General features: G+C 45.6%; 2 protein-coding genes across 2 annotated transcripts; both read left to right on the forward strand.

Annotated features, from left to right (window-relative positions):
* The first annotated feature begins 14,550 nt into the window (after positions 1-14,550).
* Positions 14,551-117,040, forward strand: PCYOX1L (prenylcysteine oxidase 1 like). The gene is made up of 6 exons (XM_086931591.1): positions 14,551-14,881; positions 59,217-59,423; positions 68,859-69,033; positions 71,547-71,758; positions 87,544-87,684; positions 115,214-117,040. The coding sequence occupies exons 1-6, from the start codon at positions 14,773-14,775 to the stop codon at positions 115,870-115,872; spliced, it is 1,503 nt and encodes a 500-aa protein (XP_086787717.1). The 5' UTR covers positions 14,551-14,772; the 3' UTR covers positions 115,873-117,040.
* On the forward strand, positions 46,557-47,240 carry TIRAP (TIR domain containing adaptor protein). Its single transcript, XM_086931592.1, has one exon. The coding sequence runs from the start codon at positions 46,557-46,559 to the stop codon at positions 47,238-47,240; it is 684 nt and encodes a 227-aa protein (XP_086787718.1).
* Positions 117,041-138,944: the final 21,904 nt, after the last annotated feature.

A 138,944-nucleotide genomic window follows, 5' to 3' on the forward strand; every position in this document is an offset into this window, starting at 1 on the left:
TGTTGTAGACGTGGAATTATCCTACAAGGGTAGCCTGGTGCTGACTTATGATGTAGAGAACAGAACCAGTACAAAGAAATAGTACTAGGGGATACCATCACTTCACTCTGGCCGCAAAAGCGACAGGTCTGGCCGCAAACTGCTGGTCCCAAAAGTGACAGGTCTGGCCTCAAAAGTGACAGGTCTGGCCGCAAACGGCTGGTCCCTAAAGTGACAGGTCTGGCCTCAAAAGTGATCCGCCCATAGGCCCTCCTGAGTGTTCCGTGTGCTGGAGTTTTAACGTTCTACCCCCTGACCCCTCTGGATGTTAGCTCCTGCACCTATGTATTGCAGGTGTATGGTATTGATTTATGTGTTTCAAGCATTGGTCGTGAAACTAGGGTACCTTGTTTGAAGGGTTCTAGGGAAACTGGGCTGTCCTGTTTGAGGGGTTCTAGGGAAACAGGTGGATGCTGCTTGAGCCGTTGTAAGAAGCGTGAGGACTTTGTCAGCAACCTGTGGACCTTGCAGCTATATTTTGATTTTGGGGGCCTCTTATGAGCACCAGAGGCCACTGGCTCTTTAGGGGGCTGCGTTGCCATAGTCACGCCCGTATACCACATATGTCTGCCACAGCCGCCTGACACATCTGGATGATCACTTTTTTACACATATCAACACTTTGCACTACCTTCTGTTGTTCTGCCCGCTTGAATATGTTACTGGTAATCCCTAGCCCCAATTTTAAGTTTGCGGCTTTCGCCTGGCGTTTTAGTTTTCTGACCGCCATCTGCATCTCTTTTACATGAGTCTCCAATACCTCTTGTGTGTTTACAGAATCGCCTTGCGCCTGATAAGGGGAACCACCTTGCGTGGCCCTATAAAGGGCTGTAACTCCTCAGGACCCTCTCGCTCTCTAACAACCGTAACCCCATTCCGTAACGCCTGTTCCTGTAGTATCTTAGAAATAGGGACCCATTGCGAAATCTTTGGTGCGTCCAGGAGCGGATCCGTGCAAAATGCACGTGTAATAAGCGGATATGCCTAGGGGTCCATGGCTGTATTGTTATCCCCTTATATTACGGGGGGCAATGTGAGGCTTACGCTGGCCGCGGGGCTGGTAGGGTCGTATGCTCCCGGTGGGGTAATAGGGGACCTAGGGTATGGGTATCGTGAGGGGCTGTCGTAATAATCAGGGGTCCTAGCGGAAATGTCGGTGTTATGGCATGGTGACTGGCTTCCAGGGCTCTGTAACCCCCCTGTGTTCGAAGCCTCCCTGTGCACCGCTTATGTGGTTTTACCTACGCTGTCTACTATGCCCCCAAGCGCATTGAGAACGTCGCTGCTCCTGATATACGGACCTCCTAAGGGCTGAGTATTATCACATTTTGAGACCCTAGGCCTGTCCTGAGCGCTTATAGTCTGCTTTGGAGTCTGATCCGGGGCGTGAACCTCTACACGCACCGTTAGTTTATTTGGAACTGTCTGGGGTTTTGGGGTATAGGATGGATCCTGCTGTGTAATAGGGTTGTTCAGGGGCGCTGCTATCTGCAGCTTCGGGACCCCGGCTTCATCTTAAGATATTTTCTTGAGAGGCGCGTTGTTTTAGGGGGTTGTGGCGGTGCCATCTCTTCTACAACCTGCGGTACAACTACCGCCTCCTTTGAGATCAGGGGTGTATAGGCCTCATTCATGGGGTTAGCATCCCTTTTTACGGATAGGTCTAAGGGCTTAGATTGGGGCTCAGGGGTCCTCGGTTTCTTCTTCTCAGGGCTTAAGGGTCTTGCTTGGGCCTCTGGGAGCACCTGCTCCTTCTTCTTGAGGTTTAAGGGTTCGGTTTGGGGCTCTGTGAATACCTTGTTGGGCTTCTCACGTTTTAAAGGGTAGGGAAGGTTCTCTGAGTCCCTATGTTTATTCTTAAGGGCTGCCATGCTTGGGACACATTTCCCTTTTGATGCCAGGAGAGGGCTCAGGCCCGATGTACCGTTTTTACACAGACCCTGCACTATGTTTTCTGAGTTTGTAAACACTCCTCCAGTGCTGACCCCACCCCTGTGCAGAATAGATTGTTCTATAGGATTGTTCATCATGTTGGATGGGGTGTAGTACGTAGAGTTTTTCTCCTGGCGTACACGCCTACTCACGCATTTTGCGTTGGATCTGTTGTTCTGGGCGGTTGTTGTTATGTCCCTTAATGGCTGCGCAGACCTCTCTCCATCATAGTTCGGGCATTTATATCGCGCACTACTCACCCAGAGCGTCTCAAGGCGCTTGGGAAGGGGTACATTATTTGTCGAATAGCCAGGTTTTAAGTTCTTTTCTGAAGGAGATGTGGTTTTGAGTAAGGCGGAGGCGAGTGGGGAGTGAGTTCCAGGTCTTGGCTGCAAGGAAGGAGAAGGATCTTCCTCCCATGGTGGATTTTCGGATGCGCGGGACTGCGGCGAGGGCTTGATTGGACGATCTTAGTTGGCGGGTGGGTTTGTAGAAGGACAGTCGAGTGTTGAGGCATTCGGGTCCCAGATTGTAGAGGGCCTTGTGTGCGTGGGTGAGAAGACGGAATGTAATTCTTTTGTTGACGGGAAGCCAGTGGAGGTCTTTTAGGTGTCCGGTGATGTGGTCTTGGCGAGGGATGTCCAATATGAGTCGCGCTGATGCGTTTTGGATGCGTTGTAGTTTTTTCTGTAATTTTGCTGTGATTCCGGCGTATAGTGTGTTACCATAATCCAGTCGACTTGTGACCAGTGCATGGGTGACAGTCTTTCTTGTCTCGAGGGGGATCCAGCGGAAGATCTTTTTGAGAATGCGAAGTACGTTGAAGCAGGAGGATGAGACTGCGTTGACTTGTCTGGACATCGAGAGAGAGGAGTCTAGGATGAAGCCAAGGTTACGTGCATGGTCTGTGGGTGTGGGTGCTGTGCCCAGAGCGGAAGGCCACCAGGAGTCGTCCCAGGCAGAGGGGGAAGATCCTAGGATGAGTACCTCCGTTTTGTCTGAGTTGAGTTTTAAGCAGCTATGTTTCATCCATTCGGCTACTTCTTTCATGCCTTCGTGCAGGTTGGTTTTGGCGATGTTGGGGTCTTTGGTGAGGGAAAGGATTAATTGGGTGTCGTTGGCGTAGGAGATGATGTTGAAGTTGTGTTGGCGCGCAATGGATGCGAGTGGGCTCATGTAAACGTTGAAGAGGGTGGGACTGAGTGATGATCCTTGTGGGACTCCACAGATGACTTCAGTAGCCTCTGAGTTGAATGGGGGAAGTCGGACTCTCTGAGTTCTCCCATCTAGGAACGAGATGATCCAGTCCAAGGCCTTTCCTTGTATGCCGATGTTGCTGAGGCGTTGTATTAGGGTGCTGTGGCAGGCCGTGTCGAAAGCGGCGGAGAGGTCGAGTAGAATGAGGGCCACTGTTTCTCCGTTGTCCAGAAGTGTTCGGATGTCGTCTGTTGCTGCAATGAGGGCGGTTTCGGTGCTGTGTTTGGCTCGAAATCCGGACTGAGAGGGGTCGAGGGTGGTGGATTAAGTTCAGAGGGGTCTGCTGTGGGTTTCTTCAAAAGGGCGCTGAGTTTGGCATGTTTCCAGCTTTCTGGGAAGGTGGCAGAGTTGAACGAGCAGTTGATGACATCACGGAGATGGGGTGCGATGATGGAGTCGGCTTTGTTGAAGATGTGGTGGGGGCAGGGGTCGGTTGGCGAGCCAGAGTGGATTTAGTTCATTAGGCGGATGGTGTCTTCAGTGGTGACTGGGTTCCAGGCGCTAAGGATGATAGTTGGCGGAGTAGGATCTGAGGGGGGTGGGGAGGGTTGATCGCTGGGAGTATTCTCGAAGCTGTTGTGGATGTCGGCGATTTTGTTGTAGAAGAAGGAGGATAACGCATCGCAGAGGTCTTGGGAGGGAGTGATGTCGTTAGATGCTGCGGTGGGGTTGGTGAATTCTTTTACGATGTTGAACAGTTCCTTGCTGTTGTGGGTGTTGTTGTCGAGACGATCCTTGAATCAGTTGGTGGTGTTTGCGGGTGGCTGCCTTGAGGGTGGCCATGTTGTCGGTGTTTGGGTTTTTTCTCCATGTTTTCTCCAGGGTGCGGCATAGCTTCTTGGATTGTTTTAGGTCATCATTGAACCAGGGAGCCTTTTTGCTGGTTGATTTGATCTGGTGCTTTTTCAGGGGTGCTAGTTCGTCAGCACTGTGGGTGATCCATTGTTTGAGATTGGTGGCCGCTTGGTTTGGGTCCAGTGAAGGGGTGGGAGGGTTTTGGTTGAGTGAAGTGAGGAGTTGGTCTGAGGTGATTTTGTTCCAGTTTCTCCGAGGAATAGCTTGGGGGCGGTTGTGGGTCAGGGTGGTTTTGTAGTTGGAGTGAACACAGCTGTGGTCCGTCCAGTGGAGAGCTGTGGTGCGGTCGAAGGAGATGTGTTTGCTGGAGGTGAAGATAGGGTCGAGCGTGTGTCCGGCTATATGGGTGGGGGTATCAACAAGTTGTTTGAGTCCGAGGTTGGCCAGGTTATCCACAAGGGTGGAGGTGCTGCTGTCGTGTTTGTTTTCAAGGTGGTAGTTGAGGTCTCCTAGTAGGATGTAGTTCTCGGAGGCAAGGGTGTGTGGGCTGATGAAGTCGGTGATGTCTTCGCTGAATTGTGTACAGGTTCCTGGTGGCCTGTAGATGAGGGTGCCTCTAAGGGTGGTCCTAGGGTCGGTGTGGATCTGGAAGTGTTTCTGAGACGCTTCTAGAATATAAACAGAAAAAATATATATATTAGAGAAAACTTAAAACATCAAGTACATTCACAGCCATCCTATTTTCTATACAGCCACCTTTATATAGACGCTGCTACAAGCCGCTGGACCCTTCTGCTTGTGAGTCTGTAACCCCGCTAGTACTTCTCACACCCTTTTGTAAAACACCACAGCCCCACGGTCCAGAGCCCTCCAGGGGCCATTTTTATTTATAAATAAAGGGGTTGCAAGCCCCATACAGACCCTAACAACCATGGTCACACTACATCCTGGCCATACATACTGGAGGAACACCCTGCAGGATCTCCTACAAGGACAACATACCACTGCTTCTGACGCGCCCATAACAACGGCTTGGTGAGTACAGAACTGGATTATTTGTTTTTTGACATGTAAGCAATGTATATTATATAGGGTACTTGCTCACTCTTACACTACTCCCACCATCTGTGTCACAGACGTAACAACCCTTTACACTTTTTTTAAATACATCTACATTGCAAATTGTGCCTTTTAAAAACAACTTCAATGACACCATTATTCACATTAAACATATCACAACGCCTTAAAGATTCATTAGAACAGCGTACATATCAGCCTACATAGAACTATTTAGCATTTTTTTAAACTACAGCTTTGTTAACCCTGAATGTACACCCCTAATACTTTAAATAACCCATAAGCATGCAGCATTACTCCATCCCATATTTGCCTCCATTACAGTGTAGCAGATTGCGTCAATCTGGGATAAGTGGCTCTGGTCCATTCTTGCCTTAAGTTCATTCATTAAGCTTTATTGCGGCTATTTCAGCCATAAAAGCACAGATAAACTTGAGCAATATATTAAAACATAATCAATAGCAGCATTAACGATTGCAGTTTCATTTCATTATCGACTCAAACAGTTTACACAGAGGACGCAATAGAAATACAAGGGAATCAATTATAATGTTTAAAAATTAGCATAAAACATAATTTAAGGTTAAGAGCATAAAAACATTTCAAGAATTAACAATGTGTCACGAAGCCGAGCTCCCTGACTTGGATGAGCTCCCTGACTCGGACGGACGGGGTGTACCTGCTAACGTTTCTTCCTTTCCACCCCATCCGCAGGATCCTTTGGACGTTTCCTGGATTTCCCCGGCTCTACCTCCGGTACATCCGTCACTGTATCCACCTTCTGTGACGCTGGGGGCGTGTTCTCCGGCATCTCCAGCAGTCGACCAATCAGGTGACCGGACATCATTTGCCACTGTCCAATCGGACGAGCTGGGGGCGTTTAAGGAAGCCCCATCTTCGATTGTCGGCGCGGAACCTTTGGAACGCCAGCCGAAGCACGAGGAAGACGCCAAGCACGAGGAGGACGCCACGGACGAAGAAGGAGGAAGTACCGTGGAACCGCTTTTGGGACCCCTGGAGCAGAGACTCGACAAGCCAGGAGGCCAACGTTACCACAAGCCGCCCCGCCACACTTCCAGGGGAGAAGTGTGGCTCCACAAGGTATGAGGGCGTTTTCAGGGATTGTTTAAATCACGGGGTGGGACGGGGTAGCTTGAGGGTGGTCACTGTCACCGTACCTTGCCGTCCGTCTACACTTATAGACTGCTATAGATGGTGGTAGCACCCTGGTGATCCCTCACTACCCTACCCTCCTCTCACCTGTTGTACATATCGACCCCAGCCCCTAACGTGGCTGCTTTTCTTTTCCTTTTCCCGAGCTTATCTCCGGACCAGCGACCATCTCTGGTTGAGTCAAGACAGGAACCGAAGACCCCGGAAGTTCCCCAACGGAGAGATTCCAAGCTTGTGTTGTGTACCCCACTGGACATTGTGTTCTTGATTCCCCTTTTTGAGACTACCCCGATATTGTCAAACCGAATAAAAACGGTTAAAGATAGACTCCAGTTCGTGGCGACTCTCATTCTCCCGACCCCGTTCCCCACAAATGGTGCCGTGACTCGGATCAACCAGTGAACCACGCCATCCGATACAGAATGGAAAATATATTAACCCAAATGGAAGCAGACAGGACTGCATTTTCCCAAGCCATTCAGACCCAGTCCGATAACATACTAAAATTGGCGGAGGGACAAACACAACTAATGACTGTGTTAGGACAAGGAAGGGCTACAGCCCCACCTCCAGGCACTGTTGTACCGCTACAGAAATTTAGTCCAGGCGAGGACCTCCTTGCTTTCTTTTTGAACTTTGAAAGAGCTGCAAGAGCCAGTTCCTGGCCTGGGGATAGGTGGCCCTTCTATTTGGCGCCTTTGTTAGTTGGTGAGGCCCTGGCAGCGTATCAGACAGTGAACCGGGATGGAACCACTGCTTATGCGATTGTGAAACAGTATATCCTCGATAGGTTGGGGGTAGACGAGGAAACACATCGACTTCGGTTTCGTCAAGAAAAAGGGTCTCCCGGGGATTTACCCAAAACCTTGTTTTTCAAGTTAAAGGAGTCTGCGGACTTATGGCTAAAGCCCCATGAAGGAAACATTGATGCCATTATGAACAAAGTATATCTTGAACAGTTCATCGAGGCCCTTCCCTATAGCACGCAGAGGTGGCTTAAACAACATGCGGGTTTAACATTGGAACATGCTATAGAAATGGCGACTTGTTACGCCCGGGCTCAGGGTAAGCCTTACATGAGGGAACCTGAGAAAACCGCTAAAGTCTTGTCACCTGTCAAAACTGATAAAAAGTTCCAAAAACCAAAACCAGAGCCACCAAAGGTGCGGTTCCAACGACCTGAACTTCCAAACTCAGGACCTCAATGTTATGACTGCGGAGAGTGGGGTCATATTGCTCGGTTCTGTAGGAAAAAGAAAGAAAGAGAAGACGAACCCATGGACGTGAGCATCCTGTATGCTCAAGAAACTGGAACCACTTTCTATGTACGGGTCTCTTTGAACGGTACTAGTATAAGAGCATTGTTGGATTCCGGCTGCAAACATTCAGTTATAAGAGAAGAGCTGGTAGACCACAGCTCTCTCATTGCGGGGAGACGGGTCAGTATCCGTTGTGTCCATGGGGACGTTAAGGAGTATCCTGTAGCCAAAGTCACGTTGTACACACCTTCAGGGAAAAACATGGAAGTTGTCGTAGGGGTTATGGCTGGTTTACCCAAACCCATAATCATAGGGACAGATAACCCTTCCTTTAGCACTTTGTTGTTAGATACACTTCACCACTTGTCCCTTCCCCGTGACACCTTGTTAGCCGCAGAACCCTGGGCCAGGGACACCCATTTCAGGACTGCCCAATTAAACGATGCAAGTCTCACAAATGCATGGCAGGTTGCACGAAACGGACAAGATCCGTCCACCAGAAGTTATCCCACATTTATTGAAAAGAATGGCCTACTTTATAGACTCGCCAAAGCTGACGCTGAACCTCAACTGCTGGTCCCGAATGATTTTCGTGATCAGATATTGTTTTTTGGTCATGCTCATCTGTTAGCTGGCCACTCTGGGGTGGAAAAAACGGGTCAGTCCATATTGCGACATTTCTTTTGGCCAGGTATTTACGCCCAAGTCCAAAAATATTGTCAGGAGTGTAGAATATGCCAGAAACTGAACCCCTACACTGTTCCTCCTGTCCCTTTGGTACCCATGCCTATTATAGGGGTCCCATTTGATAGTATAGGAATGGACTTAATCGGCCCTTTGCTGAAATCTTCCCGAGGACACCAGTACGCCCTGGTCTTGGTTGATTACGCCACGAGATATCCCGAGGCTTTTCCTCTTAAAGCAGCCACTTCAGCAGCGATAGCCCGGAGGTTAGTTGAGGTATTCTCTCGTATGGGTTTTCCAAGGGAGATTGTTACCGATCAGGGCACCCCTTTTGTTTCCCGTTTGATGCAACAGGTATGCAAACAATTAAACATCAAACACATTAAGACATCTGTGTATCACCCCCAAACAGACGGCTTGGTTGAGCGATACAACGGCTCCCTTAAGCTAACATTAAAGAAATTGTTGTCTGGTGATGGGAATAACTGGGACCAGTTATTGCCTCTGGCCCTCTTTGTGCTCCGTAGTCAGAAACAGTCCAGTCTAGGGACCTCTCCATTTGAATTGTTGTTTGGGAGACCCCCTAGAACGCTTCTTGAAATCACTAAAGATAGTTGGAAGACTGAGGGAGCACAGGAAGCTGAGGCCCTGTTGGATTACACCAGGCAACTACAGAGCAGGTTACACAAACTTAGGACACTTGCTCACGAGCATTTAGCGGTGGCTCAAACCAAACAGAAAACCCTATATGATCGTGATACGAAGTGGAGGGTATTGGATGTAGGCGATTGGGTTTTGATTCTATTACCCACCTCTACACATAAAATGAGGAAGGAGTGGCAGGGACCCTTCAAAATTTTGAGGAAAATAGGACGCACTACCTACTTGGTACAGTTAGGAAGAGGCAAAACCCAAATGTATCATGTCAACATACTTAAAAAATGGTTAGGGAAACCCCCCCAGACAGTCAATGTGGCGTCTCCTGTACTCGATACAAACCATACAGTCAGTGCTGCTCCTATCAATCCTGATCTGTCTGCTACCCAGCAACAAGAAGTTAAAGACCTACTCTTGTCTCATACAGAAGTCTTCTCGGATCAACCGGGCCGTACCCACTTGGCGGAACACAGTATTCCTACTCTCCCCAATACAGTGGTAAAACAAAAGCCCTACCGAATCCCAGAGGCAAGACGCTTAGCATTCCAGGCCGAGGTAGACAGTATGCTGAAATCCGGGATCATAGTTTCTTCCCACAGTAACTGGTGCTCACCGGTGGTCTTGGTACCGAAGCCTGACGGTAGTATCCGCTTTTGTATCGACTTCAGGGCCGTTAACCGGGTGTCTAAACAAGACGCATACCCCTTACCTAGGGTCGATGAACTACTGGAACGCCTTGGAGAGGCTCGGTACATCACCACCATAGATCTCACCAAGGGATATTGGCAGATACCCCTTGCTCCTAAAGACATGGAAAAGACGGCCTTCTCAACCCCTTCTGGTCATTACCACTTCACGGTACTTCCCTTTGGGTTGCATGGGGCGCCAGCAATGTTTCAGAGGGTCATGGATACACTACTGGCACCTCACTTACACTATGCGTCGGCCTACCGGACGACATTGTAGTGTTTAGCAAGACATGGGATGACCATTTGAAACACCTTGGGAATATACTGACAAGTCTAAAGGATGCCAATCTACACATTAATGCAAAAAAATCCCGATTTGCTTTCCAACAGGTCAAGTATCTCGGGTACCTTTTAGGGGACGGTCAGATTAAACCCCAGACTGAGAAACTAGAAGCAATCAAAGCATTACCCTACCCCTCTACAAAAAAAGAACTCAGGGCCTTCTTGGGGTTGGTGGGTTACTACCGCCGATTCATTGCTCAGTTTGCTAGTCTCGCCGGTCCTCTCACTGACCTCCTCGGGAAGAACATTAAGTCTGCTGCACTTCCCACTCCTTCTGTTGTGCAGACTTTGGCCTTCCAGGCTTTGAAGGACGCTTTGACTTCTTCCTCTGTTCTCATTTCTCCTGACTTCCTCAAACCGTTTATCCTCCAGACGGATGCTTCTGGGGTTGGTATTGGAGCGGTTCTTTCCCAGGAGGACGAGAAAGGGGCTGAAAGACCTGTGCTCTTTATCAGTCGCAAGCTGTTTCCTAGGGAACAGGCGTATTCTACGATTGAAAAGGAATGCCTGGCTGTCCGTTGGGGAGTGGAAAAATTGAGATACTATCTCGAAGGGAGGCCGTTTGTGTTGTATACGGATCATGCTCCCTTGACCTGGCTCCAACGTAACAGAGGGAACAATGATCGCATCCTGCGTTGGTTCTTGGCCCTGCAGCCTTTCCAGATTGAGGTCCATCACCGAAAGGGTTCCTTGCAGGGGAATGTTGACTTTCTGTCCCGTTATCCGATTCCCCCCGATCGGGTCAATCCTGGGGGTGGGATGTGTCACAAAGCCGAGCTCCCTGACTTGGATGAGCTCCCTGACTCGGACGGACGGGGTGTACCTGCTAACGTTTCTTCCTTTCCACCCCGTCCGCAGGATCCTTTGGACGTTTCCTGGATTTCCCCGGCTCTACCTCCGGTACATTCGTCACTGTATCCACCTTCTGTGACGCTGGGGGCGTGTTCTCCGGCATCTCCAGCAGTCGACCAATCAGGTGACCGGACGTCATTTGCCACTGTCCAATCGGACGAGCTGGAGGCGTTTAAGGAAGCCCCATCTTCGATTGTCGGCGCGGAACCTTTGGAACGCCAGCTGAAGCACAAGGAAGACGCCAAGCACGAGGAGGACGCCACGGACGAAGAAGGAGGAAGTACCGTGGAACCGCTTTTGGGACCCCTGGAGCAGAGACTCGACAAGCCAGGAGGCCAACGTTACCACGAGCCGCCCCGCCACACTTCCAGGGGAGAAGTGTGGCTCCACAAGGTACGAGGGCGTTTTCAGGGATTGTTTAAATAACGGGGTGGGACGGGGTAGCCTGAGGGTGGTCACTGTCACCGTACCTTGCCGTCCGTCTACACTTATAGACTGCTATAGATGGTGGTAGCACCCTGGTGATCCCTCACTACCCTACCCTCCTCTCACCTGTTGTACATATCGACCCCAACCCCTAACGTGGCTGCTTTTCTTTTCCTTTTCCCGAGCTTATCTCCGGACCAGCGACCATCTCTGGTTGAGTCAAGACGGGAACCGAAGACCCCGGAAGTTCCCCAACGGAGAGATTCCAAGCTTGTGTTGTGTACCCCACCTGACATTGTGTTCTTGATTCCCCTTTTTGAGAATACCCCGATATTGTCAAACCGAATAAAAACGGTTAAAGATAGACTCCAGTTTGTGGCGACTCTCATTCTCCCGATCCCGTTCCCCACACAATGTTTTTTTGTTTTTTTTTGTTTGTTTTTTAAAAAGGAAAGAGGAACATCCGACTTTAGTAGAGTAAAAATTGTGTCCAAAGAAATAAATCACTAGCGGCTACATAGCTTCTTTTAACAAAAACGTACGTTTGAGCCACATATCGAAAAGAAATTTTGAACACACCACAGCATATACTAATGCAGTGTCAGATTTCAGGATCCTTAAAAAGTCTCGATAATTTCTAATGCCCATATTTCTGCACAGTTGAATGATCCATTTTGCCCTAATTAATTTATACGCAGGGCAAAACAACATTACGTGGGTCACTGTTTCCTCCTCAACCATGCATCCTGGGCATAAAGACTTTATACCCCCAGCCCACTTATCAGTTACTGCATAGAGCGGGAGTGTCCCGTATCTGAATTGCAGATACAGCTTCCTGGCTAGAGGCGGCTGGATCTGATCTGAAATCAGTTCGAATTGATACACTAACTTAAAATCAAGGAACACATGCGTTAAACTAGTCGTTGCTACTCCCTGAATTAAGCTAATGAGTTTGTAGGTTTTCACAGCCTTAGCTAATTGACTTTTGGAAATAGCTGGGCATGATTCCTCAGGGGTAATCCATAAATCCTCCCTGTCCATAGCACGAAAGGAATCCCTGACAAACAACAGCCAGGGTATGCGACCTACAGCCCCCAGTAGTGACAATACCGCTTTCAATTCGTCCCTGTAATGTCTCAGTTCCGGTGTGCTCCACACCTGCTGCCAATATAGCAGCGGCCTTGCCGATGTTAATTCCTCTATTGGGAGGATACCCAGATTCATTCTTAGTGGCAACAGGGGCGTACTTAATGGTAATGCTAGGATGTTTCTAATAAACTTGCTTTCTGTAAGTTGTAGGGAATTGGGGGAACAATGACCCCATAGCTCTGCCCCATATGTGGCAGCTGACCTAGCTTGGACCTTATAAATCTCAAGCAACAGGCTTATGATCTTTGTCGCACAAGACTTGTGCACTTTCTTTAGACCCTCTATAGCCTGGGTTAATTTCAGATTGGCCTTCCCAATTTGGGTGCCCCATCCCATCTTATCGCTTAATGACAGACCCAGATAGTCAAATAATTTGACTTGCTCTAATGGTCTATCATCCATCAAAGGATGTGGGCAGTTAGTGGTAGTGGCATTAAACACCATATTTTTTGTTTTGTTAATATTGACTACCAATTTCCGCTTCTTACAGAACTGGGCAAATTCGTTCAACACCCTCTGCATCCCCATTGATGACTTAAAGAGGAGCAGGGTGTTGTCCGCGAACATTAGGCCGGGGAATTTAGATGATAAAATTCTCGGAGCGTCCAGATCCTTGGCGACAAGTAGATCATCCATTAGACCATTTAAAAATAAAGAAAAGAGGGTCGGGGCTAATACACAGCCTTGCCTGACTCCCTTTCTGACTGGGAAGGGCGCTGTTAATGAGCCGTTCTTACCATATCTTACCCTAGCATATGTATTTTCATGAAGGCGTTTGAGTTGTTGGCAAAGATATGGCGGGACTACCATGTCCAGCAGGATGTTCCACATCTGGTCACGATCCACCATATCAAACGCCGACTTCAAATCTACAAATGTAAGATACAAACTCCCCCCTTCCAATACTACATGCTTCCAGTAAATTAACTGGAGCCTAAACAGTTGGTCTGTAGTCGAAATTTTAGTTCTGAATCCTGCTTGTAATGGGGTTAATATGTCTTGGTCTTCAATCCACTCCTGTAATCTGCCCAATAATATCCTTCCATAAATTTTCTGCGTGACATCAATAAGACTGATTGGCCTGTAGTTCGCAGGCTCAATCGGAGACCCTTTTTTAAAGAGGGGGACAATCTCTGCCCCTGCCCATGTCGGCGATACAGGAAGGCCATAGAGTATCTCATTAAAAAGCAATAAAAGATATGGTGCCCATACTGTCTGTTCGTTTTTAAACAAATCCCCTGGGATCCTATCCAAACCGGGCGCCTTATTAGGCTGCAGCTTTGCTAGAGCTAGTAGTACCTCACCAATTGTGAATGGGGGTGTTTCCTGTATCAATCCCAAATTAAAATAATATTGGGATGGATTACTATCATTCATGGGAGGGGACGAACCAGAATACAATTCTTTAAAACATAAATACCAAGATTGTTCGTCAATGTTAGGATCGATAGTGGTCCTTCCCTCGGTTTTTCCGGTGTGGACCAAATTCCAGAAAGATCTGCTATCCTTGGAATCTAAAGCAGTCTTAATGGCCTGCCATCTATCTTCCTCCCAATCCAATTTGGCGCGTTTAATTATTCTTCTAAAATCAGCCCTTGCAACCCTAATGCGATCCTTATGATTCCAATTGCATCTTGGAATTGGGTAATGATATCAAATAGTTCTGGTTTCGATTTTTCCTTTTTTAAATCTCGATTATCTTGTAATTATTTTATCACTACATAGTTCAATCTCCAAAAATGTACAGGCCACATCTCATAGAAGAACTGGTCAACAAAACATTCCACTAGGGCAACGTATGCTTGCATAAGAAACTGGAGGACGTGAAAGGGGGGGGGGGGCATGTGAATATTTAAAGTCCTAATTCCCTCTCTATTGAGTTAGAGAACATGTCATTTTCTCACGCTCGCCGTTTCTTCTTATTTTTGGAGAATCCATACTGTGCAGCTTCAGTCCCAGAGGTCCACGATGTCTATTTACCATTTTTACTCCTAAACAAAAATTCCATACGTTCCCTCAAACTGTCACCGATTTTATAGTAGGGGGTAAACAGAGTAAAAATTAATTGCTAGGGTCCCCGAGTTTCTAGTGCTGAAGGAGAAACCAACTTCATCATCCTGCGTTTCACTCATCTGACCTGCGGGAGGCAGCAAACGCCGTTGTAATTCTGTTTTTTTGTAAATATCCCATGCGGTACATGTCGCAAGAGGGCGGGGCATGATTCCGGAGGTGGGGCCTGTTACCTCTCATCGCAGCTCCGGTGGCAGTGTAAGAGGCGGAGCCTGTCATGCGGGTACTCGAGGTCGGGGATTTGCAGACGGCTGGGCCTCAGTTCCCCGTACATCTAGCGTGGTGCCCTCCCGGCGCTCTCACGTGCCTCATGCACCTCTAGGTGCCGGTCCACTCCCGCAGAACTCCCAGCATCCTCTGCCCGCTCCACGATGGCGTCCGCTGGACAGACCGGGACCCAGCTGTTCATTGTAACTGCACTGGCTGCTCTGCAGGTTCGATGCTGGGCACAGGACACACCTGTCCCGCCCCAGAGGATTGGTAATAATGAGGGTGCATTGTTCCGGCATGGTGGGAGGCGGAGGCGAGTAATCTGTCACGAAGGGTGGTCTGGGATGAGGTCAAGTGGAGTCCATGTCCAAGCATGGAGAGAGAAGCTAGGTTTGTGGCATGAAAAGTATGGAATGGACGGGGAACCTGGATAAGAAGCGAGCAGCTACATTTCACGTGGGGTTGGCGGGGGCGTTAATCAAGCACGTGGGGTGGGTGGGGACAGACGCGGAAGGGACAGTGGGAGCTAAACCCTCAAATAATTGTCATTCAAACCATGCAACAAACGTGTGAAAATATGATAGTCTTTTTAAAGTAAAAAAAATCTTTAACACTATTCTATTTTTGCACAGCGCTTACCCTGAACTCCCGTATTGCACAGAACCCTCATGTAAGGTAACGAAGTTCTAAAAAAGGAAAATATGTGTCTAGGATCACACATTTTGGTCAAGTGGGAACGCCAGGATCACTCGCAGGTTTTCTGGTTGTTCATTATGCAGTTCACCCACTAGATGGCTACCTCTTTCTCTCTTTTTTAACACTAAAAGTTTAAACTTTGTTTTTCATTCTTGGCGCTTGATAGACGGAAGCCATACTAAAAGCTCTGGTCGTTTTGGGCTCGAAGGTCCAATAGGACCTCGAGCTGACCACTTCTAGAATAATTGGGTGCATTCTGGGTGATGTAGTTTTGTGAAACCTAACCATTTGTGCACCTGCAATTTTTTTAGATCTTTGCCTCCAGAAATTGGCAACATGTAAGCCTGGTCGGAGTACGCGAAGTGGCAAAAAGACTCTGCCGCGCTCCGCAAGCAGCGAAGTTCCATAGAAAAATGCAGTTTGCTGTGATTGCACAGTGCGGATGCTTACCGGCACTGTGCAATCATCGCGAACGGCACCTAGCACTGCGCAAGCAGTCCCTCCTTTCCCTTTTCTGTCGCTCGAGTAGATTTTCACTTGGGCAGCAGCTTTGTCAACGCGAACAAGCAGTTTCTCATCGCTAGCGGTTGTGAGCATACGCGACCACTCGCTATGAGGAACCTGACCACCCTGCGTTGAGAAATATCGCCAGGATGTTTATTGTCCGCACTCGCCAAGTAAATGTTGATGATCGCGAAGGAGGAAAAATTTCGCCGGGAGGTTGATTTTCCTCGCTCACTTTTTGGCAGCAAGTCTGCTCTGATTTGTCCCAAACAGGCTGAATTTTGTTGTTAATGGACATGCTGTAGATATCTTTGTGCACCCCGCAAGTGCTAGGGTATAATAGTGGTAAGGTTATCTATGGTAGTTAATTTAGGTTGTTTAAATATATGATTTTGTAAAAATAATGATGTATTATCACTCGTGAAATAAGCTATTTCTATACTTGACTTCACATTGAATTTACAATGAATGAGTGAATCAAGCCCAATATAATTTATTTTTAAAAGAAACAATCTAATTCTCAAAGGAGCGGAGCACTAGGCAACACGAAGCAGTATAAGCTAAGAATGATGCAGTGAATTATGCATTGGGACAAGACTACCTAATAATATGCTCACTACTTTTCCAAATAGTCTATAATTGTTTAATTTATATTCCCAGTTCTAAATATGGGATATTTTCAGGACCATGTATGTTAAGTGACTACTGTCTTATTTATTAACCATTTTGTGTATTACTTATGGTGGTAAACACGCAGTGGCCTCTGAGAGCATTGGGCGTAATTTTGTTGAGCATCAATAACTTGTGTTATAATATATTGTATGATATGGTTCTATGACGTTTAAACTGCAGAGGCCAATGTTTCAACATTTTAGTGGACTGATGTTTACGTTTCATAAGGATCCTTATACTGTTCATACATGTTGACCACTGCGTAATCGCCAGATTATAGTGATTATTTGTATACAGTTTAATCCCCTTTGAGGATGCCTCAAAATGCTGAGGACGTGTATGTTTTCTGAATTGGACTACGCTAATAATCAAAATTGTTTTGTTTGCTTAAAATGTCATTATTTCCGAAGTATAAACAAATCACATGGATGTCCAATAAATACACCTGAGCTATAAATAAAAATCGAGAGTGGTCTCTTCCCATCTCTCCCCCTTCTATCTCCGCATTAGGTTGAACTACAAACAAAGCGTGCACTAGCAAACTCAAGCTTAAGGAATTAAATAGAACCGCACCCCAAGCTTGGGGAATAAAAAAACAGGGTACAGAAATAGGAGAAAAAGAACAGAACAAGTTACCCAGAGACATGTCATAAATAGTTTGTGCACATGTATTCATCCCTATCTTTGCAAAGGTTAGCATATTAAAGACAATCCTCTTGGGTTTGCTAATGCTTGTTTTCAATATGCTTCAGGCTCGGTGTGTTACCTTTTCATATCCAGTTTAACATGGGGAGGGCGTGTTAAGGACAATGTTTTAAAAGGAAGAACTGATATGAAGAATTTAATTTGAGAGCGTAAGAGATTTATATGTGACTTTACTTTGTGGGAATCAGGCCCAGTGCAGCTTCCTTATGATAGGGGACGGATTTGAGGTATTATATGTAGATGTTTGTCATTTTGCAGGTGGAGGCTGAAATCTCCAAGTAAACTCTGACCACAAGAGGTGGTGAGTTGATCACCGCTGTAATCAAGGAAACCCTAGTAAACAATTGTTGCTGCTAGTTGGGTGGTATAAGATGCTTGTCCTTAGTTGTGTAGGTCTTCTGTCAGTTACCTCCACAGCAATGCATTGGAACAAGAAGCAGTTTATTGAGTTAACCAGTTTGCATTTAAGGGACTCCAGGTGAATAATGGCAAGTCCAATAAGTTCATTCTGTTCTGTCATGGTGGAGGATGTTGACATGGAAGGTGAGAAGAATCAGGTTTCTGTGAACGCAATAGCGTATGTGTCTTGAAAAAAGGGCTATTTGGATGCATCATTTGAGGCCACGGACTTGCAGTTCAGGAGGGCAGCTCTGCTGTGATGTGTAGAAGATGTATCACTTGGTTGATGGAGCTGATCTTTCTGAGGTTGCTTGGGTAGGTTGATCTTTAATTATATTTAGACTGTCTACCTGTGGAGCTTGTGGTATGAGGGAGTATAGTAGAGTCTATAATCATGGAGTATTTGGGGGTGCTGGGTGCGTTAGAGGTAATTTATTTAGAGGAATGCTCTAAAGCACTAGGTGCTTTTGTTATGACTTGTGTTGCTCGCCCCATGTGATGTGCGGTTATACATAGGGGTAAAAAGTCTTTTAATATTTATTTTTTCAAATGGACAACTAGATGTTAAGCTATGGTAAACGGAGACAGAGCTGTTGTTGGGGGTGGGCTGGTTGTGGCTACAACACAAAATATTTCCATTTAAAGGTATCATTAAAGGCACATTTTTAATCTTTACCGATGCTGATAAGGTGAATATGAACAACTACTGTAAAGCAGTCTGCACAGGCGACTGCCTAAACCAGCAGGGGAAGCGACGCCAAAGCCTTTATGGAAACTGTTGCCTTTTCCATGGTTTCCAGAAGCCATAATTAGTATGTGTAAGAAATTTGAATTATTTAGGGTCAATGACTTCCGACCTCAAGGAATAATCTCAACCCTTTAAAAGTCACTAAATTAGCCTGACCTCAAAGCCTTGATAGCTCTGGCACAGAGCACACCGGCCTATTTTAGGACAATGTGCAAAGTATTTGTACAGTAACAAAACAGTAATAAATGCAAAACAATAAAACCCAAACCGAATTAGAAAAACAGAGTATCATAAGTAAATGACAAAAAATACAATAACGGGAACAGCAGATGTGAATTTTTAAAGATATAAGTAGAAATGGTGCCCAGAAGCACAGGTGCCAATGACAGGCAACAGTAGTTGTAGCACCCACTTCGGGGGTGATTAGTTTGTGCTATAAGAAATCTCTTTAACATAACAGGTCGAGCTCGACATTAGCAGAGCAACAGATTTAAACAGATATGTTGATATGCTTCTAAACTGAAAAAGTCTCATAATGAAGACAACCATATTGCACCCTAGGCAGTCTCACGCCCCTCCAGGATATTGTTGCTGTAAGAAAGGTGTTTTACTTTAGCATTTTTATTTTCTTTTTGTATAGTAGTATAAAGAAAACAACTAGTAATGCACATGTGCAGGGGCTATCTAATTTCATTTCGTTTAATCTTTATTTCGGATATTTTTAGCCATAAAAGATACATTTTAACACAACACATTGTACATAGTAATTACCAATCAATTTGAAGCAAAAAACTGCACATTTCAGACAACAAACTTGCATTGTACTTAGTAATTACACAATCAATTGGAAGCAGAAACTGAACATTCCAAACAAAAAAAATGTGCAGGGCTATCTAATTGATTTAAGCAACAGTAAAGGAAAAACGAGTTTCTTTACAGGACAAGAAGATTTTTTGCATTATTTTTTCATTTGGACAAGTAGAAAGCTTAAAATATTCCACACCCTTGTGCCACTTGTCCTCTTCATGAGTTGATGTCTTGAGTGAGCTGTAACAGGGGTTGGGTCCCTAGGAGGATAGAGCCTGTGGGAGGGAGATGGAGAGTTTACTTTGCACACTTTATATCATATTGTGCAAGCGATCCAGCTTCATTTTGCATTCAAACAGTTTGTTTTTAGTGAATAAGATGCGAGCTGTTATCAGTAGTAAGGTGCTGTAATAAAATGCGAGTGGAATCATGCCTATGAGATTTTGAGTCCATCTGTGGTGAGTCAGTGAATTTGTGTGGTTTATAAAAAAAAGTTGTTGATTTTTCTTTTCCTTTTCGGGTAACTGGACATGACCTGGAGGATGGTTGGCAAAAGGAAGCTGCACAAAGAAACAGTGGTGGCTAAAGGCAGGTCTGTGTGTAAGCTTCTTGGCATTATTTTGGTCAGTGTATCTTTATTTCAGGTTATGATTTCAGTCTACCGGGGTGTGTGCTGCTGGTTTCATTCCCTGAGGTGTGATTGAGTGATAATGTGGTGGAGTGGGATGCGCAAGGGTGAGCTTTTGTCAGTCGCAGTCAGTAGAAGTGGTAGTGTGGTATCAGTGTGAACTTCCCTAGCCAGGCTAAAAACTTTTAGGACCTTCAGAGTATCAAAGACAATTGTGACGATATGGATATTGATGTCCAAGAATTGAATTGTTACCATCCTATTTTCACTCCGAGTGATATTTCACTCGGATTCAGGCTAGGATAGCCTGGGAAATACGAGGGTCATTTTGGATAGGCCAGTGGAGAGCAGGGTCTCAAGAGGTTGTTACAGCGATCCTGGAGTCTGATCTGGTTAAAAGCTCTCTTTGATATATGTTTGATGGACATAATAAGTTCATACAAAAAGTGTGTTTGTTCTTGATCTTGCAAAGCAGACATGGTGTGGAACAACCGCAATATGGATCCTTGGAATATCACAGAGTACGCAGTGAAAATGCAGAAACTGTGTTTAGCATGACATCACATTTGACCTGACATTAAGGTGCAAAACCCCCTTTCGTATAACATCACCATGTGTGGGGGGGGGGGGGGGGGGAAGCAGCAGAAATCAGTTTATGTACAAAGTGACCCTTGGTGCAGTGTAAGCAGTATGTTGTATCGTAATCATAAACAATAATTGTATTAAGCTTGATGATATGAGCCCTTATGTCTGATCCTTCTGCCCCCTCGGGGATTCCTCGAACTCTCAGGTTATTTCTTCGAAGCCTATTTTCCATCCCCTCCAGCTTCCACTGTATATCTGTCACTTCCATCACATGCACAGACTAGATCTGTGCGCCTCACTGAGCGGGGGTTGGGGGTAGAGGTAGGGGGGTCGGTGAGTAGGGTGGGGGGGGGAGTGTGAGAGGGGGTGGGGGGGTGTCGAAGGTTGAAAATGAAAAATGGGAATATAAAATGCATTACTGTTTTGGTTGATTTATCCGGACAAAAAGAGCAGACATTAAAATGTAGCAGATTTAAGCGACAGGGCTCACAGGGACGTCAAAATAAAAGACAGGATGATAGACTGTAATATCTGTACTTTAAATGTGGGTGGCCTAAATGACTGGAGGTATAGACAAAGACTGGCCTATTTTGTTAAATTTAATAAGATAGATGTGCTCTGTCTCCAGGAGACGCATCTCCCATGGGCGAAGAGGAACCTCCTGTTCTTAAACTGTTTTGAGTTGGTTGCTTGCTCCTCGCAATCTTCTATGATTAGGGGGGTAGCAATCTTGGTTAGGAAATCCCTGGGTGGTGTCAAAAGGGTGAAGGCAGATGGGTTATCTCAGAGTTGGAAATTGGCCTAACTTTGTGTGTAATTTACGGTTCTAACGGGGATGACCCAGAGATTTTTGATTTCTTGGAGATTGAATTAGTCGGTTGGCCGGGACCACTAATAGTGTGTGGGGATCTAAACATCTCAGCTAACTGGGATGATAATGCAAAGTATGTTGGTCGCAAACCTAGGGTCTTCAGGGCAATCAAGGCACTTATGGGATCATTGGCTTTAACTGATGTCTGGGGTACAAAAGAACCACAAAACCCTGGCTTTACTTACTTCTCGAATCCAGCCCAGAAGCATTCTGAATTGGACTATTTGTTTATCTCCTTCAGAAATCAATAGAGTTACCATCACTAGGTTACCGAGGGTGCTGTCAGATCACAACCCGTTAATAATTTTATATAAAAGGGTAGGTGGTGAAAGACTGAAATCCTCCTGGACCTTCGAGAGGAGACTATTGGCAGATTCAAGATTTGTAGCCCATATTAAGAACTGGTTGGAAGCCTTTTTTGATGCTAATCGGTATAGCGCCTCCCGTAATATAGTTTGGGAATCTTTCAAAGCGGCTCTGAGAGGTGAGACGGTTAGTTTTTGAGTAAAACTGAAAAAGGAAGAACGGATGGAGGAAACCCAACTACAGGAGAGGTTAACGATTATTGAGGAAGAGCATGTTAAGATTATAGCATCGGGGGGGGTGGAAGAAATAGCTATAATAACCTTTCTGCTATTAAGGCAGAATTACAAAAATTGGCTACCCAAAAGGCGATAGGTGAATATCAGGCTACTAGAACCAACCGTTATGAAACAGGCGAACATGCCGGTAGAGCTCTTGCTCTCCGCTTAAGACAAGAGAAGCCTAAAAATGTAATCTCAAAGATAGTGGAAAGTGGTAAAGAATATACTGAAGCTAAAGAGATATTATATGTGTTTAGAGAATTCTATCAGAGACTATACGGCGAGGAGGCTAGGGACGGAGAACAGCAGGATGATATTGAAGATTTAGGACCGCGCCTTGATACCTTACTACAAGAAGAACTAGATCAGGATATTACCCAACTGGAGATTAAGACTACATGAGTTAGCCTCGGGTAAGGCTGCAGGCCCTGACGGCATTCCCCTGGAGGTGTATAAAAGCATAGAACCGGAAATCATTACTCTTCTTGTAGATCTTTTTAATGGGATTGTTTGTTCTGGGCAGACCCCGGATTCATGGAAAGAGACGAACATCATTATTTTCCATAAAAAAGGGAAACCCAGCGAGAATACAAGGTCATATAGACCTATCTCTCTTATTAACTCCGATACCAAGCTATATTCTAAGATTTGGGCTTTGAGGTTGGGCAGGATCATAGGCGGTCTTGTTTCCCCTTGGCAGCATGGGTTCGTCCCTGGACGTGGCACGACGGATCATACCAGCAGAGCAATAGCTCTATTTGATGCCCATGCTGCCACAGGAGGGGAGATGGCCATGATCCTGCTCGATGCAGAGAAGGCTTTTGACCGGGTGGTATGGAGCTTTCTTTGGGATATCTTAGCAGTAAGAGGGTTTGGGCAGAAAACTATTAGAGCATTAAAGGCGATGTACTAAGATCCGGTTGCTAGACTGACGATTATGGGTGAGAAATTGGACCTGTCCCAATAAAGAGAGGAACTCGTCAAGCGTGCCTGTGCTCCCCGATTCTTTTTTCCCTTTATATTGATCCGTTAATCCAGGCCATATTAGGGTGTCCCAGGTTAAGACCAGTGGTTTTTAATGGATTTGAAAATAACATTTTAGCATACGCGGATGATATCGCGGTATTCACATCCGACCCCCAGCAGGCAATGAAAGTCTTGTCAGATCTTACGAAAAAATTTGGTACCAGTTCAGGTTATTTATTAAATGAGGCGAAGACCCAGACTATCTGCACAAAAAACATTGTGAAGTCTGATCCTAGATTTGTAGACGCAGCAGTTTATCTAGGGGTGACAATTAATGCCTCTGTAGATAAAATTGTGGAAGAAAATTATACACCACATATTAATTCAATCAAATCCGATTTGAGAAGGTGGGACTGACTACATTTGTCATTGATTGGGAGGGTGAATGCTGTCAAAATGACAATGTTTCCTAAGATACTATATTTATTTCGGGCCATACCTTATTTCTCGAAGAGAAAATAATTACAAATCTAGAATCAATTTTTATTAAATTTATCTGGCAATTTGGGAAGGTAAGGCGGTCCACGAATTTGTTGTCCCTCCCGAAAGATTGGGGGGGCTTGGCTCTCCCTAACCTAAAATTGTATCATAGGACCTGTCTTCTGACCCAAATGACTGTGCTTTTCCAGCCAGAGACGGTTTTTGATGACTTCACAACAGAAATTGAGCGTCCCCCCTCTATATTCGAGCTATTGTTAGGAAGAAAAGCGCTGGGTTTAATGTTATGTGAAATCGATCGTAGATTCTACAAGAAGGCGAGGTATAAGATTATTGAAGGTGTTTGGCGAGTTTGGAAGGCTTGTAGAAAGTTTTGTAACATTCCCAAAATTAACCCATATTTACATATCTATAACCCAAGCCTCCTCTCAGCATTAGAAGCAGATAGGACTTTCAAATCATGGGGAGGATTGGGCATTAAATCGTTTTGGCAATTAATGGATGGAGAGGGGATAGTAAGTTTTTCTGCCCTACAAAATAGTTTTGAAATCCCAGATAACCACTGGTTTGTTTACACCCAACTAGTTCGATCATTGAAGGCCCAGAGACCAAAAGTGTTACCTCCCGCTATAAGGCCCATACTGGATGCATTGACTAGAGGGTGTAAAAAAATTAGGATCTTGTATAACATCCTCATTTTAGAGATCCAAGATGATGTGGATAAGACTGAGATAGCCTGGGCTAGGAAATTGAGAAATCCTGATATAGATGTTGACCAGGCCCTATTGTTGAATAAAAAGATTTTTAGAGCCACAAATTTAAAGGCTCAGCATTACAAAACGGTATTCAATCTGTATTATACCCCGGCGAAATTATTTGCTTGGGGGGTCAGGGCCGACGATACGTGTCCAAGGTGTGGGAATGGTCAAGCAGACCTATTACATATGTTTTTTAACTGCAGCCTTTTAACCCCAGTTAAGAACGAGATTGAAACATTTTGGGAGGGGCTGCTAGGTCATAAGATCGATCTATCCCCTACTCTACCCTAATGATTCTGGGCACTGACTCTAATTTAAAACTGGGGAAAGAGGAAGAAGCATTGATTTTTATATCTGTGGCTGTGCTCAGGCTTTTAATTTCGGCAGGTTGGAAGGATATTACGGCTCCATCCTTCCAAATGTGGCTCTCCAGGCTGCTGGGAATCCATAATATAGAATCTTGTCTGTATGAGCAAAAGGGCTTAAAAACACGGGATTTTGGAAGAAGGCTCTGGGCCCCAGTCACAGACTGGAGGCAGTCGAAGTTGTAATGGCCTAAATGAAATCTTTCTTTTTATGGGCTTTTATCTACATGTGTATCCTTTTAAGATCAGACTTTTATGAATTGTAAATACGATGAATTTGGTCCTGTTTCATTCTGTCATCTGAATATATATATATTGCTATAATTTATATTGATTGTAATTTTCTGTTTGACATCTAAGAACTACTGCTTTTATATCCGGATTAATTTAATAATGTTTTCAATTCATTGTAATTGCTCTTATATTCCCAATAAAAAATAAAATAAAAAAAGGAAGCACTCTTTAGCCAGGCAGACTAATATCCCGGATAGGCAACTGCTCATGCTGAGACTGAAATACTCTTCTGACCTCATGCAAAATGTGGATAGGATTTTTTTCAAGCAGTGGTTGAAGGGGGTCTGACACAAATAAAGGAGTGGCTTAAGGGGTCTGACCGAAAGTCCCTCTTTGAGCTTTTTTGAAAGTAGATGAACTGTGGCAGCAAGCTAAAATGTCAGTATCTGGGCCTAAAAAGAGGAACATGTCATTCAGTAAGATCCATCTGCTAGCTCAGCATTTCAACCAACACTTCCTTCTGTGACATAAAAGATGCATGTTGATGCAAGGCATGAAAAGAAAGAGAAAAGTAATTTACTATGAAAACAACCATTATTGGCTTGAAAACATAAGTTTGTGTTCTTTTTGCTACAGACACCTAAATAGTGTAGTGTAGTTAATTACTTACAGTACAGATGTGTTTTTTTTGTTTAAATAAAGCTGTTTTTATTCTGTCCTGAAATTTAAAAAAATCCCATAAAAAATGTTGAGGTATTGGAAGATATAGATCTAGCTATAGTGCTTTGTCTGCTGGTCTCATTAGTAAAATAACATGTGATCTTAAAGTTCATGATGTTTTCAAATCCCCTGTGTGCAAATGTACAATATGTACGCAGTTGTGCAGTTATTTATTCCCATTTTTTGCTTAGGGTCCGTCCATAAAAGGACATGATTAGATGGTTCAACAATTGTAATAAAATAGCTTATTACTCACTGTGCATTTGCATATATGGTTTGTGTTTTATCATTTTCAATATGTATTTTAATGAAACAAATGACTTAAACAAACCTATATTCAAAGGGTTAAAGTTGTGCAGCTATAAAAAATTGCATTAAAGAGGACTGAACAGAGTTGTTTTCCGTTGCAAAGTCATTGTACTATGAGATGAGGAAGACATCATCAATATTTGCTCATATCAGTTTTGTTTTACTGTGGCTCTAAAGAATGTGTCATTGGACCAGAATTATTTTTCGTGAAATGCGATACATTTATATATTTCATATCAGATGTGAGGATCTTGGTGTATTATGTGATATGGATGTAAGGCCTAATCGTTCAATAAACTCACAAAACCTGTCTTGGGTCCAGTCAGGCTTATTTGGAAACCTTCAGCTCAACCCTGGGTAGCAATAGCAGCAGCAATATTTAGCAAAGGAACAATGTGTAAAACATTTAACAGCATCAAACAAAATAAGAAAGTCATACAACAAAAAAGAGACATGACAACAATTTATAAAAATAGAGCACATTTTTATGAATTTTCAGAGTCCTTGATGACAAAAATACACTGAGTTCCGGAGGTATGAATTTTTAATGCATTTAAAAACTTTGACATCAACCGCAAACAAGCATTGGCAATTCAAACCTTTGTAAACTTTTAAAAAGTTTGTAACACTGAATTTGGTGACTCTGATCCTAATTGGACAACCAAATCCGTCAGGATAGAGGTCTAGGAGGTCTAAAAGAAATCTTTGGACAGTTACCTGGCCACCAGAGCGCTTTTAGAGGGAATTCCAAACTTTACTGGGCAACTACCAGTGACTTCTATGGAGTGGTCCTGAGGGATGCAGGCTTAAAGATGCTCAATGGATGCTGAAGATGCTGTGCGGTACACTGGGGTGAAATACGACTGAGTCCTCAGTCCACAGGGGATTGGGGCAAACCGGCCATAGATCTGTGAGTTCCATGAAGCCCTCTATACAGGGGTCAAAGGGCCGTCGATGAAGAACTTTTGTTCTTGCAACACAGCGATCATAGGGCACACCTTTGGTGGGAGCTAGTGTCCCTTTGGGTAAAGGAATCTGGTCACAACCAACACCCAGATGTCCAGTAGACTCAGGTGAAACTTGTGGCTACCTCCAGATTGTTAAGTCTTCTAGTGGCAAAAAAGATATGATGGCTACCAGAAATGCGGGTTGGGATTTTCCAGCTCTAATATCCCCTGTGCCGTTCTGAAGGGCCAGCCAACTGACCCTTGGAGTCTCTGCTTCAGATTGGGGCTGGGTATCAACTTTTCCTCAAGCCAGGCACGCAGAACAGGATCCAAACCACGCTAGCCCAAAGTGCAGCAGTCGCACCACCGTCTCATCCTCTTCTCTAGCCTCCAACAGCTGCAAAGGGGTCTTCTTCTCCTCTTTGTTCCAAATTCAGTAAGCACTCAAGTATCGGGTGCCAGGGGTGCCCATTATATCCCACCAAAATACCCCAAAGAGACAACGCTTCGCTAGCCAATTGTCTAGTAGGTCCCCTTCTATCTGGTGACACAGTTCTTCTGATGTTTGGCATCTGACTATCCCAGAGTGCAACTTGCATACCAAAAATAACACTGCTGAAGTCTTCCTTGAGTGTCAGGACCTTGGTAGCCCACTCCCGGAGGTGTGGCTACTATGGGCCGGGCGCCCACAAAAAAATGGTTCTGAAACTGGTTTTCCTTTACTTGGCCCTGGCTCAACCTTTTCTAGGGAAAACAATAGGCTTCCTGTGCAGGAGTGTTGTCGCAGTGGCCCTTCAAAGGTGGGATCACCTTTCATGCTTGCCTTTTGGGCTAACACCCTTTGCAGCCCATCCTATGAATAGGAGGTCACATGTACAGTGTGACAACAGTACTTTGTTCCTGGCCTACAAATTGCTCACACGTCTCCCTAGGTGAGCAGAACACTGTCTCAGTCCCGGTGTCCATGCAAAGCTTCTGGACTAGCTGGGTTAAGGAATGGCAAAATTTGCAAAGTTGGCCAGTACTAAATTTGACATAAATGTTGACTGCACTATGGAGTCACAGTTAAAGTCCTCTTTCATTTGATACCTTACATGACACAGTTAGGTAGCCTCTGTCAGGAGTTGGAAAATTGGAATGCCAACCGTTACCCCTGCAATTACCTTATAAGGCTACTTAACTGTCCTCAGCTAACATCCACTCTTTAGGGTTTTGCCATACAGACATATAAAAAATATGTCTATCTAACAATATATAGCTCCTTGCCTTGCGCTTCAAAGACCTGCCTTAGAGGACAATTTTATATATATAGTTAAGGGACTTGTGTACTTTGACACTAGTAGTAGTGACAAAGTTGTGTGTGCAGTGCATGCACAGTCTCTTCAATGAGCAATGGTAGCCGCAAGTCATGTTTTCGCTTTGTCGCACACAGAGTGGCACAACCAGTGCTGCAGATCTTGTGTGGACAGCCAGCTTTACATGCCCTGGGAACCATTTACTTGGGGCTTATAAGTAAGTCAGCACATGACAATATGGGTCATTCAATTAAACATACAATTTTAATGAAGTAAAGTCACTGTTGTCAGGATAATGGGCCTCGGGGCACTCTCAAAGTCGAAAACTATCTCACAGTAGACTATTGTTTATTTCCTTAATGATTAATTGGAGCACAGTAGTATTTTTAAAGAGCGGTGAACCCTTGGGATGTCATAGACAGTGCTGCCCAGTTTGAATATATCGTGCTTCCCACAGGCATGGGAGAAGGCCCATGCAGCACTGTCCCTTTCTTTCTGGAAGCAGCAGGCTGTGTTCTAGCTGGTGCCAGGATTGAAATGGGAACCAAAATCAACCCAGGCAAATGTGTTCCAAGTCAATATCTCAATGGACCATATGGTGCAGCGTTGCAAGGTAGCCTGATCCACCCCTGGTGGCATAGCGCAAATTCTTATCCAGGGAAATGGTTCGATTTTTCTTTTCTTCAAAATGGTGTACATCACAGCACTATGTATTGAATATTTGAAATATATGCTTTCAAGGTTGGGTAATGGCAGACTATCCAGCTATAAAAACCAACCCCTGGCTTACAGTCCACTGAACAGATGCCCGAATGCCTAGTCTGACACTGAACAGTGCATTGAACATAGAACCTGGGACAAACTGTGCAGTTCTGAAGTGCATAAAAAGTTAGCAATCTTCTTGAAAATGTTTAAGCAAATGAACAGTGTGGCTCAGATGTCTCTGCCTTTTGTCTTTCGGTTCACCGTTGAAGGTAAGTTGCTAGTTGTTGGTCATTTGATGCTCACTGGGGTCATTTGCTGATGTATAGCTAGGGTTGAACACAGAAAAAGAGGAAATGTATGTACATACATAGGGCCAGAAAGTGAGCACCCTTAGCGCTGCCAACTCTTGTGAGCGAGAGCATCTGGACAGCCACAGAGCTTGCCCTGGGTGGATGCATGCCAGGAGAAGCCTGCACAGGGCTTCTAGATAACCATTATAATTCTGATGAGGTATCCTGGCAGTACAAATCTTAGTGAGGCACTATAACTAGGGACGCGATAGGGTAGGTCATCCACAGGCTCCTGGGGTGCTCACTAGGGATGTGTGAAATTGCATTAATTTTGTTACCCGCAAAATGTTGTGAACTCTTTACGAAATGTGGTTGGTCAGTAGTTTGTGACATTTTTTATTTTGGTTTAAGGAACTACTGCGCATGAAAAGCCACACAGGATAACAGGAGACTCGTTCGAGCAGGACATTTCTCCCAGCAAGCCATTTTTAGGTCTCGTCTAGCATTGCTGCACACATGCGCAGCTCTCTCGGCGAGATTTATTGCTAATGAGGAGTTTTCGAAAAGGGCTTGAAGCCCCGCCCCTTATTTCCATTGGCTGGCGTCACCGATTTATGCTAAACGGTGGCCTACCATTGAAATAAGGTTTCTGGGGTGCCTCCTTTTGGCTTTTTTTGTCAGGCCCATCCGGACTGGATCGCCTGCTTCACGGCTGTCGTGAAGCAGTTTCTTATCGCAAGGAGGCGTGTTATGTAAACATGGGATGGCCCGGACAAAAAAAGGAGGCATGGCACCAAGTGTTTATTTTTGCATTGCCCTTTCACTTTAAAGTGAAAGGGCAATGTAAAAATAAACAGTGGCTGCTTGGCGAGCGCTTGCTTTACATCGCCTTTAGGCCCTTCAGATAGCTTTGTGGTCCCAGAGAATGGGGTACATATTTTTTTTGTGAATAATGGTTAGAAATGCTTTGACTAAATGTATAAATAGTGTTAATTCAGGCACCGTTATTTATTAAAACAGGCCTATTGCATTTCATAGTGTCTTTTATTAATTTATGCAATTTATTTAAAAAAAAAAAATTTGTAGGAGGCACACTCATAATTTCCCCTCACTTGAGTGTCCGACGGGGGTTGAGTGTATGGGGCATTTTGGAAGGGTGCGCCTCCATTGCTCATCCCTCCTGGCCCCTGAGTGCGTTGTTCTTAACTTGGACATAGCTGAGTGAATAGCTGAGGATTTGCTAGGCGAGAGTGGGTTTAGTCTGATCTGGTCTGGATCGGATTGTTTGTTTTCCTCAGGAAGCAGGCACGGTCGGGCTGGCAGGTCACCAGGCCATGTGCATATAGAGAGTACAGCGGCAAGGACCCTCGCCGTTACAGCGGAGCGCTGGCTTTGCAGAGCCATGCGCTGCTCCGTTATACAGCACTGACCTTACTGTGGTTCACCAACAACAGAGTGCATCTCTGGGAGTGCAGCCTCGACATGCAGGAACACATCTGCCATTAAAGTGCAGAACTGCACTACATGAACCGTGCTACCGCTGCTCTGCAAGGCCATTATGTGCAGTGCGCCTGGTCTCTCGTTTGTTGGCTGCCACCACAGCATGCCCCACCCCCACCGGATTCATGATAGCTGAAGCCAGGGCTCTTAAGTGGCTGGCTGAAGCCCACTACTGCAGGGCACCTATGATTTTTGCCCCAGCTTCACAACGCAGTAATTCAGTTCCTCGCGGCCGCGCCACTGCTGTGAAGCGCTGTGCGAATACACAGTGCAGTCCTGTTCACGGGAACTTGCACACATTCTGTGCACTCAAACATGAAAAGCGAGGGACTTTAGGAGGCACAAGGCAAATTGTACTTGTCGAAAAACACTGGCACTTTCAAAAAAGACGATGGGGCATTTGCCTCAAAAGTGCCAATTTTTCGTTAATTTGTTCCCCGACCTGACACCTAAGCAGTAGAAAGGAGATATCTGGGTGGTGGTGGGGGGGGGGTGGTTGGAGGGTGCATTGTCAGACGGGGTAGAGGGGAGTTCCAACTTCACATTGAGAACTTCTTGCCGTTGTCTATTTTCAAGATGGAGAAAGAAGAAAAAAATATTTTTAAAAAGAGAGGTGTAGGTCTTTAGAAATAAGCAAGAGTATCTATCATTCAGAAGGGTGGTTGCATATGAACTGTACATGATTTAGCCTATCGACGAGGTATGAACACTGTCAGTCATGATTTGTAAAGTGCTGCACATGTGTGCTGAAATTTATTTCCGGACAAAACAACCCGTTCCCTTCAAGTCAGAACAACTGATATTTTAACCCTCCCCCGCAGCCCTTGACCCCTGCGCCCTTTGCCGCACTGCAGTATGGAAAGTGGCACACATATATCTAACTCCAAAATCTCTTTTCTGCTGTTGCCTATGAAGAGCGCCTTTGAGATAAGCCTGGGTGTTAATGTTTGAATAGTACAGGGCTTGGGTGTTGGCAGAATAGTGGGCGATTTTCTTTGGCATGCGGAAAATCCACTGCATACCTTACCCTGAGAAGATAACAATGCAGGCTGCAGCATTGGGTCCCTTTTACATGTTATTCACTGTTGTTACTCTTGTTTGAGGTCCTGCCTGCAGACCGCTTCAGCTGGATCTTGTTGAAAGGCCTGTTTTGAACAATCCCAACACATACTTGGGTCAACCTACTGCTTCTCATGTTGCGAGTATATCAGTGTTCTGTATCAGTGACGTATGTCTTTGTTGGTGGCACTTTTAGTGTTGTGTATCTCTCTGTCTTCTCTGTCAGTGACTGTGTGTTGGTGGTTTTATGTGTGTATGTATGAGTGACACCACAGGTGTCAATGCAGTTCTATAACATGCCTAATAAATACGTCCGCTTTCACCCGATAATGTAAAGCATAACTAAACGAGCATTAAAAGTGCAATAGGTCTCGCCTTTCATTAAGTTAAAGCCATTTGCTTTGCTATACAATACCATTAGCCAAGCAAATGGCTTTAACTTAATCAAAGGCGAGACCTATTGCATTTTCAATGCTTGTTTTCTGGTCTCCCAGAGGGAAAAAATACGGAAAATGATTTGCTGAATGCAAAATTGTGTGCAAAGTGAAATTGTGTGCATTTGGAATTGTTTGCATTTCTACTGTCTGTCTGGATGTGTATCTTAAGAGAGGGCGCTAAGACCCCGAGTCAATGAAATGATCGGCTGCATGTGTGTGTCATCCTTTATTTCTAAGTGCGGAGAGTGCATTTAGATGGTACGGTCCCTCATCAAGACAAAAGGAGACGTTAAAGGCTGGTGACCTGAGAATGGAAGCTGAAGACAAAGAAGGGTCGGAAAAAGAAAGGGGTAAGGGCAGGGCTTTAAGTGGGTCAGGCCTCACCGGGTCCGAGCACTGGGAATTTTTTTGAGGGGGGCCTCGAAACTGGTCTCGATCAGGCTCTGTTTTGTGACCTGGCACAGGCAGTCAGTTTTTTTTCGGACTGCAGTGACAGCAGGCACATCAATGTGTGCTGCTGACTTCTCACTAGTGGAGAAGTTGAGGTATGACGTCATGCCAGGTGAGCGTTGTAGGGGTAGGGAAATCCTTTAAAGAGAGTCATTTTCTCTACTCTCTGGATTTTCCTTCACTTTTTGAAACTCAGGAGCAGCAACATTGTTGTGGTGTCAGCAGGGCTTTAAGGAGAACCTTTTTCAATATTTTATGCAACAAGCCATAGTTGCTGCTTATTTATCTTATGCAACTAACAACTGACAAAGCCAATAGTCCTGTCTTGTTGAAGCTATGTTACTTGTTGTATCATACATCTGGATGCAATGACAGAAACAGCAAAATACAAGTCGGGCGGCACACTATGCTAAGCACAGATTTTTAGCTTATGTGTTTTTACCCAGTTTTTTCATCCCACTTAAAGCCCTGAGTAAGGCAGACCCTCCAGGATTTCGCGATTTGCCGCGAAATCGGCACTTTTGTAGAAATTGCGGCATTTTTACAAAAGCCGCTATATCCTGGGGGCTCTGAAGTAACAAGAAGGCGGCGCGTGCGGGCTTGAGAGCAGAGAACCAACCAACCAGGAGCGCCCAATCGCCCATCCCAGGACTGGTTTCTCGAGAGGTAACATTAGCTACATTTCTGGCATCAAATAGAAGAAGGAGAGTTTATATTGGGAAAATCTATGGAGTGCATCTGCTATTCTGCCACTTGAGGGCAGGGCTTCACCACAGATGTTGCAACAAAATTAAAGGCAAGCACAGATTTACTATTTAGATCAATGAGATGATCGGCAGTCTCGCGTTTTACTGGCTCCGTCCATTCTTAACCTCTTGGCTGCTAAGGCATATATTCTGATTATCATATAATTTCCATTGAAATCAATGGAAAGTCCATGACGAGTTACCCTTGTCATTAGCAGCCAAGAGGTTAAGGGGTCTCACTACTACAGGCCACTACATAAGCAGTGGTGCTGACCACCTTGTCAGAGTGGGGGTGCTGGCCTGTAGTGTCAGTTCTGAGAAAGGGGGTGCTGGCCTGTGGTGTCAGTTCACTAAAATTACAGGAATTTAAAAAATCGTCAGCGTCAGTCTTTGGGGGGAGGGGGAGGGGAACCTTTAAGCACAAGTGTTTGTCTCTTTAGGACCTGGAAGTGGATAACGATGATGTGATATTCAAAGATAGTTGTGGCAAAAAAAATTCCAGCAATGCATTTAGAAGCACATGTGCCTAAATATGTACGTAAATTGGGGTAAAAGGCGTTTGGTGGTGTATGGACATTTAGAGAAATCACATTCTCAATTAAAAGTGTGTCTTGGTGATAATCAATCACCAGACACAGCAACAACCTCTGCCACTTCTTAGCCCAGCCAGGGTATAATGATTTTCACAACTGATGATGGTCTCTTTTCACATGTCTGGTTGGTGTGTCTAACAATGTGCAAATTGTCCTTTCTGTATTTTATCATTAAAAAGTTTTTATTCTTGATAATACATAATGCAATCATAGCTTTATATAAAGGCCCATAGATGGTGCAGTGACTGTTAAAATGATCGAGAATCACATAAATATCTGCTATTCATAATACCCAGACACAGTGAGATGGCTGTCGTTCAGAGCTCTGGTGCCAGTAATAACCAGAGTCACTCAATGCTCTGTTCTGAATAGTAGCAGTCTCACTCTGAGCTCTGTTGTAGATAAAATCTATATTTGCATAAAAGCACTGCTTTTTATTACATTCATATTTCAAATCTTGATCATTGTGATATTATAAAAAAATCTATTCTTAATATACAGTAGCGGTCGGCAGTAGGTGTTTCTGCAGTGCGGTGACGTGGGCAGGGGGAGGGGCAGGGTGGGGGGTAGTAATGTATGGATTACGGAATTTTACAGGTAAGTAAACATTTAAATAAATAAAATGAATTTTGTTGCGTGCACTACAACACCAAATGTGATGCAGTGCGCGCAACGAAATTTGTTTTATTTATTTAAATGTTTACTTACCTGTAAAATTCCGTAATCCATACATTACTAAACCCCCACCCTGCCCCTCCCCCTGCCCACATCACAGCCCTGCAGAAACACCTACTGCCAACCGCTACTGCTTAATAACCCATAAACCACCAGAGATGATTGATGATGTTGATATCACTGAATATAACACAGAGCCTTGCCCTGCATAACTGACTTACTCATAGCTCTGCTGTGTATAATATCAAAAGGCAGGGCTAATCTGGAAGGCCCGCCTCACCCCCCACCCCCGGTTTTGCACTCACCTCCTCAGGCATAGCAGCAGGCCACAGGCACCAGCAGGCCCCTCAAAGGCAGGCGCACCCTCATTCTCCTCCCAGTCACAAGTCCAACAGCTGGCCCGGTTACAGCCCACACACTTCCAAGCTCCTTCGCGGGGTCTGTGCATGGGGGTCCCTTCAACAAGGGTCTGTTTCTTAAGCATGACTTTATTTTTCCCGGATAACAGCACTTTGGTAAATCTACCAAAGGTAGTGACAAGAGCTTGTGTTTGAGGGAGGGGAGCGAAGAGAAAATGCATGGTGAGTGCTACAACAATCTGACTCGGAAAACCGCTGTCGTCATATTGGAATAGATTGTATAGAGGCATTGGGGGCTCACCAACTCATGTGTTGGTAGACCGGGAGCTGCCATGTTAAAATCACGTAGTGCACCAGACGTAGTGGCTGCAGTACTAGCTGGAAAAAACTCTTGTACAGTGAGGTGTTGTTGCAACAACAGGGGAAGGATGGGACGGGAAGCAAGATACAATAAAATATGGACAGGAAGGAAATATTCCTTCCTAGTTGTAGATTTGCTGTGAAACTGCAGCAGCCCATAATTGTGAAGCACACGCTCGAGGGAAACAAAGTGTCTACATTGTAAACAAACCAAATATACATAGCTTCATGTTGTTAAATAACTAAAAAACTGAGATATCTGCGTTTGTTGTAGGAAAAATGGCCACATAAAATGCCGCAAAATTGCCGCTAAATTTCCATATTTGTGCCGCTTAATTTCCATTTTTGTTTTGCTAAATTTATCTATGCCACTATATCCTGGGGGGTCTGGGCGCAGGTAGTCAGTGGCGGTTTTACCGTGGGGGCGTTTGGGCGCCGCCCCCCTGTTTTCTCGCCGTGCGAGAAGAAGGCAGAAATAAATGGTAGTTATTTATTTACAACTACCATTTGTTTCTGCCTGCCCTTCTCGCACGGCGAGAAATCAGTAGGCAAACTTCCTCGAGCTCGAGCCTCAGGACAGGGGGGAGTGGCTTGGGGGAGTGGCTTGCCCACTGTTGTGAATACGGACTGTTTGGACAGCCTGAGAGGCTGTCCAAACAGACAGTATTAGCAACAGTGGGCAAGCCGCTCCCCCAAGCCTCCTCCCACTCTCCGTTCTGCAGCATGCAGACTAAGAGGAATGACGTATTTAGGGCAGCCGGCCGAACCAATCAGCGCCGGCTGCCATGGAGGGGAGGGAGGCTGCCTTCAGTGACGACGAGGCATTCAAAAAAAAATCCAGGATGGCGCGCGGGAGTCTGCAGTCTCGGCCCTCGGGACAGGACTCGAGTGAACCCAAATAAAACCACGTTACTAGCCTCCCGGATCCCTATTTTAAAGTGCTACTGAAGCAGAATCAATGTAATAATCCACGTTAGTAAGCGCAATATCAGAATGAATTATTAAGAGCAACAAGCGCGCTGGATGTAAGAGAATGCAGCAGGCAGGAATTCTAATGGCGGATGGGGGCATCTTTTTGGGCGGTTTTGTCGAGCTTCCTCTCTGCACCTATGGATCTATAAATCAACATTTTTCAGCGCTGAAATCTCTGGAAGCCCAGCAGGAGGTACCGTGAACTTTTCTTTACTTCACAACCAGGCATCTGATGTGAGAAGGGTGCGGAAGAGGGAGGGTGTGGAATACATGAACGTGTCTGCCATGAGAGGGCTAAAGTGTATTACCGTTTCTGACGTGGTCCAGGTGTGACTCTTGGAGTAACTCAGGTGTTGGATGTGTGCATCTGAGAGACAAAGGTTGGACACATCGTCTGTTGCTGCCAAGCGCACTGCTGGACCTGCGCTCAACTCTTGTTCCCTGCTCAGCAGCTCGCCGCATCCGCTCCGCGGGTGCCGCTTCGTCGAGGGACCATGTGCTGGTGCTGACTCTGCCCGCTTTCGGTGGGGGTGATCCTGTTTGAACTCTGGAACTTCAGGGCTGCGAGCGTGCAGGGACTACCTGACCCAGGTGTCCCTGCGAGACTGTGGTCAGCTTCCGGTCCGCTCTCCCTGGAGCTCCGCCCCCCGCCCATCGGAAGGCTGCTATAACCACCTGGGCTTGTCATTGACCCTTGGGACACATCGTCTGTTTCTGCCAAGCGTCTGTTTCTGCCAAGCGCACTGCCGGACCTGCGCTCACCTCTTGTTTCCTGCTCAGCAGCTCGCCGCACCCGCTCCGCGGGTGCCGCTTCGTCGAGGGACCGTGTGCTGGTGCTGACTCTGCCCGCTTTCGGTGGGGGTGATCCTGTTTGAACTCTGGAACTTCAGGGCTGCAAGCGTGCAGGGACTACCTGACCCAGGTGTCCCTGCGAGACCGTGGTCAGCTTCCGGTCCGCTCTCCCTGGAGCTCCGCCCCCGCCCTTTTTAAACACTATAAACACTGTCTGTTCTCCCGCAGCCCGGGGCGAAGACCGGGCTAAGAGCGGGCCGTTTGAGGCCGTTTGAGGTCTGAGAGGTCTGGGCCCTTTCCCTTGGCTGTTTTTATTCTCTCCTTACCTGAGTTAATTCCTACTTGGGCCTCTGCTCCTTGTTGGTTTTCACCATGTGTACACGGGGAAGTCGTAGCAAAACTGCCAAGGGCCTTCACAAACCTAGTGGGACCCTGGATGACTTCCTCACAAGGACCAATTTGGCGATTGATGCGGAAATCAACAAAATGCAGCACAGGGTTTCGCTAGAACTAGACGCTGCGCGTAAATTGTCCCTAAACCTAGCTTCCTCCAAGAAATCTTCCTTAGGAAACCTGGCCTTAGCGCTAACCCCAGAGCGTACATCTGGACCTTGTTCCCTGCTTGCAGTGGCTGATATACACCACCCACCAACCACATTTTCTCCCGAGCAAGCTAAGGAAACATTATTAACTTCTCCGGAGGAGCTTGCACCTCCTACTTTTGTGGCTGGTATAAGCTCCCCAGTAAAAAATGGCACGGTCAAGATTGCTGTTAATGCTAAAAAGTCTGCCCTACAACAGAAGAAAAGTCTGGCTAGGTCCACTTTTGCTCGCAAAAAAGCAAAAATTGCGAGATCTCAGTTTTTTAATAGTCGACGACCGTTGGGCACTTCTGGATTCGGGGAAGTAAAAGATAAAAACAACACAGCTTCACTAGGCAGTGACATCAGCCTTGTCCTAAGTGGTGTTGTGCCTGATCCCCCGGTGGTAACGATCCCAGATAAGAACAAGGAAGGGTCTAAGGAGGGTAGATTGAGTGTGGTAGAGGGGGATAGGAGGGGGGACGTGGAATTCTTACAAACTGTATGGGACACACTTAAAAAGTTACTTACCCCCCTGGAACTTAGACTATCCAGAATGGAAAACCATTTGTTAGAAATGGACAGGACTATAGTTACATTGGCTAGCTTTAGTCTTAAGCAAATGGAAACTAGGTTTTCACAGGGTGAGGGTTCAACTTCCCAGCTATTAGAGTCAGGTCCCCCAGCCCCTCTACCTCCCAGACCTAAACCTGTACCAAAACCTCGCACAAAAGTTGGGGATAACGCTATTACTACTACTCCTAATCTTAGCGATTGTCTCCCGCCTCAGGACCCCTTACCACCCAAACCCAGACAACAAGCTTGCCCTGTAAAGAATACAGCACCATCTAACGCTAGGACTCAAACTGGTTCTCAATCGAATGTAGCACACTATAAACCCAGGCCTCTAGCTGTTGTACAACAGCCTAATCAATCGACCAACAAGAATCTGCCATCTTTAGAATCTAGCCGACCGAATTTTCGTGGTGGTTATATCGACCTACCACCGGAGGCTAGTCCATATGTCATCGTATTAGCTGGCGTACCGACTCTTGACCCCCAAACAAAAGAGAACCATTGGTCGCTTAAAAATAAGGTCATTCATTGGCTAAATACGAATAGACAGCTACCTAGTCACCAAAGAAGTCGGGTTCTAATGGTGCGAAGAGTACCATGGGTTGGACCCACTCATAAAACCATCACTGGTGACTGTATAGTGGTGTCATTTGCTGACCCCCATACAGCACAGCATCTCTGTTCATGGGCCCCTTGTGAAGATGACCATTCAGTCGTTGTTAGACCCCTCACCTTTTTCTATCCTCCCCGACGACAGCTTGGAATGGGAGGGTCCTGGACGACAATCCAAAAGCCCAAGCACAGAGGATTTGGGAATGGTGGGTTTAACCAGAATACCTGGTGGCAAGGGGTTCCTACAACAAACATGTTTGGCTGCTTGGATGAGGTTGACTGACTTGGGGGGGTGGATGCCTTTAAACACTCAGTAGATCTTATTCCGTCTACTCAGGTACTACCTAGTATGGCTTGTTCTATGTCACCACCAGGCCCACGAATAACACTGGATATTGTCCATAACTTAATTCCGGCTGAGCTAGGAACTCTGGGACAATTTGAGATTCCTAGTCCTAGTAATCCAGATAATGAAATTAAAGTGGCCTCCTGGAATATTGCAGGTCTAAGGGGTCGCCTGGATAACGATGATTGGGTTGATTACATTACTACACATGATATCATCGCTTTTCAGGAAACTTGGTCTGTTGATCCCCTATTTAGAGTAGGCTTCCTAAATGTTTATAAACCAGCACTGCAGGGCACCCGGGGTAGGGCTTCGGGTGGTTTAACCATATCGATAAAAAACTCACTTGGATTCAGTGCTAGGGAAATTCCGGTGAAGAACCCTGACCTCCTCTGTCTATCTCTAAGTAAGGAGAATTGTAAGGATATTGTCTTAATCAATATCTATGCCCGAGGTTGTCAGGGTGGTAAGAAGCAACCTATCCTTAATGACCTGGAAGATTTCCTTAATGAGTATAAAGGTGACCAGCTCATTTTGGTGGCTGGTGACCTGAACTGCTCATTCGAACCCATCTTGAATCTTGCCGAGGATGTAGGGATGGAGGAAGATATTGTCTGGAATATTCCTCCGCTATCAATAACTAAGGGTGTCAGGGGTACGCCCTCCACTGGTTTGGGCTTTGCCTGGAATGGGGGTTCCGGGCGGTGAATGGCTGTAGCCTATCCGACAAGGCGGGAAATCCAACCTTTGATAACTGGTCCAGTGCGAGTCGCATTGACTACATATTGGTCAACATTGACTCCTGGGATACTGTAGTTGATATGTCAATAGAAACCAGGCCAGAGAGCGATCACAACCCACTCTCACTTGTACTCAAGGTTCCTGGCCTAGGGCTCCCCCTGACAGAAACAGCTTGTATTACATCAGACCTAGTCTTGAGTAACAACAGAAGACGGGTCAAATGGTCTAGGGTCACAGCTGATCAGGAGCTGGTCTGTCAAATAGAAGAACTGGCCCTAGATACTAGAGATAAGATGAGTGCATTATTACCTAATGACAGTGCTGGGCCCACTATTGTTGATCTCCACGAGGCATGTTTTGCGGCCATTAGGGAACTTCTCACCAGGCCATGTAAAAAACAGAAAGTTAAGCAATTCAAAAGTTGGTACAATAGGAATTGCAGAGAAGCCCATAGCACTTTAATTGCTGCTGTTAAATCTAGAATTACTCCGGACATCAGGATAGCGAGACAGGCCTACAAACGTATCATTTGGGAAGCTAAAAGGGAATGGGACGATTCGTATTGGCTTGACCTTCTTAAAGCCTGTGAGTCGTCCAACCAAATTAAGTTTTGGGAGTTAGTCAGATGGGGCAGGGGCTCGGAATCATTAACCCCTGAGAATGATGTTTCTGCTGTAGATTGGGTGAATTTTTTTTCCGCTCAATTTAAGGATCCTAATATCGTTCAGTTGGTAGGTGAGCCCTTAGCAGGGTCTACACCAGTATCTCATGGGGATAGGATTACCTTTTGTACCTCAGATACTGAACATGCCTTAGGCTGTATTCAGTCTGGGAAAGCCCCAGGTATAGATGCTGTTCCAGCAGACCTTTTTAAATTGAATTTAGAACTGTGGGTCCCCTATATTACAACGTTAGCAAATTCTATTGCAGCAGGGGCAAGGGTACCACAATCCTGGAAGGGGGCTGAAATACTTCCAGTCTATAAGAAAGGGGATCGATCTTCACCAATAAACTATCGCCCCATAAGCCTGATCGACACCATTCAAAAAGTGGTATCAAGAATAGCCCTAGCTAGAATACAGGGGTGGATTGAGCAGAACAACATACTCTCCCCCATGCAGGCAGGGTTCAGATCAGGCACTAGCACCCTAGATCAGGTGTTCCGTCTGACCATGCTGTATTGGAAGGTGGTCTTCTTGGGCGGCGGTGTAATTTACGCCGCCTTTGTCGATCTTAGGTCGGCATTTGACCTGGTTCCCAGGGCTAAACTCTGGGATGCCCTTAGACTCATGGGCCTTCCACCCGAACTATTAGAGCTGGTCAGGCGCTTACATGAGGATAACTTTGCCCGTGTAAGATGGGGGAAACCGGGTCAGGTGACCGCTAGCTTCCCTGTCGAACGTGGGGTCCGGCAGGGTTGCGTGTTGGCCCCTACCCTGTTTCTCCTGTTTATAAATCGGGTGGTTGCATTCTTTAGCGAAACTCAAACAGACGCTCCAACCCTGGGTGGTTCAAAATATCCCATGTTAATATTCGCCGACGACACCCTGCTCCTTTCCAAGACTCGGCGCGGCTTACAAACATCCCTAAATAGATTTGCAGAATTTTGCACAGAAAATGACCTTCAGATTAATGCTGATAAAACTAAATTCATGGTTTTTAACAAAAATAAACAAATTAAAAGTTCATTTTTATTAGACGGTGTCCCAATCGAACAGGTCAAAGTCATGTCTTACTTGGGCGTGACTCTTGATCACCAACTTACTTGGAACCCTCAGTTGGAGGTTTTAATTCTTAAATTTGTTCGCCTCACAGGATGCTTGCTGAAGGAACAGAAAAAAACCTTGACCAAACGCATTACACCAGCGTTAAAAATCTATGAGGCCAAGATTAATGCAGCTACCCTGTATGGTGCGGACATATGGGGTTACAAAGGCCTGTCAGCACTAACCACAGCACAAAACAGGTTTTTTCGTAATTTAGTGGGGCTTCCTCAATCGTCACCCATAAAACCTTTGCTCTTAGATTTAGGCTGTAGACCGCTGGATGAGATGGCACAGTATCGCCTTGTTGCTCTTTGGCGACGTCTTTGGACGACCCAAGAGCTTAGTCTCTTCGCCCATGAACTGGGCGAGATTAGATCATTATGGGGTGCTCAGAAAATTCCATGGTTACGGGAGGTCAAACAAATTTTGCACTCTATGGGCCTCCCCGAATTATGGCTACATCCCGAATGTTCTAGGTTTCCATCTAAAGTGGAATTCAAAGAGCTATATTGGGCTGCAAAGAAATCTGCTCTGGTCTCTCTTTCATCAGAAAATAATCTAACGGGACTGTTTTTAACACACAAGATAACACCGTCCCTTGAGCCCTACTGGGATTTGATATGCAAAACCCTTGACCGTAAGCTGTTTCATCAGTTTCGGGTGGGTACATTGCCGATCAACTCCTTTACTGCAAAGTGGGCAAAGAATACAAGTAATAAATGCCCTTTTTGTCCTGATCAGGTTGAAAGTATTGGTCATCTATTCTTTGCGTGCCCAGCATATCGTTTGCCTCGACTAAAATGGTTGAAACCAATTTGTAAAACTTTAAATTGTGGGGGGAACCATGTAGCCCTGTTGAAATTACGTGAGATGCGCACTGAAAAACTGGTGATCTGTGTTCCCAAATTTTTGAGGTGGACGTGGCTGATTCGCGCAAAGAACTTGCATCCCCTTTTAAATTAAATTGACTTTTTAATGGTTGTATATTGCTGAAGATAAATTCCTTTATACCTGGGGTTCCATTGTAAATTGTAAAATGATGAAATGTTGATAATGTTTTTATATTTGCTGTCTTTTATGAATTTTATTCGAAATAAAGACTATATGAACTGAACTGACAAAGGTTGCGTGTAAAGTCTAGGGGAGCTGTGTGTGGCTTAATCTTGTATGTGTGGGAGAGGGCTGCTGGTGTGTTTGCTATGACACAAGGCAGGTATGTTTGTGATCGTGCTGGCTTAAGTGAGTGGGGACACTTCATCCATAGTGTGAGTGTGAAGGGCAGCATGTCCCTGTGCTTGTTTTCCGTGTGTAGCTGTTTTGAGGCCTGGCTTTGTTTAATATGTTCATAGGGAGGTTTTTTGTTTATCAGATCTGTGGTTAGTGTGCTTTTGTGAGTTTGTATGCGGTTGTGTTGCTTTTTAGGTCTCGCAACCTATCGATGCGCGCAAGCGCATCGAGCGTAGCGAGAATTCATGTGGCGAAAACATCTTCAAACCAAAGGGCTTTCAGCCCCGCGGTTTTCATGCAGTGCCCGTGTACATGCACGCGCATCGCATCCAAGCCCAGCCCAGTCCTCCCCTAGCAGCACTCCTCCCACGCCAGCAACTCCCCCCTCCCACACCAGCACCTCCCCTCTCTCGCATTCGCGCCAACCGGCTTCTCCTCCCCTAGCAGAACTCCTCCCAAACCAGCATCTCCCCCCTCCCACACCAGCACCTCCCCTCTCTCGCATTCACGCCCACCCACCAGGCTCTCCCGCCCCCATCAGGCTTCCCTCCCAATCCGCCTGCCTCCCCTCGCGCATTCACGCTCCCCCACCAGGCTCTCCCGCCCCCATCCGGCTTCCCTCGTAATCTGCCTGCCTCCCCTCGCTCGCATTCCCGACCCAGGCTCTCCCGGCGGCTTTCGTTTTCCGCTTGTTTCCTATGTGTTTGTCTGTATGTCATAATATTTTACATTATTTTAACTGTTAATTATTTTTATCTACTAGCCTTTGCTGCTGGCTGCTTGCTGTGTCAGTTTCGCTGTGGAGCTTTTCGCTGTCAAGCTTGTTCTCTTTAATGACACCCTTTCACCCCTCCTCATACAGCGCTTGACCCCCGCTTATGAACCGCTATCCAAAAAAAAACACCAGCAGGGCCCGAAGAGGCCCCCGACGAGCCTCTGCAACCCCTCGTCATGATCACCGCCCTGCTAGCCTGGCCTGGGCCACCGTCAGCTTCCTGGAGGCCTCTGCCCTTGTTTTTAAGTGCTTCCATTTGCTCCCAGACACTTCGTGTGCGCGCGCTCATCCCTCACCAGGCTTCCCACCCCCTCCCCCTCCAGCGCGCGCCGCGCTCTCCCTCGGTTGCCACACGCATTGAACTCACAAGGCACACCACCCCCTTCCTCTCCATATGGGCGTTAGAGTTTTCTTTGATCTCCGTTACGCGTTCTAACAGTCTCCTTTCTGCCCACGCATCTCTCCTTCCATGTATTTCCGTCCCGTCTGGTTTACGTTCCCAAACTCGTACATTGTTTGCTAGGCAAACATTTTGCACACGTATTATATTTATTTACTTATTAGTATTTTACTGTACGCGCCCAAAATAGCTCGTTCTTTTGTATGCAAACCTTACTTTTTTTCCTGCTTACATTCTCAGCCAAACAAAAAAAAATCTTTCTATAAACAGCACTTTTTTTAATTTTAATCACTAGCACATCACTCTGGTTGTAATTTATTCACTAGCACATCACTCTGGGGCAACACTCAGGGACACCACCACAACTCTCATGGACACCACCACATCTCTCATGGACACCACCACATCTCTCATGGACACCACCACATCTCTCATGGACACCACCACATCACTCAGGGACACCACCACATCACTCAGGGACACCACCACATCACTCAGGGACACCACCACATCACTCAGGGACACCACCACATCACTCAGGGACTCCACCACATCACTTAGGGCTGCCACCACCACATCACTCAGGGACACGACCACATCTCTCAGGGACACCACCACATCACTCTGGGACACCACCACATGACTCGGGGACACCAAGACATCACTCATGGACTCCACCACACCACTCAGGGACACCACCACATCACTCAGGGACACCACCACATCTCTTAGGGACACCACAACATCTCTCAGGGACACCAGGACGTCACTCAGGAACACCACCGCATAACTCAGGGACACCACCACATCACTCAGGGACACCACCACATCACTCAGGGACACCACCACATCACTGTGGGACACCACCACATCACTCTGGGACACCACCACATCACTCTGGGACACCACCACATCTCTCAGGGACACCACCACATCTCTCAGGGACACCACCACATCTCTCAGGGACACCACCACATCTCTCAGGGACACCACCACATCTCTCAGGGACACCACCACATCTCTCAGGGACACCATTACATCTCTCAGGGGCACCACCATATCACTCGGGGACACCACCACATCACTCGGGGACACCGCCACTTCACTCTGGGACACCACCACATCACCCAGGGACACCACCACATCACCCAGGGACACCACCACATCACCCAGGGACACCACCACATCACCCAGGGACACCACCACATCACCCAGGGACACCACCACATCACCCAGGGACTCCACCACATCACTCAGGGACTCCACCACATCACTCAGGGACTCCACCACATCACTCAGGGACTCCACCACATCACTCAGGGACACCACCACATCACTCAGGGGCCCCACCACATCACTCAGGGGCACCACCACATCACTCAGGGGCACCACCACATCACTCAGGGGCACCACCACATCACTCAGGGGCACCACCACATCCCTCAGGGGCACCACCACATCCCTCAGGGGCACCACCACATCCCTCAGGGGCACCACCACATCCCTCAGGGGCACCACCACATCCCTCAGGGGCACCACCACATCCCTCAGGGGCACCACCACATCCCTCAGGGGCACCACCACATCACTCAGGGGCACCACCACATCACTCTGGGACACCACCACATCACTCTGGGACACCACCACATCACTCTGGGACACCACCACATCACTCAGGGGCATCACCACATCACTCGGGACACCACCACATCACTCGGGACACCACCACATCACTCGGGACACCACCACATCACTCGGGACACCACCACATCACTCGGGGACACCACCACATCACTCGGGGACACCACCACATCACTCGGGGACACCACCACATCACTCGGGGACACCACCACATCACTCGGGGACACCACCACATCACTCGGGGACTCCACCACATCACTCGGGGACTCCACCACATCACTCAGCCCAACCATATCATCACTCAGCACCACAACAGCACTGTCCTTGCTTGCTGCTAATAAGCATTGCCATAGCCAATAGGACTTGCATTAGGAAAGTGTAAGCTATTGGCTTTGTTATTAACAATGCTATTAATTTATATATTTTCAAAGTCAACACATATTTTTAAAAAAATTGTCAGTTACAATACCAATAGCTCCAACTTTCCTACTGCGAGACCTATTGGCAACGCCAGTGCTTGTTTTTAATGTGTCCATGACCCCTCCCTCTGCCCTTCAGCCCTACCACTTTGAAAGATCACCAGCCGCCACTGCAGGTAGTACCTGCGGAAAGAGGGGAGAACAGTATCAGGTACAAGAGGAGGGAGAACGAGCGAGGACGTGTAGAGAGAGTTTAAAGAAAGGAGGGCTAAAGTTTAGGAGGCGACAACAGGGAAGAGTGTCGACAGGAAGCGGAAGAAAAGAAAGTGGAGCGGGGAGGACAGAAAACGGCAACGGAGTGAATAGAGAGGATTTGGAAGCGGGGCTAGAAGGGGTGCGGTTGAGTTCGAGGGGCGGAGAAAACAAGGCGGAAAAGGAGTTGCCAGAGAAAACAGCAGGAAGCAAAGGAGTTTGAAAGAGAAAGTAACAAGAGAGGAAATCGTCGCTCAAGCCTGGAAAGGCGAAGAAGTAAAGAGAGGGGCCAGGAGCTGCGCCCTCCCCACTCCCGAGTGCCCTGGCCAGGCATCTCTTCAGTTCAGTCTCCCACCCGCTTCCCCCTCAGTCGTCTCCTGATGCGGAAGACATTCAGCCAGCCTGGTTGGTTGAGGCGCCTGCGGGGCGCACGGGAGGACAGCGCCGGTTCTTCCTCGAGTGCATCAAACATTTCGTCTGGAGGCAGCAGCAGCCTCCCTCCGTCCCAGCCCTCTCGGCCCCCAGCAGAGCCCGCCGCGGACATAGAAGCCTTCCGAAGGAGCAAGCACTACGACGTGTGCGTCTGCCACTGCGAGGGGGACTTGGACTATGCCCTGGAGTTGGTGTCTTACTTGGAGGGAGAGAGCGAGGCGTTCCGCTGCTTCCTGCAGCTCCGGGATGCGGCCGCAGGGGGCGCCATCCCCACCGAGCTCTGCGACGCGCTCTCCAACAGCCACTGCTGGGTGCTCCTGATCACCCCGCGGTTCCTGGAGGACTGCTGGTGCGGGTATCAGATGCAGCAGGCTCTGGCCCTGGCGCCGGTGTCCAACGGGTGCATTATTCCTTTCATAAAGGACCTGGAGCACGCGCAGTGCCCGCGGGAGCTGACCTTCATGTACAAAGTGTGGGCCTCTTCGGTGAAGGATGCCGGGTTCCTGCGCATAAAGACGTCTCTGACCAACTATTTCAAAGAGGCCGCGTGCAGGAGTGTGAGGGCGAGGGGTGGCGGCGCTTCATCGGGGCAGGGGACGAAATCCAGCCCAAGCAGCAAAGAATCCAGCTGAGAGCTCTGGATTCAGGACAGGAGGTGGCCTCAGACTTGACTTTGGAATTTGCACTTTATGCATGCAATTGTTGTTTATTTGGTGGTTATCCGGTATTTCAGCTCCTTTCATTTCTGTTTTACACGTAGTTTATCTTAGCCAATGACTCATTGACAATTAACCAGATTTATGGTCACTTTAGTTAAATAGGGTAATCTGGTTCAGCTGTAAAATACGATTTGTGTTGAATGGCAGTCACAACATTGCTTTTCATTTGCAGCAGAACCCCAGTGTTGGCCTAGCTTGCATTTTGAGTCTTGGGTAAAATCTAAAAAAAAAGCCTGCTGCAGTGGTTTTTTTTTTAATGCAAGCACTCAGTAGGGGGGAGACTAGGCGCAAGTCGGGGGTGGACATAGCTGTACCAGGCCTTCCCCACACTATTTTTAGAAAGGGGACTCCACTCCCCTTAGACCTAGACTAAAGGAGGTGGATGCAATGTGTCACCGTGTGCCCCAGCAATGCAACTACTTGTATTTGCACACACTTTGTGCATAAATCCTGGCTTCAAGGTGTTAGTTGATCTCCATAACACCCCCTTCATTTGTGAGAATAGCTCATTCGGGAATTGTACATTTCTTAACTGAGAAGGAACTGAGATTCCACGCCATTAACCCTTCAAATGCTTAGCAAACAACTGTGAAACACATTTGTGCTTTGAAGCTGGAAAATAAACACCAGCGAGACACAAACACAGATTAAAACGTAAGTTTAACTGATTAAGAAATACACCCAACCGATTGTGGATACTCACTACATGCAGTTTAAAAATTTTATTGCCGACTTCCACGTCTCTTTAAAAATATTAGTACTTACAGCTTTGTCCAAGTATAATTACAAATTAATATGTGAAAAACATACTTATGATTTATATGAAGAAAAAAAATATTGTTTTCACTTTTCTTTGTGGTTGTTTATTGTTTTTGCAAAAGAAGCTGTTTCCTTTTTTAAGTGAGGAGTATTATAGGGGCATGACATTGTAAATTCCATATGCTAATAATTCCACCCACATTTTTTCTTAGGAGTCATGCCTTGGAGACTGCACAATACACCCGTAACTCGAGGTGATGAAAATAGTTTGCTAAGCAGAACCTAGGACCACCATACTGGAAAAAAAACTAAGGTTACAGGGATGTTATAGTTAAATTTCACTCGCACAGAACCAGAGAAATTCAGCAGTTATAGTTACCTGAGCAAACTATAACTTAGTTCCCCCCCCCCCCCATGCACTACTTATGACCTCACATATTACATCACTCATGACATGGTCAGTGACATCACTCTTGACCTCTCAAATTACATCTCTGGAAACTACACCCAAATTAAAACTTGCAAGTGCAAGCCAAAGCCTTCCACACCCTAGTACTCTAAAGGCCTTGGTGACAATGAATGATCCATCCATAGGTAGGAAATAAAACGGAACTTCCAATGACCTAATGATACTGAAGCCCCTTATTCCTAACCCTTTCTGCAGAATCTCACAATGGTAAGTTCTCAAAGCCCTATTACTTGCATGTCTCACCAACATACTCAACGACCGCAAAGCCACTTCTTATGAAGATATTTCACCCTTGTCCTTCATCAAATCTCTCTCTTGGAACTCTGTCTCACCTTTATTCATCATTGTCCATGCCTCCCTCCCTCAAGGCTTCTTCCCAGAAGCCCTCAAGGCAGGACAAATCCTCCCAATCGTAAAGAAATCTACACTAGACCCTGCTGACCTCACCAACTATCAGCCTATCACTCATCTATCAATCACTGGGAAGATCATTGAAAAAGTAGCCTGTGTTCAACTCCAAGATCACATTAATGCTAACTATCTCCTGCTAGACTGGTAGTCTAGCTTCAGATCACCCTGCAGCCCAGAGACTACTACTTCTACTACTGTACACATCATTGAAGATGTCCTCCTAGCACAGATGAAGATGACTCCTATCTCCTGATATTGTGCCTTCAACAGTTGTCCTTGCCACCATAATATGCACTCTGGAGTCTCGAATGGGATTCATCAGCAATAGTCTCACTAGTTCTCTTTTCCAACCAACACCAATTTGTTCATATGGGCACTGCCAGGTAAAAAAAATCCCTATTACTTGCTCAGCCCGAGGGTTCCATACTGTCCCCTGTCATCTTCAACATTTACATGCAGCCGCTTAGTAATCTCAGACAACAGCATCAAGATTCACCAATATGATGATGGTGCAAAACTCTACTGGAGAGTGTCCTCCGCTTCAGACATCTAATGACCCTAATACTGCTCCCTCATTGTCCAGACCTGCATGTATCGCACCTACCGGAACCTCCCCCCAACTAAGAATTCTGCTGTTTGCCAATAATTCATGTTATTTGCTCAATGACATGAAACTAGACAGCTTTGAATAACAACTTTTACCAAATGGCAGGGCACTTGGATTCACCCTGGAAACCAACCTCATGCTCAAGATATACATTGCCTGTTCAAGTTTATGTACGCTTGCATCTGGATTGTGGTTAACATCCTGCTCTGTCATTTCAGACCCCACACTGGTACCTATTAAGGGCATCCTTCAGGTCGCTGCACGTCTTATCTAGGACATGAAAAAATATAATCATATCGTCCCCAACCAGATGGACTGCATTGGCTCCACTTGCCAGCCCATATCATCTTCAAAACCAGCAACATCCTTTAAAAAGCCATCAGAGCAGCACTCTTGCTTATCTTGCAAATATGTTCACTATCTGTGGTAGTTCTTGGCAAACCCGAAGGCTGGACACCACCAGACTGCAAACTAAGAACTGTAAAAAAAGAAAAAAGCATAAGGCTGCAGACCTTTTCCATCTGTGCATCCTAAATCTGGAGCAACATCCCCATTGCCATCAGTAACACCCCAATGCTGCTCCAAGTTAGTAATGATTTAAGATGCACCTCTTTAAAGAATGCCACATTGCAATGGGTTAACCATCCATAAACCGGCTACCTCTCTTATCACTCCTTGACTTCATGCTGGTCTTTGACCTTCTACAGAGCCCCTGCCCTTTGGTTAGATTTGTGTTATAGAAATGCCACATCGATACTTACAATAGATTAGAGTTTCAAGTCTGAGCGTCATCACCTAAGCACACATTGTGAATCTGGGTAAACTAGATCCTTTATCTGCCAAAACTGGGAATAGTTGAAAACATGCAACATGTAAAACAAGCATTAGCATAGCCAATTGGTCTCGCCTTTGGGACCGTGTAAGTGGTTAGCCATGCTACACACAAGTAGGTACTATAAGTAGGTATTTTATACAAATAAATTAGGTAAAATTAAAAGGCCCTGGCTAACCTCAGACGTAAAGAAACGCACAGAAAATGCAATCTGTTAAACGACTGAAAGTACTCACCTGCCCAAAAAAGCCTGCATGTGCGAGAAAAGTTATTCCTCCCTACCAGACACCACAAAACACCAAGGAAAGAAGTTGGGCTGATGCGTGTTCATTAACATGCTGTTGAACCAGGCACATTGCTGGTGTACGAACGGCAAGTGGAGAATCTACAAGATTATACATAGCCAATAAATTAATAAATATTCTTGAGACAGGACATGGCTCCTAGAAACCTACACGTTTGAAATTGATGACACTATGGATCCTTCATGGGGACATACACTACTCCATTATTTTGGGCAGAGGAATATTAACACCTCACCTAATCGATACATGGGTGAGAGCATTTACTTAATCTTTGGTGAATCCAGCAGCCCTACATTCTAATTCATCTGTGAAAACTTTAAACTGCTCGATTCAATTCAAAACATGAAGCCCAAACCTTTGTGAAAAAACGTGAGAAATAACACGTAGGCTTTGATGCGATTCAAAACATAAGAAATGCAAGAATGTGGGGACTTTGGTGTTTTCCATCACTGAATATAAGCCAATCAAGTTTATTTATTTTTGGCACAGTACCTATATGCAGCAGCCTGAAGACTCATTTCATCACCACCGTGTTCGTGAATGAGCAAGTAACTGCAGAGGAAAGCTAGTTAAAAGAGATGATCCATTACTGCCTCGTAATATATACATAATGTTAATATGATCTCAAAAAAAGATCTGCTCCTGGCGAGATTCGCCTTTGTAAGGGGGAAGCGAAGGAAAGCGTGTGAGAAAGCTGCAACAAGCGGGCGGCATCCAACAAAGTTTGTTAACAGACTCATAACACTCTACCTTCTGTCAGCTGAGTGTCAAGTGAGTTTCACTCCAAAACAACAACAAGACAACGCCAGGAAGGGGAGGAAACCAAGGGGAATGTTAGAACAGACAACGCGAATCAGAGAAAACGGGCTACAGAGACCACGAACAAACACAAGAGACAGAAATTGGGGCAAAAACACACCAACAGAAACAGGTTACAGAGACAAACAACAAGAAAAGCAGCGAAACGGACAGATGACAAAGACAGCAAGATGAACCCAAGACAAACAGCGAGCTAGATAAAAATACGCACTGAGGCAAAGAAAGCGAAGAAATACAGTGAAACAGAGACACACAGATGACAAAGACAACAGGGGGAACGCAAGAGAAAGGAAGTGCTAAAAGTAGAAATACACACAGTGAGGCAAAAAAAGTGAAAAAATACAGTGAAACGGTGAACCGTACAAAGACAGAAAGAATGGGAAAAGCAGCGAGATATCCTTGGAAACCCAACTAACTACGGTGGTGAGTTGGCGAGGAAAGAGGCGCGCGCGCATGTGTTTGCTGGCCCTGGAGTGGTGAGTGCGAGCATGCGTGCAAGCTGTCTGCTCTTTTTCAAAGCACATACCCGTGCTTGTGGCGTGCCGCTGCGCACTCCCGCAAGGTGTATGCAGCCACAAGCACGAGTATGTGCTTTGAAAAAGAGCTGAACCACGGCTAAAGGTCCTCCTATGCAGCGCATTCGCGCTGCGTAGGCGAGACCTAAAAAATTTACTTTAGGTATACATTTAATTTGCTCTTCGCTCCACCAGAAAACAAAATAGCCAAATTCTTGCCATACGAATAAGCCATTCTGTATTGTTATGTTATACAGATCTGTTGAGCCCACTATCAATGGGAGAGTATCCTGGCGCCTAGCAAACATGAGTCTAGTCATACATAGGGCCTTGTGGGACTACTCTAAAACCAAGGTCTCTAGCTTCTTGCAGAGTTTAGGAAGTGAGGAGGAGCCTCTTATGTGTAAGGGCAGGCCATTTCATGCTTTTGGAGCACTGTAGTAGAAGGCTTGACCGCCAGATCTGGTTTTCCCTAAGAGTGAGATATGTGCAAGTAGGAGTCCAGACGAGCTGCGGTGTCTGGAAGGTTTGTGCAAGCAGAAGCTATTTATTTATTTATTTATTTATTTATTTTAGGTATGCTGGGCCAGTGTTATGGAGTGTCTTAAAAGTGTGGATAAGAAGTTTGAATTATGCTAGTTTGTGAATGGGGATCCCCTGGAGCTCCCTTCAGGTGTAATGTGAGTGTAGTGTGGGAGGTTGATAGTGATTCTGGCCAGCAAGTTCTGAATGGTCTGCAGCCAACTGGAGAGTTTTTTGTGGATCGCGACAAAGAGAGTTTTCCCATAGTCCAGCTTCCTTGTGAGCAGGGCGTAGCGGATTCTCTACTATTTGAATGATGGGGGACCGTGAGTTAATATTAAACAACACAGAACACAATCAAGTCTCCTGTATCGATATATTATCTTTCCAATATGCAATCCAAATCGTCCTAAAACAGATGAAGATATAAAGGCAGATATATGCAAGTATAAACAATTTACACTCAAATATAGTGTAACTGCTGTATCCAGTGTGCTCTAGACATCTGGGAAAACATGCCATTGTCTCCACAGTCACAGCCCTGATCGCAACTGGAAGTGAGATTTCCAAATTTCCTTAAGTTGAGTTTGCTGGAATTTTTTGTTTTTGCTTAAATGAGATTTGTTTTCTATATATTTCAGAATGTCGCGCACATGATTACATACCAAGGTAGGGTATTCCAGACTCCGCTCCTGTTGCAGAGAACTTTCAACGTCTTGTAATGTATTTTTACACCACACTTTTACTTATGTTAAGGACATTATGCCAGTGTACATGATATCTGTACACAGTTTGACAGATGATATTCTGTAGGGAAGAAACTATGGGCAGTTTTTACTTTGACACCCTCCTCTTTACAGTTTTTCAGCCATTATGATCAAACTTGGCTGCCTCCTCTTCAATAATACTCTATGAAGGGAAATACAAATCTTCATTCAATTTCTGAAAACATATTTAGTAAATAGTATAACATTCAAATTAGTTGCACATTTTAAAAAAAGGAAACACTAAGACAAAGCAAACAGTTTTTCAGATCGAATGATGCGGTCTGATTGTCCAGCCCACCCATGACATTCCTACAGGTATCAATGGATAATTAATTAGAGGATGCAATAATGATTATTCTACTTCCAGATTTTTGTCTCATTGGATTGGTTTTCTGCTGTTTTACTAAAACACTGAGCCAGGTCCAGTACAATGCTGAAAATAAAGCTCAGCGAGTTCTCACCTTTGAAATATCCACAGGCACCTAACAGGATCCAGAAAATTCTTCCAACACAGGTCCTGGGTGCTGGCAGGCGACGCTGCATAGCCCTGCGCAGTGTCTGCTCCTCCCCAGAAGTAACAACCAGAGCTGTACACAGCTGCCACCCAGGCACACCAACACCAGTTTCCCTCTGAATATCCTTGGTGCCTTAGACTCGGAGCCCAACAGTAATCAATTTTGCAAGTGTGCTGATCTCTAAAATTGGGACGCATTTAGCTATAAAAGAGCCCATTCAATAGAACGGGGAAGGAGGTGGTGGTGAGCAATCTGCGGTTTGAGAGAGTATCCACCAGAAACAGCATTCCACCAGAAACAGCATTACTCAAGATAAGGAACTTGTTCTTCTGATGGATATTCCTAACTGCAGATTCCTCACCTTGTGAATGGATACCAAAACAGTACCTTCCAAAGTGGTGAGTCTGTATAATGGGCCAGACCAAAAAATTCTGCCAGACCGAAAGGCCATATTGCCCATATCATCGTACCTGGCTGCAATGCAGTAGTACTTGGTGAACTTGTGCACTGATGCACATGTCGCAGCCTGACAGATCTTCAGAACAGGCATTCCCCATGCAAGCACAACGGTAGCTGGTTTGACCCTTGAGGAACGGGCTTTCAACCCCTATGGAGGCTGCTTCTTTACCATTGTGTATCAGATGTTAATAGACAGAACTATTCATCTGGATTTAGTCACTTTTGCACCGTTTTGTATTTCTTACCCACAGAGAGCTCTTCACTCTAATGCTCTTTGGTGGGATCAATGTAAAAATGTGAGTTCTCTTTTGTCATTAAAGTCTTTTTTTGGAGATGAGGCATGGCAAAGAATATGGGAAGAGTAATGGATTGGCTGACGTGAAACACCGCTCTGGTCCTCATCACCAGTTTTTCTGGAAAGAAGGTGGTGTAAGGTGGCTGAAGAGACCGAGCCTTAAGCTCAATCACACTATGAGCATAGGTTATCGGGTTGAGAAAAAACATCTTCAGAGTTAGCATATGTAACGGACAGATGTGTAGCGGCTCAAAAAGAGTACACATCAGGAAAGTAAGGATCAAGATAAGGCATCACACAACGTTTAGGGGAAACATTTGTACCACAAATGGTGATTTGAACAAGGATATTAGTATGGAAAATGCAAAAGGGCAGGCGGGTAATCTTCAGCAGTGCCCACTGCAATTCCTTACTGGGCCTAAGAGAAAATGCAAAGTAACTTATCCAACAATTTGGCTCATAATGGGTCTGTATTACAAGTGCTACATCAAGCCTAAAACTTTTCCTGGAGACCTGCATAAATGAATTTCGTAGGACACCTAGCAGCTGGAAATAGGAACAGGAGGATATTTCTAAAAAAGAGTGGGATAGTCTCACACACCCACTGGGTGTCCTGCTTCATCTTTGGCCATCCCACGCTCTTAGTCGTGGGCGACCCTTGTGGGTTGAGGGACTGTTCAGGGGTGATCCGGGGAGTGGCGGATCCAGGCAGCTAAAAACCCTGTACACTTATCCATAACAGAACTATGCATTAATTAAGTGGATGGTGCAGAGATAATTATAACCGACAATCAGACGTTTTAGGCTTATTTATGCGGCTCATGTCCTTATACATCGACATTTATTAGCACTGAGAAGGCCCCAAAATGGGGTCCAGGGCTTTGATTAGGACCGGAATCTTGTGTGTCCCTATGTGAATACCTGTCTACTCGTATATACATGCACTCTGGGTACACGCATACATGCAATACCAGTTCCTAATCGCTGGTTATGGCAAAATGTTTTTTCTCTTTGCCAATGGTGTGTCCTAAAGAGAGAGAAAACATGTATATAGAATTAAAATATACTGACACGGTTACACTTGACAGAACAGTACACAAAACACCAGTGACTGGGTGGGACATATTTCTTAAAATGTAGGGCCAATCGGTGACTGCCGGCTCTGTGAAATCATGCTGTGCCACATTGAGACAGGACAGCAAATAATATTAAGAAAGCATACATGCGTAGTCTCATTCTTAAAACGTGCGATGAACACCAGGTTAAGGGGTGACTTTATGGAGTTTGCACGCACACCAAGCATCTCACCCTATTTCTTACCCTGAATTCGTGGAGGAGTGAGATTAGGGGAGCCTTGCCATCACACTTTTTTTTTAAAGGAGGGAGAAAAATAAATAAACCAAAAAGTATAGTTATTATCAGCTGTGTCTTAGCACTGCTTCAAAGCAGGTGGACGCCCCAGGTTAAACTGTCTTACTTCATCAAAGGTTTCTCCCTGCGGCGGCACCTAGTTACGCGTCTCCATTCTCCTCATGATCCTGCGTTCATTCCAGCAGACCGTGTATTTTCCATGCTTTCAAGCAACGGACGATAGTGCGTTCAATGACGCAGACACCCATGTCAATTGCCTGTGAGCATGCTGGGAATTGAAGTCCCATGCACGTTTCTGGGTGCATTGTAAGGCCACTAGACACCGGCGGTGCCGATGAGGGACAACGCTGCCTGTGTCAGTTATGTGATAGCATGCTGAGAATGGAAGTAACGAGTGCAGGATGGACAATGAAGCAGGACACCTAGGGGTTGTGTGAGGTCATCCTGTTCTTTTTAGGTCGAGTTTAAGGGACACGCGCATGCGCTGCTCGCTCTGCGAGGCATGCTGCATTGGAGTATGCTCTTGAAGCCCCGCCCTCCTTCTTTATTTGTATATGGTACACCATGTGCCCAGGGCATAGTTACCCCAGAGGTCTCCCATGGGCTGCAGCATGTATTATGCCACAACTGAAAGGCCATCCAAATTGACACAACAGGCCTACTACTGCAGACTGTAAGATGGTGCTTGTACCCCTATCTGAGATATAGGTTCACTACATCTCTCTAAATCACTACACTTAAATGCCTATCAGTCACCCCTATGGCAGGCCTTAACAATCCTGAAGGCAGGGTGCTGGGTTTTACATGGGAGGGTGCCCCTGCATGAGCAGAGCCCCTCTGCAGCCTTTGGAGACCATTCTCCGGGGTTGTCTAAGATGCAGCCAGACATGTATGTTTAAGTGCATTATAACCGAGGTAAATGCTAACTTTAAAACGGCTGCTTAGAAACATGTTGTGTTTGGTGTCAAACACCTTGGAATCATACCACCACACCAGTAACTGGTATGGGAGGTATGATCCCACCCTTCTAGAGGGACGTATGTGGGTCACCGGTCTACCCGCTACCAGCTTTCTCGACCTGGGCAGCACAAAATGGATGCTGCTAGCCACGCCACAGGTTTGCCCTCCTGCTACTTAGCCAAGCTTGCGCAGAGGAAGGCATAAAAATAGGCATCCTGTCGCAGGGAGGTGTAGCCACCTCCCAGACAGGATTTACTGTATTGGGGCTGGTTGGTGCAATCTCTGAGTGCCAGAAAGTCTGCACTGGGGGCACATTTGGTGTCCTTGTGCATAGTCCAGCTCAAACCAGTTCTGGGAGCCATTGGCTCCTGCTCTGGCGCGAAACTGGATAAAGGACATGGGTGTAGCCACCCCTCTGTCCTTCCCTTCCCATAGGAGGGTCACCAGAATCTTTCCAAACCCCTTCCCATTGGTATAAAGTGGGTCACCTGACTTAAGGGCTTTGTTTCTTACCTGGACAAGATTCTACTAGAAGAGACCAAGTATTACGTCTGCCTGCACGACGCTGGATGACTGAAGAATCTCCCTTGGAGTAAAGGAGTTCTCACCCGCAAAAGCAGGCACCTAAACGCATCCTACCGGTTTGCTTCTCCCGAGCTCCTGAGGACTTTGAAGATTTCAGCAACACAGGAGTTAGGTTGCCGAAGGTCGGTGAGGTCAATCTGCCCTCTCAGCGATTCTGAGATCAGTATCCCTCGTGGGGACCGTGCAACCTGAACCCCTGTGCACCTCATACTTTTGCAGTTGCATATGCTTAGTGATGATTCCTGAGCCTGAGCTTTGGACTCATTGTAGTCCCGACCCCTAGCAGTATTTGCACCAAAGATTTCTGGCCTCCACTCTCCGAGTGTCCTGTGGGCTGGTCCTTTGCATACTTGCTTGAGGTCTCCTCGCGATCCCTGGTCCGTTGGCCTGTGGGTCCTATCGAGAGTCACCTTGGGAATTCTTGGGCTTACCTGGTTGCTTCAGACGTGCCCTGACTCTCCATTGTTTGGAGAGTTCCCTGGATCTTGCTGGTCCACACCATAACATGTTTCCCTCTGACCGCGTGGGTTGCAGTTCCAAGGCTTGTTGGTGTTCCAGCCGGACATCGACCCCTCAACTCTCGACATCCTTTTTGGGACAGCTCACCTCCAGATTCTGGTCGTCCTAGACGTCTCCTGGTCCCCTTGGCTGCAGAGTCAAAAAACCATTCTTTCCACCTGAAGCACCCAACATCGGTGGGCATTCGACTGCCGAGCCCCTGGTCACCGAAAGTGACCCAGACTCTGTCCCCTCTGCTTTCAGCTTCCTCTCACCTTGAATCCAGGCTTGGATTCCACTGGACACTCTTCTCCTTCCTGGCAGCAGTACTTCTTTGCAGCTCTCCATTGAAAACGATAAAGGTTTCCGACACCACTTGACACCTATGCACCTGACTAGTATAGGTAACACAGGTACCTCGGTACTCACTGGTGGGTTGGCCTTAGAACCTCATAAGTTCCAAAGGGTTTGCTCGAAGTCCGCTTAGAAGTGTCCTTAACTTGTACATTTCCAACCGCAACTTTCCCAAAGATTTGTACGGAGCTCTCGCCTGTCTTTCCTCACTGCATCCGTTCTCCGTGGGCCCCCTTTGTCACTCCTCTGGGTAGTTCCTTGGGGTCCCAGCGATTCTACGTGCTTTAGGCACTGTCTAGTTAAATCGTTGTTATGCAATTTTTTTGGTATATGGTTCGGTCCCCCTGGAGCCCGTAGTGTATTGTGCTATTTACGAATGTTCTATTGATTCAGTATTGTGGGATTTTTGCCCTAGTCTCACATAGAGACTAGACGAGATTGTTATATTAATAATACATATTTTTTATATAAACATTGTGGGGTTCTCCTTTCATTTAGTCATTTAAGAGGTGATCTTCTGGTAAAACAAGCTGCTTTACATTCCTTCAAGATTAAGCCTAAAGGCTGCTCTCCATAGCTACCACTAGGATAGCTTTCAATAAAGGTTATCTTTGACCTCCTACATCATAAGGGTTGTGTGGACTGGTACAAGGTGCCCCATTTAATTAGTGGACAGCATATACCAACCCACCTTCTCAGAATGGGATCCCAGAGTACATTGTTTTCCATTTCCAAAACTAAGTGCAGTACTCTAAAGTGCTGTTTCCTCTTGAAATCTGGCCAGTTGATTGCAAAATAATAAACAAGATATGTAACTCACCATCTTCTGTCTTCTCACTGTTGCAGCTGTGGTCGGTGCAGGCATTGGTGGCTCGGCTGTGGCCCACTTCCTCCAGCAGCAGTTTGGGCCTCAAGTGCAGATCGACGTGTACGAGAAGGGCAGAATTGGTGGGCGAATGGCCACCGTCACGGTCAACAACCAGGAGTACGAGTGCGGCAGCTCCTCTATCCACTCCCTGAACCTGCACATGCAGGACTTTGTAAAACTACTGGGTGAGTCCTTGTGCTTCATTTTTGCTAAAAATTAACCTTGACTTTTTAGTGGTGTCGACGCAGCCAATATATACGCTTTAGTTTTTGATGCATAAGTATGGGCAATGGAGACAGTTCATTATATTTCTCCTCAGGCATAATATGTATTGACGCACCACTATCGATAAGGAAAGGTACTGAACAACCATTGACTTTTAGTGTGATTTTCGGACAGTGCTTGAATGACTTTTGTGCTTTGTCTTATCAACTTCTCTTGAACCGGTATTTTTCCTCATGTGGCCAGTCCAACATGCGCATGGTTCCCTGAGGTAAACATCGACATGGCACAATCATCTTCTTCACTTTCACTTGGTATTGATGCAGAAGAGCTGTTTAAAGAAGTTTTAGATGTCGATCGACTTCGTTTGGTGTTGACTTGCCTCAGTTGATGTGGCTGCTTTGCCTTTTGGGTGTGCGTCGAGAGTCGCTTCTGGAACATCCGGGCAGCCATTTTGTCTTCCTGCCATGATGCACTTACTTTTTCCTTCGCCTTGCAAACTGTCACAAAGTGGTTCTCCTTTCACGACTTTTAACTTTTAGTGGAAACAGAAATCCAGACCTGAAGCATTACTTCTTTTTCTGTGGAGAATTCACTCTGCATCTCTCGGTCTTGTGCTTTGGCTTACTTTTCAAATTCATGATTGAATCACTCGGGCACCTCTGGCTTCCATGTCAGCAGCTTGTCGATCAACACACTCTTTAGCTCTGGCAGCCATTAGAACTAGCTCCAGACTAAGAGTTTCCCTCCGCATTCAGCATCTGAACGAATCTGACAAGCATCAGTTAGTCACTCCGATAGCTTCCTCAACATTAAATGCATTGAACTTGTAGTTCTTGATGAGCTTATCCAGTCTCAACAAATTTCTCAATGGTCTCACTGACTCTCTGTCGTTCTTGACTGAAGATGTACCCTACACTAAGCATTGGATTGAACTTGAGATTCAAGACTGCTTTGATTTGACATTGTGTAATTTTGTCAGCTCGTGGTATTTTCTTTGAATTCTTTTACACCTTCACCAGGAAGATTCTTAAGGTAATTGATAATTGTCTTGTCATCTGCTTCTTCAATCGCATCAAAGAACTCTCTAAATGTCTCTATTCAGGCAGTCCATCTGTTTCCAATATTCATCATTTTGGCGGTATCGAATGGCAGTGGTGGTTTCAAGAAGGCAGCAGCATTGTAACCATTTATGAGATTTGCTGACACTGAGGGTGGAGTTCTTTCTGGCACAGTCTGCTACCTGCTAGGACCTGCTTCATCCATACCATCTCTAGAGCCCTGTGCTGTGCTGGCCTCTGGGTCATCTTGGACAGCCTGTTGAAATTTGACCTCCCTTTTGGCCTCCATGGGAGCCTATTGCTTCCACTGGACCTTGTGAGTAGTTCTGAGCCCCACTCAGAAGCTATGGTGGGGTGCCCCTTCGGTTATGAAAGGCTCTGCAAGCACAACCCTGGGTGCTTCCTCTGGGGTCACTCCCTTCAGTGCTGTGGCATGATGACTCTTTAATCCGTACTGGTGGGCAAATGACCGTTTTTTGTATCACTTAGCACAAAGAGACACCTAAAGGCAGTCTGACACCTGGTTAATCTCTGCCTCACAGCGCATATGTTCGCAGTGTTATCTTGCACTTTGCTGCTCTTTCAAAACCTGGTTGCATCCTCCTTTACCGTTATCGCTCCGTATGAATGTACGGCTTTTAGTTGCATAGTAGCGCAGTACCTCTTTTTGTGACCTTTTCAGCAGGTTTTCGGCCACCAATGTGTAGACTTCTCAGTGAAGCTTTCTTTAACTTCAAATGCCGTACACAGAACTGGGGCTGCGCATATGTCAATTCCGCATTTCAAAAGAGGCACACGTGGCACGCACCAGCAGTTTGCTGGACCACTGCAAACTCTCTGGGAAGAGCAATGTCGATCTTTGGCAATTTCTCCCCTATCTCGTTGGCAGCATCCTCCACAGCCGGGGTACTCGCAAATGTCTGTGCCACACACGGAGCTTGTCATAACGCGTCTTTTTTTCTTTTGCGTGTAACTTCGAATTCAACATTCTAAACCTGAATTCACTTCACTACACTATAATGCTTATGTCGCAGTTCTGCAGGGCCCATCGGTAGCCACAAGGGTTCAGTCATTAGAAACTCACACGGCACTACAGGATATATCAAGGATAGCATGGCTGAAGACTTTGAGAGCGATAAAGCAGGGTAGGATACTGGAGCTGGAATAGAAATAGGCTAAAGACCTGGACAGGGTCATGATCTACGAAGTGGTATTAAAACTATGACAGAGAGGGCTTTTTGAAATTCAAAAGCAATCTCAAGCAAGTAATTATATTCACAACTCACAGTAAGGAAAGATGTTTGATATAACAAAGGTACTAATTTGTGGTCAAAAGACTGAATTCTATTTTCAGAAGACGGAATTCTATTTTCGACACACGTTTCAGCAAATTGTCTTAATCAGGAAGCCTACTAGTTGTGAATAGAATCAGCTTATAAATTCATTGTATTTTTGTTATACATTAATATTATGAGACAAGAAGTGGATAAATGTATGGTTATGTATGAAAATAGGCATGTCTTTAGTTTAATTATATATATATCATCTATTTAATGTGTATACTTTTTCTAGCTATAATTATCCTTACTGATACAGTGATATTGCTAAAATCAGCTGTACTGTTCCCGGTCTTCCAGGCGCAGACAATCTGCCCACAATGCATTCAAACGTTTTAAATAACTTATAACTTCTGCATTCTATTTTAGAAAAAAAACATTTATTTATATGCTGACTATCATTTATTGACAATGCTCTAGTGGGTTTCTACTCAGTGGTCCTATTTACAATGAACTGATCCAGTTTTAATTTGTAATGGTTTTAACCAAACTATAAAGAATAACTGATACAGTGACATTGTTATTCATAAGATTAAAGTTATTTTTCTATATTTTTATTAATATGATTGTTCTAGTGTGTGGCCTTCATTGTGCCCTCTACCCCATTTTATAATTATGTGCTTGAGATTGCTTTTTGAATTTGATTTGTAGCAAGTTATGTTGTTGCAGGGAACCCCTCCCTTTTTTAATCTTCGGAAGGCTTTTTTAACAAGGTGTATTTGCTTTGAAATGGTATAAGGTGAATGTGTTGACCTAGTCTGAGGAGGGCAGCAGTATGGCACAGAAAAGTGCAGAGTTGAGACAAAGTGGGATAGGATCTGTATTGGCTCAAGTGAGCTTTTCGAATGTCTTCCTTTCCTTCTGGGCGTTTTTCAGAGATGAACTAAACTCTATGATACTTTCCATATGACCATGATCGAGTGCATTATTACTGCACCAATGATGTTGTATTAGCGCTTAGGCAGAGTCTGTGTTTCCTTTTGCAGACCAAAATTCACAAAGGAAAAACTCTACCTATTTCAATTTAAAGTATGCTGCACATCATAAATAATAGTGACCACTCTGGCTAGACCATTAGCATGAATATTAAAGGCATTCAAGATAGTGTATTCATTACTTAATTTATTATTTTTTATCTTTTCAATACAAAATTATTAGCGAATTCATAAATAACCTAACTACAATTTTTTTTGTTGAAAAAATCAAATCCTATTGCACAACTTTCACTCAATAAACACACAGTCACCTTCAAAACATACTGACGCGAAACCACACATGCATACATCACATATATACAGAAAGGCTTAATATGCACCAAGCCCCCTCACAATGAGGTATTTACTTTCGGCAATCTAGTCCCAAGCTGGTACCCAATTTGGTGGCCAACTGAGGTGGGACCTCCCCCTCTTCCTGTAACAAAAGTCAGGAACTTGGGAGTGATGTTTGATGACAAACTTCCGTTCATACATCACGCCAATGCTCTGCTGTCCTCCTCTTTCTTCACTCTCAAAAAAATCAGAAAACTTCTTCCCCTGAGTGCAGGAAAAACCCTTATGTGCACTTTGATCTTATCTAAGATCGACTATTGTAATGGCCTTTTTTTAAATGCTCAGGAAAAGATTGTGAATAAATTGCAGCTAATTCAAAATTCAGCAGCAAGAATCCTATCAGGCACACCCAAGTTCAAATCTATTTCCCCGGTAATACGCCAACTTCACTGTTTGCCAATTAGGAATCAAATTAAATTCAAAGCTCTCTGTATAGCATACAGAGCGGTTAACAATTCCGGACCCAAGTTCCTAAGAAGGTCACTAGGGCGTTACATTCCCAACAGACCACTGCGCTCCTCCACAGCTTGCCTTTTAACTGTCCCTTGAACATAGAAAACATCATGGGGAGATAGACGCTTCTCAGTTTCTACTGCGAAACTATGGATCACCTTATCCCTTCATATCAGGGCCAGCCCCTCTCTCCTTACCTTTAGGAAATCAGTAAAAACGTGGCTTTTCAACCAGTAATCATTATCTTTAACTGCTCTGTACTATTGTTTTTCAGCGCCGAGACACCTTCGGGTATTTGTGCGCTATTCAAATTGCATAAAAAAATAAATGCATATAAACCTCATGAATTGAATTTTAACAATTAATGTGATATCATTTTAACAGAACCTTCAGAATAAATGTGATCAACCAGACATTTTTTCACATCAAAAGAAGATTTTTCAGCATAATTCATCAATTTTCAAAACCAATAAATCAGGTGTATTCATGGAGGGAACTAATTCAAAGCGCCGATGCACGTTTCGGTGAATCCCCCTTTCATAAGTAGTTTTACGTCGAGTTACGGTGTGCGAGGGCTGGCCTTCAGCGGTATTAATACAAAAGCGTGTCTCGCCGAAGATCTGAAATAACAATGCAGCACCGTGACAAAGTATCCTAATCGGAAACAAAGTTTCAACCGGGCGCGTGTGTTAAAGCACTGCCTAAAATGAACAAGCAATCACTCACCTTCTTTCAATCGCGCGTTGGGTAAAACATTTTTGCAGTCACCGGGCAAACGGGGTTCTCAGAACTAATGCATGAAGAAAGGGAAAATGAAAAAAAGAAAGTTTAATATAGCCTGACAGCCCATTGACGGACGGTCACAAAGCCGTCCGATGGGCTGAATTAAAAATAGTACCTCTTGAGTGCAGCTACGTCGCAATGCATCCCGCTCCATGGTGTTAGTTCCTATAACATGGCCAAGCAAGATTCTCTGACCTGTATGGGCAATTTACTAAGAAAGAAATAAAATCAATTAAAGGTCTTTTCAAAACGGAGTTTGCTCATTGAGGTTCTGGGTGGGATGGTCATCATGGCGGCATGGATAGATTACCTGGATACGAAGAAATGTACTGCTAATGGCTAGAAAGTAATAGAGCGTCACGCGGGCGGAAAAGCGTCTCGGATAGAGAGCTAGTTAATTAGTGTTCTTAAATAGCACAATCAGCTTGCGCGTCTGTGTCTGAACAACAGCGCAGTACGTAGAACATGCCGATCGGCGCCTGGTGAGCTGTACCTTGAAAATCCTTAAAGGGATACGGCTCCCTGAAGAAAATTGGAAATACGAATACGGGGGTTAGTGCATGTGCCGCGTTCTCTTATGCTTATGGATTCTAGAGGGTAAATGTACACCAATGTAGAATCTATCAAAATCAAGAGATTAAAAGTGACGCAATCACTTAATGCTGTGAATAAAAAATACTCATGTAAGGAGTGTAGAATCATGAATAAGGAAAATACTGCTATCCTAATGTAGGTTTAAATGGAATTAAGAATTAGAAAATGTCACTGTCTAACGCCTATAGTTCCAGGGAGATGTATGATATTGAGACTATGCCTTAGCGGTAGCTTGTTTCCTTCCCAGTATAAGAATTGGCTTGGTAGTTTGGTCTGCCCTGTTCCCATGATGCACTTGGCCAGGGTCAGACTAATTTGCATATAGCCAAGTTCTGAGCTGGGATGGTGCAGTGAGCTAAAAAACGGTGATGGATTAAGCCCTGATCTTTGGACTGGGTAAGAGTGGTCTGCTTAATTCAGACACTCTGTTCATCACCACCCCCTTTTCTGAATCATTTTTGTCCACCATAAGCGTGGAAGGGTATACTCAGATGTGAGTCCCTAGCTCATTGCACCATCAGGATTCAAGCAAGCCGGGCCGAAGACGGCTGAAATGCCAGAAACCGGTCCCCGGTAGCTTGTTTCCTTCCCAGTATAAGAATTGGCTTGGTAGTTTGGTCTGCCCTGTTCCCATGATGCACTGGGCCAGGGTCAGACTAATTTGCATATAGCCAAGTTCTGAGCTGGGATGGTGCAGTGAGCTAAAAAACGGTGATGGATTAAGCCCTGATCTTTGGACTGGGTAAGAGTGGTCTCCTCGGCGTGCTTCAACATCCTACGCATGCTAAGGAAGATCTTCTGGTGGATCCCCACCGAGACCAGAAAGACCGTCACCCAGGCCCTCGTCACCAGCAGACTGGACTACGGCAACGCCCTCTACGCCGGTACCACCGCCAAGCTCCAGAAGAGACTCCAGCGGATCCAGAACGCCTCAGCCAGACTCATCCTCGATATCCCACGAACCAGTCACATCTCCGAACATCTGAGAGACCTTCACTGGCTCCCCGTCAACAAAAGAATCACCTTCCGCCTCCTCACCCACGCACACAAAGCCCTACACGACCAAGGCCCGAGCTACCTCAACAGCCGAGTCAACTTCTACGCTCCCAAACGCCACCTCCGATCAGCCAACCACGCCCTCGCCGCCGTCCCCCGCATCCGAAGAGCGACTACAGGAGGAAGGTCCTTCTCCTACCTGGCCGCCAAGACCTGGAACTCCCTCCCGACCGACCTGCGCCTGACCCAAGACCACCTCTCCTTCAGGAAGAAGCTGAAGACCTGGCTGTTCGAGCAGTAGCGGCACCCCCCCCCCCCAGCGCCTTGAGACCCTACGGGTATGTAGCGCGCTTTATAAGTGTCAATGATTGATTGATTGGTCTGCTTAATTCAGACACTCTGTTCATCACCACCCCCTTTCTGAATCATTTTTGTCCACCAAAAGCGTGGAAGGGTATACTCAGATGTGAGTCCCTAGCTCATTGCACCATCAGGATTCAAGCAAGCCGGGCCGAAGACGGCTGAAATGCCAGAAACCGGTCCCCGGTAGCTTGTTTCCTTCCCAGTATAAGAATTGGCTGGGTAGTTTGGTCTGCCCTGTTCCCATGATGCACTGGGCCAGGGTCAGACTAATTTGCATATAGCCAAGTTCTGAGCTGGGATGCTGCAATGAGCTAAAAAACGGTGATGGATTAAGCCCTGATCTTTGGACTGGGTAATAGTGGTCTGCTTAATTCAGACACTCTGTTCATCACCACCTCCTTTTCTGAATCATTTTTGGCCACCATAAGCGTGGAAGGGTATACTCAGATGTGAGTCCCTAGCTCATTGCACCATCAGGATTCAAGCAAGCCGGGCCGAAGACTGCTGAAATGCCAGAAACCGGTCCCCGGTAGCTTGTTTCCTTCCCAGTATAAGAATTGGCTTGGTAGTTTGGTCTGCCCTGTTCCCATGATGCACTGGGCCAGGGTTAGACTAATTTGCATATAGCCAAGTTCTGAGCTGGGATGGTGCAGTGAGCTAAAAAACGGTGATGGATTAAGCCCTGATCTTTGGACTGGGTAAGAGTGGTCTGCTTAATTCAGACACTCTGTTCATCACCACCCCCTTTTCTGAATCATTATGCCTTAGAGGTTGGCTCATATATCCATACCACGTGCTCAAAGGTATATAAGTAGAAGCGCTCCGAATGCACATCAAATCCTCATGGGTTTAGGAGTAAAAGCAGGCACATCAAACAAAGAATCAGAAGAGACAAACATATGTCCAAAGAGAATATAAAAGTGGCCAGCAGACACTGGTAGAAGAAAAGGAAACCTGACTTAAAAGAAACTAAAAGGGCAATTTCAACCACAGGTACAGCTTGGATCGAGGTATCCTAACTGACAAGAAACCTGAAGGGGCATATTTAGTAGTTAGCTAATGCGAAAGTTCTAAAAAAATGCATTTTCCCATGCTAGGGATTCATTCAGTCCCTTATCCTTTGAGTCAAGTAGATATATCCAAAATACTTTGTGCTTTCAGCATATATTAGAACAGTCCAAGCCTTTCTATGGACGTATTTTTTCCAGAATAGTCCAACGGAGATCCTCCTCCATATGGTTGGCTTCCACCCAATGACTAACCAGGGTTGCTGCAAGTTTAGATCTTCTAATGTTGAACTTATGTTCTCCCATCCTGACCCTGCACTCTCTGGCGGCTGTTTCCCCAACATATGTTAAATTGCAGGGGCACAGGATTGCATAGATGCAATTTGAAGTCCTGCAGTTTTTCATTTCTTTCAGTTGTATAGCGCGGTTGTTTATACAGATCTGGTCACTCACAAAGGCATTAGCGCATGCATGGCATGTACCGCACTTGTGGTTTCCATTTATAGGGCAGTCCCCGGTGATCGATTTTTGGACAAATCCTTTCTGCTCCAGGGATTTAGTTTTGACCAATATATTCCTCAAGTTTTTGTTTCTGCAGAATGCAAAAAGTGGTTTGGGCATCCGTGCTGCTAGACTATCCAAATTGAGTAGATGCCATTGTGAATTCATAGTTGGTTGAATTTTGTTATCAATTGAAGAGTGTTTCCTGACACAGACTAATTTGTCTGCTGGTTCTTGTTGTTTTGGTTGGAACATAGCGTCCCGGTTATAGAAGCGTGCTCTCTTCAGGGCATCGCTAATCAGCCTGCGTGGGTACCCTCTTTTCTATAAATTTCTCTTTAATCAGCTCGGCGTTATGTAGATAATCCTTGATGGAGGTGCAGTTTCTACGGAGACGTAGAAACTGGCTGAAAGGAATTCCATCCTTTTGGCTTCTCGGGTGGAAGCTACTGAAATGAAGGAAGTTTCTGTTAAAATGATATCACATTAATTGTTAAAATTCAATTCATGAGTTGTTGCACTGTTTAGTAGGAAAAATCTGTTTTTGAACATTTGTATACATGGTGAGGGGGCTTGGTGCATATTAAGCCTTTCTGTATATATTTGATGTATGTATTTGTGGTTTCGCATGAGTATGTTTTGAAGTGACTGTTTTTTGAGTGAAAGTTGTGCAATGGGATCTGATTTTTTCCAAAATTCTTTTTTGTAGTTAGGTTATTTATTTATGAATTCACTAATAATTTGGTATTGAAAAGATAAGAAATAATAAATTAAGTAATGAATACACTATCTTGAATGCCTTTTATATTTATGCTAATGGCCTAGCCAGAGTGGTCAATATTATATATGACGTACAGTATACTTTACATTGCAATAGGTAGAGTTCTTCCTTTGTGAATGTTGCTCTTTTCCCCTGCTTCTCTATCTACATCCTTTCTCAGGGTCCCCCTTTGTTACAGTGGTTTCCTTTTGCAGGGCTGAAGCACCGGCGAGAGATTACTGGGAAGAGCGCCATCTTTAACGGGGAGCAGCTGGTTCTGGAGGAGACAGACTGGTATCTGCTGAACCTCTTCCGCCTCTGGTGGCACTACGGCATCAGCCTTCTGCGGCTGCAGATGTGGGTGGAGGAGGTTATGGAGAAGTTTATGAGGTATGGAGACTGCACTAGCAGCAGTGGCTGAAGGACATGGCTTCCACTCTTCATCTACATCTGAGCTTCAGTCTTCTGTCTCATTCTCACAGTGAGCAGTATGCATAGTTCCCTCATGTGATATATGATGCTCATAATATTAACCCAATGGTGTTGAACTATGAAGGATACATGTATTCTATGACATGTTTTCTATTGGGATAACTTGGTGTATTTTGGAATATTTTGAAGAAATTGGAAGTGTTTTGTGAGTAGTAATTGAAAAGCAACACATTACCGTTTTAGCAAATGCAGGTTGATAATTTCCCCCGGACACTCTAGTTTATTGCAGATATTCACACATGAAACTAGCCATAGTAATAACAAACATTTAAAAAATATCACCAAAGTTACTATGGTTTCCAATGCAAGGAATGCCTCTGGATCTGAGATGATCAACAGCCAGATCAGTTAATAGGTCGATTCAGTGAGACGGAGAGGATTCAGTTTTGGATAATGTACAGAGTGTACAAAGCTGGGACACTCCAGCTGGAGGAGCTGTGGGCTCTATAAGTACTGGTCATTCATTCATTCAAAGTATTATCCTTTATTAAAACAACACATTGAATTATAGAGCAGATGTCATGTGTCACTGGCATGCACTGTAGCAAATAGGGTCAGGGGTTGCAATGCCCAAAAATCAAAGCCTTCTCCTATTAGGCTATTCCCTGAAGACCCCGCCCTATGGTCTACAGTGCAAAGCATATATAAACAGTGTTGCTTTACAATGCGAATATCGGCATTTTTATATTAGTTGTGTCCCCATCGCGGCACTCACTGATGTTTTCTCGTAGTCCACTAAACTGAAACACTGTCTGCTCAGAGTGTGGCACATGTCTTAACATGGTTTTGACTACTTTAGCAACTAAAAGTGGCTTTGGTGCCAAGCAGATCCTAGGGAACCGAATTAGATGGATGGCAAACTATTTTCTATTCATTTCAAGATTAATTTCAAATGACAAGCCACAAGAGCAGATGTGCCAGTTGTCTTCAGCATTGATTATATTTTAACCCCTTCCACGCTCATGACGAGCTGGGCTCGTCATGGCGTAGCCTCCTCGCACGCTGATGACGACGAGCCCAGCTCGTCACGTAAAGTGCGGTTTTAAAAAACTCAGCACAGGAGCGGAATTGCGCTAGCGCGCATGTGGTTAAAGAGGGAGGCCCCCTGCTAATTAGGTATAGTTCCTTAAGGCGGGGCTCAATAACTCAATGTAAATACTTAAGGCAACCGTGACCTGCATACACATTACGATTTAATTACTAAACCATGGAACATATTAGAAGAAAGAACCAAACAATACTATTTGTTTGAAAAAAAGTATAAAATATATTTTTTATTAACATTACGTGGGCAAATAATTATACTATACTTGTGTGCGGTGCAAGATTGTAGTTGCCTTAAGTGATTTCCTAAAATGTATATTTATTCCGCCAACAAAATCTTTGAATGGAATTTTGCAAGTATTTTGGACCTACGGAGAATAGAAGATATTTGTGAGTAAAACATGCTTGTAATGTTGATAAATATATATATTTAAAATGTTCTGGCTTGGCGACATAATACACATTTGTGACAACCTATGAATGGTACTCCTTTAAATACGCCGTAGAAAGTTCTCCTTTGAAGATTGGATATGGTCATTTCTTGTAAGCCAGACCATATGTATTTTATCCCGTGCAAATTAGCAAATTCAGTCATTCTGAGCCTTAAACAGTTTATAAACTACAATCTAAGTGATGTATATAAAAATCGAGCATTGAACAAAAAGCCATTTTTGCATACATAATCCTTGCAATGATGGGTGGTGCCTTAATGATATAAGGCTTCTGAAATTCTTTCCATGTGGGTAAACTGTTATGCTTGTATATGTTGTCCAGTTTGGTGATACCAATCTCTATACATATCTTATTCCAGGTCCTTCTTAGTCATACCTTCATACAGGGTGCGTCCAAGCTGTGGACTCTGTTTTATAAAAGTGTACAGCAAATTCAGAGAGCTTTCTATATGATGGCATGGTGTAATTGTGTTTGGAAGGGTGATATATGAATCTTTAAAACATCTAAATATCAACTTCATTTATTTTCATGAATGAAAGTCTTGCATTTCTAGAGGATATATCAGTCTGGATGGAAATAGTTCAATCTAAATTTCTAAAAAGTGACCTCTCTCCTCTTTGTGCCCCTCTCTAAAAGAAAATATGTTTTTCAATATTGCCCTAGGACATTTAGTAAGAGTTGGTTTTGATTAACTTTTGGGAGATGGACAATCAGTGTTACCTTTTGCTCGTAGAAATGTGATCAGGTTAGACAGTTTTTTTTAACCTTGCATGTTAACTAGTTGGTTCCTTGGAGTAAGCTCAATTCAGTAAATCTAGTCTTCTTACAGCTGTACCCACTATTTAAGAAGGATGCCTTAAGTTTTTGGGTCACATTTTCTCTCTTATTGCTCACACTGCTTTGTCTGTTTGTAGAATTTACAAGTACCAAGCCTACGGCTATGCCTTTTCCAGCGTTGATGAGCTCCTGCGGTCCCTGGGTGGAGAACACTTTGTCAATATGACGCAAAGATCAGTTTCTGAATCCCTGCTGGAACTCGGTGTCACTCAGCGCTTCATTGACGATGTCATTGCGGCGCTCTTGAGGACCAGCTATGGACAGCCGGTCTCCATCCCTGCATTTGCCGGTAAGTGCTGGGTGATTGAGTATAACTCACACAGCTTGATTTTTGAAGTCTAATTGGACTAAATGCACATCAATGCCTTGGGGCTATAGACATTAAAGAGGGAAGCACAGGACTTGGCAGCAACTTTTGTCAGCAAACAAATCTTCCCAATTTTCCTATGTAAAATACTGGTGATCTAGATGAATTTGTTTGTGCTGTATGCAGAGGTGGATAGCCTGCTCTTCAGAGACCCGTGCAGAGCTGACTTTACTGTTCATCATTCAAAAGTAAAGAAAATCATACCGTACCTTTTAATTTTATGTAGTAATAAGGATTGTAAAAGAGTAACATTCGGACTCCAGTTTTATAATACTGCATGGTGACTGCAAGATTGTGATAGCGGCCAGCCCCATGGGTTGTAGGCCAACAGCTGGGTAAACTTAAAAGTGCAATAAAGGTTTTAAAACAAAAAAAAAAGTAAAGAAAATCATAAGTGATAAGTAAGGTAACAATTTCATGTACAACTTAAGTGCCAAGATCATATTCGTTTGTAATCTGTGGTACATCATTTCTGAATAGCGTTGAGCGCCCCTGGGAAGGTGGCATCAAGACCAGCAACTGGGGACATTTTGAAAACATACTTGGAACAATATTCAAGAGAACTGGTAGACACTTGTGGCAAAATAAGGTTTTTAATGCCGTTTTTGTGTAGAGCAAATAATTTAGCTTTGGCCTACTGGTGCTCAAACTCCGAACTGATGAAGGGTTAATAGAGTTAAATATTTCCCAAGCGTGATCTCGGTCCGCTTTCCTGTTCCCCTCGGTGCTGTCCACTGTAGCTGACCCTTGTGTGCTAGAGGCTTGCTTTGCTGCAGAATTATGCCCCTGCAATGAACAAAAGCCACATGCTGTTGCTGCATGGGGCTGGACTTGGCCTGGCTTCATTTAAATACACCAAACCCTGGATCTCTTTGCTATGTGTCAGGCGTGGGTCAGAGCCAGCAAGTGATATCCTCCAGCTGTGGCCAGCCCCTCTCAGCACCCTTTGAACAGGATCTAGTATTACCACTTTTTGCACCTAGACCTGGCGCGCATGCCAATGCGTGTCTGACTTCCTTCATGTCACTTAGAAAGCAGAACCCACCATCTTAGATGTTGTCCTTTCAGTAGGACCTCATCCCTGATAGCCCTCCATTGCATATTGTCTTGCTTAAGACCCAATCTAGCACTGCATGCCTCCCCTTCTGAAATAGATGCAGCCCACGACCACATTTTGCTCTCCGCAGATGCCAAATATGGGGTTATACCACACCCAAAAAAATACAACTGGTAGAAAATAAATTTCTGAGGGGGCTCCTCTCAGTCCCTCAGTCTACTCCCACTTTTACAACACATACGGAGGTGGGGATCGGATATATCTCAGACCATATCCAAATAGCACCCCTTCTGTATTGGCTAAAAATCTGGCTTAACAAAGAAATTACTTTAAACCACTCCATTATTAAAGACTGCCTGAATTTAGAGAGGGCTGATAAAATTGTATGGCTGAATTATATTAAAAATGGTCTGCAAAAAATAGGTCGCTCAGACATGTTTTATTCTCCCGAATTATTAACTAAAAAAGATATTTTTCCAACAAAAAAGGCCCTAAGGGACCTTTTTACACTAGATCGGGAGGAGACGGAGCTGAGAAAGCCTCTTGTTAGACTAAACTATGGGCTGGTTAGTTGCCCAGGACCGGAACCATATTTAATAGTGGTGAATAATCGACACCACAGATTTCTTCTGACAAGATTCCGCCTAAACCTGATCCATTACTCTTTAGGAGTTTTCCGTACCTGGTGCACACCTGACAAGGCGGATCCCTGCACTTGTGATTGCTTTTCATTACAAGATACACTCCATTTTGTCATGTTTTGCACTCACTATGAACCATGTAGACGGAAATATTTGTTACCACTCCTGAAGAAGGCGGGCTTTATTCAGGTGAGACCCGCTCTAATGCAATTGGGTAACCCTTATACCATGTTCTGTGTGGCCAGTTTTCTGACGGCAGCCATTCGCATAAGGAAAAATACCATCAGCCTACCGCAGATCCAAAGCTGTTTTGAGTAATGTTTCTTTCGTGTAAATATGTATTCTACTTGTGTAGTAAGGCTGTAGTACTGATAGTTTTTAAATGGTATATATTTTTTAAAACTTTTAATATTAGAAATTTCTCTTTTTAATATGTATTGTATTTTTAACACTGATGAAAAAATGTATTACACTGTAATTTGTTAATCAGATTGTAACTTTTTGTATAATTGTACCATGTCTTTTATGATATTAATTTTATCGAATAAAGAATATTTGACTGACTGACTGTGTAGCCCGGCATGCCTAAGTGCAGTTAGTATGGTTCCCAGGTGTTGAAGATGTTCAGTCCAATCCTTACTGTAGATGACTATGTCATCTAAGTAGGCTGAGCTGAAAGCGGTATAGGACTGTAATACTGCATTCATGAGGCGCTGGAAAGTTGCCGGGCGCCATGAAGGCCAAAGGGGAGGACAGTAAATTCATATAGGCCATTGTCGGCAATAAAGGCTGTCCTCTTACGATCCTCCTCACGAAGAGGCACCTGCCAGTACCCCTTTGTGAGGTCTATGGTGGTTATGTACTGGGCATCCCCAATTTTTTCGATTAACTCGTCCGCTCTTGGAATCGGGTAGGTGTCGAAATTTGATATTGCGTTCAGAGCTCTGAAATCCATGCAAAAACGCTTGGACCCATCCGGTTTAGGAATCATGACTATGGGTGAGGACCAATGACTAGTGGACGGTCGTATCACCCCCAATTGGAGCATCTTGCGTACTTCTTTCTGTACAGCTGCTCGGCGAGCCGCGGGGATACGGTAAGGTTGTTGCTTTACTGATTTCTCTGGGGCGGTTTCGATGCAATGTTCAATCAGGTTGGTTCTCCCAGGAAGGTCTGAAAAGACGTCTGTAAAGGCTAGAAGAATCCCCTGCAGCTCGGCCCTCAAGGAGGCTGGTAGCTCCGGGTTCACCACTAGCTGATCCACAGCGGAGGTGGTCGCTTTGGACGCCTCAATCCAATGTGAGCCCTGAGGTAGGGGACCCAGCCATTCCTTCAAAAGATTAATGTGATACGTCTGGGTTTTGCTAGGCGACATCCGTAGTCTGTATGTGGTCTGTCCAATAGTTTCGATGACCTGATAGGGCCCCTGCCATTCGTTTTTAGCCTTGCTGCTTAAGGAGGAAAGCAACACTAGTGCCCATTTCCCTATGGCAATGCTTCGCAGCTTCTTGCCTTTATCGTAATTCCTTTTGTATAGGTGTTGGTGTTGTTCCAGGCAGGAGTGAGACAGATTCCGTAGTTTGCCTAGTCTGGACCTGAGTTGGGTGGTGTATTCTAGCATGGATTTCTGTTCCTGTAGCTCTTCCGTTTCCCACAAATCTTTGGTCATCTCAAAAAGGGACCTCGGGAGTCGGCCATATAATAACTCGAATGAGGAACACCCTAGGCTACTTTGTTTCTGTGCTTGTAACACATAGAGGGCCAGCGGTAGTAGGCGGTCCCAGTTTGTGCCTTCTGAGGATAACATCTTTTTCAGGGTCGACTTCAGGGACTGGTTATAACGCTCCACGAGGCCATCAGTTTAGGGATGATATACTGAGGTTTTCAGGTGTTTTATCCCTAGGGATTTACATACTTCCCGCATCAGTTTAGAGGTGAAGGGGGTGCCCTGGTCCCTCAGGACTTATTTAGGGAACCCTACCCGTGAAAACAATTCAACAAATTTCTCAGCAATTGCAGTAGTAGTACTGGTTCTCAAGGGGAACGCCACCACAAACCGGGTGGCGTAATCTACTATTACGAGTGCGTATATATTCCCCTTAGTAGATCGTGGTAAGGGTCCAATGAGATCCATGCCGACACGTTCGAAAGGAACTCCGATAATAGACATGGGTTGTAGAGGAGCTGCACTGGGTCGATGGGTGTTCTTCCTTTGACACACCTCACACTTGGCGCACTAATCCTGCACGTCCCTGTATATTCCTGGCCAAAAGAAGTGTCGTATGATACTCTCCGTTGTCTTTTCTTTTCTGGCATGACCTGCTGTGAGGTGGGTATGCGCGAAAAACAACACTTGCTCTCTGAATGAGGAGGGTACCAACATCTGACAAGCGCTGCTCTCCAGGGCCTGTCTATAGATCAGGTCATTCTTGATCAGGAACCGAGGGTATGTCGGGGAGGGGTTCCCTTGGTTTTGGTGAGCACTGTCCCAGGCATTATATAGGGTTCTGTCCTCTGTCTGCTCGAACCTGAAACTCCGATCGATCTCCCTGGTATCGGGGCTTAGAAAGGCTGGAGAGGAATGCCCTGTTTCTGAGGGACTCGGGGTAAGGTTCTCCCTAAAGAGTGACAGGAATTCTAGATTATCTCTGCCCAGAATCATGTCCTCTGGCAAGGAATCCACCACTCCTACCCTAACAGTCTGCTTGTCCCTATTCGGTATCTCTACCGAGATGGAAGCCACGGGGTATGGCTTCACATCACCGTGAACACATCTGATATACACCTGAGCCTCCCGTATATACTGTTCTGGTAAGACAAAGCGTACCTGCACTACAGATTGTTTATACGTCGAGGAGAGCCCTCACCCTAAAACCATTCATCCTCATACTCGCGTGAAAAGCAGTGCCCAGCTCGGCCGAATACATCAGTCTTTGGTAGATATCCGACCTCCATCGGCTCTTCCGAGGGCCGTTTCAGGGGGCACATCCTGGCAATATGACCCCACTCCCCACATTTATAGCTTTGGGGTCCTTTAAACATGGGGGACATCATCCCGGAGGCTTTCGATTTCGGAGTTTCGAATGACGGTCTTGGTTTCCTGTCTAGCTTCAGGGGAGGGATCGATTTACCAGGTTTTTCGGGTTCGGTAGTACTTAGTCGTGGTTGGGCCCTGGCGTACTGTGCAGCCATCTCGATGGCGTGTTCCACATCCAGTCCTACGTGTTGGCGAAGCCATCGTTGTGTGGCATACGGCAGGGCATCCATGAACTGTTCTAAGTATATCTTATTGAGGATTTCCTCCTTGGTACACGTCTCTGGTTTTAGCCATTTGTTGGCGGACATCCGCAAACGAAAGAAGAGAGTCTTTGGGTTATCGCCCGGCAGGCCCCTTTCCTTCCGAAACTTCACTCTATAGGCTTCCGGGTCTAAGCCTAGATGATCCAATATCACCTCCTTCACCACGGCATAGGGGGTGTTTCCCAGGGCGTTCGCGGCTTGATATGCCGATTGGGCTTCTCCGGTCAGGAGGGGGGCGAGAAAAAATGGTCACTTGTCCTCGGGCCATCCCAGTGCTCTGGCGGCCCTTTCAAAATTTAAGAGGAACGCATCCGGGTCTTCCCCCAGGATGTATTTTTGTAAGGCAATGCCGGAGGGGTGGGGAGAGTGTACTCGTGCTTCTCCCGTAGTCAGGGGGAGGGGAGGTGTCACATTCCTCAGTCCTTCTAGTTGGGCTGTCAGGGAAGACTTGAACAAGTCTCTATCAGCTTGGGCTGCGGCGAGCTGCCGCTCCACGGCCCACTCGAGTTTCTGTTGCCCTTTTTATTATATGCTCAATGAGGGTGTCCATCTTGTCACTACAAATGGGGGATGTTGCAGATCCCACTTCTGACACCACGTGTCCCAGGGGGGGGGGTCGGCTATGCTCTGTTCGGGGGACTCTACGGGCTCCCAGGGGGGAGAAGACAATGAAGATACAGAGTCTCTTATCAGGGACCTTAATGAGGGTTTTATTTTGATATAACTGCGTCTTTGCCGACTCGTTAGTCCTTCACGAGCAAACGCTGCCGAGTCAAAAGTGGGTTTCCTCGGGGTATCCAGTTTGCAGCACTGGATACACAAGGCTGTCTTCGGCTATCCTCGTCTCCGACTCTGGGATATGAAACAAAGGAAAGAGAGACCTCGTCAGACGCAATACTACATTATAAGACGGAGGGCCGGGAGTGAGGTAAACCAGTGCGGGTGCGAACTCCGTACTCTCAGTGGAAGGGAGTGCTCGTGTAGGAAGGGTATAAGGGGAGTTTACGGGGGATACACACTCAGTCTGGAGGTTGGACCCGTTGAGATACCCAACCCGCCACACGGCCCGTACCTGTTGTAGCCACGCCCCTCCCGTGGGTGCGTGGCGGGCGAGTCGTGATATCGTTGGCCTCCTGGCTTAGTCTCTGGTCCGGGACTTTCGTTGTCTCGTCTTCTTCCTCCCTCTTGCGATTCTCCAGCGTTCTCCTCTCTCGATTCTCCTCTCTCCTGGGGAACGTTGTCCGTCTTCCCCTCTGCTGAGCTCACCTTTGAGCTTCCTTCTGGGTGCCTGATGGGCGGGGCGCCGTCATTCCATGTTCCAGTGTTAAAGGGGCCGCCTTCCTCAGTCAGGCTGGTCCAATAAGATTCCTGCTCCTCTGACCATCCGGGGTCCGGCGGCTGTTGAGAGGTAAAGGTAGTAGGTAACAGGGGAGTATAGTTCCACCAAGCACATTGTTCACTGTCTGTACGGCATGCCCCGTCACACATTAGTTACCTCTTTCCTCATCAGTGAATCCCCTCCAAGGCATGTTCACCCCCACATCACATCACCAACCTGGCACATCTTCAACGGAAGCCCTTCCAGCCAGCTTCTTGCTGCATGCTCCCCCCCCCCCCCCCCCCCCCCTCAGCTCAGGCCCAGGAATGTCCCCCATATCTTTGTTTGATCCCTCTCCTCAGCCCTGCATGCCCAGTTTTCAAAGAATATATTATGGGTACAAAGCCAAATACCTGTCTGCCTCTGACCCTCACTTGGAGAATCTAGCGCCCATTTTATTGAGGGGATCTGTGAAATGGATCTGCTTTAAATTACCTGTTCTTATAAGGACCCTCACAAATATGTCTCTTATGCCCAGCACTACCCCCAAACCACTCTCATTTTACAATGGCAATTGACAGCTAGACACCTTATATTTGGGGTGATAAATTACTTACACATAGGGACAAGCTCCTATTAGACTACAAAATATATTCAATGTGTTTGTATATTTGAAAATGAGATCAAAATGAACATATTAAAAGTTACAAGAACGGTGAAGTCTGCTTACATAAAATGTTCTGTCAAAGAGGTCAACCTGGTAAGTGTTTTTAAACTAAATTATTTTTGTTTAATGCTTTTTTTATATATAGTATGCTTGGTTTGCAGTGTGTCTTTGTTCCCCTCCTCTTAGGGGTGACCCACTTTGCCCTGCCAACCTTTCCTGTGCAGGGTTCTGGACTCGCTCCCCCCCTCGTTAGTGTTTTCCTAGGGTTGTCCTGCTTGTGCCCATGATTGTCTTCGATAGCATCAGGTTTCCTCTTTGTCATCTTTCCTCTTTGTCCTCTTTCCTTACAAAGGCCGGCCCAAGGCATTCCCATCCCTTTTTTTTAGTTCTGAAATAGACATCTTTATCTGCCACATGTTTTCTATAAGAATCATAAAAAATGCATACATACCATTTGTCTTCCTTCTTCATTCATTGGTCTGTTCAAAGTGTAATTGTTTTATATAGCACTTACTACCCCTGACAAGCCGTTGAATCGCTTTTCGGCGATTAGCACTCTACTCCGGATCCCAAAGTGGATTAGTGTGGGATTAGTATAGGTAAATAAAAGTTGTTAATTCGAGCGGTGGACATCTTAGTCTGTTAGTTAGATTGATTAGGATAAAGGAGGGATAGAGGAGGAAAGAGTTTAGAAATCGTTTTTGGGAGTTTATAGTAGTGAAATGAGGTTTGAGATGAGCCGAAGGAGGAATAGTGGAGGGAAGAGTCTAGAAAGTGTTATTAGGGAGTACCATGAGGTTTGGGATTGAGTCAGAGATTGGAAGTAGATGATATATTGAAAGAGGTATGGGATGAGACAGAGTAGCAACATATATATGACACACACACACCTACATAGAATGATATTTGTGTGTATGGAATACAAATATAAAGATATATATAAAGTTGCATTATATAAAGTCCCTTTGTAAATGTAAGGGCAAATAGTTAGAAACATAAAGTCGATATATTGATGTGTTAATGATTATTTATTTTATATTTTCTCCAATATATTTCTATAATGAAGCACTTATAGTACTATTATATTTACACATTGTGATAGATAAAAAAAATAAAACAGACTCCTCATAAGCATATAATCAACTAACTTGTATGTAAACTATGAAGTTATTTATATAAATGTTAAGCAGAAACCCCAATTTTATATATGTTTTAACCATAAGTAATAAATACATTTGTTATGCAGACCTTTAAGATACCTATTTATTTTTTTAATCCTTAGTTGTAAATAAATTTATACGACGAACTGCAGATATCTAAATACATACATATAATCAAATTATACGAGTTCAAATGCAAAGGCATATGCTGTTCATTTGTGTTTTGAATATGGGGGTTAAGTAGGAAAGAACCAACTCATGAATAGTTTTCTAAAGCTAAGATATTTATCAGTGGATTATTTGTTTGGTGGTAATGAATTCCATAATGTGGCTACTTGAACAGAGAAAGATGTACCACCCATTTTTTTCTTGTATGCTGAGGTTTGCAGTCAAGGTGCCAATCTGGAGCAGAGGTTTCTTTGTTGTATGTATTTGGGTGATTTTATTCCTGATGAAAAGTGGTACTGTTCAATGTATTGGTTTGTGGTTGATGCAGCTTGAAGGTGGATCTTCTGGCATCAGGTAACTAAGGCAAGGGAGATGTGGGCTTGTAGCTTTATGCGTAGGAGTTAGTCTGGCAGCAGAGTTCTGAATCTGTTGTAGTCTTTTCATAGTTGATAAAGATGATTTGTGGTAGGGGCCATTGGTGTAATCAAGTTTAGGCAGTACAATACATATGGTGGCTTGGACCTTCTGTGGAAATCCTAGGTGGGGGAAGATGCATTACAGGGTTTTCATAGTAACAGCACTTCCTCTTGCTAACTTATTGACTTGGGAATTCATTGATAGCTTAAAGTCTATGATAATTCGAATGTTTCTTACTTCCTTGGATACTTTAAAAGGTGGTCCCAGATTCTAAGACCAGGTGCAGAGTGGGTCATAATTTTTCCAATGGCCACAGACGAGTATTTCAGTTTTGGACGCATTCAATTTGAGATGGCTCTATTTCATTCACTGATCAACCACTCTAAGGCAACTGAAGATTTTGAAGATTCCAATGTCTTTGGGGCTTTCCAGTTTAAGGAGTATTTGTGTCATCTGCGTAGGTATAGCATAAAAGCTGAAATTCATCGATCATTGCCAGTAATGACTTCATGTAGATGTTGAAATACATGGGTGAGATGATAGAGCCTCGAGGGACCCCTCCTTTTACGAGGTATGGGTTGGATGAGAAAGGGGGATTATGTGTGTAAATTGTTTTGGTTTGAAAGGATGTGATCCAGTCGAGAGCAGTCCCCTCTATGCCTTTTGCATAGAGTCTTTGGATTATAGTACCACAACGAACTGTGTTGAAGGCAGATGCAAGGTCGAAGAGAAATAGTGCAGCGACCCCGTTCCGGACTACTTTGTTTTCTAAGGTCAGCCCAGATGGTGATGAGAAGAGATTCTGGTCGTGTTCCTGGACGGTATGCTGTTTGGAAGTCGGAAAGTATGGAGTTATCTTCAATGAATTGTGGTGTTTGGTGTATGCTGTTCTTTCCAACAGTTTGCACAGGAAAGGTCCATTTGTAATCAGTCTGTAGTAGTTTGTCATGCAGGTCCAGGTTGGTTTTCTATAATAATGGGCATATATTGGGCCTTTTTTAAGTCTTCTGGAAAGACTCCTATAGTTAAAGAATTATAGATGATTGTTCTTACTGGTGTGGCAGTAGAGTTAAAAGAATGTTCTTGAAGATTTCTGGTGGACAAGGGTCAGAAGGGCTACTGGTTGGCCTGCTTGCTTTGAGACGATCCATTAATCCACTTTCTGATCGTTTTTTAAGGAAATGTAGAGGCTTGGTTTGCCTAACCCTGAAGGGGATTGTTGAAAATGGGTTGGTACTGATGGATTTCCTTTGTTTTAAATAAGAGTCCAACATGTCTGCTTTGGTTGTGTAATGATTTGCTAGTTTGTCAGTAAAATCTTGAGAATTAGGATGAGTTCCTTCTGTGCATTTAGGTTTACTAAATTCAGTGAGGATATTATAAAATTCTTTATTTGCACATTTAACATTTTGAATTCTGTTTTAATGATGCCTTTTTGGCTTTTTGATTGTTGTGCAGGTGAAGTTTTTCTTGATTGTTATTTGCTTTTAGTCAGATGTGTTGCAGCTTTGCAATCTGTTGTTTTATCTTTTTTACTTCTGCATTCATCCAAGGTGCCTGTTTCCTTTAATCTTTTTTGTTGTTATTAGTTGTTTTAGGATATTGAAAGCTTCCTGGAGCCACTGGTAGTTTTTTTAATGGAATGTATTGTGTGTAGATTGGTGTTGAAAGGTAGTTGTGTTTCTAAGTATTAAAAACAGTTTGTTCCACAATTGATATGTGGTTGCATATAAGGTGAGCTTAGGTATTGTTTTGTGCTGGAAAGCTACCAGATAATGGTCTGCCCATGTGACTGGAGTAATACCTTGAAAGGTAACTAGTTTTGGATTTGCAGAAATTACATCTAGGATGTAATCCAAAGATGTGTGTGGGTTTGTTGATGATCAGGTGTAGGTTTGGTTTGTGTAGGCCAGTGATGAGTTATTTCGGTTTATAAAACCATGGGCCAGATGTACAACGCTCAAAATAGTCCTTCGTAAATTGCGAGTCTTTTGCGACTTGCAATTTGCGAAGCGCTAGTATGCATGTACAACAGTGTTAATACACTGTTTTGTGATTCCCAATGGGGTCGCAAATAGAGAGGTTCATAAATATTAATGAGCCTCTCACAATTTGTGACCCCATTGGGAATGGCAGGCCCTCCCAGGTATGGTGGCCTGCTGGGCTCAGCAGACCACCATGTCTGGGACTGCTTTTAAATGAAGCTATTTTGTTTCAGTGCAGCCTGTTTTTTTTTTAAAGGAAAACGGATGCATTTAAAAAAGAAAAAATTTAAACATTTTCGTTTCATTTTTTAAGGTCAGGCAGTGGTCCCTGAGACAACTACCTGCCCTTAAAAAATAGTTTCCACTGCGTTTACAAAGGGGAAGGCGTCCCCTGGGGAACCCTTCCCTTTTGTGACCCCATTACCACCCTCTTGAAGAAGGTGGTAATTTGTGAATGTTTTGCGACCGCAATTGCGGTCACAAAACATTCGTACATTCACTTGCGGACGCAATTAGGAACGGAACGCCCCTTCCGAATTGCGACTCGCAATTCCTAAATAGCGAGTCGCAAATAAATTGTGAGTTGCTATTTAGGAATTGTACATTCCAGCAGTGATTTTGCATGTGCAAGCGGGTTCGCAAACCCGTTTGCGCATGCAAAATCACGTTTCACATCTGGCCCAAATGTTTAGGTCACCAAGAATGCGTACGTTGGAGTGTAGTGTAATTAGATATAAAACTGTCTTGAAATGTGTCTAGGAATGCTGCATTGCAAGGTGGTGGTCTGTAAAGGAGGAGGAAGTTACAGGAGGAAGTTGGTGTAGGGTTGCATCTACTGTTGAGGGCCTCACAACCTTGTTTGGAAATGTCCTCATCTTTGGTGAGGTTTATTGATTCACTTTTGTCTGTGATTTTGTGGGACAGCTTGATAGCCTGGAGAAACACCTTCATGCACCACTGGAGCTATGCATCTCCTAAACGTGATTCCGTTATGAAGAGTAAGTCAGGTTGTGTATCAGTGAATAGGTCGTAGATGTGGTGTTTGTTTTTAGCGAGTGATCAAGCATTTTATTAGTAGGCAGTCTAGCGATTGTGTTTTGGTGGTGACTTTGTTTTCATGAAGAGTGAGTAGTATTTGTTGAACTAGTAGCAGAAGTATTATTTGTGTTGGTATTAACTGTATCAGCATAGCAATGGTGTTGTTGGTTTATATCGTAATCCTCATCCAGTGGGCTTAGAAACCATTTTGTTGTGTGTGTGTGTGCAGGTAGTGGAGATGGTGGTTGAGAGTGAGATGGTAGGCTGTTTTGTTTTTCTAGAGTGGTTTTGTTGTATAATGGGCAAGGAGATGTGAAGTTGTATAGACTGGTATGTTGTTTATTTCGTTTTCTTCAGTTTAGGGTGGAAGCTGTATGGGTTAGAGGTGATGGTGGAACATGTGGGTTATGTTTTAAGGCTTTAAATTTGTACAATGGATGAGAGGCAGGTGAATGAGTATTGCTGCGTTGAGGTGTTTGGGGTAGGTGTTGGCGAAGATAGAACATTTTGGATTAAAGTTGATTAAGGATTTGTATTTGGGTACTCATGATGGTGTGAGTGGGTGTTTGTTTCTATTTTATGATGGAATGTAGAATGAAATTGTGTGGTTGTGTTGTGCTGGTGTGTTTTATAGTTTGACTTTGTGGAGTAGTGAGATGAGATATTGATTTAGTGAGTTTATGTGAAGGATTTTGATGTAACGTACTGTTGGTGAGTGGAAGTTAAAAGGTAAAGGGGGTGTTGATGTGCATTGAAGGAGAGTGTATGGTGTGTGAGAGAAGAGGGACAGGGGTTATGAGTGTTTGTATTCGATTTGGTAACAGGAAGAGGTAATACATGTGGTGGGGTGGAGTGTAAGGATTGTTGGTTGTGTGGTTTTGGTAAAAAGAGGAGGAAAGTGTTGGTGGATTTTATGAGAGGGTGTTGACTATATGGAAAGAGATCTATTAGGAGTAAGTAGAGGGTAGAGCTGGTGCTTTGTATGAACAAGGAGTGTATTTTTGAACGGATTAAGGTTATGTATAATTTGAGTTTGAGTAGTGTTGGTGATGTGTGGATTTGATAGTGGTAAAGGATAGAGTGGTGGTCTGTCAGACAGTGAAACTGCCTTTTGTGTAGCATTAGGGTTATAAGGGGTATAAGGGCGTCTAGATGTTGGTTGTGTGGTTTTGTATTGGTGTTTGGGACACTTAAATGTAGTTAGACTTTTGTTTGTTGAAATTTAGCGGTGTGTGTTTGTTAGATTGTGTTTATATGTTTGAGGCTGTAGATGGCTGGAAAATTGAAAAAAAGACAGCATCTCTATCCGAACAGGCAGCTACCCTTGTCCTCGCCACCCTTAGCCTCGACACCAGGATGAGACGCCCTGAGCCCTAAGGTTAAATATCTCCAGTGATCAGGTGACTTAGGGTCAATCAGAGCCCTAGCCCTACACCCTAGAGCCAATGGGAGCCCTGTCCCTGTTAACCAATCATAACCCAAACCCTAAGCCCTAGGTCCAATTGAAAGCATAGTTTTAAAAAACCAATCAGAACACAGGTGCAACAGCTATAGCTCAAAAACCTATTTAAAGAGCATGTGACTTTAAACTTAAGAGGCTGACCAGATGCTAGTGGAGGTCTGAGGCCCGGCCAGATTCCCTGCGGGCCAACCAGCAAAGCAGACACTGGTGTGCAGGGGGGGCCGGGAGCCGCTCCAGAGCAAATAATCTCCTGGTTCACAGACCGGTCCAATACACGCTACACAACTCCTGCTCAAACCTGCAGGCAAGGACCAAATACAAAACCACCAAACGCTGCCCCTCGTGCACTCAAAAACCATGCTTCTCCAGTCAAAAACGAGTGCCACATACACGCCACAAAAACAATTTGCAACCACAACACATGCCAAGCAGTCTCTCAAATAGTCAGCCTAGGGCGCCCAGTCCCTCTAGATTCCAGGGAAGGTGGGGGCAATGGGACCAGCCCTTAAGTAGTTGCAGAACAGTCCAGTTAAAACAAGGAAGGAAACCCCAAAAAACCTGATGTGAAAAACAGCAGCTTCAACGCAAAACTCTTCTGCACAGAGTGTGTGCTTCCACCATGTGTGCCCCAAGCTGGCTCTCCAGGCCGTCCAGGCCCCACAGAAGCCAGGGCCACAAAATGGAGGTGTCCGCCTGGAACATCCCTCCACAAACCCAGTGGGCCTAGCAGGTGTTAGGGGAGGGCAGAGACTTGGTCAGGTGCCCGGTGGTCCAATCAGTAAAACAAAGAACTGGTTTGCAGGGGGCGGGGAGCTGCTTCTAAGCACACAATCTCATTGGATACCGACAGGCCTCATATGCACTTTGCAGCTCCTGTTCAAACGTGCAGGTAAAGTCAAAATGTAAAACTACCAAATACTGCTTTTAACCACAAAACAAGATAAGCAGACTCTTAAACACTGAGCTTAGGAGTGTTTTTGCCTTTTTAGATACTGTTGGGGGGTGCAGGGAGTGGGATTCGGGAATTTGTTCTCTAGTAGTCTTAGCACAGTTTAAGAAAGCAATGAAAAACATTTAGTCAAACCAGCAGTGAAAATAGCGGTTTTAAAGTAACATTGCACTGCTCAGAGTGTGTGCGCTTACCACTTTAAGCTAACTCTCTTGGCTTTTTAGGCTCCACAGAAGCTGGGGTAACAAAATGGAGGCGTCTGCCTTGAAACTCCCCCCACAAACTTATGGGGCTGAACAGGTGTTAGGGGAGGGTAGAAGCCTTATTTCAAACAAGCTCTCCTTAATTCAAAAAAACCCGCAGTGAAAAACAGCAGCTTCAAAGCAAAACTGCATTGCACAGAGTGTACACCGCTACCCCAAACCGCCTCCCTGGGCTGTCCAGGCCCCACAGAAGCCGGGGCCACAAAACGTAGGCGTTCAAAATATTTCGTCCACCAAAGCACACAGCACCAGGCAATACGGCAAGAGAAGTTCCTGATCACGTGTACAGGCAACAGAAAAGGAGTGCACCCCAGTGCCATTGTTGGCATGTCTGTTCTGCTATCCCACTCCTTTATTGTCATACTTTCATTTTTTTGCCAATTTTTGTGGATTGCACATGTCTCCAAATAAATTGGCTTTGTCACTGACTGCTTCATGAAGGCAGCCATCTTGCTCTGCTCACCTCCTTACTGTGCCTTTTTTTTCATTGGTTCCTCTTATCCATTTTTTTCGTTTGATTATGTGCCCTTCTATAGATCTGTCTTCTGTCCTACCTATTCTCTACTGCCTATTTTCTCCATACCTTGTTGTTGATGCCCGCTCTAGGCTTTGGGGTGCCCCAGATTCCATCTCTCTCCTAGCCATTTCTCCTTCTCTTTCTTGCTTTCAGTAGTCAGAAGCCAGGGCTTCAAATGAGGGGTTCTTATAATAATTACAGTACTCAAAAATTAAAAAAAGATGGCAGAAAAATCTACAAATCTGCTCGCCTCTTCCTTCCTCTTTCCTCCGCCAATATGTTAGTGTGTCACCTGTACTCCTAGAGCCACATATGGAAATTATTAGGTACAAGTGTGGAATACGACTAAGGAAGAAAGCATGAATTACATCTAAGGGTGTGCAGAATTCAAATTCCACCCTCAGAGTTGACAAACGTTGCTCTTCTTTGCATTGCAAAGTTTGTTAACCTGGCAGACCTGTGTGAGAAGATTCCTGAAAAAAGTTTCGAAGAATTAGATTTGTGCTGATTCTGAAGGTGGAACTGATATGGGCATGAAGTTAAATTGATCAGACAGCATGAAGGGCCTGAGAAAAAGGGATTTTGGTCAGGAGTAAAGAAGCTTAGGGCAAGGGGCAAGAAGAGAAATGAGATGGGGGGGATCAGTGAGTTGAAATGCAATGTTGGTGTGTTAGCTTCAGCACAGATATTACGTCAGCGTGACCGATAGGTCTGGGTGGTGTCATTACAGAGATCTCCTGACTTTGCACATTTTGTTTTCTCTAGGCGCTATATCACTTGCTGGAGCCCAGGGCAACAGGTGGGCCGTGGAAGGAGGGAATAAATTGATCTGTTCAGGACTTCTGAAGCAGACGAAAGCCAACGTGATCCAAGCCGAGGTGATGGAGATTGCGCTGCAAGGCACAGGTATTTAAACAAAACAACAAGCGCAACCCTTATGTCCGCGCGAACAGGGGTATCATGTAATCCTGAAAAATGCATTCCCATGGAACTCATTCAAACAGCACATTTATGAATAACAGAAATTTCTGTGCGGACTGAATCCAAAACACATCAATGCAAAGTGTAAAACATTTAGAATGAGCCAGTATGTTACACGGTTCAGCCAGAACTAGCTTTATTAAAAAACAGATACAAATGTTGACAACAAATTAGATAGTGTTTAGTGAAAGAATAGTAGCAGCAGACCACAGGTGTGTAATCGAACCAAAGCCAAGAAAATAATGAGAAAAGTGAAAATGGAAATCAACAAAGGAAGGCGATTGGTTGACACAAATACGAGGTAGCAGTTTCAGGTACAAGCAGTTCTGGATACAAAAATTCAATAAATGTATCTTCAAAAGGCGAGAAACTTTGTCTCTATGATCGTGTCGACGGCGTTTCGACCTTTTCAAGAATAATAGGGTCTCATCAGGACTAATGATGACAGGAGTTGGCTTGACTGGGAACCAATAGAATTACGTCTAGTCTCTGGGAATCTCGTGGATGGGGGAAATCCAATGAAGGCAGCACTCTCTGAAGTCCACTGGCATGTATACTTGGTGGACGGAGCACAGATGGTACGGCATCCATGGGAGACATCGGAGTTTAGTCTAGTCTCTGTGGCATTCATGGATTGACGCATTCCAATGGGGCAGCAAGCCCTACAGTCCACTGGCAGAGGTACTCGGTGGACTAAGGAGGGAGGGTTCACTCACTGCAGAATCCCTTATGGAGCCAAAATGGTCCTTCTTACATGCCCGGTACTGCAGGATAAGGATGCAGGACCAGACGCAGGACCCTCCCTCCTCCTGAGAGGAGGGAGCAGTGAACCAAGAATGGGATGATACAGAAGATTATGGAACTATTCCAGGTCTTAATTTACTGGTGAGCATGGTCTCTTTAGTATGAGATAGTTGACGCAGAGACCTAGAGTAATTGATATGAAAGACAAGAAAAGGGGGTATGAGAAATGATTCAGAGTACTGGAGCTGGAGTATTGGTTCTGTATTTCTGATTTATTTCTGTAGACGTTTTTGTTTTTGGCGTACTTATTTCATGAGTTTCTGAAATAGAAATTCTATATAGGTTACATCAAAGTGATGAATATATTCTGATTTCTGAGAAGTCATAAACATTGTATCCTGTTCGTCACTCTCTCTTGAAACCTCATAAAAAAGACCAGAGCATGTAAAGAGAATATGAATTGGTACGGCCTGTAATTTACCATTGAGCATTTTCTACGTCTGACACCAGCGTTTGGGAGGTTGGATGAAGAAGCGTCTTTGTAATGCGCGTAGTATTAGCACAGCCTTGTGTTTCTGTCAGCTTTTGAAAGCTATCTGCGAAAATTCATCCTTGCCAGATTCTCCTAACCATGACTGACAGCTTGTTAGTTTTCAGGGGTGAGTTTGTGAAAAGCTGCCTCTGAAAGGCCAATAAAGGTGGTACTCCAGTCACTTGGTAAGGGAGCCGGTAGACTGCTTATTATCTCCAACTTCAGAGCACTGAGGTTGAGACATAGTGATAGGCCAGAGGCCAGAACAACTTAATGCTCCCAATATATTTGCACATTAAGTGTGGGTGTTAGCAGGAACTTGGGTGATCTACTGAGGACCTCCCAAAGTGAAATGTCAAATGCATCCCAGGCTGTGGTTTGATTGGTTAAAGTCTAGGGTAGAGACGAGAGGCTAGCTGACATGTCAACTATGTGGCGACAGCCAGCCATATTTATAGGGAATGTAGTTGCCCATCGCCTCAAGAATTCTTTTGACAATGTGTGATGACACTTTTTGTAGTCCCTACAGATAAAAAGTTTTCCCAGATATATCAGTTGTTCACTTAAAGTGTGTGTCTTTCCCCCTCAGACCCACAAATAAAATGTACATGGCTTTTCTTCTTCAACTTGCCCAGTCTATATAGTATGTGTGATCATATATATAAGAGCAGATGCTTCCCGCTTTCGAAATGGGGCCATTTCCTAAGGACTGTGCGGACACCAACTTTGGGCCCTGCCTTTTTAAGTATTGTGAGTACGAGGGTCATACCTGCACTCATTCTCTGGCTAAGGTGAAGACTAAGACATTGTGGAGGCTGTTTCATCAAAGACCTCTGTGTCTTTAAGAGAAAGGTTCACCTTTGTCCAACTTGCAAAGAATGTGGTAATCTTGGCTTCATTCTAGATGATGTGCTCACTGCCCGGTGATACATGAGTGGCACTGCAGGACTTTTTGAAAAAACACCTTTCTTCCACTTATATTGCATTATTGACTGATTAGTGAAAATGGAAGTGCTCTGCCACTGGGTGGCACCAACAGCCAGAGAGAAACGTTTGATTCATTTAAGTCAAAGAAGTAGAACCGTCCGTTACACTGGTGTGATCGTGCGCAAGTACGCATTACACTTGTTACACGAAATTCCTTACATTTCACAACGCCACGTAATTACGCACCACTTAGCGCTTGCGCACTGGAACAATGCGAATGAGCAGAAATACGAGTGTATGCTGATTTCGGCACTAGTGTTGGGTTTTTTTGTGTGTGAATTGTGTCCTTGCATTCAAACTGAATGTGAGGGTGCATTTCACGTTAAAATATAGCACCAAATACCACTTTTGCATTTTGCAGTATTGCATGTAATTTTTTTATTTTTGTAATTACTCCAAAGCAAATTAACTGAATTTCGCACACCCCTAAGAGTTTAGCTGTGTGGATTTTGCTTTCTGCTAGTGATTTTGTTTTTGCCACTTCAATTAGATGATGGAGATTAACTTTGATAATATTGTGCATCTGTTATAAAATAGCCATGTTTAAAATTAAACAGTTTTTTCACTACATTAAATGCAACAACGTGGAGGGACCCTCTAATGAATCCTTTAGTTTTATCGACTCCGTGCCAAGCAATGGAGAACAAAAATCCAACGGATTTGTAAGAAGAACCCTCACCAACCAACCTAGTAGGTGGCATGCTTCATCATCGAGTTCCCAGCTGGGCTGCCGAGTGCAACCCAGCTGTGCTTTAACGCCTGAATTACAGCAGAGCTTTTTTTATTTATTTGGTAGTGTGGTGTGTGCTCAAATAGTGGTGAGGATAAACATGTCTCTAGGATGCCCAACTGGGAAAAGGTTTATTCATAGGGGCCTAGGAGATGTTTAATAACAAAGTGGGGATATAATGAAGATGAAAAATGGGTCTTCGAAATCCCCTAAAAACTGGTCGACATGTTTCAGCCTCCCCAATAGTAATGAGGCTTTCTTCAGGACCATAGAGCGTGAACTGTGGTGTGGCTACATAAGTTGAGATAGCCACGTTAGTTGTGAATTATTTACAGCACACACGCACTATGGTGTGCTGTGCGTGTGGTGGTCTAACTGTACTTACAGGCCCACAAACAGGTTGGAATCTGTAAGAGAAAAAAACATTCAATGTAAAGGACATACACAACATGTAAAGAAGCATTGCCATGACATATTGCTTGGCTTCATTATCCTTATGTATGTGATGTGCTCACTGAAATATTCTGGTGCATGTCGTGAGTGGGAATGTGGGGTGTGTTTACATCCCTTCAATCATACGTAGACATACTACAGACACATTTTAGGCAAAAGGTCATGCATGGTGGTGGGTTCCAGCATGCATGTCTCTAAATAAGTGAGCTCCTTGCGTAGTCACAAGTATGCTCGGTCACGGAAGAGCCAAAACCTGTGTGAACTTTGAATGCCGGCTACTTCCTCGTTATAGCCAGCATATAAGACTAATTTGGTCGGAATATGCATGCAAGTATATTTAGCAAGCGCATGTATGATTATTCTCAGTGTTAAGATAGAAAGTGTACCTAATGTCACATAGAGTATCCGCATGATAGTCCAGAGATACCTAACAGCTGCGCAAAATCAGAATGAAAATATTTTACACCAGCTGTTAAAAATTAAAAGATCAAACAGATCCTGCAAGAGAGGGTCTCCTGTAATCAAACACTGTGAAAACAGAAATGAGGCTAGTAAAAAATGAGCAGTCTATCTAGTAGCCCATGGTTACTTACTTCTTCAAGGATGACCTCCCACCTTTTAGACCTACTTCAGTCTTCTAGAGATCCTGCCGATAACTGCCATAGGTAGAGGCTAAGTTTATAACGGTACCCGGTGTTTGACTGGGGCGTGACAGCGTAACTTGCCGGTAGGAGGGGGCGTGATAGCGTTACGTGATGATATCACGTGATCGCGGTTGTATGCGCTACTGGAGAGCTAACCTCACTAGCAGGGCGTGCTAAGTGAGGAAGATTTATATTCATGTTTGAATGAGCAATAAAGATAGTCAATACCAGAGCCCTGTATTAATGGTGGCCAATTCTCTAGTAGTTTAACACCTTGGCTGCTAGTGTTTCCCCCCCCCCCAGTGCTGGAATTGCAGAGATGCCCCTATTCATGACGAGCTCAGCTCGTCATCAGCACAGCTCAACCGTGCCTTATGACGAGCTGAGCTCGTCATGAGCATCGAAGGGGTTAAAATTAAAATGATTTGGGCAATAGTCCCTTTAAACGAGCAGGTAATGGACTGTGAATGCACAAAGGGATGGTGTGAGGTGCCTCATGTGGTATATGGAAACATGTCACCATAGTGTTGGGATGTTGGTGACATTTTGCATTTGCAGAGTGTCTGATAGAGCTGGGCGTAAAGACATACCGGATACTATACCGGGAAAGTATATTAAGCAAACTCTGTGGGGGTAGTGCCACCATTTGTTTAGATAGTACTGATTGTTATTTCATTTTTCAATGCAGCTCGATGTGAATTTAAGCACAAAGCTATAAAATTGTCTGAAAACACAGTGTTCTCCATTTTTCTTGTGGTGACCCACAAGTCAACGTCTATCTATTGTTATCCGTTGAGCGAATTCCATGGAATGTGGTCATTCAGTCCGTTAGTGTGTGTGGCTAAACGGTAGACCCAACATTGCTCCTTCTCATGAAGGCGACTCTGTAGGTTGGTGGTACCCTTATCCAATTGCTCAATTACCACCCATCTCATGGCATTCGTGGCATGGCCAAGTTCAAGGAAATGATCCATCATTTTTGTTGTGTTAGGCTTGCAACGGATGTTGCTCCTGTGTTCACATATCCAGATTTTCATTTTGCGGCTAGTCGTCCCCACCTAACAGAGTCCGCAAGGACAAGTAATCAGGTAGATGACATTGCATGAATTGCAGTTTGTGTGCTTTTTGATCTGCCAAGTACTCGCAGGTTCCAAGTCCAGGGATTTGGTAGGTTTTATAAAGTGGCACACGCTGCAGTTACCAGTCACGTTAGGGAGTCCCCAGGCGTTTAGCACTGTATATACTGTGTTTGTTTGCTGTTGTGGGCATGTGTACACCAAGCTGTCTTTCAAGCTTCTGGCTCTTCTGTATGAAAACAATGGCTTGTCCCTATTAAGTTTGCCACTCATGAGTATTCTCCAATTTTTTTGAATGATACGTGCTTCTCTGTTGGGGATGGAATTATAGGTGGTCACGCATGTCAGTGGTATGGGAGTTGGTGTCCTTTGTGTTTGTTCAAGTAGGCCTTCGCGGTTTTGATTTCTGGCTCATTTTAGGGCTTTTTTCGAGATTCTGACAGGGTACCCACGGACTCAGGGTACCCACGGACCTTGAGTTTGTTTTTTTTTTTTTTTTTTAATTTTTTGAAAACCTTTATTGATACCAGAACACACAGCTATTCAGCCTGACATCCCGGAGGCAAGGCAGCAAGAATAAAGGAGAAAAATAGTGTCAAACAATTGAGACATAATCATCGAAGGTTAATTTTATATAATATAAATACAATACCAGGCGCCCGCGGGCGCGGAAGTGGCAGTGTGTAAAATGTGACGCTGGGTGTCAGGGATGGGTAGGGAATGAGGCAGGGAAACACGTATCCAGGATAAATTACAGAATGGGAAAGAGGCGGGAGGGGGAAGGTATCAGGAGAATATAATACACTAGAGCTCAGTTGGCGTCACAGGTTAGGGAGAAGCATCATTATGTTGACTGATTGGCTCAGGCGGCAAGCACACATCCCCCCTATATTCATTCCATGCTCCCCAAATTTTAGTCCAAGTTCGAGGTCTCCCTCTGGCCACATAGACTGTCTTCTCCCTAAACATGCACCAGTCCATGTTAGCCTTCCACTGTACCAGTAGGGGGGCCTTGGCCGCACCCCATCTCTGGGCTATGTCCCTCTTAGCTACCATGTTCCCAAGGGTAACCCACCTAGTCTGTGCAACGTTGTGATCGGAAGGCTCCCATACGTTCAGGAGGCATCGACGGGCCTCCGCATGGGCAGCCACGCCAGTAACCTCCTCCATAACGCGGTGTACCCTTCTCCAGTAGGAGGCGATCACCGGGCAGTCCCAGAGGATGTGTAGAAAAGTGGCAGGAGCTCCATAGCCCCTGCGGCAGAGACCGTCAGGCGAGAAACCCATGCGCATCAACCGGGGCCCTGTCATATACACCCGGTGCAAGACTTAAACTGTACGAGGCGAAGACGGGAAGAAATAGCAACCTCCTTAGGAGAGGAAACCGCGCTCTGCCAATCCTCGTCGTCCAATTCAAGGCCATCTGCTACCCACTGGTCTCTCAAACTAAGGAGGAGGTCCGTGCGTGCATTGATCAACTTCTTATATGAGAGTGAGATTGCGCTGTCCGGCATATGCCCATCTAGGATCCTGTCTTCCAGTGGGGAACTTTCGGGAATGACGCCGTCCGGCGGAAAGGACGAAAGTAGCGCATCTCGCAGCTGAGCGTAGCGAAAAAACTCCGTCGCGCCCAGCTGGTACTCAGCTTGTAACTGGGGGAAGGTCTTAATCAAGCCCTTGGAGAGCATGTCATCAACCCTGCTGATGCCGATAAGGTCCCACCTATCAAATCCCTTGGTGTGCCATAGTCTACCCAGGATGTCGGAATCAAAGAGGGGAGTGAACCTTGTGAGTCTGCCCTGCCACCCCTGTGTCTTAGTAACCGCTCGCCAGGTGCGGACAGCCGTGCGGGTGGGGCCCGTCAACTTCCGGTCAAAAGACTTGGAGTATAGGGCCCGATAGTAATTACCATCGCCCATCAGCCACCTATCCATGGCATAGCCGGGGCTCACCACTGGGCCATAGAAGCCATGGTTTAGGGCTGCTAGCTGCGAAGACCAGTAGTAACGGCGCACGTCTGGGAGGGCGATGCCCCCATCATACCAGGGGAGCGTGAGTTTGTGAAAGGCAACGCGGGGGCGACCCTCCCAGAGGAGGGTGCGGAGAAGGCCTTCGAGATCACGAAAGTAGCGGGCTGGGACAGGGTCTTGAGCGTTTTGGAGTGCGTACAGGAACCTGGGCAGGGCCATCATCTTGAAAAGAGAGGCACGGCCAAGGAGGGAGAGTGGCAGATTACGCCAGTTGTCCACGTCACGCCGCAACCGCTGAAGAGGAGGAAGCAGGTTGTTGTCATGCCTTAACTTAGGATTACCGGAGATGTAAATGCCCAGGTATTTGAAACCGCGTGTGGCAATCTGAATACCGCAGCCTCTAGGGAGACGCGGAGTATCTCCCTTGAGGACATATAGGGAGGACTTGGCCCAGTTGATAATCAGGCCAGAGTACCGCCCAAAAAGTCTGATGACATCACAGGCCACGATAAGGGATCTGCAGGGGGAAGTCAGGTAAAGCAGTATATCGTCGGCGTACAGGGAGACCCTGTCTTCAAAGCCAGGGGCCCATGTAATGCCTCTCAAGTCAGGATGTGAACGCAATAATGCTGCAAGTGGTTCGAGGGCCAAGGCAAACAAGAGGGGGGACAGGGGGCAACCCTGTCTGGTACCTCGACGTAGGGGAAATGGCGCCGAGAGGCGACCATTGACCGTGACATTGGCCATCGGGTCCGCATACAAGAGCTTCACCCAGCTCACAAAGACAGGCCCAAACCCGAGTTTGGTCAGCACTGCCCACAGGTACGGCCATTCGAGCGAGTCGAAGGCCATAGTGGCATCTAGGGACGCCAGAACAGCCGGCTCTTCGAGAGTATGGGCCCTGGCCATGACACCATGGAGGCGGCGCAAGTTAAGGGCAGTGTTTCGGTGGGGGATGAATCCAGACTGGTCGGGGTGCACGAGATCGCCAATGACTCCAATCAAGCGATTAGCCAGCAACTTGGCGAGGACCTTGGGCTCCACGTTAAGGAGGGAAATAGGACGGTATGAGCGACAGACGTCCCGTGGTTTAACCTCCTTGTGGATGACCACGATGGTAGCTAGTCGTTGGTCCAGGGGGAGAGAGCCTCTCTCAAAGGACTCCAAGAACATTCTGCGGAGATGCGGGGAAACCGCGTCCGATCGGATTTTGTACAATTCCACCGGTATGCCGTTAGGCCCGGAGGCCTTGCCGGTCCTTAGTGAACGGATCGCAAGGTCAATCTCTTCAGCAGTGATGTCCCTATCTAAGTCCTCTCTCTCCTCCTCGGAGAGGCTGGGCAGGTCAATATCGGAGAGGAAGGCCGACGAGTCCGCCTCCGAAAAGTCAGAGGCAGACTCGTAGACCCCCTGAAAGTAGCCAGCAAATGAATCAACAATGGCGCTAGGGTCCGTGAGGACCACTCCGTCATCTCCGACGAGCTCGGGCACCACACTGCTGGCCATCTCCCTTCTGTCAAGCCAAGCCAACAACTTCCCGGCCTTATCGCCCACATCATAAATACGGCCACGCTGTTCCTTGGCCAGGACAAGAGCGGCATTAGTGGCCAGGGCGTGGTACTCCGCTTGTTTCAACGAGAGAGTATGGAGGACAGAGGGGTCCGGTTCGGGTCCCAATTGGGCCTCGAGGCGCAGCACTTCCTGCTCGATAGCCAGCATGTCAGAGTCTCTAGTTCGACGGGTCTCAGCGATGAGCGCCTGGGCCTCGCCACGGAGCACCGTCTTAAAGGCTTCCCAGAGTGTAACGGCCGATCTCACCGAGCCCACGTTCTCGGAAAAGTAATGATCAATAGCTTTGGCCAGGAGGGAGCGGGTCTTGAAATCACGGAAATACCACGGATTGACCGCTGCCGGGCGTTCCGACAGAGTCACTCCAAAGTCAAAGGAGACCCATAACGGGGAGTGATCGGAAATGCCCCGCGCAAGAAAGCGGGCCTCGGAAACGGCAAGTGCGTCCGAAGCCAATGTGAGAACATAGTCGATGCGCGAAAGACTCCCGTGCGCCCCCGATAGGAAGAAAAATTGGCGGAGCGTGGGATGCAAAAGTCGCCACCCGTCCACCAGCCCAGTAGACTCAAGGAAGGACGGCAGCCACATCTGCGGGCCACGTAAGTCGCGGGGCGGTTGGCGATCAAGCAGACCGGAGCAAACTGAATTGAAGTCACCCCCCACAATCAAACGACCGGCCGGCATAGACAAGATGGCACCACCAAGGTCTTGAAAAGTACTAGACTGGAGCCCTGGCGGGACGTATACAGAAAACAACGTGAGGGAACGCCCTTCCCATCTACCAGCTACGGCGGCGTACCGCCCCCTATCATCAAGCAAAGTGGTCTCTATCTCCAGGGGAAGGGACGCGCGCACGAGTATGCCCGCCCCCCGGGAGCCGGAAGAGAACCCCGAATGTGCCACCATTTTATAACCCTTGCGATTCAGAGCTTTACAAGCGTTACCCACCAAGTGCGTCTCCTGAAGAAGGACAATATCTGGCATATGCCGTTCAATCAGTTGAATCACCACCCCTCTCTTGATTCGATCACCCAACCCGTTAACATTCCAACTGAGAATTCTTAACATCCTACCCCTCATCCCTCCACCTCCCGCCCCACCCAAAGCCCAAAGACACCCGCATCAGAAACAGTGCAGAAGCACCAATGTCCCATTGCCACACTAGAGAAAGAAAAAGGAAAACCGCACAAACCATAACTGTGCCCAACAAACCCCCCACCCTGCACCCCTGCATTAGACTAAAAAGCCCCCCCAACCAGCAGTGTGCCTGTCGCCCCATTAACTACTCTACAAAAGACCCAGAGGAGTGGGGAATCCCCGTGAAATCGTCCCGCCACCCACCATGTAAATAAAGGAGAGAATAGTAAGCACCAAAAACACCAGCCCGGCGGTCATTCGAGGCAGGGATAGCCTCAGCCCCCAGTTCATTCTTGCCGCTCCGCTCATCCCGAGGCGCCTCCAACATCATCTTCTTGCTCATCACGCGCTGGCGAAACAGTGTCCAGCCACTCGCTGACGTTCTCAGGATAGTCAAAAAAGAAGGCACGTCCCTTGTGTTCCACACGGAGCTTCGCAGGGAACTGCATGGAGTACTTGAGACCCATGTCTCTGAGGCGTCTCTTCACCCCCGCGTAGCTCAGCCGCTGACGTTGTACCAGCCTGGTGAAGTCCGGGTAGAAGTGCACCTCCGCATTTTGGTAGTGAAGTGGTCCGTGCGATCTGGATGCCTGGAGGATCGCATCTCGGTCTCTGAAATTGAGGAGGCGCGCCACAATCGGTCGCGGCGTCGCTCCCGTTTTAGGTGGCCCCCCTGGCACACGGTGGGCACGTTCCACTGAGAAAAAATTACTCAGTCCAGAGGGCGCCAAATGAGTCTTAACCAGGTCCTCCACAAACAGGTCCGCTGCGCCGTTCTCGGACCCTTCCGGTACCCCTACTATACGGACGTTCTGCCGCCTGGCTCGCCCCTCAAAGTCCTCCAGCCGCTTTGAGAAGAGATCAGTAGTCGATCGCAGGTTACGGACCTCAGTCTGCAGTTCGGAGACATCCGAGGTCAGACTGGCGGTCTTGATGTCGAGAGTTTTCACACGCTCATTGGTCTTGCCCAAGTCGGCCCTGATGAGGGTAATGTCAATAGCCATGGAGTCCACTTTATGAGACAGAGTCTCGTGCTGCTGCTGTACGTCGGCACGGAGGCTGGTGATGGCACCCATGATGTCCATGAAGGTAGGATCTGAGCCGTCCGGCGGGCTAGTCGATGGGGTCCCTTTAGAGACGGCCCCAGATGTAGGTGGCGACTTGAGATTTACATACCGCTCCATGCGGTTGTTCTGTGTTTGCGATTTGCCCCGACCACCTTTATTCGATGCCCTGTCCGGATCACCTCTGCCCGCCATGATGGGTACGTGAGAACAAAGGCAAGGCGGCAGCAGGTCTGGGTCCACAGCCGAGAGGCAGACGGATCAAGAAGTCTCGACCAGGCCGACGAGGGCCAGGCAAGAGCGCAGTGTCTTCACCAAGGAGGCGGCAGGCGGGCACCGTGCAGTTCGATCAGGCGAAGTGACGAAGTGACGAAGTCCGGAGGGACAATGGCACCGTCACGGAGCGGAGTTCAGCTCGACGTAACTTTGCTTAGGAGCCACCGATTTGGAAGCCAATTGCAGTCCCCGCCTCAGTAGGCCGTCAGCATTACAGTACCACTAGCGTGGGTCAGGATTTCAGGCAGGATAGTTGCGGTGGATCGGACGGTCCACGGAGCTCCGAGCTTACGCGGCCATCTTGGTCGCCCGCGAAGCTCCTCCCCCCTTGAGTTTGGTTGTTAGCGAAGCCGGGAACATCCATAACAACGCGGTCAAAACACCGCGCTGCCATTACCACGCGTCTATTACAAAGCAAATCGTTACCACGACTTGCACTGGAGGGCGCTGTAGACTAAGGTATAGTAGATTTACTATTCCAATACCTTCCCTACTGTACGTAGGCTGGAGTTGGAATAGTAAATGTTACTATTCCTAAGTCCAGCACCTACAGCGCAAGTCGTGGTAACGACTTGCGATGTAAAAGATGCGTTGTGATGTACAGTGATCTAAAAGATCACCTTGTAACATCATACAACCTAGCGAAGCTGCTTGTTCTTTATAGTCTCTGGTGTTACTGCAATTTCTGCGCAATCTGAGGTATTGCCCAATTGTAAATTCTCTCATAGGGATCTGGGATGAAAACTCTTGAATTGTCGGAGTTTCTTGCAGTGGGTTTGAAATGTGTTTTAGTTGTAAGATGTCCTCCTTCAGCTGTAATGGCTAGATCTAGAAAGGTGATGCTGTTATAGCTTACATTGTGGGTAAGCTTCAGGTTTGGGTCACAGCCGTTGATCTACCTCAAAAAGGATTGTAATGCATCTGAAGGGCCTTTCCATATTAGGAAAATATCATCAATATACCTTTTGTAGAATATAATGTTTGTTGAGAGAGGCATTTCGGGGTTGAGGAGATTCATTTTTTCAAAATTGTACACGTACATCCCTGCCACACTAGGGGCAAATGAGGTGCCCATGGATGTACCGTATGTTTGTAGAAATATGTCTCCCTCAAATTCAAAGTAATTATCCTTTAGTGCCGTTTCTGCACATTGGAGCACGAAAGGTTTGGGAGTGTTGTTGCCCCATGATATTGTCAAGTGATGATCTGAGCACTTGTAGTGTGTTGTCTTGTGGAAGGCTTGTATATAGACTCTCTATATCCAGACTGACCAAAAAAGAGGTGTCCGGATTAAAAATGAGGGTCTGCAAATGTCACAGTAGATCTTTTGTGTCTTTGAGGTATGTTGGTGTTGTTTTTACAATTGGTTATAGGTAGAAGTCGCAAAAGCGTGAGAGGGGTTTCAGTAATGAGCCAATGCCAGAGACTATCAGGGGTATTGACTATCTTTATTGTTTATTCACACATGAACACATCTTCCTCACTTAGCACGCCCTGCAAGTGAGGCTAGCTCTCCAGTAGCGCATACAACCGTGATTATGTGACAACGTCACATAACTACCATGCCCCTCCTAGCAGCAAGTTACATGGTCACGCCCCAGTCAAACACCAGGTACCGCTATAAACTTTGCCTCTACCTATGGCAGTTATCGGCGGGATCCCTAGAAGACTGAAGTAGGTCTAAAAGGCGGGAGGTCATCCTTTACGAAGTAACCATGCACTTTGCAGCAAGGGCACTGTCCGATTGGCCTCTGGCAGGGCTCCTAGATAGACCTCTCCATTTTTACTAGCCTCATTTCTGTTTCCACAGTGTTTGATTACAGAGACCCCCTCTTCCAGGATCCATTTGATCTTTACATTATTACGGCTGGTGTAGGATATTTTTATTCTGATTTTGCGCACCTATTGTTGGGTATGTCTGGCCTATCATGCTGATTCTCTATTTGACATTAGGAACACTTTCTATCTTAACACTGTGAATAATCATACATGCGCTTGCTAAATATACTTGCTCGCATATTCATACCAAATTAGTCTTATATGCTGGCTATTACCAGGAAATAGCCGGCGCTCAACGTTCCACCGGTTTTGGCTCTTCCGTGACCGTGCATACTTGCGACTACGCAAGGAGCTCACTTATTTAGAGACATTCATGCTGGAACCCACCACCATGCTTGAGCTTTTGCCTAAAATGTGTCTGTAATATGTCTACATATGATTGAAGGGATGTAAAACACACCCCACGTTCCCACTCACGACATGCACCAGAATATTTCAGTGAGCACATCACATACATAAGGATAATGAAGCCAAGCAAAATATCATGGCAATGCTTCTTTACATGTTGTGTATGTTCTTTACATTGAATGTTTTTTCTCTTACAGATTCCAACCTGTTGGTGGGCCTGTAAGTACAGTTACACCACCACACGCACAGCACACCTTAGTGTGTGTGTGTGTGCTGTAAATAATTCACAACTAACGTGGCTATCTCAACTTATGTAGCCACACCACAGTTCACGCTCTATGGTCCTGAAGAAAGCCTCATTACTATTGGGGAGGCTGAAACATGTCGACCAGTATTTAGGGGATTTCGAAGACCCATTTTTCGATCTTCATTATATCCCCACTTTGTTTTTAAACATGTTGTAGGGCCCTATGAATACATCTTTTCCCAGTTGGGCATCCTAGAGACATTTTTAACCTCACCACTTTTTGAGCGCACACCACACTGCCAAATCAAAAACCACCCGCTCTGCTGTAATTCAGGCATTGAAGCACAGCTGGGTTGCACTCAGCAGCACAGCTGGGAACCCGACGATGAAGCATGCCACCAACTAGGTTGGTGGGTGAGGGTTTTTCTTACAAATCCATGGGATTTTTGTGCTCCATTACTTGGCACTGACTCGATAAAACTAAAGGATTCTTTAGTGGGTCCCTCCATGTTGTTGCATTTATTGCCAATCAGGGAAAGAGGACGCACCCCTCTGTCCTTTCTCGCTCTCGTTGATTTTTCCATTACATTAAACATCCTTCTATGCTATTTCCACTTAAATATCTTATTTTTCCTCTGTCCACTAAAAACAAATTGTGGCATATTTGATAAAGCTCATATGTATGAAAAGTCTTAGTACACCTGAATCCGAGTACAGAGGCTAGTGGTCTAGGAGAGCCCATGGTGATAAACCCAGATGTCGCTTTTTCAGAAATTCTATCGAGCCTCTGATGGAGAATGCCTCATTCATTAGAAGAACAATCCGACACGATCAGTCATGGATTGATGTTATTGTCTCATACTTCGCACCAGGAGATTGCTTTAGCCATATTCGGTTCCTCTTAATAATCCACATTTGTAAAGCGCGAACAATCACCCGTTAGGGTCTCTAGGCGCTGGGGGCCGTCGGGAAGATTAAGCAAGCTATTGCCCAGAGTCACATGGTGCTGGGCTAATCTGCCGCTGGCACCGGAGATCGAACCGTGATCCCCAGATTCCAGAGTCAGTCGCCCTGGCCGCGGCGCCACACCTCTTCCTCTTTGGAAAGTATATATAAAGAAATGAGAGGAACCCTTGGAAACCCAAAGGACTAGGGTTCGGACAAGAACTATTATCAACTATTGTCCTCTGGGAGACATAAATCATTCACTTCATTCACTTTCATTCACCATACACAGTTAGGCATGTGTATGGTGAATGAAAGTGAATGATTTTCAATGATTTATGTCTGCCAGAGGACAATAGTTGATAATACCTCTTTGGAAAGGCCTTGAGTGTGACTCTGGCCCGGTCCACTGTGCATATGACAGAGTTAGGTTGTTCTGGGAGGTTATTCTGGCATTCTCCGGCTTAAAAATTTAGCTTTTGTCTTACCTGTGAAGTGTAAAAGAGTGTGTGGCTCATGCCACATTTGGAGACTGCCATGTCAAGAAGAGGCTTCTTGGAAGGCTTCAGGGTAGGTGTGATGGCTGTTGCTTAGTAACATCCCCAGTGGTCCAAAGATGCATCTGCATTTGCCAGGATTCTTACAGTGATGGAGCTCCCCTCCCAGCCACAGTGTACCCAGGCACCCCTGTGCCTGGGTACACTGTGTTACAATGTGCAGAGTAGAAAGTGGGCGACGGTGGCCAAGAAGATCAAGAGCAGAACCAACAGGATAACCAGGATCATTGAACGTGCATGATCAGCAGTGCTGTACCGGTGGATCAGGACTAGGAGGCCATGGAGTGGCATTGTCAAGATGACTTGAAGGAGACAAGGACCAGGATGAAGAGGACCACCTGCGGACTTGGTGAACTAAACTCAGGTGGTCCAGGATGAGGACTAGGATGAAGAAAATAACATGAAAAATGAAGACAGGGAGGTGGATGGAAAGATCTAAGGGGGGTGACTAGAAGGGTGATGATGCAGAATAGAAAGACCAGAACGGGGAGGTGGGCCACTAGGAGGATTAGGAACTCTGGAATGGGCAAGGCAAGGTTCACCAAGAAGACCAGAACCTTGGAATAAGGACCAGGAGGAGGGTGAAGTGGAGGACCAGGTGAGGAAGAAGGTCGGAAGGATTAGGCCTGCGATGCCTGGAAGTTGTAGGAGACTTGCACACTAGACGGACCAAAACCAGGAAAAGGTAGAGGACCAAGAATAGGAATAGCAATAGAAGGAGGAGAAGGCCAGCCAGACCACAGGCAGAATGACGAGACCCTCGGCATCTATTCAGACACTCATTTTATTAAGGACCTCAGACACTCGACAATCCTCCATAGGTTGAAGCTGACGATATTCATGAAGTGCATGCCGGGCCACACTAGAATCAAAACTTGAACACAGAAAAGTGGAAGGAAGCATGGCAAACAGATTATGCACACCATGTCAGTGACGCGACCTATGCATGATAACACGACTATAAACTTCATGTATTGAAATAGCAAATATAAACTAACTCTGTATGTGTTTGATTAATTGGGACTAAACTACTAACAATTGAATTCTTCCATGGAGTAGCGTGCTACCCATCCACAAAGCACTTCACTGCCTCATCAGAGTAAGAAGCGGGGTACCAGTATGAATACCAAAGATACATTACCTTTCAGAAACGGTTCTTAGTTGCACGTATTAGGCCATGCACTTTTAGCAAGCCCCCAAGATTCAGGGACTTAAATATCAGTGGTGCAGTTGGTGCATTGGTAGCAGGGCACAGGGGTCTTGCCCCACTTCACACCTATTATGGCAGCCTTTTATTCCTCATCCGCGAATCTGGGGTCCCATTTATTTGCTTGCATTAAGGCTATGGCACTCTTGCTACCCCCACTGTCCTCGTTTTCTTCCACTTAAAGCTCTGGACTCAAGCTAGCCTGGCTGATGAGGGGTGATACCCCGAAACCAGTACCAGGATGCTTGTTTTCAGTCCAGGGAGCACCTGGCTTGGCAGTTCTGGCTGGACTGTTCCCATGGGGAGCAGGGTCAAGACTGATTTGCATATGGCTGGGTCCAAACTGGGGCGACGTGGCAAGCAAAATAACCATGAATTAACCCCAGATCTGTGACTGAGGGAGAGTGTTTGAAAAGTTTCAATACTCCGTCCATCGTTTTAGTTTGTGATGTTACAAAGGAGACCACTGCATTTCGATTTGGCAGGGCAGACATATGTTTAAGCAATCTGTAGCCTTTATACTGTCCAATTTCCCACCATTCTGGTTTTAGTCACAAAGGTGGGTGAGGGAGGGCTGTTTTCGTAGGTGAATCTGTTTTAATTTCCATCTGTGTTCCACTACCCAATACGATACGTTGAAGCACTTTGTTGCCAGTAGCATGTTACCCCGGAACCCAAGCTTAGTGGTTACACTAGTGGTTATTTGGTTGTTGGTTACTGGTGTTTAGTCTTGAACCCTCAAGAAAAACATTATGTGCATTCACTCCAGTTTTCTGTAGTAGATTGATTAAATAGGAGTTAGGAGTCATGGTTGGCGGGGGTATATGAGTTTGTGCACATCGTTGGTGGGGTGAATGGGTAGGGAAGAGGAAATTAAGTATTAGTAGTTTGCAGAGAAATGTTTTTAAGGAGGGGGGGTGAGATCTATGCAATGAGGTGTGGCAGTGTGCAGAAATGCAATAATAGAGAATAAGGCAAAAAGTAATGCAACTTAAATTTGGCTATACTTGGGAGGCGTGCAGAGGTTGGACAGTAAGGAGTGGATCGTTTGATAGAAAGAAGAGAGAGGATTTATTATTTTATTTTTTTAAATCCAGGGCAATTTTTAATGCATGGTTTTAGGACCATAGTGGGAAGAGGTTTTTTATCTCCTAACATCTTTATTTTATTTTTATTTTTTAAATATGAGTAAATACAGCAATTGAGATGCTAAGAAAGTTCAGCCTTGCCCATGATCACTTGGTCTTGTGTAGAACTCAGGACGAAAATTGGTCTTTTATTCCCCAACCCCCTGACAACGAAAAACGAGCATTAGTAAAGCATTAGTTTTGTCTATTTAATAAATAAAGAGCTGTTTTCATCAATCATCGTCCGGGAAAAGGAAAGGACTCCCTGACAGATAACACGGGAGTGAAGAGGATGTGGCACAGTAACCAGAGCTGCTGACTCGAGACCTGGGGATCCCGGTTCGAGTTTCGGCGGCGCCACTCAACATCCTGTGATTCTATTCAAATCACTGAATCTCTCTGGGTGATACACTGTTTTATAAATATGCTGCAAGAGTAAAAGGCAAAACTTCATTAAAATATAGTTCCGCCAAAGTCGATCTTAACAGTATTTCGGTGGCAGGAAACAGAGAAGAGTAGGAGGAACAAGCATTAGTAAATGCAGGAAAATATGCTACAGCCTATAGAAATGGAGGAAAGGTAAGTGGCACACACAGGAACCAATAGGATGCTGGGAAAGAGAGAAGGTGAGATGTAAGTTCTGTTTCAGTTTTTATTAAAAACAATAGATTTCTCAATCACAGCGCAAGTGAAACCTAACCAGTGGGGCATCCTGTCTCCTAACAGCCGTTTTTAGAGCAACAGCTAACTAAAGATATTGTGAACAACTAATCCTACATGTGGACTATTGTGAAAATGTATTCCATACATAGTATCAGCTGGGAATTGCAATATAGCTGTGGTGAGGGTATAATGTTACGGAGCAGCACTGGTAATGCGGTCTGTACTTTTTATAACCTCTTCAGAGGGGTGCGAACCTCTGTTATTAATCTACACTGCACGCCAGTGCTCCCAGGAGTCTTGGTTCTTTGCAGTAAATTCCATTATGGTGAATGACATCCTCAATCCTCCTTTGCCTTTATCCTTGCCAGATGGGCGTTCACTTCAAACGTTCCTTCCTCAGTTCATCTGGTACAGTGGTGCTGGGACAATTTCCTTGTGGGGGGCTGCCATAAATAATACACCATTGAAGTCATGAGACTGTTGAAAATTCAAGTGTCATTTTAAGAACAAGTGAAGTAAATGAGTCACCCCCATTCAGTAGAGTAGGGCAGTGGCGCGGGTGTGGTATATAGCCAGTGATGTGTTATAGAGCACCCCGTCGCACATATGTTATTAAAGCATGGTATGGTAGCCAACTTCCATTTACAGACAGCACGTTTCCATTGAAATGGTCCCTGCGCGAAACGATTGTGTGTGGAAAACACGTGTTTGTCTCCATAGAAACGTAGAGAACAGAAAATACCTACGCGCAGATATGAAGTTTAGGTACGTTTTATTTGCCGCTGCAATTACAGAGCTCTAACAGCAGGTGGCGCAAGGGGCCCATGTATGTACTTTGTTCTCGGGTCCGGGGAAGTGCCTCCTGCTGTTAGTATTTTGTCAACGTTTATGACTCTGAAGAAATCAAAATCATCGCGATCGCATTCCTCTATTGTATAATTGCATGCTTTAATCTCTGCACCAACCCGTTTTTTCAGAGCTACATATTATACACAAAGACGCTAGTTTTCACAATTTCCCTGATTGGCTGTATTTTCTCTAGAAAGCCTAAATATTGTCTCAGACAAGGTGCTAGAGCGACCGCTGATGTAAAGTCTAGTTTCTAAATGATAGAATAATTTTGATGTGGAAGTTCGCCACCAGGGCCCCTCCACCTCTATGGTTTTGGTGAGCTAGAATAGTGGTGTTGCTGGAGGGAGAGGTGATTGGGAGAGCTATACTTGGGCTTGGTCGGAATGATTCATTTCCATGCACTCTTTACTCTGCTTTGTAGTTTGGTTTCGTTCCCTCCCTTCTTTTTCCTTCTCTACATTTATGGCCTATTTTCTCAATCCTTTCCATCCTCTCTCTGCCTTTTTTGTTTATATTTTAGTAATATTTGGTATTGGTACATCATGTATCGCAAACAGCATTGGTATCGTATCTTACTATGGATTTATGCTGGACTTTCATGTCATTGAATTTGCTGTGTTGTTGGTACTCAATCTATGGTAATAAAATAATTCATAAAACAAAAAAAGACCGGACAGTGGAGTAAGGTGTGACAGGGAGCAGCGTCCAGAATCCCAGAGGGTAGAGACGCCGTTCATTTAGGGGCAAGCCGGAGACCGAGCAGGGCCAGCCGGTCTGTGGGAGCTGCAAGGCGGAGTCAGTATCTGTTCCATAAGTAGGTAATGTGGTATCAGGGATTGTCAGATCTCCAGACCCAGGAAACCACACAGGTGGGACACCTCTGTATTGTCACAGGGTCCTAGTGCCCTTGTCTTGGATACGACATCTCCCCCCTTGTTACAAACAAACATTTTTCTTTTTGATATGAGAGAGAGAGGGAGAGAGAGAGAGAGAGAGAGAGAGAGAGAGAGAATGAACATATATATATATATATATATATATATATATATATATATATATATATATATATATATATATTATACACACGCGCTTGAGCTCCTTCCTTTTGTGCATCTTCCTACAGTTCTTGCTCTGAGCTTTCCGCTTCTCTTGCTTCTGCCTTTCTGACATGTGAAAGGTGCTCGGTGACGTGATACTGGCCAAACTGCCACTTTTGCCATCTGTTCTTTTGCTTTTGTCATCGTCAACTTGCCTCCAGGAAACTCATTGCCATATTTCTTCACTTGTCCTTGCTTGACCATTGCGGTGCCTCCTTTATTTCTTTTCCGTTTTGTCGCATGTCTTCCTTTATTTTCATGGGCCTTTGTTGTTGCGTTCGCTATTTGATCTCTTGCAGCAATGTCTCCTTGTTCCATTCGCTCTATCCTTTTTGTGTGTGTTAGTCTCATTCTTCTTGATTCCCTCATCACCGTCCAATTTTCGCTTTCTTGTGCCACCACTTGTCTTCGGTGATCTTTTCCTTGTTGGTGTTGTGTCAAAATCGCTTTCAGTTCAACTTCGTTCCCATCTGAATTTAGTTCTCTGTGCAGCCTTTGGTCAGCATGTGCTTGGTCGTCTTCGGCCGTCCTAGCAAGTCTGAACTCCCTCAGTGGGGTGTTTGTGGCAGCATCATCTTTTTCCAGTTCTTTTGTTACGCTGTGATCTGTCTTCCATGTGTTCCCTTCCTCTGACATGTTGTAGGTCATGGCCATGAGACCCATCATTTGCGTTGTGATGTTGCTCAGCAGGCACGGCGCTGGGACGTCACCCTGCAGCACATGAATGTCCTCTTTGATCTTTTGGTCCTTATATGCTATCTCTTCTGTGAACTTTCTCATGTTAATCACTGGTTTCTTTGACCCCCAAGTGAACACTTCTAATCGGGACGGCCTTTGTCTTCATCTTTCCGTATTTCGATATGCACATAATGTTGCGTGTTGTGCCGCTGTCCAGGACAAATTTTGTTTTGTGTGATCCTACTCCTATAGTCACAGAATCTGTCTTCTTCATTTTGCTTCTGTCTGCCAGGCATGTTCCCTTTTCATTTTCATTTTCTTCAGTTAATTCTGTGTGGACGCGTTCCGATGATTCTATGTGGATGTCCGACATGTGATATAGTCGTTCTGTTTTTTCTTCTTCTTCTTCTTCACCTGATTCTATTAATGAGCTTCTCCTTTCCGTTTCGATATGTCTGACATGCCTAGTTGTCGATACTTGTGGTCTCCCTGTTCTTCCCCTGTCATTCCTGAATTGTGTTCCTTGGCATACGCTGGCGTAGTGATTCCTCCCGTTGCATCTTCTGCATATTTGCCCAAGCGCTGGACATGGGCCTCGATGTGGAAATTCCATTCCACACCTGTACCAAGTTCCTTCAGGTTGTTTCCTCACTGTCTGTTCATTCCTGTCTTTTTTCCAGACACCTGTGCGATAATTGTTTGTCATGTGATGTGCTTGTTCCACTCCTACGTCCTTTCCTCGCTCCATTTCCTTTGCATGTATTGTTGCTCTCGCCTCCGCTCTTGCTAGTGCCAGGATGTTCTCTAGTGACGTCAGTTCTTTTAAGATTCTTGCACGGAACCCCGTGTCACGGCAGCCTTCTATTATTCGCAACCTTATTGCTTGTTCATTGTCAAATTTGTCAAATTCACAATGCGTCACAAGTTTTCTCAGTCTGGTTGCAAAGTCATCTAGTGTTTCATCTATTCGTTGAGACGCAATTACGAAAGTGTATCGTTCGAAATCAACATTTCTTTGCGGGTCAAATTTGATTGTTAAACATTTCTTTAGTTTCTCATAGTTGGTTGTTTCCTCAATTGGTAGCGTCACTAGAAGGTCTTCAATGTCATCGCCTGCAAAATTTAGCAATAAACCCAATTTCTTTGCTTCTGTCACATCGGTTGCGTCCATGTATCTTTCTAGACGTCTGATCCACTTCTCCCACCTAATTCCCACTTGTGGCTCCGATAAGTTGAATGGTAGTGGTCTTCTGTATTGTGCACTTTGTCTTTCTGGCTTAGGGTCTGTCATCTTTATCTTCCTGCGTTCTCCTCGACCCTTCTTTTGTTATTTCTTCTGTTGTCTGTCCTTTGTCTTTTGTTCTTTACTGCTTGTGCTTTATTAGCGCTCAACTCTCTTAGCTCGACTGTCTTATTTGTCCTTGTTTTCCTTTCTCTCCTTTTATTTCTTGCCTTTTCTCTTGTTTGCTGCTCTTTGTCTTCACTTGTGTTTTGTTACTGCTCAACTTCGGCACTTTCAGCTCCTTTTTTAAATTTTGCCTTCTTTTGTTTTATCCTTGTCACCCTTGGGATGTGCCCAGGACATATTGCTTGGGGTCGAGGGCAACAAGTTTTAATGTGCATGTTGTCCTTGGGACAAGCAGGCCCAACCCCCTGAAGCACAGACCCTTTGGCTGCCAGTTTGCAGTACCACATTAAGGATCAAGGAAGGGCACTGCCTGCAGTTAAGTTAATATTTGTGTGCATATGTTAATGCTGTTCAAACTTTTATTTATGGTTCAATAATTGAGAGCCTTTATTATTAGGCTGAGCGCTCTCAGTAAATGTAAGTTCTGACTGCACTACTGACAGTGGTTCCAGTATAAAAATGTGTACACATGGTTTCAAAGTTTAGCAATATGAGGCTATGCATAATGCTCCCAGAATGCTCTCTGAATAGATGCAAATATTTGCAGAAGCTTGAAAGCAAGATTAATGATTATTTTCTTTCAATATAAAATGTCCCTAAAAAATGAAAGTAGGAAAACATTTTTTTTTTGTTCAACTACTGTAAAATTTCAGGTACTATTTCTTTACAGCATCATTTCGTAAAATGTGTTGATGCATGCTAGTATTTCCCCAAAATATTCATATTAGAAAATCAGTGTAACCAGTTTCAATAAGATGTTGGGAACATATTATAATAAACAAGCATTGGCAAAGCCAGTAGGTATGAAATGGTGGTCAGCTTTTTAGCTTTGGCAATGCGTGACTTGTTGTGGCACTGTTTTTGTAAAACCTTATTGATGTGAGAACTGCCGGACCCTCACCATTATAACAAACATTGGCAAAAGCAAAAAATGATTTTGGTCTAAAAAAAAGCACACACTTCCACGTTAGTTACTGGCACTGACCAAAACTACTTTGTGCGCCAATATGCTCCTTATGAAAGAGCAGAATGCTGTCACTCGCGTGAAGCCAGCCGATACAGAGAGAGAATTTTAATAAACACTTAAGGTCATGGGTAACAACCGACCAAATTAGGGGCCCAATAATTAAAGAAAGTCTCAAAACGCACCTTTGGTTTATGTCCTTGCATTAAGGGCAGCTATATGGCTTTTGTGAATTCACAAGAATTTACAGCAGTAGGGCAAGAAATAGTACTCCTAGAAAATATTTGTCAACTGCATTTTAGCATGATTAAATATGCATGTGTAGATTTGCTCATGCAAAAACCTGAGTGTTTGCCAGTTTATTTTCCCTCCAACCACTTTTTTCCCAACTCTGGAAGAAGGTTTACGTCTGCCATTGTCAGGAGTAAATTTCCAACATTTCTCAGTATTGGAAAAAATTAGAGAAGAGTTGTTGAAAACCCTTAAAACATGCAAGTTAGTAGGTTTGCACAGACTCAAAAGGACATTCCACCCCTGGAACTATTGTTTACCACTACCTTCAGTCCCAGTATGTAGATCTGCGGAAACGTAGCCACATAAAGGGATTACTAGTATTCAAACACTACTATGGTATGAGCCCTGGCATAATCAGAGAGGCTACAGAAGAGCTCTTTTTTATAATGAGATTGCTGCCATAATTTGTCGCCGCACCACATGGCACCAAAGGGACAAGTGGATTTTGTTACAGGACAAGTAGATTTATGAAGCAACCTGCCCCGTGGACAAGTAGATATTTTAATAAATTCCACACCCCTGATTCTTTGTCTGTGCTTTGTTCTCTTGTATCTTCTTTACGTGCCCTTTGAGTCCTTTATTTGCACTTGTTCATTGTGCTGTCACCTTCTTTTCTTGTCTTTGCTCTATTGCTGCTTGTTCAATCCTTATTTTCTTACTTTTGCCTGTTATTTGCCTTTTTCCTAATGCTTGTTTGTGCCTTTTTCTTAATTTCCTGGTGTCTTTTCTTTCTACTTTCTTTTTCCTTTTATTTGCCCCTTTTTGTTTTAGTGTTCTTCTTGTGCCCACTCATTTGCCGTTATTTATTCTTATTTGTGCCTTTTTCCTCTTTGATCGGCACTTTCTAATGTTTTTCGCCCTTTGCCTTACTCCAAAATGCCCGCCGCGCTGTTCTCTGCTCCTATTGGTTAATTTCGCCGGACCTCAAAATGCCCGCCGAGATTCTCGCGAGACTTCTTGGCCAATCCGGGCACTGCCCGACTTAAAAATGGCCACGCTAATCCGCAAAACGAGACGCCACTCGCTGCTGTCGAGCCGCCATCCTTTTCTGCCATCCCGCCGCCGGACATCTAGAGCCCTGCAGCCACCTTCAGACAGGGACACCCGCTCTACCATTTACAACGAGCTCTGCCGAACCATTCGGGCAGGGAGATCTTTTAAACGAAACTACCAAATATCCTTGGAGTATCTAAAACAACCCTCCGTTTTTGAACATCTCTCCTTAACTTTAAGGGAGATCTTTTTAACCCTTCATCTTTAAGAGCTCTGCCGAATATCTCGGGCAGGGAGATCTTTTAAATAAATCGATAAATCAACAAATACCAACGAAACTTGAAGAATTAAACTATACTTTTCCGTAAGAGCTATCCGGCAGGCGGGATTTACCAAAACAGGTCACAAAATATAAGCATCTAAAATACATCATCTAACCAGAACATATCTGGACATCAACTGAGCATCCTATCAACCAGTGATGTAAAATCTTGAATATTATTTAGCTTGTGTGGCTACTCCAGAAGAAGGCGCTGGTTCGCCGAAACGCGCGTAGAGACTCAATTTGCCACTTTCAGTTTTTTTAACTTATCTCATATATGTTGTTATTAATTGTCACAAATGTATGGACTTCTTAATTCCATTGTATGATACATGATTTTATTGATGTTTAATGTTTTCCTTTTCATTTATTTCATATGCTGTGTTTTTACAAGATTTAAAATAAAAAGACATATATTTTCATAAGTAATTGTAGCCATTTGTCCTTAAGTACATTGCATTGTTTAGTGTGGGTTGCCTAGGTTGTTTTTTGTCATACCCCTTAAAAATGGCCACCCGCTTTTCCTGCTCTGTGATTGGTTTTCGCGCCTGATCCTAAAATGGCCGCCGAGACTCTCGCGTTTTCTTTTCACTTTCTTTTAAGTTCGCGCTCATTACACGGCGCTTACCGAAGCTCGCAGTCTTTTTCCAGCGATCGGGGTGGGCTCCCGCGTCGTTGCTCTTCGTCTGGGGGCACTTCTTCCGTTCTTTCCCGCACGATGCGATCCAGGGTGGGCTCCTGGTTTAAAACGCGATGATCTTCCGATGGGCACAGCGTCCAGTCCTTCAAGACCTTGTCGCCAGTTGTCGTATCTCCAGACCCAGGAAACCACACAGGACACAATGGTGTTTAATAGGTATGCCTTTATTCTCGTTGTCTACAGCATGCACAGATCATGACCTCTTGCCTCGAGGTCCAGCAGCAGAATGTTCCCTCTCCCCGCCCCTTGACCGGATGTGGTGTCCGGTGTCCCTTCACCTCTGTATTGTCCCAGGGTCCTAGTGCCCTTGTCCTGGACACGACAGGGATGGGGCGAGAATTCTCATAGTAAGGGTAGGTGCACTGACGCATAGTCCTTACTGCGGAGAAATCATTTGATTGCAGGACATTAGGCGTCAGTGGGGTATAATCTCCTGGACTCCACCAGCTGACCTAGTGTGAGGGACACATCGGAGTTGCAGCAGAAGGTCTGGGAGATATCTGGAAAGAAATCAGTACTTTCAAAGCCAGAAGAGAAGGCCTGGCTTTTATTTACTGGACAGAATTTTTCATGCTTTACTACCACAGAACAGGTGAACTATGTACTGCTACAGTAGAAGCTTTATTCACACACACACACACACACACACACACACACACACACACACAGTAGGGACAGCCTGTCTGCATTAGTGTAAGCTTTCCTCCTACTTCTCAGTTTCCTTGGCGCTTAAACCCCTCTGCTGTTCTGTGTTGCTGACGGGCTGCAGGACACTTCAGTGAGCAGCCGGCTCAGCAAAGACTGCTGCAAAGTATATATCTACAGACATGTGAATTTGCGGCAGCATCTGGAGTTACTACACTACATAAGGACGTGAGCTGCTTAATGTGCTTGGAAAATGATAATGTCCGTGTTTCTTACACTTTGTTAGAACAGTGCCTATTTGGATAGTCCATGAAGAGGGAGTGAAGATTGCCAGTGATTCTTTTTCAAAGCGGTAGCAAGTGTAAAGTGTCTACTAGTTCTCATCCACCCCACGTGATTCTGGTGATAGGAGATCTAAACTAGTGGTTCTCATTTGAATATCTCAACAATCTGACTTTGTTTAGTTTCCAATTTCCAAGAGCAGGGTAAACTGCATGACGTTTTGGTTCACATGACCTTCAGAATCGGGCACAGTCCTTCAGAAGTCTGACTTCTACCTTACAAATCTTCATAGGAAGTAAAAGTCTCCGGATCAGAGGTTTTCAGACTTGACACAAAGAAGTCAAGGTCACCCTAACCTGACAACCAGGCCTTTCCGGGTGCGACCTCCCTCCAAGAGCTCTACCTGAAGATACCTGAAGGCAAAATGACCTGCTGAAATTCAGTTGGAAATTAAAAGCCTATTTTTTTAGACTGTCCTTGAATCTTGATTTTTACTATCCCACTATCTTTGTTTGCTTACTCTCCAAGCTACTCGCTTATCCCTCTTCTGCTCTATTTCTCTCATCTTTTCTTTTTCCCTACCTTCTCTCACTCTGTTTTGTCTTGCCTTATGCCTCCTTTGGTCTCTACTTGATTTTCTGCAAATTCACTTTCCTAAACCCAGGATTCCTTCAAAGCTATGTTATCTCTTACCATTTTGCCTTCTCATCTCTCGCATTGGAACCTTCAGCTCCTCTATGTAGCTCAGTATTTAAACCTTGTCATACACTGAGTTGATTGTATTTCTTCGTTCACATTTCTGTTTTGAGACCCAGTCTCTACTTGTTGTCCTTCTGTAAAGCCCACTGACGCCTATCTTGGAGTTATGCTATATAATCACGTGAAATAAAGAAGTAAAATTAATGACAGCCTGTCTTCAGAACTGGATGTAAACTACAAATGTGGCCTTCTGCACTGAACGCTGTAACAGGGTAGCGCTGTAACAGGTTAGAGCTGTAACATGTTAGCGGTGGAGGGTCCCTGTTATTGACAGTGTTATTGTAAAGTCATCAGTGAAGGGTGCTCTCTCACTCTGTTGCCTTGTCTTTTATTGTCTCCGTGCAGAGGGGAAAGTCCTGTACCAAGTCAAGCACCAAACTGATGACGAGCAGGCCTCAGATTTCTATGACATGGTTATCATCGCCACTCCACTCCACAACGAGCAGAGGAACATCACCTTCCGAAACTTTGAGCCTCCCATTAGCGAGGTCCTGGGCTCCTACCACCTCGCAGTGTCCTCCGTCGTCCATGGTTACCTCAATTCCTCCTATTTTGGTTTCCCTGACCCAAAGCTCTTCCCATTCGCCAGCATCCTTGCCACAGATAACCCCAGCCTCTTCTTCAACAGCCTGGATAACATTTGCCCCATCAACGTGTCCACCAGCTTCCGTAGGAAGCAACCACAGGAGGCGGCTGTCTGGAAGGTGCTGTCGCAAGGGCCGCTAGAGAAAGAGCACCTCAAGACGCTCTTCCGCTCCTATTACTCCGTGCAAGTCACCAGTTGGCCAGCGTACCCAGAGTACGGCTCAGCCAAGGCTCTTCCGCCCATAGTTCTCCATGACAACCTTTTCTACCTCAGCGGCATAGAATGGGCGGCGAGCTCCCTGGAAATGAGCGCTGTGGCTGCCAAGAATGTGGCTCTGCTTGCCTACAACCGGTGGTTCCAACACCAGGACAAGATAGACCAGAAGGACCTGATGCAGAAAATGAAGACTGAGCTGTGACCTTGGGGTTTGGAGGGAAATGGGAGCGGGTGGAGGAGCAAGGTCTGTGGCTACTGCTAGGAAGCAAGCTGAGATGGTAAGATGGCCTCAGAACTGTAGTTATTTATTATCATTTGGATGCCTTATTCAGCTTTGGATGTCGGCATGGATACAAATTGGCATTTGTGGTATTTGGGATTGGATGCGATCTGAAAAGTATTATGTATAGCAGTAATTGCCTTTTTGTTAATAAGAGAAACTTCATCCTGATTTTCATCTGCGAGCTGAAGATGACCCCACCAACAATCCCACCAGGAAAACTTTTTTTTTTTTTTTTTTGCTCCGTGGAGGAGATTAATCATCACCATTCAGTTATTTGCTGCCCTATTGCTTTGGTGGGATTTCCTGAAGACCTATTCAAATGAGGCATGCACTGACTTCTCAATTGGCTGTTAAACCGAGGGTGCAACTCTACTTCCTACCTGCTCAACCAGACACCCCACTGACAGGCCGGATATTCTCTTTCTGAGCTTTCTTGCCCTGAATTGGTTTACAGAAAATCTGCCTGAGCAAGATGGCGGTAGTGCGTAGCTCGACTAATGGATATGACTTGGCGCAGGGGTGGCCTTAGGCATGTGCAAGCTGTGCACCTGCACAGGGCCACCAAACCCCAGGGGCCGCCACGCCAATATATATTCTTAATATAATAATCCTCTGAGGATGGATACATATTTGCGTGGCAGCTCCTGGCAGGGATTTGGAGGCTTCCGGCTCGGTTCCACTTCCAAACACCCTGCCCTCCCCTCCCCCCTTTTTACTGGCCTCCACGCTCCGCTCCATCGGACCCCCTCTTCCGGGGCCTCCTACCTACGCTCCCTGCCCAGGGCTGCCATGAGCCTAGAGTCGCCCCTGCTTGGCGACAAGTGACCACGTCACAGATTTTTTAAATGATGCCCTTTTATATGGCTCAAAACTAAAAACTATGGATGAAATCAATTTTGAAGCACAAACTCCCCATGCGAAGAAATGACAGATTTGGTGTGGATGTGAGCGGAAGTTAAAAATCATAGAAATAAACTTTGCACCCATCTACAAAAGTGTTCTTGCTGGTTTTTTTTTTCTTCAATGCATAATTTATTTTTCTGCAATCATTGTGTTTTGTTTCTGATTGAAAGCATTAGGAAGGTGAGGCATATTTTATATAAAGCGCCTCTTTCTTCTACCAGGGACACTATCATATTAAATTAATCCAAGGAGAACTCCACTTTAGTGAAGTGAAAAGATTTTGGAGATGTAATGCGGATGAGCCCTTTAATGACAAGGTGGAAAAGAGGAGTATGAAAGTGGTTCATTTTTATTTCTTTATTTGTGGTGTGGAATTTTATGTACTAGGCTTGAGGGTGATCGGAGCTCTTGACACAATGAGCGCAAACCAATATGCGGAATTTAATATGGTGAATACAAAACAAAGCCAAAAATGTACAAGCAATAAAGCAGTAGAAATCGAATACAGAGAGGGAGAGGAAAAAGATTTCAGCTTTTTTTCCTCTAACGTATATATGTCATGTACAAGTGACTGCCCAGTGAGCCTGAATCCGCGTTATTCACTGTAGACCAAAGATCCTTAAGAAAAATGTAACCTAATTCAAACAAAGTGGATGCATTATCACATGATGTAGAAATGCAATGCAAGCAGAGATTTTTCCGCGTTGGGGGAGGGGGGCACAATCCCCTTGGTGGTTAGTGAGTAGTAGTCGAAAGTATAAAAGTAGTAGAAAGATAACGTTTTGGAGCAGAAGGGTGGAAATTATGGTGGATTGGAGGATGTTTTGAGACTTTTTTTATGATCAACAGAAGGGTTAGGTCTCGGATCCGGTTCAGCAGGGTTCCACTTTTTAAGCAGGCACACACAGAAACTTTGGGTCTGTGCGTGTTGTTCTTTTGAATGCAGGATGGTCTAAAAGGAGGCCTGTTAATTGCAAAGGGAACATAGATCCCACTGAAATTTTCAATTTCAGGTACAGACAACAGGAGGAGCTAAAGTGATGGATTTTGTTAATCAGGAATATCATTACAGGTCTGCATCGTGCATTACTCTGAAGCCGCTGGAACATCATGAGCCCTAGAGAGATGTCATCAAAATGTCTACTGCCAGAGGCTACGCTCCCAGTTTTTAGAGCGACAAGATGAATTTAGGGCACACAGTAATTAAATAGTTACAGTTGTCAAATCTGGTTAAGAATAGAGATTAAGCATACACTGGTTTCAGTTCTTCAGGGCTGTACAATTTGATTCCCTTCCAGTTAAAATTGCGTATTTCGGACCATGTTTTTGTGAAAATGCCGCTGACTGCGCGACACGCAGGGGAGCATGGGCGGGACAGCGCCTTAGTCCCACACGACGGGCGAGCAGAGCCCGTAGCGCGTCACCTCCCTGAGCCGCCCTCCTCGCCAGCAGCCAATAGGGAGGGCTCTCCTGGGGATGGGGGCGTTCCTTTGTGTATAAAGCGGGCCCAGCAACTTTGCTCGGCCTCTCCTTCCCACGCCTGGTTCCCTAGGCTCTGCGCTGATCGTGGTCGTGCGTCGTGTTTATGTCGTCGGGTGATTGTAAAGGTATGTTGCTACTGCTCGGCCTCCCCCCGGCCCCGTCCCTGGGCATGACCAAGGTGATGGGGCCCGGTGGTGCGACCACGGGGGGGTTGGGGTGGAGGTCCAGGAGTAGATGTAGCGTCGGGGTCAGAGGAATGAGCCATGGGGAGGTGTAGTCCGGGCAGGTTTGGGAGCGCGGGGTAGCGTAAACGGGTCGCATGTTTGAAGCTCACTGCCCGTAGGCAGCAAATCTGCCGGTATGTATACGGTGGGTGTGCGGTAACACTTTCACTCACGGGCCTTTACCACAGTTCCCGCCTCGCGGCCCTTTCATAAACGGGATTTTAGTTTAGGGCCGAAGAAGGGATGAACGGGATTTTAGTTTAGGGCCGAAGAATTGCGATCGCATTGATAAGAAAGTGCTTTTAAGGTTGCGGATGTGTGGAAGGCTATACTCTCGGCATGCGCCATTGCCGCGGCCATGTAAGGACGGCGCCATACTTAAAGGACGCCAGGATTAGAGGCCGGCACGCTTGAAAAGGGCGCCACACTGACCTGGCAATTGTAGTACGGCCAACGAAGGTACGCGCCATTGCAGCGTATGTGCCAGTGCCGCAGCCATGTTTTAACGCACCTGTGTACGGTTGCAAGTCAGCGAGGGGGGGAGCCCACGTATTGACCCACAGTTCCCTCCTCGCGCCTCCTTCTTTTCGTGAACGATATTTAGTTTAAGGGCTGAAGAGTAGCGATCGCATTGATAGGATAGGGCTTTTAAGGTTACGTGTGGGTGGAGGGCTATACACTCGGCATTAGTTGATCGATAGTAAAGGGTAAGACGGCGCCATGCTTGATGGGCGCCAAGATTAGATGCCGCCACACTTAAAAGGGTGCCACTCTTGCCAATTGTGCAGCCCCCATCGAAGGTACGCAGGCTACGTGAGCTCCTGCGGCCTTGTTTTTTATTCGTAGCTATTATCTGGAAGTACGCGCCATTGCCGCAGCCATTGGTAGGACGGCGCCATACTTTAAAGGACGCCATGATTAGAGGCCGGTACGCTTGAAAGGGCGCCACGCTGACCTTGCAATTGTACGCAACCACCAGTAAAAATTAGGCATGGCACTGGGAAGTCGTGTTCGAACATCTGGAAATTCTGCAAAAATCTCATCTCTCCGTGCCTTGTAAAAATGTGTTACATATTCTGGTGCCCGTGTAAAACGCTGCGGCAGGCAGGTCGGGCGACGATGCGCCCAGTCGATAGGTATTACGGTAATGTTTGTCAGAAGGGAAAGTCGTAAGCCGACGGATTTGTTTTAATTATAGTCCCCTGGCTGTTTGCCCCCTTGGTCACATCCATGAATTAGATAACACACCGCCCAGTACTCCCGACTTACATACCGTCCCCGTTCCAACGAACACAGGTATGATGGCAGATTTGATGCGCAATGATGGGTTTAGGCGGTAGTGGATGCTTGAGGTTAGGAGTACATGGCAGTGCGTCTTGCTGCGGGGCTTGCGGGCTTGTCGCGAGGTATTTCCGGTAACGACTGCTGCAGGCTTGTACTAGGTATTTCCGGTACCGACCGGCGGGTTGCACGTCCTTCCACCCCCGGAAGTATAGTGCTTCCACTTCTGCTCGATAATGTAGCCGTCGTAGAAATCAACGTGGCGCTCATTCATTTACATTCATGAAGGCACGTCTACCGCCTGCAGTCATACCGACACATAGCAGTTAACTTGTTCTACGGGACACAATTTATGTAGTGAATTGACTGTTTGGCTCTGAGGTGTAGTGAGATATTTAGCGAATTCAGATCTAACCGCTAGCACTTCTAATTTGATGCTGCTATATATGTTACATGTTATAGTTGTGTGCTCAAACAATTTTTACATATTTGCACATTGCGATATCGCCACTTGATGTGCTCCTATCTAGCATACTCACTGTGCATTGGTCTGTATGTATGTCCATTACTGTGACCATGATTGAAGTGGCTGCGCGGCACTTCAGAGGCGCGCCGCAGCTTTTAATTTTAAGGAGGTGCCCCTAGGGACAAACAGAAACGCTTGAAAGTCAGCAATGCTCTTGGGCTCGCTAGGACTCGAATTGTATACTGCCTTCAAAATGCCAAAGCTATTTCAGGTTGTCTAAAACGGCACGCACTGTCTTCAAATGCGAGGCCATCAGAGAGACCAGGGTAGTGAGCAATGCGGTTTTCTTTTCCAGAGTTCAATCTGGTACTTATTAGTACCCTGCAGCCCTTTCTCTTACACCTGGTAGGGGCCCAGGCTTTACCCAATTTTATTCAACCTGCAAAAATTTTAATTGCTTCTCCTCGGTCTTCCGCTGCTTGCATCCCAGAACAGGCCAGGCCTCAGTTTTAGTATCAATCTGTTAATTCTAAGTGCTATTCAATGTAACAAGTCCCTTGTCGCGACCACCGCGAAGCGCATGGCACATCATTGTAATCCAGAGTGCTTGCATCCCAGAACAGGCCAGGCCTGGGTTTTAGTATCAATCTGTTAATTCTAAGTGCTATTCAAGGTGACAAGTCCCTTGTCGCGACCACCGCGAAGCGCATGGCACATCATTGTAATCCAGAGTAACTATATGGTACTAGCCATATGGAATTGTCACATGACAGTTGGGACAAGAGTGCAGTGTACAGAACGAGTAATGGTTATATTGTTCTTTCAGATCACGCTTGGAACACGTCGCAAGGATTAGCAGCTACATAGGAGAAAGGCGTAGATCAACAGCTAATTGCAGAGGGCGAGGTCCAGTTGGTCAGCACGTTGAACGAAGGGGCAGTTTGGTCACAAAGTGCAATTCACATTTGGGTAACGCGGTGTCACGTAAGGGAGTTGCGCAGTGTGTAACGCAGGTTTGTTTACAGGTGTGCTCGCATTTAATACGGTTTGACGATGAATAATGCAGTGTTGTTTTACAGATTGCGCTCGGGAACGCGGGCAAGGATTGGCAGCGGCTAAGATTGGAAAGAGATCAGCAGGTAATGCATGGGTTGCGTGCGACGGTTGGTTTTATTAAACGAGGCAGGCAGCTGCCAGCAGAACTGATGCAGGTCAGCAGATGCTGCTAGGAATGGCACGATGCCATGGGTGGGTTAGTAGACGCAGGAAGGTGTGGCACAACCTCATGTACTTTCTCATCCTTAGGAACCCGGAAGGGTAGAAGCCATCCCAATGAGCACCCGCGGCGCCGTGTTGCCACAGGATGGGCTGTGGGCGGAATTCTTGGCGGTCGCGCAGACTAAAGGGCCAGCATGGGCACAAGGTTTCATTGAGGCGCGTAGGCTAGAGGAGGCTGGCCGACCTGGGGCCCCCGAGGACGCCCCGGGCACCTCGGGAGAGGGGACGCGAAGGTCCACTCGCAAGCGGAAGATCACCCGGAAGGAATTCCCGGCTGTGCCAGCTCGTAGCAATCAGCCGGCGTCACCACCTCCCCCCGCCGTGTTGCCCGTGGAGATGCCCGCGGTACCTACTGTGGTACACGAGACGGCAGCAGGAATAACGGACTTGGCCTAAATGGGTAAGACAATGGACGATATGATGGGCTTAATGGCACTGTTTCAAAAACGTTTAGACGCCATGGCAGCAGCGCAAGAAAGGTTGGCCTCACCTCCTGGGCTGACAGCAGCGGATCCAGTGAGTCAAGTATGGGCTCAGCCATTGCCATCGGGGCCGCCATTGCTAACGGGGCCACCATTGCTGGCTGGACCACTAGTGCTGCCGCCTGCCACCCCGGTTGTCAACGCCTTTAACACTCAGAGTGTTTCAGCAGTCGCCCAGCAAGGTGTCGCCCCCATTGTTCCTCAAAGTGTCGCCCCCATTGTTCCTCAAAGTGTCGCCCCCATTGTTCCTCAAAGTGTCGCCCCCATTGTTCCTCAAAGTGTCGCCCCCATTGTTCCTCAAAGTGTCGCCCCCATTGTTCATCAAAGTGTCGCCCCCATTGTTCATCAAAGTGTCTCCCCCATTATCCCTCAGGGTGTCACTCCCATCATGCCGCAGGCTGCCGGTCAAGCACCTACCATAGATGGGGCAGCATCAAGCACGGCGAATGGTTCGGGTGGCGGGGTTGGTTCAGGGGGGCTGGCTCAACCTGCATCGGGTGGGGCCTCCCCGGCACAAGTGGGCTGTTCCCTGGCCAGACAGGTACCCCAGGCTGCTAAAGAAGGTATATGGAGGAGGGAATATATCGACATTTTGACTCTGTTAATGCATGACAAGGCAGGCGCAGACACACGGAGGATGGGGAAGAAAGAGGAGGACAAGGTTAGATTTCAGCGTTGGCCCGAAAAAACTATTGAGAACTGGACCGAGGCGTTTAACATATTAGCAGCTATCATAGTACAGAAGGACCCAGCTCAGAGTGAGGCCCTGATGGAGTATGCCAACTCCATCCAGCAGGGGGCAAAGAGAGTCCGGAGGGATGGGCTGGTTCTCGTACAATCAAGAATTTAGGAAGACCATGGCTGGCTGCCCAGACATAGGGTGGGACCATACGGACATCCAGCTCTGGTTTAAACATATGTGCAGGACTGGGAATAACAAGAGGGAAACTTCTCATAGGACACAAAGCGAGGGTGACACAAAAAAGTGGGAACATGAGCAGAAGTGGGAACAGTTTCCAAGGCCGCCTTTCCAACAGCCCTTTCGGGGGGGGGAGGGGGAGGGGACAAGGAGCCGGACCGAGACGCTTTAACTCAGGAACCTGCAGAATGTTCAATAATGGGATATGTACCTGGGGTAGGGCGTGTAAGTTTGCCCATGAATGCAGCAAATGCGGTGCCCAACACGCAGCAATCGCCTGCACCAGCGGCCAAACTCCCCCCCCCCCCCCCCACTACCCCCCCCCCCCCCCCCCCGCCACGCCACAGGGAGCGGATGGCGCACAACAATAGGTTACCTGAACAGCAGAGAGGACGGACTGAGCATACCAATAAGACAGGCTACAATTTCCCTTCACAGCATGGAGAACGGTCAGAGCACATCAAAGGCCCATCTTTCATAGTGTTACAGGGCAGGGGACGGACTGAGCTCAGTAATAAGACTGACAATGACTTACTTCCACAGCCGGGAAAGGGGACGGAGCACACCAAAGGTCCATCTCCCATAGTGTTGCAGAACATCTTACCATTACTCAGTGTGTATCCATTTGTAAAGGAGCGAATGCTATTAGTTGATGGTTTTGTTGACGGCTTTAGAATTCCTTACAAAGGCCCCCTGGGATCCAGGGACGCCTTGAATCTCAAATCTGCCAGGGACTTACCACAGGTGGTCAGTGACAAAATCAGGAAGGAGGTTGACCTGGGGAGGGTGGCAGGGCCATCTCCTTCACCCCCTTTAAAACATTTTTTAGTTTCTCCACTAGGTGTGGTTCCAAAAAAGCAGCACAGGGCTTACAGGATGATCCATCATCTATCCTACCCGGAGGGCAATTCAGTCAATCATTGGTTAGAGGAAGGGGCGTGTTCGGTCTCCTATTGCTCGCTGGACATGGCCATAGACTTGATTAGGAGGACAGGCAAGGGAGCGTAGTTAGCCAAGGCAGACATAGAGTCAGCGTTCCGCCTCCTACCTGTTCACCCAGACAGTCAACACTTGCTGGGTTTCAAGTGGGAGGGGGCATTCTTTTTCGATCGCTGCATGCCCATGGGTTGCACGGCCTCATGCGTCTTCTTTGAGGCATTCAGTTCCTTCCTTCAGTGGGCCCTCACGGCCAGGCATGGTATCTCCCAAGTCACCCACTACCTAGACGATTTCCTGTTTTTTGGCAGGGACGGTTCCCAGGAATGCGCAGAAGCCCTGCAAGCCTTTGAAGACCTGACAGCATTTAGGTGTTCCCTTAGGCCCTGGGAAAACTGAAGGGCCTGCACAGATACTGACCTTCCTGGGCATAGAACTTGATACCATTAGAGGGGAATCCAGACTCCCGGCGGACAAGGTGTGTGACCTGAGGCAGGACATTAGTGCAATGATTGGGAAGAGTAAGGCAACACTTGAGGTGGTCCAGAGTCTGTTGGGCAAATTGAACTTTGCAGTTTGTGTCATACCGGCTGGTAAGGTGTTTTCCCGCAGGCTGGCAAAGGCTACGGCCAGCGTGAAAAAGAAGCATCACTTAGTGCGACTGGGTCCGGGGTTGAAAGCCGGCCTAAAAATGTGGGACGAGTTTCTGAAGAATTTCAATGGCACCGTGATATGGAGGGCTCCCCGGAAAAGCAGCCAAGGCTTATGTCTATTTTCAGACGCATCCGGTAGGGTAGGTTTTGGGGTGATCTTTGGAGAAAAGTGGTGTGCCATGAAGTGGCCGGATGCTTGGCACAAGAAAGGAGTGACTGCAAATATAACGGTCCTGGAATTGTTCCCCATTGTGGTGGCACTGCATTTATGGCCGGAGGGACTGGGCAACAGGAAAGTGGTGTTCTGGTCGGACAACCTAGCCGTGGTCCAAGCCATCAATGGTCTGACTGCCAACTGCCCGTTAGTCTTAAGTCTGCTGAGGGAGTTAGTCAAGGCTGGGTTACAGAATAACATCGAGTTCAAGGCTAGGCATATCGAAGGTGTTAAGAATGTGGCAGCTGACGCTCTCTCTCGCTTTCAGCTGTCACGATTCCGAGAGGCCTGGCCGCAGGCAGGGGAGGAGATTACACCATTCCCGGCAACTCTATGGCGACTCCTTCAGTGGGGGAGCGGTTGAAGAGGATGGGACAACGCTCCCTGGCCCAGGCAACCAGGAGAAGATATGCGGCCCAGCTGAACACGTTCCGTGCAGTAACCCTGTTCCTGGGAGCATCAGCCCTGAGTACAATAGAATAAGTGGAGACTTTTGTAGTATGGGCGAGGGAGACTGGCAAGTCACATTCCTGGGTGTGAGGCCACCTGGCAGCACTTAAACATGAGACCCAATTAAATGGAGAACAGGATCCAACGGGTGCATTCAAGATTAGGGCAGCACTGAAAGGGTGGGCCAGGGAGGAAGTCAGGTTCCCCGACAGAAGGGCAGGAATTGAGTTCCCCGCTCTCCAGCGCATGTTGGACGTGGTGCCGTCCGTCACGAATTCGGCATTCGAGGCTCAGCTTTTCTCGACAGCCTTCTGCTTGGCGTTCTTTGGCGCCTTTAGGGCCAGCGAGCTAGTGGCCAAATCCAAATCTGACAGATCGGGGAGAGCTTTAGACATGATGAGTGGTCCCATCTTCTTTCAAGCAAGCGGCCGTTTTACCTATTTTGAAGAAACCTAATGCAGACCCTACCATACTCAGCAATTATAGACCCATTTCCCTCCTCCCCTACCTAGGCAAGATTCTGGAAACTTATGTGACCCGCTGTCTGAGCTCCTTCATAGAACAATCACTGTTTCTAGACCCTCAACAAGCTGGATTTAGACCCCTCCATTCCACCGAGGCGGTCATAGTGGCAGTCATGGACACCCTCAGGAAAGGAGCTGACAAGAACATCGCCCAAGCCCTTGTCCTATTGGATCTCTCTGCGGCATTCGACACGGTCGATCACACCATCTTGATCGACCGTGTCGCCAACGCCGGTATCCAAGGAGTGGCCCTTGACTGGCTTAAATCCTTCTTACACCAGCGCTCACAGTCCGTCCACCTTTTCACCTTCTCTGCGTCCTATTCTCCCCTTCACTGTGGTGTCCCACAAGGCTCGGCACTATCCCCTCTTCTTTTTAATTTATATCTCCAACCACTGCTTGTCACTCTCCGCAACTTCCCGGTCACAATTTACAATTATGCTGATGATCTGCAGTTAATTTTCCCTGTCGACTCCCTCCCCTCCTCTTGCACCAACTTTCAGTCCACTATGCTAACCATAGCTGAGTGGATGTACCATAGTCACTTAAAACTAAACCCCACCAAAACTGAGCTCGTCTTGGTGGGTGGCCCCAATCACCCATGGAACGCTTCCTTTTGGCCAACATCTCTGGGGACGGCACCAACTCCCGTGAGCTCTGTCAAAAGCCTGGGGGTGACCATCTCCCAAGATCTCTCTATGAGACCCCACATCAATGCGGTAACTTCTGCCTGCTTCTTCCATCTCAGGCGCATTCGCAAGATCAATAGGTTTCTGAACAAAGAAGCCCTAACCCAAGTAGTCATTGCCCTCATCACCTCCAGGCTCGACTACGCCAATATCTTGTACGCAGGAATTCCCGCATGTCACCTTCATCGACTTCAGTTGGTGCAGAACCAAGCTGCCCGCTTGATCTTCTGCCAACCCAGATACCAACACGTTACCCCCCTACTCCGCAGTTTACATTGGCTCCCTGTCTCAAAACGGTGTATTTTTAAACTGGCATGTACCACCTTTAAGGCCATAGATGACGCAGCCCCTAAGTTCATTTCATCAGCCCTGTCCCGTCATATTCCTGCCAGAGCTCTGCGCTCTGCTTCTTTGAACCTTCTCGAGGTCCCCCGATTTAAAAGAAAAAGGCACGGAGGCCTGAGCTTCTCTGTTTTGGCTCCCTCTACTTGGAACTCCCTACCCCTTTCTCTCCGTCTTTGTTCTAAGTACGATAGCTTCCGTACTCTTCTAAAAACTCTGCTCTTTCAAGCTGCATACGATTAATCCCCCCCCCTGGATCTCCGCTATCTTTATCAAGAGCGCCAAGAAACCAACGGTGATAGTGCGCTGTATAAATATTTTTAATAGAATAATAGAATAATAGATGGACGTCTGCGCCAGGGATTCCTTAGTACTGTGGCTACGTAAATCTAAAACAGATCATGTGAGGAAGGGCGTGTCCATCACGTTACATGCATTAGAGGATCCCAGGTATTGCCCGGTCGCCTTGGTCAGGGAGTACCTGAAAATCAGGCCTCTGCTGGCAGGCAACTTCTTGATTCATGCTGACGGCTCACCATTGACCAAATTCCAGTTGGAGCGAGTAATGGCCACAGTGATGGCCAAGGCAGGCTTGTCAGCTACTGATGCAGGTCGGAAATTTTCCAGCCATTCATTTAGGATAGGGGCAGCTACCGCCGCATTCAGGGCCGGGCTGGGCGAGGAAGGTGTCAAGAGGGTGGGGAGGTGGTCGTCTTCTTGCTATCAGCGGTACATTCGCCCTTGAATACTTCTGGTCGCATAGGGGCCATGCCTAAGAGAAGCCGTTAGAGCGGCAGGCCATGGTACCCATGAGCATGTCAGATGTAGAGATTGTTGTATTATGTTAGGCAAAGCCACTTTTCGTTTGTAGTGCTGAAATTTGCGTGTTTGTGTGATGAAAAGCCACTTTTTCGTTTGTAGTGCAGTATTCACTTATAAATAAAACATTAATGTCAACTGTGTCTTTTCTTGCAGCTGATTGTTGCGTGTGGGTGATGGGCCATTCTTACATTACCAGGCTGGAGCAGTGGGCGATATGCAGGAGATGGGATCTGGCCTTAGCAAGGACACAAATTCTATGGCTGGGTTTCCCCGGAATGAGATGGGGTCAGCTGAGGCGCAGGCTTGAGCAATGTCTAGCAGCACGGGGCGGTCCTCCCAACATCCTCATTATCCATCTGGGGGGGAATGATCTGGTCACAGTGGGGAGGAGAGCCCTAATAGAAGCCATGCAGAGGGATGTGACGGTTATAGCTAACCAATTGGGAGCCACGGAGTTAATATGGTCGGAGATTGTCCCCCGCAAGGCCTGGAGGGGAGCACGATCAGGGGTTGCAATAGAGCAATGCCGGAGGAGGGTCAACAGGTCCATGCAGAAATTTATGGAGAGGAGGGGACTGGGGTTCATTAGGCATGCGCTGATACAAGAAAGGACTGAGGGGTATTACGAGAGCGACGGGGTGCACTTGTCTGGGCTGGGTATGGATGTCTTTCTCCTAAACGTACAAGAGGCTCTGTCAGCGGCAGGTTGCAAGTAACTGGATAGGTGGGGGGCTCTGTCATCGACGTGGGCCTCCTCCAGAGCTGTGGCGGAGTACAGGGCGATCTGGAAGCAGATGGACAGTAGGGGTACCTCTGCGGCAGAAGGATACAGTCTAAATACCTCTGCCTGGCACAGTAAGGGTGCCTGAGCCAAGAACCTGGAGCCGAGGGGGTTCCAGGAAACAGCGTCGGCGCCCCGTTAGTCCTTCGGGCGGTCGGGGGGCCTGAACCGACCGGGGGTGTGCCTCATCGCTCCGCCCTGACAGGGGGGGCGGGAGTATAACGAAATAAAATGGTAATTTATTGCACCGTCAGAGCATCGTCTCGCCGTGCAAGATGGCTCCTTAGGCATGCGGGTCAGCGAGGGGCTGCCGCATTGGATCACCTGTAAGATGATCCTCCTTATCAGCTACCTGTTGTACGTAATAAACCTGCAGCACTGCTTTCCCACAAATATGTCTCATGAGTTTCCTTGGTATATAAGTGTTAATGTGCGCAGTGCGGAGCGAGCGCTGACGGTGTGGGCACTCTGCCGCTGACCGCGCGACACGCAGGGGAGGCACAGCGCCTTAGTCCCACACGACGGGCGAGCAGAGCCCGTAGCACGTCACCTCCCTGAGCCGCCCTCCTCGCCAGCAGCCAATAGGGAGGGCTCTACTGGGGATTGGGGCTTTCCTTTGTGTATAAAGCGGTCCCAGCAACTTTGCTCGGCCTCTCCTTCCCGCGCCTGGTTCCCTTGGCTCTGCGCTGATCCCACCCTGAACCCTGACCCAGCTGCAGAGCGGCGGGCGAAAGTTGTGAATCTTTTAATGGTCATGTTTTGTGTTGCAGGGCGATCTGGAAGCAAATGGACAGTAGGGGTACCTCTGCGGCAGAAGGATACAGTCTAAATACCTCTGCCTGGCACAGTAAGGGTGCCTGAGCCAAGAACCTGGAGCCGAGGGGGTTCCAGGAGACAGCGTTGGCGCCCCGTTAGTCCTTCGGGCGGTCGGGGGGCCTGAACCGACCGGGGGTGCGCCTCATCGCTCCGCCCTGACAGGGGGGGGCGGGAGTTTAACAAAATAAAATGGTAATTTACTGCACCGTCAGAGCATCGTCTCGCCGTGCAAGATGGCTCCTTAGGCATGCGGGTCAGCGAGGGGCTGCCGCATTGGATCGCCTGTAAGATGACCCACCTTATCAGCTACCTGTTGTATGTAATAAACCTGCAGCACTGCTTTCCCATAAATATGTCTCATGAGTTTCCTTGGTATATAAGTGTTAATGTGCGCAGTGCGGAGCGAGCGCTGGCGGTGTGGGCACTATGGATGTTACCCCTTCTATTTTAAGAATAAAGACTGATGATCCAGTACACACAATAATGGTTGGTTTACAGTTAGTGCTGGTATATAGGGGGATTCCCACCGGATCCTGGTTCTGGCTGCTATTTCCCCAAGGAAACATGCTTTACTTGTTCAGGTGTCATTTTCTGACACAGGATATAATTCAGCAGAGCATACACACTGTCTTTATTCCGTTTGGAGGAGCAGCTTCCAGAAAGGAGGAGGCTTTCTTAATTTAACATCCAGATGAGCCTAAAACAAAGGCATGATTTAAAGGACCATCAGCCCTCCTTTAGTTCAAGTATCAGCCTGACAGGAAGCTATCTGGATCCTAGCACCTAGATCCCAATATAATGGAAGGAAAAAAAGAGCACTGCTTGTTCTCACTTCACAAGAAAAACTATTGGAGACAGGTTTTTAACTTTGTTCAACTTCCTATGTAAGAGATGTGCTTGCACTCTAAGAATGCAAGACTTATCTGTCTGTATGAGTAATTACACAAACATTGATTCAAATGGCACCTATTATTTTTATTTATTTCTTTCATAGCGCTCCTCATCCAAATGTAGGGTGTCAGAGCATTCCCAGAAGCACAATACATCTTACTAGTGTGTAAATCAATGTACAGGAAATGTTCTATAAGACAGGGAGGGTTATAAGGTGTAGGAGTCAAATCTACTCCATACTTGTAGACCATGTCTGTTTAAAGTAAATGATCTGGAAAAACACCAAGTTATGTTCTAAAACATAACATAATGTTTGTGGTTGTTTGTACTAAAAATAAGTTATTACTTCCAAAGGGAATCCTTTTTTGCAATCAACAGATTTGGAAAAAACAACAATGATCTAAACCCATGACTTAGTTTGCATGCAGCGCCTTGATGCTTGTAAACAGATCACAGTGCTACATTATAAAGCTGGCAACTAAAGAACTGGCAGAATGACTTCATTGTCGACAGTAGTAACATTCTTACCTATCTAAATAAATGCTCTGATTTGCTTGTTAGACATTTTGCTCAGGCAAATGAAAACTCTATGCTACCTTATGAGTCAAAACTGTGACTGGATAAAATACTGACCTCTCCGGGGACTGCATTAGCCACCGGTTATCTTACCATATTAAATCCCCGCAAAATTGCTGGGCACACAATGATCTCTGCAGCAGGTGTCTTAACCCTGTAAGGTAATTTGAAATGCAACCTCTTTGTGACCGATCAAGTAGTCTAGAACAAATTTACTATCACATATGTCCTCTTTGCCAATTTCTCTGTAGCAAATTTTTGTTAAAAATAATGTACACAGGGACTGTCAGACTCAGCTTTTTAAGCTCTGCCACGCATGACTCCACACCCTTTCCTCTGTCACATCATGACCCCCAATTTTTAGGATCCTGGAGTAATTTTTTCCAAATCCATCACTGTTTACAGTCTAGAACATATAGAGAGTCTAACCAAGATCGAGCAGGTATCTTGGAATGTGGGAGTGCAATATCCCTTTTGGCGATCATTGTGGCCATGCCAAATCCTCACTCCCCTTGGGGCAAACCCTCTGAGTTTTACTGAGGGGAAATGACTGGCAAATACCATAACATGCAGATTATAGTGCAGTAAGCATCACAATCTGCAAGTTATTCCGTACATACATGTAATAAGTGCCATTTCTCACACCTGATAAATCTTGAGGCCCGCAGAGGCAATAAATATCGCTCCAAACCCTGGGCCAATCCTAATGAGGGCCAGTGAAGTTCTAGAAAATGGCTCTATCCGTAAATTAGCCTTTTAGATGCATGCAGTTTTTTGCTTTAATGGTTCTGAGATTAACATTGCTACAATCTGGTTGTTTTAAGAGTCAACATGAGTAGTGTTTTTCTTTCATTTTCAGTCAAACAGTCTTAGGCTTGACTAGGAATTTTTAAAATAAATGGTTAACACGTAAACTCACCGAGTGAATTCTCAGTATCTGGATGGTTGAAGAGGAAAATAACCGGAGTATATCCTCCTGATAGACTATATATCACAAAAAATACTCCAATAGCCTGACCTATGGTCAGACTTGAACCCTGGTCCCGGGCTAGACCTCTGCATCGGGGTCTGCCGCTCTACCATTGAAAATTAAATTTCACAAGCATTGTTGAACTTGAACAATCGTATCCGAGATATTGAGATGATGTGCTTGTTAGACTTAAGGTTTTAGGTGAGGGGCATACAATGTGAGCATCGGGCTGCTGGGGAGAATCGTGGCTTGGAAAAGATACATTGCAAGGAATTCTGGGCAATGCAGTTTTTAAGGGTAGGATGAAAGAGGGTTTAACATCCATAATGACCGGTAGTCTGTTGATGAGTGATTTGTAGTCTTCACAATGAAACCATTTGATTGAGCACCTGCAGATAATTTACACGCTAGTATAAATAGATGAGCCTCTGAGAAGCAGTGGATTTCATCGAGGAAGAAGTGTTGCGTCTGTGCACTTTTAAAATGTGAACCCGACCAGAAGTCATGGAATTTGCCTGATTTATTAGAAGCTGGTTGTATACGAATCCATGTTGTTTTTAACCTCGTAGAATGTACTACAGTTGTCACGGTAAGCGCAATAAGACTGTACTACGGAAAAGGGTGTGAATAGCTTGTAAAGTGTGTCAGTAAAATGTGCTAGCTTCAAGAAGAATAGAGGCGCTAGTCAAGTTTTTGGGCTTTACGTGAGAACAGGGAAGGGGGACTGTTAATGTTTTTGCTTAATCAAATGTTGTATGGTTGTTGAGTAATTGAGCACAAACTACGGAGATTATGCAGATAATATCAAGTGTTCTATAGAGGTTGATGTGTAATTTAGAAGATAATGGACGTTCATTTTTGCCTTATAGATATCCCTGACGAAGGGATTCGTCCAGAAATGCATTGGGTAATTCAATTAAAAACGTGACATTTGGAAATCACCTCGTCTCCTGTGTTTATGAGATTTATCTTCTATTTGAACAATAATGAGTAAAATGAATTGAAGAAAAATGAAAAAACGGCAGATAAATTAAATGGATTAAAATAAGGACTATACAAAGAATAAGGATAAAATAATTTAATTGATTGGACTCTACGTCATGTGGCTGTGCTGCCGGTTTTGGAATTTAAATAGGTTCCTGAGTGTTTTTTGCTCTAACCATTGAGCCACACTTCTCCTACACTGGATAGTATGTCACCTGTACATTCGTGCAGGGCAAAACAAGGGGGAACCTGTAAAAGAAAGGGACCTCTCTAGTGAAAGGTTGTGCTAATCACAACGGTGTGTTGGGGAAAAAGCACCTTTTTGTTTTTAATTACCCTCACACACCCTAGTGTTCATCTTGGCTGAGGAACTCCTGTTCTTTCTTGGAGATCCAGCCCTTATCCAGGGTATCTGTTGTTATGGTATAGATGGGTTTTCTTAATCTTTTTGTAGGATCTATGTTGATTTTTTTTGTAAAACTTGGTGTCACTCAGGAGAGTGAGGCAAGCTGTTTTGTATGCACAGGAGTCTTGAATCACTGTGGCACCCCCCTTGTCAGCCGGTTTAATGATCAGTTCAGATCTATTTCTCAATTTCTCCAAGGCATCCATTCGTTGTTGCTCAAATTGTTGTAAACATCCCTCTGTGCTTGGAGTTCTTCCACCTCTTTTATCACTGCCTCTTCAAACGCGAGGACTTCTGGGGGTATAAGGTTAGATGGAGGGTAGAAGGTAGATTTAAGTTTCAGGTCAGTGTAATTTCCCTCTTTGGTAGTCTCCCCTTTATTCAGAAAAAGGTTTTATCCTGATCTTCCTGAAGAAATCGCCCAGGTCACAACGCAGGCGGAATTTGTCTAGATGGGTGGTGGGGCTAAAACCCAGGCCCTTTTCCAGAACACTCATCTCGTCATTTGTAAGTGTATTGTTTGTGAGATTCATTATCAATCTGTTCCGCTGGTCCCTGGTTGTTGTTGGCCCCTGGTGTTGCTCCTCGTGTGTGGTCCTGGTCTGTCTTCCTCCCATTGTACTCTTCTGTTGCCCCATCTGCCGTGCCCGTCTCTCCGTCCGCCCTGTCCTACAAAATGTTGGTTGAAGTCAGGTTAGAAGTAGGGTTCCACCTGGTATTGTGGTGGTCCATGGTAAAGCCCTGGTCCAAACGGGCTAGGCCATGGGCACATCTGGGGTTTTCCGTAATTCTGGTTATATCCATCTCGTCGTGGTCTTCTTGATTTGTTATTCCAGTTTCTGTTGGATCCGTCACTTGACCAGCCCTCTCGTTCTGAGTACGCGGTTCTTGACTGTCCACTCCGTGATGACCCTGTGTCAGAAAATTATTTTCCTTTGTAGTCATCCTTTATATATGGGTAAACCCTTTCATGACTAAACTTCTTGAGATCTTTCTGTAGTTTAGCGATTTTATTTTGCATAAGGTAGTCTTTGTGTTCTGTTATTTCTTTGTTGACTTTCTCACGTTTCTTTTTATAGAGTGTTAACTTGATCTTCGTAAGTAAATGGTCTTCACTGGTTTTGATTTTTATTAGTATGGCATCTGAGAGACGCTTGGCCTTATTGATAATCAGTATTAGCCAATCCCGAGAGCAGCGCCATGCAATCAGTGACCATTCTTTTTTTAAAAGGGGATCATCCAGGAATATCCTGGGAGCATTTGTGACCAACAAGCCTGTTGGTGCAGCATTGCCCCTGAGGTATTCTGCCATGATGGCTCCATGTAAAAGGACTCGCACCTGACAGCGTTTTAGTTCTTTCAATTCATCCCAGTTTTGTACTTGGGATAGACTCTGGCCAATATTGTTTTTTTTGTGATATATATGTTTTTTAATAAAATCAATAAACCTGGTTTATAAAATAAAAAAGGGTTTTACCTTCTGAAATGTACTTGGATAAAATTGTAGCGTGTATTATCTACAAAACGTCTAATTCTGGTATGTGCGGTAAAAAGAGTTGAGCACGTAACTGAATTTAATGGGCCTTTGGTGCTGAGGACCACTACCTTTACCCTCAGACAAACTAGGCTGCAGTGCAACCTATTACCCGTCTGGCACTAGTGCAGTTTTACTGTAAGCCAGCAGATACTGCAGTAAATAAATGCAGTGGAAAGGGTTCAGTTTCACAGACGTGACAAATGACATTATCTAATTAGTATTTCTTTTATCAGGTTACACTTTTGCTAATGTAATTCCACATTGTCAGCACCTGCTAACCTTTTGCGGACATTATTGAACGTTTGTGCATTCTTTTACCACTTTAATGATATAGGATGGCAAATGCTGGCCATGTGACACGACCACTTGGCGCACAAATGAATGTTTGGAGACTACAATGGCATTTTCAGAGGTGATTTCCAGCTGAGGACATCTAATGGCCGTCCATTATCAGCATGGACCACACGTCTATAATAAGACAACGAAGTAGTATTTGGACACAATCAAAGTGGAGGAGGCGTTTTCCACTAAGACAATGATAGAAATTAAATAAGATGCAATTCTATTCAAAGTAAGGACTACGGTGGCAGCTCCTCCACTAAGGCGGAAGAGCTTCACCCCACTACTTAGCAGCAGAGAAAGGAAAAATTAAATGATCATATTATCATTTTATTTGTTCCTGCTGCGGTGTCTTAGCGGGGCGTGGCGGGTCTGCTCTGCTCGCTGAGCAGGGGAAGCGTGGTGGGAACACTTTAAGTGTGTATGACGCTTTGGCCGGCTGTCTCGGCCGAGCCAAAGGGTCAGGCACCCTTTGCATGATCTCCACCTAGACTGCTTTACATCCTGGGTGGAGAACATGCCCAGACTCCCATTCCCTGGCTGAGTGCCAATCCATGGTGCTCAGACCAATCACAATGCTGCATTGCACAATTGTGATTGGCTCAGCGGAGCATGGGTTTGCTTCCTGGTTCCTGTTTGTCCCAGACATGGAGGGCAGGTGTCATGTGAGGGACGCGGCCATAAGGTACGTTTTAAAAAAATTTTCTTACACACCCCTTCGACCACTTTACTACCCATGCCGGCTGCCACTGAAGGACTGTTCCGTAACACATTTGAAGAATTGGACGGGAACCAAGAATGAGATTATATGAGATGACTTAAAGAAGGTGGCAGGAGCAGCATAATCAAAGGAATTCATCTCATACTATAAAAAGTGATTCAGAAAGAAGTGATGTCCTGAAGAATGTCATTACTGATTGTTCTAACTCTCCTTCTTTAATGATCTAAAATATGGAATGGCCCTTGTAAAGGAATGACAGTCAAGACGTGCTCAACATTACCCGTGCAGTGCACAATTGCACAAATGCATTTGATGCAATAAGAATCAGAAGCCTTAGGTTCTTCAAGGTCATTATTGTGCCTTTTGAGCTAATAAGCCCTCGCACACACCCGGGTGCTAGTTTGCACCTACTAAGAGCCAGTGCTCCACCACTCACATGTGCTAAGCTGGTGCACGCTCATTCGTATTCAGACCACACCCACATCTGCTGATGACTACTGCGGGCTCGTTCACAACTACTAAGAAGTAGTGGACCTCATTCACACCAGCTTAGATGAAGTGTGGCCTTTGACCTACTGATAAGGAATGTGCCTTTGCTCACAACTGCTCATCAGTATGCCCTGAATCACACACGCTGAGCTACAGGAAGCCCTCGTACATTGCTGCTAAAAGCTTAGTTGAACTCACCCCAGCTTAGCGCTGATGTGCATTGGCTCCCATCTGCAGCTATGGCACACCCTTGTTGCTACTTGCTGAGTTAGTGTGATCAACACACATACACACTCTCTCTCACTTATGTCTCCTCACATACACCTGCTGAAATCCAGAAAGTCCAACCCTAGTCACACCTGTGAAGTAGCGCCCACCCAGAAGAAATTGTGAAATTTACAATTTACATTGAGACCATCCTTCTAGCACATTCCACTGTGCATCATCTGAAAATAATATACATTGCACTTTAATAAAACTGAGGATTTTAAGAATTGAATAAACATACAGGACACTGAAACTTAGAAAGATAAATCAAATTTAATTTCAGGTAAGAAATGTCATGGACTCCGGCACAATAAAAGAAAGGTTGGGAGAACCATATTACTCTTCACGAAATACTAGATTAACTAAAATATCATTCTAAACAGAATTCAGACTGGAAGGTGGACACTTTATCAAACAGAAACCTCCAAGGCCTTGTGACTGCGTTTATTTTGTGAATGCTTCTTTACAGTAAGCAAGAGGTATTAGTGCAGTCTACAATGGATAGGAAATAAGAATAATTAATATGCCCAGTGTTTCCAGATGTGAAGCTGCCTATTGGTGAAAATACCTTTCGTCAGCTCATAGTAGCTTAGACTCCACCCATTGCTTACTATTGGTTGGTTTTATGTCACTCTCATTTGCGTGCTTGTTATTTGTTACCTTGTGTGGGCTTTCCTTCCTCTTCTTCTGATTGTCCCTCCCCTTGTGAATGCCCCTATTACTTTTTTCCTTCCACTGCTCACTCTTCAAATACTACTTTTTTTTTGCTAAGGCCTCCATTAGAGTACATGTGTTTTGCAACATTCTCCTTTCTATCATTCTCTTGCCCACACCACAGCTCCATGTTGGTCTGTTTAACCCGTGTGCTTCACACCAACCCCCCCTCCAGGGCTCGCTCAACCAAGTATGACCACACATTGGTTCCTCACCTGTGTGCTTCCCCTTACTCCTTATTTCTCTCTCTCACCTGTGTGTTTATATTCTCCCCACCGCCCTCCACATTGATCTGTCCTCATGTAGTTTGTGTCTCTCCCCCCCACCTGAGTCCTCCATGTGGCTTCCGCCCTCCATGTTGTTCACCCATTTCCCTACATGCTTTAAAAAAATATTTCTTGCTGCTTTTTTCTTGTTACTTACTGCTCCAATGCGGATCGGTAAACAAAAGGAAAAAAAGCAACTGCGTCTTTCTGTAGGCATGCGAAGCGTGATGCACACGCCTACAAAATGACAATGCGGGTTACATCATAAGCTTTTTTTTTTTTTGAGCCATGTCACATAGCATTAGGGATGCTGTAAAGCATGAAAAAACCATTGGCAAAGCCAATAAGTCTCAAAGGCAAGACATATTGACTTTGAAAATGCTTGTTTTAGTTTCTAATGTCTAAGTTCTATTGTCTTTAATGCAATAATACAAACTGCGGATTTTGGTCAGCTCTTGTTCATGATTAGATAGCTTTGTTGTCTATCTCCGTTTGTTTTTCTTTATTTGTTGGATTTCCCCGCTATTCTTTTATTTGTCTCTCTGCTGCAGAATATACACTATGCGACCATGTTGATCGAATGAGTTGTATCCTTTCACTGCTGACATCAGGGAACTGTTTTTTTTCCTCATTTTTTCATTCATCTTTCAGGACTCCATGGGAGTGCATTGCTTTTCTCTCTTCTTTCCCACCCACTCATCACCGCCCTCTTAACCCCTTTTTTTAATACTTTTTTAAAAAAATAAACATTTTTGTAATAGCGCAAGGACTCTGCTACCGCCTCTTATCCGTGGCTTCCTGCCCCTGCTATTTCCATCTGAACATTTTATTTCATTTATTTCTGCAAAGGATTGGAATCTGCACATAGCTACCAGAGTATTTGCTTCTTTAGTTTTCCACATCACATGCTTCTTATTATTTCCTTTTTATACATTTAACTTTCTAAAATGGCTGCCGTCTTATAATTGTAACTTAAGCTTTAAAAATTATCTAACGCGGTTGTCAGTGCGTCGCTGCATGCAAGCACGTCAGTGGTCTCCTAAGGATGCTATTTCTTCATGAAAAAAAACATTCAAAGATGACCATCCAATGCGTGTGCTTGTGCGGGCATGCGGCATTACGCACTGGCAGGCATTTTAGGTTTTTTTTCCTTTTACAATCTTCCAATGCAAACAAGCATTGACAATTCCAATAGCTTGGCATTTGCCTTTTAAAGGCGAGTCTGATTGGCTTTGCCAGTGCTTGGTGTAGAATGCAGTGCACTTTTGAAATATTAACTGCTGTCCTCTTTTCTAAAAGGAAAACGATTATGTAAATCTTTAGTAGGAAAATCATGTACTCTTTTTTTTAAGATAAATCTTCACACTTTAAATAAAAAATCTATTTCTGAGAGTAGTGCTCCTTTTAGTGCTTATGTTGTTCGAATATGTGTGTACTTTATAAAAGGTTGCCTGCTTTCTTAAAATACACAATTTCACCTCTTTAAAAAAAATCTCCCATTTTAATATAAATTCTACCTTTTTTTTAGAAAAAAAATAAATGCAAAGAAAGTTTTTTGTTGTAGAATGT

This window comes from Lissotriton vulgaris, chromosome 7, assembly GCF_964263255.1.
Source record: "Lissotriton vulgaris chromosome 7, aLisVul1.2, whole genome shotgun sequence".
Classification (NCBI taxonomy): Eukaryota; Metazoa; Chordata; class Amphibia; order Caudata; family Salamandridae; genus Lissotriton; species Lissotriton vulgaris.

Excerpts from the sequence above, each read along its gene's own strand:
- PCYOX1L (XM_086931591.1), top strand. The coding sequence starts at position 14,773 with ATGGCGTCCGCTGGACAGACCGGGACCCAGCTGTTCATTGTAACTGCA. Across the intron at positions 59,424-68,858 it reads GGACTTTGTAAAACTACTGG|GGCTGAAGCACCGGCGAGAG; the intron begins GTGAGTCCTTGT and ends TTCCTTTTGCAG. Across the intron at positions 69,034-71,546 it reads GTTATGGAGAAGTTTATGAG|AATTTACAAGTACCAAGCCT; the intron begins GTATGGAGACTG and ends GTCTGTTTGTAG.
- TIRAP (XM_086931592.1), top strand. The coding sequence starts at position 46,557 with ATGCGGAAGACATTCAGCCAGCCTGGTTGGTTGAGGCGCCTGCGGGGC.